This window comes from Cygnus olor, chromosome 2 (assembly GCF_009769625.2).
Source record: "Cygnus olor isolate bCygOlo1 chromosome 2, bCygOlo1.pri.v2, whole genome shotgun sequence".
NCBI lineage: Eukaryota > Metazoa > Chordata > Aves > Anseriformes > Anatidae > Cygnus > Cygnus olor.
This window is the reverse complement of record NC_049170.1, coordinates 43,907,760-44,051,938: the sequence shown is the minus strand read 5'-3', so window position 1 is coordinate 44,051,938 and position 144,179 is coordinate 43,907,760. Positions and strand designations below refer to the sequence as shown.

The following is a 144,179-nucleotide window of genomic DNA, read 5'->3' as shown; positions in this document are numbered from 1 at the left end:
ACCAAGATGAATGCAAGGAAACTTACGTTCTTTAGGAGAGATATCAAGCAATAATGGTTAATAACAACTGCCTAGTGGTTCCACAGTGATAAAATAAAAATGTGTTAGTGTTGTCCGTGTGGACACTGATCTGGTCATGTTCTTCTGTCTGTCAGTAAAGCAGATTTGACTTCCTAGTTCTCTCTCGTGCTACGCAAAGTGAAGAAATGGGTGGTGCTCAGTGCATGTTCAATTTTTTCCACGTAAAGAAGCGGAAGTACTATACAATCAATAGTGCTAGAGGTCAATGGCAGTGGAAATCAATGTTGAAATAATAAAGTAGCTGATCTTTTAATATAACTTTTTTTACTTTCAGTGGTAAGAGACTTCCAGGAATATATAGAACCAGGCGAGGATTTTCCAGCTTCTCCACAGAGAAGAAATACTTCATTACAGGAAGACAAAGATGACAGTGTGATTTTACCCCTGGGTGCAGATACACTAACATGTAACTTAGGCATTCCAGTAGTAGTAGTTTGTACAAAGGTTTGTTTCACATTTTAGTTTTTTTTCTGCATATTTTATTTAAGGAACTCTGTCAATTCTGGATTTGGGGTGGGGAAACGCATGGTTCTTAGTTCATTCTGAATACCTTGGATAAGAATTCTTTAAAACACATTCAATGTTGAAGGTTGGGAATCTTCTGGAAGCCCTGATTGCATGTTAATTTGGGAGTAGTTTTTCCTGCGGTTATGCCAGTTTTCAGGGAATTGAGAAATTTTTCAGCCCTGGTTTTGTGCACGGAAGTGAGCTAGTCAGTAAACAACTAGAATTCCCCTTAATCTCCACGGTCTCCTTTATTCTGCAAACAATGTTTTGGATTTTTAGATATTTTTGTTCTTTCTGTGAAGAAGGTTCAGGGTTCTGGTGCTGCTGTACTAACTTTCCTCAGTTCTTACGGTGTTTCTGTGACCTGTTTTGGTTTGTGTTCAAAACGTAACATTTTTATGCTAAAAAGAAAGTGCCGTGGTTCTCTTGTGTGTCCCCCAGCTCTTCAGTTCTCATTGGCATTAAGCATACTGCATCTTCAGCCTCTGGCCCACAGTGAAAGTAAACCTTTAGATGCATATGCTGTTACTTTGCTGGAAGGTTAACCCTCTCATTTGAAAAGCATGTTTTTTCTCTATTCCCCACCAGCACCATTTTTTTTCTCTCTTGCTTCCATATTTCTTGCTTTTGCCTCCTTTTGCAAAAACTGGACAAAAAGATGATGTTCTGTAATACCACTGTGTAAAAACATTGTGCAGAAAATGGTGGTATCATTCAATGGGACAGTGTTCAACAGAGACTTTATCATATAGTGTGGCAGGAGGTAAGAGAATGAAAAGTGGCAAATGCTTAATCTCTCAATTTAATGTTGATCACAGTACATACATGCCAAGTTATGCATTGGTTTTAAGAGATTTTGCTCAGTTACAGCTTTTAAATTATCTCAGCAGGTTTTTGGTGTTTTTCCCTCTGCCACTCACCCCACTCTACCCCTTATTCCCCAGTTGTGAACTGGAGGTGCAGCAGCACTGCTATTTCAACAGATAACTGAAAGTGGTATATTAATTTTGTGCTTATCTCAACAGTGTGATGCCATCAGTGTTCTGGAAAAAGAGCATGACTACAGAGATGAACACTTTGACTTCATCCAATCACATATCAGACGGTTTTGCTTACAATGTATCCTTAAACGCATCATAAAGACGATAAGGACTCAAATCTTTTCATTAATTATGACCAGCTTAAAAGAATATTTGCATCTGTACCAAAGTAGTACACAACTCCTTTACTGTGGCTGGAAGTCTGCTTCAGTTACCCCTCTGCAGACATTGCTGACCTAAACTCTTCTGTTTTCTGTTGATTGATTTTAATTTTTTTTACAGTCCTGCAAGAGTCTAGCACGTCCCCTTACCATGAATTTCTTTACTTGCCTTCGTTTCCATATTTAGGAGTCACTTCCTAAATCAGCAAGTCTTAACCAACAAGACTAAGCCAACACATCCCTAACACAAGAAAATTCACATAAGCATTAAATCACATCAGATGTGCATAAGGTTTTATTCTTTTTGACCAAATATGCAGTCCCTTCAGTGTTCAGTAATTCCACAGGATAAGGCGATAAGGTTGAAAAAGAAGTTTGAATTGCTGTAAGAAAGATCCACTGGCTTTCGTGTTGGTGCAGATGCAACATACATAAGCTGTCACTATGATATTATTACTTTATTTTTTTTTAAATTAAATATGTATATTACACTGGTTAGTGTTGTTTAGTCAGCTAGACATGCCAAGAACTAGATTTTAGATGCTAATAATATGCCTTCGTTATGTTATCATCATTTGTGCTGTGGTAGAGGGAAGTTTAAATAGCAGTGGGGAGAGAGAGCAGTTAAATAGCAGTGGGGAGAGAGAGCAGTTAACAGATCAAAAAAATAGTTCAAGAACCTGGGACTTGAGTTAAGTACGGAGATGGCACTTCATTCAAAAAGCTTTTAAGACCTATTTTTCAAAATGGAGTTACAGGTAATTGTAATCAGTTTTGTAGATGGAGGAAGAATATGAAAGGTAAGTAGGAATTAGTCCCAGTAATCGTATATGTCATACATAACTTCACTGAATGGGAATTCCCAATGGAAATTGGGAATTGGAGATGGAATCCCAATGTAAAAATTACTTAAAATTTCCCTGGCTGCTTTTATTAATCCTGTGTATAAACAGTGTTATTTTAATATTGAAACAAGTTGGAATACTAAGCACTTTCTTAGAGCTCAGTCCTCTAAAAACACAGCTGGGAAGGTGAAGACCTTTTGCATTTTTGAAGCTACAAGTGTTAATGCTGTAGTGTGTGCATCACATCTCTACATAGTCCTGCAGGATGGGATAATGACAAGATAAGGATATGGCATGAAAATTTTCCTACGCGAAAAACAAAAACGGTTTTGAAGACATCACAGGGAAGCTTTGAAAGTGAGAAAAGCCTGTACTTTAAAAGCGACAGATGAGCTGCCCTAAAATAAACGCAGGAAGAAAGATTTAAATTACTAAAAAGCTTATTTCAAAAATAGTGCTGGTAGTTGTTTGACCTGTATGATTTTACATTCCCCCTTTAAATTTTACAGAGGAAATAACCTTTAAAGCAACAAAAAAGGGTCTCTTTACTATCTCTTACTAACCACTAAAACTGAATTTCTTTAACAAGCTTATTCAGATGGGGCAGCACTTATCTACACTTCAGTAAAGGAGAACAAAAACATTGATTTAGTGTATAAATACATAGTCCAGAAGTTGTATGGGTTTCCTTTCAATGTTCCAGCTGTTGTTGTGGAAAAAGATGCAGTATTTATGTAAGTTACCTGTATTGTTATGCGTAACAGCATTTAGAACCTCTTTTTGTTTTATGCTTTTTAAAGTTCAGTGTAACATTCTCACAAGCAGGGGTTTGGTGAGTGCCAGTGGACTGAAATCAGAAATACTCACTGCCCCAAAAAGAAATGTTAATCCCGGAGACACTTCTTCCCTGTTATGGTGAACCTGCCCCAATCCACAACCAGTTGTACTAGTCAGTTACCCGATTACATGGAAGATAGGGAAGGATGACAACTTTCCTGGCTTTCAGTTCTGTGCAGTTGAGGATTGCATACTAGAATAGGCTGAAGTAACAATAGAATTTAAAGCCAAATGATCCTTTTTCTAGTCCTGCAGGTTGGGATAATGACAAGAAGATAGGAATATTGCACGAGAACTTTCAAACACTAAAAGCAGAAGACAGTTTTGAAGATAACATAAGAAAACCACCAGTCAGAAAGGTAAATTAAAATGTTTTAAAAAGAGAATAAATATTCCTAATATTTTGGCATTTAGCTTTGTACTTATATATTTCTGTCAGCTTTTGGAGTGTTTCTTTGAGACTTTCCTTCCAGTGTATCATAAGACTGTGATAAACTTATTTTTGCTTATCTTGTTCTCAAAGTTCTTCTTTGTTTATAAAAACAAAACAAAACTCTATATGTGATTATGCAGCTGCCACAATATAATCAGTATGTTTCTCTCTTATGCTGTTTAAGTATGTAGTTTGACAGAACTACATGCCAGCAGCAGTGGACCCCATGTGTACAGAAGTTAGTCAAGGCAAATATTTTTGTGAATTTTTGTAACAAATCTAAGAATTTGGGATTGGTATTTCCATATGTGAATTATTTTAGCCGGGAAAATTAATACTATGTCCTTTCTGTAATCTTTAGGGGAGAAATCAAGACATACAATAGTATCTAAAATACTAAGTGTCCAAGGAAAATACAACTGGCAGGCTTTTTGCATGCTTCTAAACTTGAGGCATGGATTATAAATTTTGGTGTTGGTATTTGCCATGTTTGTTTTGGCAAAGGTTTTGTGGTGAGCTTATTTGGCGGAAAAGTGCTTGCGACTTGATGCATAGAATTAGGATCTAAGATCTCTCTCCACTTTATAGACGAGTCTAATGTAGTACAGGTGAAGAGTCACTTTTTCAAAAGTTACTAACAGTAACACCAGGCTTGGATAAGTTAACAGAGACAGGGAGTGTGTTGTGGAGTGCGTGCATCTGTGACCAGAAACATAACTGTGTATCACGCTTTAAATGCCTTTTAAACTGTATTCTTGATGATCCTGACACCCCCTGAACATACCTTGTAGTCACTTGTGTCATTCCTCTTTCATTGAACGTAAAATGGATCTTTCCATAGATATATCTACAGATTTATGTCAGCCAGGTCAAAGGACTAAATGATCCTTCATTTCACTTCTAATTAATGTAACTTAATGGAATTACAAGGTAGCAGTCTTAAATACATAAAATGTGTAATATAACATGGTGATCACATTTCATTCATTATTGAATGCTTTGGTCATACTGACACGGAGGTGTAAAAAGAATACTTCTTTCAGTTAAAATGATGTTATTGGTTTTTGTATTGCAGTTTGTTCATGAGAAAGAAATTGTTGCAGAGGATGACCAAGTGTTTCTTATGAAGCAGCAGGTAACTTTCTGTCTATAAAATAATTAGCCCTTTAACAAGATCCTTGATAGAAATTTGGTTTTGTATTCTTAGTCACTGTAATATCTAACATTACATGGGTTTGTTTGTTTTTTCTTTTGCAGTCACAGTTGGCGAAACAACCACCTACTGCTGCAGGAAGGCCAGTGGTTAGTAATAAGAATTTTAAATACCATACACGAAAATGATCCACACTCATATGCTTAGTGCAGTTAAAGCAAGCAACCCTCTATCAAATATTTTTTGATTTTTTTTTTTAAAACTACATAGCGTTGAAAGCCTACATCTTACACTGCTCTAAAATGATGACACTTCTTCACAGCTAAACATAACTTGTATTGGCAGCAAGGGCTAAACATCAGGGTTTTACTTCTCATATGTTAAAGCACATCTAAGCAGTTACTTGACTGACCTTCCCATCCAAAGAGTGCAGAGTGCATCCAGAGAGCAAATGGTATGTCAGCTGAATTGTCTTGGTGAAATTTTTCCTAAATTTGGCACTCTCTCTCTAAGAATATTGAGACTCTGGAAAAGAAAAATCAAATGAGAACTATGACAACAACTACATTTAAAATGCTATTAAAATAACTAAAAAGTTACAAGTTTAATGGAGAGCATGTGATATTTTAAAGGTAGCTTTATCTTGTTTAGATGAACTGCAATTTTACAGAAACAGGATTTGTTATCTTTGCAGCAATATTTCTTTTTTTTAAATTGGACTACTTTTAGTCATTTCCACAATATCAGTGGCATGTGTTGTCTTTGCAAGAAGTTGGAATAGTTCCTCTATGATCTCATCAGTACAGTTTTCATTATGGTCAGAGGCACTACTGAATAGCGCGTGGATTTTAACATTTTTTGTTGAGGTGGGGAGGGTGTAAGCTTCGCTAGTTGCTTTAGTTGAACTGAAGTTAATGTTTTTAATGATGTCATACAAGTGTGGAAGAGATCACATGCTCCAAGAAAATTGTGTCGTTTCAGCTGTGTGGGATACTATGTTGTCTCAAAAAAAAAGAGAACTGCAAAACAAGTGCTTCATTTCATGTGCTGCGTGATTTAATTCTGTAGGAGATTGACTACTTCAAGCTTTGGCTTTTTTTTTTTTTTCTTTCTCTCATCCTCTTTCTTTGCGTAGGATGCCTCACCGAGAGTTCCTGGAGGATCTCCTAGAACACCAAATAGATCTGTGACATCAAACGTTGCCAGTGTTACACCTATCCCTACTGGGTCCAAAAAAATTGATCCCAATATGAAAGGTACCTTTTCTTTTGAAAACACAAATGCGTTTGGGGAAATAAAACAGCTGTTTTACTTCCTTTCTTTAATACGCTCATTTAGCACAAATAACTGAAACACTAAAATCAGTGTTCCTAAACCTAAGAAATGTTGTGTGTTTTTTGCGTTCCCCTCCGCCTTGTAGCTGGAGCTACTAGTGAAGGAGTCCTGGCTAACTTCTTCAACAGTCTGCTGAGTAAGAAAACTGGTTCCCCTGGTGGCCCTGGGGGTGTTGGTGGCAGTCCTGGAGGTGGCAGCACTGGAGGTGCTGGCAGCAATTTACCACCATCAGCAAAAAAGTCAGGTATGATAAAAGATCAGTTTCTGACCTAAACTGTGACTGATGCATCATTCTTATTAGTAGAGTTTATCAGAAGTATGAATGCTTGTGTTTCATTGGTGCTTGATGTTAATGTTTTAGACAGCAAGAGGAAAAAAAAAAAAAAAAACCCTGGCTTCCCACGAACATTTTGTGTAGATTGACCCTGAGATAAGCCTTATTCCATGTGTGCACTTCGTCTTTCTGTATGCAAAGCTCAGTTTGCTGAGCAAAGTGTAGAAGTGCTTCCTAAGTGGGAAGTCTGCAGCGTTAGTTGGAGCAGCGTATGGAGAGCGTTGTAACAAGCGCTGTTATGTGCCATGCAGCGAGCACCTGCTGAAAAATCCGGTGGGAGTGGCTGACAGGTGGTTTGGGTGAATTCAGCCGGGTGGGGGCAGCACTCCAGAGAAGTGGCGCGTCAGAGCCGTGGCAGAAATTTCAAGAATAAAATGAAACTGTTAAGGAGGAAAAGATGTTCTCAGAAATATCCTACTATGCAGCAAATGAAGGGTTAGGGTGTAGCCAGTTGAATGTGGCATGCAGCTAGGTTTTCAAGGAGTTACCATAAACACAAGTAAGCTTGGCTTAGATGTCACCTTTTCACCTTCCTCAGTACTTACTGTCTTGCGTTTACTGTTATTGATAAAACTCACTTTTTTTTTTCATTTGCAAATTGGGTGTTAAGATGATGGTTTGGGATCTGAATATGATTTGGAAGCAGCAGAGTACGTTTAGATTAGCAGTATGGATAGTTCCTGTGAAGCTGGATCTTCAGCAAGGATGCTGAGACATTGCTAAAACGACATGTATGTCAGAATTGTCCTTTACAGATGGAGGTACTGTGCCTACTTGTGGAGAGCCTCTAGTTCTACACTGCCTTTTCCTATGTTGTCTTTTCCTCTCCTGTGGTAGAACACGGCAGGATAGAAACCTAGACTGGGCGATAAGAGTTAAGAGTGACCTGGTGGAAAAAAATGGTGTGAGTTAAGCTTGAATCAGGTCTTAAGTGTGATTGCATAAATGTCTGTGCCATTCCAAGATATGAAGGAGGTAAGCAGGTGAGGGGAGAGAGGGACTTGCCACCCGAGGGTGTGCATGCGCCCAGCTGCAGCAGTGTCAGGTTTAAGTTGACGGAGTGTGTGAAACTGACATTATTAGTCTGTGGTGAAACCCTTGATTTCCGTTGAGAATTAGTGTAAAGTACAGCTGATACAGAATGCCATATTTTCTAGCAGTTATGAATCCTTCTAAACAATGATATGTATTTTTAACCTTCCATTACCTCTTCATATGCCGACAATTTATATTATAATTATGGAAGTCATTTTGAGAAATCTGAAATACAGAAGGATGTGACTTTATCTCTGATTTTCGGCCTTAAGTCTTTACTTTGCAACCCAAAGTGTCCAGTAACAATTTTTAGGATTTGTCTGAAGCAAAAATGTAGTTCTTCCATTTTGTTTTTTTGTTCAGTTTAACAGGTGCTTCTTGAGTATTAAAGATACTACAGGCTTTCCCAGAGCTGTTTCATAAACATGACTGAATGATGTGCATTTCTTTTGTAGGTCAGAAGCCAGTTTTAACAGATGTTCAGGCAGAATTGGACAGAATTTCACGGAAACCTGACATGGTCTCTCCTACAACCCCTACATCTCCCACAGAAGGTGAAGCATCTTGAAGACACCAAATAAAACCAATTGTTCAGTTTTCTGGGATAATTCAAACTTGCCTCTGCCTCTTCCTTCAGTGACTGGAACTAAAGAACTGAAAGATCTTTTCAGAACACAAACAGTTTATGTCTGTCTTTCTTTCATGTGTTGCCCAACTTAACAAAAGGGAGCTGTACAGATGGAAAATGGTATCACATCATGTAGGACTGCTGTTCACAGTGCAAGAATAGTAAATTTAATTTCTGGGTTTTGTTGAAAAGTCAGCATAATTCTGTAAAACTGGCAAGTATGTCCACTTATCAGGTAAAGGTTGCTTAGAGCAGGAAACTGATACACACCACAGGCACTTAATTTATATTGATTTCCCAACCTGGTGGTCAGGTTGAATACCATCTTAAGTAGAGCTTAACCTCTAAAGGAGAGAACTACTGCTGGTTTTTGTAAGAGAAAATGAATTGCACAAAACTGTAACAACAACAATAAACTCCAAGTATATTTGAACACTTTATTTGGAGTATGTTTGCAAATCTGTTTGATCTCCCCTGAGATTAACACTGCGTTCAAAAACCCATGCAAAAATTTCATTCCAGATATAAGACTTCAAATTAGTGGCCAGTTTTTTGGTTGTTTGATTAATTTCAGACACTGAATAAACGATGTATAAAGAAAAAGCAGAGGTTAAATGTACAGATAATCAGTATCCAGATTTGTCTATATATATATGGCTCAGCCTTAATGTCCCCCACTATGTTTCCCACATGAATTATGGTTTAAAATTGGTCATCAAAACTGTAATCAGTTAATAAAGTATTCTCTGCATTCAAATTTAAATAACTTTCACTGAAGCCATGGTGTTCTTTGTTTACAGTTATGTTTTGCACCACATACTTAAATTTTTTAAAGCATGCTTTTTATCTTTTACCTCTCTGTGAATAAGATCACTGGGACAGATTTAAACTTCCTTAAAACGTTGTTTCTGGAAGGAACTGCCTGAAGTCTGCTGCATTTGTTGCTAGGAGTAACACTAGCTTATCAGACGTGTGGATTCTGCTGTAATGTATTTTGAAAACACCCTAGTTACACTAAGAATCCTGCTGATGCTTTCGGTATGTTGTACAAGAAGTAGTTGACTGAGGTTAGGGCTTTACTTCAGCTTTCAGTACACAGATGTTGAGCATCCCTTTACTGATCTCTTTTAAGCTTATGGTCTCTTCCTACTTGCGGCTACAGAATAGTAAATGTGAAAAGTATGTCCTTATCGAATAATTGCCAAGTGACTTCTTCTGTGTTCAGGGTGGGTTTTTGTTGTTTGCTTTAGGTTTAGGTCTTTAAATAGTCTTACATTAATTTCTCCAATTATTTAGAAAACTTCAGAAACCCGCTGATGAAGAAGAGATCTTCATTGTTGTGAATATGGTGATATTCTTTTTCCTTAAATACCCGCATAGTGTAGTGGTTCTAGTGAATCTCCACGTTATTTCCAAATACCTAAATTCACTTAAGAACAACATATTTTGTTTCTCATTAAGCTCCCTAAATTATTAACCATACTTGTTACAATTGATTCAGAGTGTTGAACCGTGGACTGAATCCCATGTTTCAGTAGGGATTGTTAGCTATTGATCAATTGTTCAAACTGGAGTACTGAAACTTTTTGCTTATGGCAGTGATTCAGCAGAGGGGACACATGGAGAAATGCATCGCTGTCAGTACATTTCTGATAGTAGCTTATGTATGTAAACTTCTTGAAACATAACTCTAAGTGTGCTCAAGGTAATAGGTGCTGTTCCTAACATCAGCAGCATGCTTTTTCGTACATAGAGCTGCAGTGGTAAGTGTTTGTGGAGTGAAACTCTAGGGCAATATCCTAAACTTTCGTACTGCTCAGGTTTTGGAAAGAAAACTTTAGCTTCTGCATTTTTTTATTCATTTGAGCATCTGTCAAAGTCCAGTATCCTTTTTGAAGCTGGAGACTCGGACATGTTTTATTTCCGTATATTTCTGGAAAACTAGACAATATATTAGGAACTGTTGAACTAGGTGGCTTTTTTTCAGAGGCAGGGACAGGGGAAAACCTTACTAATGACTCATTATAATTTCACTTCATAAAACAAAGTTCTAGAAATAAATGTCACTTCTGCAAATTTAAAACTTCTAAATTTATTTCTTCCCTAGCCCCTGTTAGCTGTTTTAGCTATTTTGCAAAAAAAAAAAAATCTTTAAAGAACATTCTCTCTACGTGTTCTTTTTATTCTACTATACTGATGTAGCCTACCTCCCTCCTTAACGTTAAAATTCTCTTAAAGCTGCTGTCACTATCCACAGCTTCTTTGTGTTTTTTGGAAAAAAGACTTTAAAGTATTTTTATGACAAAAGGAAAATGAGAACTTGTTTCTATTTAGCCTGGTGGCTTTGGCTTCTTGTTTCCATTCAGTGAGACCAGGACTGCTTGGCTGCTGGCTTTGGCCTCGAGTTGAAATTTCCCTGCCTACTGCTTTGACAAGAGTGTCAAGATGGTGTCACCAGAACTATCATGCAAAACAAACCTATGTAATAGAAGGCTATTTTCACAAAACGTAGAGCCAGTTAATCCTCATTCTTTTAGGTACCAAAGCTACCAGTTGGGTAAAACAACGGAAGGATGCTTGGAAAGGATACTACTTTGTTATCCTTTATTGTGCTTTAATGCCCTACCTGTAGATGTGTTAGGTTTGTTATGACCTTGATTCTAAAAGGAATAACAGCATGAGTAACCTCTAATCACTTTTGTGTGCCTTTAATGCCTTTAGTGTCATTGGGTCCAAGGTTTTAGTCTAGTACACAAGAAATTAGAGATGGTATTGGAAGAACAGATGATTTTTCATTTAAAAAAATAAAATCAATGTTTTGTGGAATACTGCAAAAATGCTGTAAAGTAAATAAACCAAGTAAATTCCTTTGTACTTTCAGAGCTAGTTCTCTGTAGATAAGGAACTATTAGCCCCAAAATGAATGTTTTGGGGGGGATTTTTACAAATTTCTTCTTCCTTCTTCCTCCTCCTTCTCTCCTTCATGTTCCTACATCAGTTCTTTGAGAATACTGGTTGTAATAAGCTTACTCTACCAGTTTTAAGCTTGAAAATTTTGGTTAATAGACCACTTTCTTTCCAGACAATTCTTAGTTTTCAGCTGAAAATATGGCAGTCTCTGAAATGTGTATGTGATACCTGGGCTATATGGACTAGCTACCATACTACACTAACTTTTAAGTTTCTAGTGGTTCATCTGGAACTTAAGTACCAACCCATTGGGTTGCAGTCGTTTTATGGGGAGCAAACTTAACTTGCAGTAGGACACCTGCACCTGTAGAACTGTTACTTGTCAAATACCTCATGGCTTTGTGATTCTCTTTATGCAGATAAATGTGGAAAAACAGTGACGAGTTAGCTTAACCCAACATTTGGGAAATGTGGAGCATTGAGGGTTTGTTTTCTTGTGTCATAAGGGATACTTAGACATAGCTATTAAAAATGTTAATTCTTAATCTTCAGCTGTTTAAAAATCACATATTCTAGCCGGTCAGCATGAAGATCAGGGTTTGTGAATTCAATTGCAATACTGGGCCCAAAAATACAGCCTTGAGAGCAGAGGAATCTTCAGCAGATGCAACACGTGCAAGTCTTTTCTGAGTTCTTTGTCACAGTACTTATGTTATTCCCTTTGCTAGCTAGTTGTACTGTACTTAATGCTTGCAACAAGAAGGGCCAGAGTCATGAAAGAAACCTGTTAGATGCTGTCCTGGTTTCAGTTAGGACAGAGTTAATTTTCCTCCTAGTAGCTGGCAGGGTGCTATGTTTTGGATTAGGATGAGAAAAGCGCTGATAACATGCTGATGTTTTAATTGTTGTAGAGCAGTGCTTACACCAAGCCAAGGACTTTCAGCCTCTCTCTGTCCTGCTAGCGAGCAGGCTAGGGATGCAGCAGAAGCTGGGAGGGGACAGACCCAGGACAGCTGACCCAAACTGGCCAAAGGGGTATTCCATACCATCTGATGTCATGCTGAACAATATATAGGGGTGGCTAGCCGGGGTGGAGGTGTGGCCGGCTGCTCGGGGATAGGCTGGGCATCGGTCAACGGGTGGTGAGCAATTGCATTGTGCATCACTTATTTCGTACACATTATTACTATTAATACTATTATTATTATGATTATTGTTGTTATTCTTTTCCCTGTCTTAATAAACTGTCTTTATCTCAACTCACAGGCTTCACTTTCCCGTTTCTCTCCCCCATCCCGGAGAGGGAGGGGGGAGGGTGAGCGAACGGCTGTGTGGTGTTTGACTGCCAGCCGGGCTAAACCACAACAGATGCTTGCATGGGAATACCAGAACTGAGACCAGGAGGAGAGCTGTGCCTCCAACTGCCTGACTTAATTGTTCAGTGGTGATGAACCTCATCGCCCGTCAAATGAAATGGAGCCTGTCTCCTTCAGTTCTTTGGACTTTTAAACTACTTTCCCATTCCTATAGTTCCGTCTCTTGCCCTCCTTGAAGGAAAACAAAAAGACACAATTGTATTTATGAACATGGGAAAATTAGAATTTGTGACAAGTCAGGTCAATGGAGCCCTGCTGCTAATTTTGATTGTGAGGGATTTTGGTTTTAGCTTAATTTGTGTAAATCTGTAATACAGTACGAAGCTAGTTCTGAAGGGTCACTGGGGCTTCACTTTATGAGAACAGGGATGCAGCCCTGGTCTGTGTCCGTTATATTCCAGTGGCTGACACTTCCTCAACTGCTTCAAGGAGCTTCAGTCACACTTACTTGTAAGGTTTTTCAGTGCAGCAAGGGGTGATAGCCGTGTCATAAAGCTATACTATAATCTCCCCTAATGAGGTAGCTTTCTCAACTTAATAAGTATTGCTTTTTGGCCACTATGGTGGAGAAGATGCAATGAGGGAGAAAACTAGGTCACTCATCACTAATCTGCTTCCGCCAACCTCAAGCTCTTTGGCTGAATGGAGATGTTGCGGTAGTTTAGGATCTAACTCCAGGGTTGCCTCTCTGCTGGTGTCCTGCTTTTAGCTCTGGTTCTGCCATTCTGGCACAGGTTGTGTGGGTAAGAAAGACTTTGTTTTTGGAAAACTCCATCAGCACGTAAACAGAAGGAAGTAGATGCACATCTGGAATGGGATTTCCATTGCATCACAGGCAGGTAATTACAGTTATTTGCATTAAACAGGCTTGTTATGTATCGCAACTATTGTTTTGATCTGCATTCCCTCTAAAGGAGAGTGAGGTACTTGAAAGACAGTTCTAATGAAAAGGGCCTTTAGTTTGTGTGCATAGCAGCATTTGTATGTTTTAACACAATGCCCGAAGTATTTTTAAGCTACCACGCCCTACCTGGTCTGCTTTTCGTTCCTTCTTTGTTACAGTTACTGGAACTTTGTTACTGTTTTGCTTTTCATGAATTCCCTTATAAATAAATAAAGTGGGCTAAATAAGCTAGGACTTAAGTGGCAAGCTAACCTTTATAATTCATGCATCATTGATATGTACTTTCTGGAGAAGGCCTGAACAGAAAAGCCAACTCAAAGACAACAGGGAGTAGAAAAAGGTTGCAATATGTTTCATCTTTTGTTGACTTTTATAGTGTTTATATGACTCCTTGAAAAGCAGACTCGGACAGTTGTCATCAATAGTTAAATCTCTGTTCATAATCTAGTAATGCTGCATTAAGACACTGGTAAAGATTCAAATGGGAACAAATGCAAATATCCCTAGATGCTACCGAACACCTTAAAAGGAAAACTCACAATTTCTTCTATCTCCCTAAGTCCTGTCTCCCTCAGACCAAAGTACAGTCTAGTCACACACAAAATATTAGCAAGAAAACAAAACAAGGGAAATTCCTTCAGAAAAGAGATGCCAGCCTCTGTAATATAATCTTATTTATAGTGTACTAATGTAAAAAACAGCAATAAAGGCAAGGCAGACTCTTGAGTGGTAACAGTAAATGTTATGTGCCTAGCCCTGCGTTCTGGGGATGCTGCCAGCAGAACTACATTAAACTCATCCCAACCCCAGGCAGAAGCTATGCTGCCCTCGTGGCGGTACCTTACTTATTTTACTGGAAACTCCCATGCCTTGGGAATCATGGGACTTGCCCTCCTCATTTGCCTCTAAAGCCGATTCCTGCAGCAGGCATTGTTTCTGGCACAAACAAGTCTGTGCTGCCCTGCCCAGGGGCCCTGCAGCGTTCCTCTAGATTGTGTTTTCTTACTGGGAGGGATCGCGCTTATGGCCTGCTGGTGAATGTTCAACACAGAGCACGAACCGACCGCTTTTAGCTGGGCCATCCTACTTCACCTGTCCGTCCCGGTGGCTCTTGGCAGAGTTACAAATGGCACCGGGGCTCCCGGGTGGCAGCACGTGTCCTCCCCACTCCTTTTGCTGGCTCTGGAACAGGAACAGGGGCTGAGCAACCTGATTTCCTGAGCATACGCTTCACTTAACCAAAGTGCGTACAAAGCTGAGGTTAAGTAAGCAAATTGCCATTTATATTACATTTGACAGAAACTTAAATAAGTGAAGTGTACCCGAATTTGACTGTGATGGACGGTAGCAGTTCTGCGGATGATAGGTTAACAGTATAATAATGGTGAACGCAGTACACCTGTGCTTATATACAGTGGGCTTCACGTGTTCCTCTGTAGGCACCACAAGCCGCAGCTTCCCTTCAACTCTGACCTGGGCAGAGGCGTGGGAGCGTATCGACACAGGGAGCTGGGGGACACTCGTGATTACCTCACTGCCAGCACGGTGGCTGAGCACCAAAAGCTGTGGTTTAAATCCTTCCAACCCACACCCTCCTGTGAGAACAGGGAGGCAAACAATCCTTCAAACCCTTCTTAAACAATCCTTCAAACCCTTCTTAAACAATCCTTCAAACCCTTCCTAACTCTTCAAACCCTTCCTAAAAAGCATCCCGGGCCCCACGTGCTCCCCAAGGCGCTGCTCAGCCCCAGGCCGCCTCCAGCGCCCGGTACCGGCCCGGCTCCTCCTCAAGCGAGGCCGGGGCCAGGGCCAGGCCCTTGGGGAAGGCCGGTAGCGGACCGGGCCAGGCTGGCAGCCAGCCGGCGGCCAGGAGGGACCGCCTCCGCCTTCCCCTTCCTTCCCTTTCCCTTCCCTCCCCGCCCTCCTGCCTCGCCCTTTTGCTTTCGTTTTTCCCTCAGCTCGGCAGCCGGCGGCGGCGCGGCCATGGAGAACGGGGCCGTGTACAACGATACCACCGAGCCGCACTGCAAGGAGCCCCACCGGCCCTGCGGCTGCACCCGGCAGCACCTGAAGGGCTGGAGGCTGCCGGCCAAAGTGCTGCAACCGGTGAGACCCTTCCCTTCCCTTCCCTTCCCTTCCCTTCCCTTCCCTTCCCTTCCTTCCCGTCCCTTCCTTCCCTTCCCTTCCCTTCCCTTCCCTTCCCTTCCCTTCCCTTCCCTTCCCTTCCCTTCCCTTCCCTTCCCTTCCCTTCCCTTCCCTTCCCTTCCCTCCCTTCCCTTCCCTTCCCTTCCCTTCCCTTCCCTTCCCTTCCCTTCCCTTCCCTCCCTTCCCTTCCCTTCCCTTCCCTTCCCTTTCCATTCCTCACCTTTCCTGTCCGCTCCTTTCCGCTCCTTCCCTTCCCTTCCCTTCCCTTCCCTTCCCTTCCCTTCCCTTCCCTTCCCTTCCCTTCCCCATAACCTACAGCTTTAGGCTCCCCCGAGCCTAAAAATTAAAATATTCACCAATGAAGGCTAACGGAGGTGGCTGTACACAGAGGGGTTATTTCTGTGGGTCAGGAAGGAGCTCGCTTGAGCAGAAAGCCTGGCTTGAAGCACAGGAGAGGCAAAGTCTGCGCTTGCTGTTGTTTGCTAAGCTGCACAAATTGGTAACTGAAGGCTGAGGTGGCAGCAGTGGCACTGCCTTTTGGACAGGTTGAGGTTGTTTTGTGGTGAGGAACTAATGGGCTTGCTTCTTCTTCTTCGTGTCCTGGCTGCAGGAGCACATACTAGCACCTACCTGGTGGTTGCGTGCCTCGCGTGACCGAGGTTAAACGCTGCGGCCAGCGTGGGTCCGCTGCTCGGTGTCCTCGGGGTTTAAAATCAGAGGCAAGCCTCACAGAAAACAGTACTCTCGTCCTAGGGCCTCACTGGATGAAAATAGGCAGTAGAAACCTTTGTAAGGCTGTGGGACTAGGAACGGCTTGCTGGGTCCCCCTCCCATCGCCCCCACAGCCCGACTGTGAGCGTACCAAGCTGTGCTGTGCGCCACCGCCTCGGGGAGCACATCTCCCACAGCAAACCTCCCAGCAGAAATCACACCAAAACATGCGACCTGGGTGGTGGCCGGTCTGGATGTGCGTGTGACATTGCAGTGCCTCGCTGCATACCGGGCAGTCCCATGCTCACCTGGAATTGGGGGCTTATAATTCTGCTCGCTTTTTGCCAAGCGTAATGTTTATTCTTGAATGTGCTCAGCACCGGGACACCTGAATCACGCTCCTGTTTGTTTCCATACTCAGTGACGGACTCTTCCCAAGCATGCTGGTGTGGGCTTGCTGGTAGTGATGTGAGGAGCACTGGTCGTACATACCAGCAGGGAGTAGTGAAACCGCAGTGGCAAAGGGCCGCTGACTGTAAATGTGTCAGCGAACATTTTCCAACGAAGTGGCTTCTCAGTCAGATGTCTCATGCTGGGAGGAATCATAGGTGATTTCCAACCCTTTCTTGTTAACTCACTGTGCAGAAAAGAGGATGTTCAGTTTTTAAACTTTATCTTATGCAGAGTCAAAAGCCCCAGCTGAAAGCTTAAGAAAGCAGTGCTGGTAATGCTAATGCTGCCAAAAGTAAAGCTTTCTAAGAGTGTTATTTTTTTTTTTTTTTTAAATCACACCCAAGAATGCTATAAGTAAATACAACAGGATGTAAAATGTTACTTCATCTTCTAGAGATTAATTAAGTAAGATCTGCTGGATGTTGCTCCCAAACAAACAGATCATTACAGATCAGTAGTTTAATGGAACAAAACAATTGCATATGCAACTTTACTGGTGTAGCAACGTCTTCAACTGCTTACCTGAGCAGAGGCTTTATTTAAAAAGCTTTCTAGGAAGGAAAAAGGTAAGTTATTAAGGCCTGTCTTAGCAAGGATGGATAACTGCTTGATAGGCTCCTAAAGAAGTAGCAGTTTATGGCCTATAGCAGTCCTTCAATAAGAGAAAAAAATGAATTATCATCATTCACCCTCCTCATTTCCAACAGTTTCCCCACTCCTCCCCCCCCCCCTTTTTTTTCCATTTACCAAAATGCACAGATCTTCAGCTCTTGGCCAAAGCACTTACAGCAAGCTCCAGAAATTACTGAAGGTGGAAGCCTCAACATTTCCAGTAGGAGAAATATTCCTGTTTTAGGAAAGCATTGGTTGTTTTTTTATTGGAAGTCCCAGTGATTGTGGTGGTCATTAACATCTATTAGGCTTGTGTTAGAACCATGATTGTTTGTTACTGTTGGGACTGCACACTGACAATCACACGGGTGAACTGCTAAACTGAATTAATTTATGCACCCTTCTAAACGGGAAGGTTTTGTACTGGGAACACCACTGCTCTGTGTTTTCACAGGCCTATTGGAAAGTTCATTGATTTGCTTTATTTTTGTAGCATTCCTTTGTAGCCTTTTGCTTCTTAAATCTACTTGAGAAACGCGACATTTGTGCAGAAACTTGCAGTAACGTCAGTGTCAATGAAAAGTTCTTGCTGGCAAAGGACCGAGGAAGTTATTTAATTGCTGGTGTATGTATGGGCAGTTGGGACTAATCTGCAGCAATGCGGGGCTCTGCACGAGAGGAAAGGAAGGTAGCAGCTGCCTGTTCGTGTCTTCAGGCGCTTCCTCGGTCTTCAGCATAGAAGAGGCTCTGCCCTGAAGGTTTAGCTCTGAAGAAAATGAGGAGCTCCTGAGCTGTCCCTCTCTGCTTGTTACTGACAGCTCAAACAAAACCATAGTGAGTTTCTGGGTGCTTGCCACTAGGAAGTTTCCATAGGCTCAGTGTGGAGATGGCAAACATAAAAATACAACAGAGCAAGCTTCAACTGCTTAATGTAAGCCTGTACAAGTCTCCGCTGATCCCAGGACTAACAATGACCTAAGGTGGCTGTGCTTGCAGAACTGGGAAACTGAATAAAACGTAACAAAAGAGCCCTCTTATGTTTTTTGTGGTAATGTCAAGAAGCAAATTAACAAACCCAGGCAGAACTCTCTGCAGCTTATAGATGTGCTGCTGATATACTACTTTAATCAAAGTGCATCATTAAAAAGCTTTGATGTGAAGAACTCTCCTTCGTTATTCGGCTCATTAATAAAAATTTGAATACTGACTTGGAGAAGTCCCACAAAGGACGCCAGATCAACCCCTCAATCATCCCTTCTCCTCCATTTTTTTGACATGAAACCCTTTAAAAGTACTCCTTGGATGTGATTTTTTTTTTTCCCCACTCATTTGCACACTGAGTGGAGAGGGTTGTTTGCAGTTACTTAGACCATATTATGGTTACCTGGGCTTCTAAAGCCTTTTAAGGGCAGGTTGCTAAAAAAAGACCTTTTATTTCCTTTCTGTTCTGTCTCTGGTGAAAGTGATGGCATTCAGTTTTCAGTGCTGATATAAGGAGGCAGAAATATAAATCCCAGAAGGGAGGGGGAGAAAAATATTCCTTGGGCATCTGTAGTAATCACTGTGTTAGGCGTGAGGGTTTCTGAGAAATTTGCTTTGCTAGCCAAGCACAAGAGAGAACTGCGGCCTGACTGTAATGTGTCAGTTTCCCAACTTGCGTTTTTCCCTTTCTGAGATTCTGTTTACTTTACACCAATGCGTATTCAAAGCATGATGTTTTCTGAGGTCTTGCTTAGTTGGTGAATTTACAGTTCCCACGTGCTAAATCACTTTTCTTATTTTTACTGTCCGAAAACTGAAACTGAAGACAGGTCATTATTTTCCAAAATAAGATGCAGATATAGCATCTGCAGCTGTTTTGACATGCAATTAACTGGAAAATGACAATTCTGAATTCTAGAATTAGATTTTTTTTCATAGAAGAGCTGTCAACTTCATTATTGCCCATTTACTATCATTAAAAATAGGATCATCATCCCTGTATCAGTCTTGATTTTACGGCTGATTCTGATTCCTAATAATTGTTTCAGTCCACTGAACTCCTTACTGCAAGGATCTATATCCTCTGTCAACTTTTTAGGATGAAGAAAACCAGCAAGAAGTGGCCAAAATGAGAGACTATTTAAAAAAAGCAATATCCTTTCTTGTACAGTAAGATGGTAGAAGATCCAGCAGCAGATGCCTGGTGTCTGTACGGGAATTAACTCATTCTTTCCTCGAAAAATACTGCTGCAGGGAGGCTAACATAAGCTTCTGCAGAGATTAAACACTGTCCAACATAGCTTAAACGTGGTTTAAACATAGTTTGAAGTTTTGGTTCCTGCAATTGAGCTTCTGTTGTTACTGGTCATAAACACACGAGCCATTAGCTATACTTTCTCTGAAGTTTATTGAGGGAGATAACACCAGCTGCAGGCTTTCAGGGAGGTAGCTGACTGGGTCAGAGTCTTCTGATCCACCCCAAACCCAAATGCATGTAAAACTAAATGCGGTTGTAAGTGGTAAGCAATAGCATTTTTGCTTGTTCTGACTGGAAGCTGTATGTCTCGTGCTGTCTGCCTGCTCTGCTTCCTACTGCACAAAGCCACGAATGGGAAGTCTTTAGCTAAAGGCCTGTGCTTGGTGGTATGTGCTCAGCTTAACCCATGGAGTTTGTTGACTGACGTTAACATCAAGCCTAAACTGTGTCGTTATATTTCTACCTGTGTTATCCATAGGTATCCATATCCATAGGTAAGTAATGGTAAATAACCATAAAATAGTGCAGAACCGTACCAAGTTCTTTTTAGATTTTTTTTTTTTTAATTTTACATCTGCCTTCATTAATGGCATAAATATTGGAGACATCTGTTTGCTAAAGATATTGGTGACTTGATCTAACACAAGTACGTTATTTGTTTGCAGTTTCTCTCTCTTCTGGCTGTTATTTTTGAGGAAATTGTGGAGGATTGTATCAATTGTGGTGGACTTTACTTCTTTGAATTCACAAGCTGCAGTGCTTTTCTTCTGAGCCTCCTGATCCTCTGTGTGTATTGCACTGTTGCATACGAAACCTTCGGGAAAGATAAAGTAAAGAGAGTGGTAAGATTTTTTTTTTTTTAAACAAACCATTTAATGCAAGTGCTTAAAGATTACTGTGGAGTAAAAAGGCAATGCAGAGTGAATCTTTTATTATTCTCTAATTAAAGGGTAGATTAACATAGGTTATATTACAGTTAATAAATAAGTTAACTTTAAGAGTCTTTTTTTTTTTGGCAGCTTTTCCTTAATTGTCATGTTGGTTACATGCAGGATTTTAGGACTTGTATGAAAGTCTTTCACAAAGACCTATACTACTACAATCACAATATATATGTATGCATATGGAACACACTTTACTACCAGCATGATACTTGGAATTTGCCTGTTTATGGTATCTATTTTTCTCCTGTGTGTAGCCTGCCTCCTTTTTGGTAATAATTGTATTTGTTCATGCTTTTGTATTTCAGACGATACTGTGGTGGCACAGAGTTGCTCTGTAAAGTCAGGGAGGATATTGTATTGTTGTATGAATGTCCCTTCCTGGTTGTCTTCAGTGCAAACGTTAGTAGCGTTTTTACATGAAGGTACAGATAAGGGAGTGTATTAAGATTTGATTGAGCAAGTTTACTTACAAGTTTGTAGTTTCCCAAATGTATTGCGTATAGAATAATGCTAGCACAATTGACCTGCACTTGAATTTGACTGTGAGAAATCATAGAATCACAGAATGGTTTGGGTTGGAAGGGACCTTAAAGATCATCTAATTTCAACCTGCTGCGTGGGCAGGGACGCCTCCCACCAGACCAGGTTGCCCAAAGCCCCATGTTGGTGTATGAATGTTGGTGTAATGTATGAAATACTGAAATAATAAAAAAAAAAAAAAGGAGTGTGTAAATTAGACTTTTAAAAATAGTTGATGATACTGAATATTGTTTGGCATACATAGTAGTAAAATCCAACAGTGGGGTTGTTCAACCTGGGGAAGAGAAGGCTCCAAGGAGACCTACAGCAGCCTCCCAGTACTTAAAGAGAGCTACAGGAAAGCTGGGGAGGGACTCTTTGTCAGGGAGTGGAGTGATAGGACAAGGGGGAATGGCTTTAAACTGAAAGAGGGGAGATTCAGATTAGATATAAGGAAGAAATTCTTTACTGTGAGGGTGGCGAGGCACTGGAACAGGCTGCTCATAGAAGCTGTGGATGCCCCATCCCTGGAGGTGTTCAAGGCCAGGCTGGATGGGGCTTTGGGCAACCTGGTCTGGTGAAGGTGACCCTGCCCATGGCAGGGGGGTTGAAACCAGGTGATCTTTAAGGTCCCTTCCAACCCAAACCCATTCTATGATTTTCTGAAGCTCCCATGAGCATCAGTGTTTCAAATTGTAAATTCACTGGCAGATTAACTTGGTTGCTGTTAGGATGCTTGTTCTTTTTCGGGTAGTATATCTACAATTCTGTAACATTTATTTTTTATATTTCCAGAATTTGTGGGCCATGCTAGCCATAGGTGTCATTTTCCTGTTAGCTTCAATAGTTCTTGCTGCAACGAGCTCTGCGTTGGCTGCTGAAACTACTGCATGTGTAAGTCTTACAAGTGTATTATTTACTTTGCATTTATCTTGTATCTTAATTTCTCTACCCTTTAAACCTCACTCAGTCTACGGGCAAAAAACTGGGCAGGGAACAGAATTCAGTGCATTACAAGTTTCAGGAGGAGCTAGCTGTTTCAGAGCTTCTGAAACTTAGCTTAGGAAATCCGAAGAGTAGGCATTCCTCGGATGCAGGGCTTTCCAGCAGTCCTGCTTGCGGCTCCCCGGCAGCTGTGGCTTGCTTCTTGGTTCCTCACTTAAGTTCACTGCCTTGGCTCTGTACTATTCCCTGTCATCTGTCACTGTTAATGGCACTGCCATCTCTCACAGCCTCCCAGGCTCTCTGATACTCGCCTCTCTGAAATGCCAACTTTTTTCCTCAATTGTGCTCCTGTAATGCTGCCCTCTCGCGAAGTCAGCAAGAAACCACATCTTTTGTCAGACATTATAAAGCATATGTAGAGAATGCGGGCTTGTAAAGGTTGCAATAAGAATGCTAGGTTCCTCAGAGATAAAAATAGAAGAGGAACAGGTTATGCATCTCCCACAGAACACTGGAGAGGCACAGGACAAGGCACTGTAGAAGCTTTGGGTCATAGTTCCTTACTCATTTGGTGCTCTTTTTGAATAACTTTGGAATTGTGAATATGTGAGATTAAAGATCAATTTTTTATTTTATTCTTGAATGAATAAAAATTGAATTCTGTTCCATACTCAGCGTGAGCTATTGAAGATACACACTTTTGTATGGTCATCTGTTGTGATGCTGATATATACAGTCCTAATGGTTTGATTAGTCTTCCTTTTCTGTGTGTGGTTTTTTTTTTGTGGTGATGGTGGTGGGTTTTTTGTTTGTTTGTTTTTCTCCTGGAGCTGGAAAAACAAAAATATTGGGATTCAAGACTTCATAGTATCTAACTGTTTTGGGGCAAACCTACTGCTTAATTTTATTTAAAAGTTAGTGTAAATGTGTGCATTTACATCCTTGCTTGAAAGAAGCTGCTAAAACCAACCGTCTGCTTACCACTACTTTGATATGACTAATAATGAAAGTTGTCATTAGCAAAAGGTCACATCATCCCCACTTGCTGACGCAGTAAGGACTTGCTTAGGCTCTGCTTATTTATCTCCCTTCACCTTCCACGGGTTACTCTTCTTCACTTAGTCCCTTTAAAAGGCAGATATCTCTTGGATAAATAGTCTGCTATACCACCAGTGCTATGCTTCTTCACTAATTTTACTGCAAAAAAAATAATGAATATACTTCTACTATTAAGATCTGTTTAGAACATATCCTAAGATTCACGCTTGATTAAGAGAATGAGAATTGTGACAACTTTTGCATTGAATATGCTAGAATTAAGATTTCTGATCTGCTGCTAATTTAAATGGAACCATTGATTTAATATATGAGCATTATTAACATATATGAATAGTGCAGCAAATCTCTCCAAAATCATAGAATACTGTCAATGTTTGTACTTTTTAAATTCATATGTTTCTTTCACTTTCACAGGTATTTGGATTTTTTGCAAGTGGGGCATTTTTAGCTGAGTTTGTGATGGAGTATTGGGACAGTCGGAAACGAAGCGCCAAAGAACACCCTCAAAATTCAGGCAACACTCAGAGCACCGTAGAAGTTTCCCTACTGAATAAGTAAAGCTGAACTTTCTGAAATTAGTTCCTTTTTTTTCAGTGGAGCAAACTAAAATGAAGTTTCAATGTTCTGTAGGTAATAACTTCTGTCTCTTCCTTTGAATCAATTTTTTACATGTTGCTCATCGCAAATTTTTATAGATCCTTAGGTTAAGTAATATCATCTTGAACATCATGTTCTATTTAATTTTGTAGGTAACTGGTCCTGCCACCTCTCTAGGTGGCATACACTTAAAAAAAAAAAAAAAAAGTTTAAATAGAATAACACAAGGACAACAGTGTGCTGATTCGATTTTGGAAGGAATGACTACTAAAAGATAATCTGTGATGCATAAATTCTCAGTTATGCCTTAAAGACATTTTGTATATGAACTGGACCAAATATATTTTCTACTAGTTACAAGTTAGTATGGTAGAATTCATTCTCGTACTTACTGGTCAAATGGTAAGTGTAAAAGGGATACCTAATTGCAGCTTTACAAAAATGCTTATCTTTATGTAAGGGTTTTTGGTTTGTTTTTACTAATTACACTTTTTAGTTCTGTCTGTGGAGATCAGTTTAATGAAATAGCTTAGGGTTTTTATGCAGGGGGTGATATAATGTTTTTTTTAAGGAGACAGCTTTGCACCCCATGGTTATTCAAGTTCAGACTTGTATGCCAGAATATTCCTTCAGACTATTTCAAAAGTGACAAAAGTAACTGGGAAAAAAAAATGAAGTGGCATCTGTGAGAGGAAAAAGTTTAAGTATTTTCACAAAGTGACCCAGAAGTAGCAATTTGAACATCAGTGGGAGAAAGATTACAGCATGTTGTAATATCAACTATAATTTGCAGGGTTAATACCATGCACAGCTTGTTTATGCATAGGTAATGGTGAGTTTTACCAGAATGGTTATGGACAGCACCATTTTCTGTGCTGATATCTACGTTACTAGTATGAGACTTCTTGCTGCTGGCTAACTCAGTTGGTGAACAGGTAAATAAGCACTCGTAACCTTGATTTGTCTTAAAAGCAAGGGGCCGTGAGACTGCAAGAAACACTACTGATGCAACGTGTATCAGACCAGTGAGAGACCTATCAGACTAGATGTTGATGGCTACTGTGTAAAAAGTGAAGTGGTAAAAAAAAAAAAAAAAGGCATTTTGCAGATGTCTGAGGTAGAAACAAAATTGCTAAACCTCATTTAGAGGGAAGCCCTCAGAAGTAGGGTGAACTGCTGTGAGTCAAGAGACATTCCAAAATACCAAAGCAAATGAGAAAAAGCTGATTATGCAAAAACAGTTCGTGTTTGGGTTCTCATGACATCTGTCGTATCTTCCAGGCATTAACTCCACTTCATCAATATCATTGTCTGACAGATTTATAGTCCTGTAACCTGTTGTGGCAGCATTGAGAGTAAGCCCTCCAGAAATTGTCTGAGAGCTATATTTGGAAAAGAATGAGGAAGCCATTGTAAGATAAAGCATTGTAAAAGAAGGTCAAAGGTTTTTGTTGTTGTTTTTGTTTTTTGTTTGTTGTTTTTTTCCTCCCAGTACTGCTGCTTTCTGATGACTGTGAGTTTGTGATGTTCTCTCTCTAAGCTCTGAGACCTAACCTTAACACTACACTTCACTTGGGCAGAGTACAATTTTGACAGTTGGTGTGAATCATGAGGTTTAAGCTGTAGCTTGGTTTCAGAACCATGCATAAAATACATACTTTCCTTTGTGTCATTTCCTGCTTTGTGAGGATGAAATGTTCCTTAGATTAGAATTGATTTTCCTTGTATTTATTAGTGTCCATTTGCACTAACACTTGATCTTGGTGTAGGTGTACAGGGCCTGCCGTAGCTGTGTCTGAAAACTGGGTAGGTTAGAGATGCTTTTGTTTACAAGCAACGTTACTGGTTACCAAACTGGCCACAGTGGGAAATATCTCTGCTGCAATTTGCAGTGTCTTACTTTGGGGTTTGTGTCCACAGCTATGATTAATATTTTAAGTTTGGGTTTGGTTTTGGTTGGTTTTGTGGGTTATTTTATTTTTTATTTTTCTTAATTATAATTATTTTTATTGCCTGGCATTCTACCTAATCAATGCACATCAAGATGCCTGTAGTTTCTAAATCTTGGTATATAATTAAAAGCTATAAATATGGTGTAAGAATAACACAGTGTTGCTGATATTTTTAAATGATGCAGCACAATGGTGGGGATTGTGTCATGGCGTAATTTTTCCTTTTTTTTTTTTTCCTCGTTGAAAATATGTGAAGGGAAGTATGGGTTTTGATTGCTTTCTCTGTAAGACTTTTCTCCACCTAAGTGCTTATTATTATGATACTTTACAAAGAAACTGAGTGTGCTGTTTTCCTTGTAGCTGTTTCAAGTAGCTTTTACCCATTTTCTCACTGACTCACTGATCCCTGTATGGATTTGAGGATCCAATTCTGTCGCTGACTGAAAGGGATGCATTGCTGTCAGCTAATGAAAACGACAAGTGGGTAGTCGTTTGGAAACTGGTTACTTCTGTTTTCCATGTCACAGTTACTAATGGGGAACCTGTTATTCTTAAAGAAATACATAGCGCTCCATCCCAGACACTGCGTACCTGGCACTAACCTGTCACGTAGCAGTTAAATACCACAAGCAGCTCAGCCACATGCTGGTTATAGGCTTAAGGTAATTGCTAAACTATTGCTGCCAAAACAGCTGTTGGCTAACAACACGGTTTCTATACGGTGGTACTATTAATCCCAGGCTTTAAGCTGAAGGGTTTTGTTGTTTAAAGTCAGCTGAGAATGAAGTTTGCTTGCATGTATGCTGTTCTCTGCTTCTGGGAGGCGGTGTCCTTAACTGCTTTGTCAGCTCCACAAGATGAAGGGGCAGATGCTGTCCCTGTGTCCCTCCTGGCACCTCTGCCCTCGCAGGCTAGGTGGGGTGAGGGCTGTGCGGAGTGGCCCCCTGCAGTCTTGAAGTGCCCTATGTCATGCTTTTGGTGTTGGATCCAGGCTTTGAGTGTTTCTCAATTGGACCAATCCCAGAGGATGGCCCTGGACCTGGATGAAACGTCTGTTTTTGCAGGAGCTGTGTGTGCGGCTGGATGCCTCTTACCCTCCCGTGCTCTGTCAGCAAAGTGGTTTGCACGTTTCCCAGCCTGTTTCTGATGAAACCAGCCTGCTTTACTTGAAGCAGTTTTTTAATTGCTTAAATTTAAGTCGGCTGATTTTTGACTGAAATGGATGAGGGACTGTTCAGGAGAGTGGTGGGAGCTTTGGCAGAAGGGCAGTTACGAGGAACTGTCTTAAATTTCTCTTACTGTTCGCAAAGCAACCATCCATGTACAATCTCAGATGACAGTAAAACCTGTGGAAAGGAGCAGTTGGCCATGCATCGAGCTGAGGGTTGTCTTCTCCCATCTTCACCGCAGTGCTTGGCAGTGGTGTCGTGAGCCTGCTCAGACACATTAAAAGCTTTAGCCTTTTCCAGTTGAGCCTGTCCAAAAATACTCAAAGGCTCTGCACTGAATTTCGGGCCTTGTTTACAGTGCCGTGAGAATCGGTGCAAAGGGTTCTCCAGGACGTGTGAGTACTTGTTGTGAAGAGGTTGGTCTGAGAGTTTCTCCGAAAATCTGCATGTGCATTATGTAGATTATTAAGATTTTTTTATGTGTTCTGCATTTGGCTCACATTAAAATCATGATGCTAGCAACACCCTTTGGATTCAAGTATGTGAAGGAATCGTGCCCTACTGCTTGTGCTCTGTGCTTTAAAAACAGCAGGGAAGGATCGTGGTCTTCTACAATTCAGTTCTGCCATTGCACCCTCCGACTTGAAAATGCAGTCAGTTGTCTCACACAAGTCTCAGAGCTCTGCACAAGATGTTTTTGCATAATGGCCATCATGGTAATCCTCATTCTGTTCAAATTTGTGCAATAAAAATACCAAACTTACTACGCTGAAGGGAAGCATTTGGTGAGACTTTAGAAAGGTTATATAAAATTGTCACGAATCAAAATGCTGGTAGTGCCTTCAAGACGGAAATTCATCTTTGTTCTGCTTTATTGCTGTAAGCAGCAGCAGATTAAATTTTAGATTAAATCTAAATTAATCATCTAGATTAAATTTTATGCTGTTCAGAACTATCACTTTCATACCTTTGAGAATTTAAGTGACTTAATGATTATTAAATCAGGATGATAACACAGTGGTTTTATATATTGTATAAAATAATTTTTTTTACAGTTTTGTAGTCAGTGTTGCCTTGAACTTCCATTAAAATAATTTTGAAATGTTTAACTGTTTTTCCATTCTAAACCTGTGGTCTTTTTAATGTATTATGCTTTTTTTTTGGACTTAAGAACTTTAAAAAATATTTTGTAATCATTTTTAAAATAAAATATTAGTTAAATATGTGTTTCTCGTTTCTACTGCTAGTGCTTGGTGTCAGTATATAGTTCTCCCAGAACAAACCATAGGAAATAACATCATTCTTTGTTCGTGGTTTGGAGGAAGGAGCTTGCATTGTGTTTGCCTGTTACTGGGGAAGAGGGTCCAACTTGCAAATCTGCAAAGCTGAGTATTTTCAGTGGACGTTTCCAGGAGGAAATGTCCAATAAGGTTGGTGTTGTCTCATCCCACGGGGTCCAACCAAACTAGTTTGTAACAGACTTTACACCTACCATGGTCTGTATGTTACTGCAACAAGAGTAATTCAAGTGCTGGTTTCATATTGTCTTGATAAGTTGGAGCTGAGAAATTGAATAAACTGCTAGGCTTGTTAAAGGCAGTAGCACAAACCAGGAAAAGGTGTCACAAGCAAATCCTATCTTCTGGTGTGGAAAAATGCAGGTGACTGAGTTACTAGGTTGAGGGGAAGCCACTGGATCTTTTTAAAATGTTTGTTTGATTGTCAGTAGTGGGGGTGAGGAAAAGGAAATAAACTTGTGTGCTTTCTGGCAGGGTAGCTTTTTTGTTTTATAATCCTACAGATTGCTTATTACCTGTATATCTTATAAGCAGGAGGAGAATGGCACTTTTTTAATTGTCAGCACTGAAATTGGAAAGACACAGTATATTTTTCTGTGTATCATATATTAAAGGTGAAATTCTCTTGATGAAGTCACCAGAGATGAACATAATTGTAAGGGGAAAAGGTCTCTAATGCTATTAATTAAATTTAATTTGAAAATGAGGTGCAAGTAATCAGGGCAAAATGTTGTGTTAAAAGGGTACGTCAGCGGTGGATTTACAAAGCCTGAGAAGACAACTGAGAAGATCTAAGAAACGTGAGAAAGATTGAATAATTTGGAGCATGATCACACAGTTTCAGTCCTGTTACTGCTAGAATTGTGGCAACTCCTTTCTCAGCAGTGTGATCCAAATTAATTTGCTGTAAATTAACACTACAGCAGGGCAGAACACAGGCTAGTGGTCTGCAGGTTTCCTTTGTGAGTGGCACAGGCAGCACCTGGTTGCTGCTGTCTGCCTGCCTGTTGTTCAATGCACATCCATGTTTCTTTGCTCTCAGGTGGGCTTTCACCTTAGAGCGAGGCGCACGACAGCGACCTGTTTTATCACACAGCCTTCTTCGTGCTTCTCCGCAGGAACCGAGCAAGGTTAACTACGTGGCTGGGCTGTGGGTTTGACTTCCCTTTGAATTCAGGATAGCTATTCTTGGCCTGCTAAAGGGAACACGAGGAAGTCCAGTAATGTTTTTGCATTCTGTTTGTGCCGTCCACACGGTGCAGCTGCCTGCATATAGCTGGTAAATCTGCTGAGAAGCTGCAGGAGAGAAGTTTGCCCACAAGAGGGCAAAGATGATCCTGGAATTGAAATGATCTGGCCTGGAGGATTTTGCCCTCCTCCCACCTGTGTTTTCACTGGAGTGAAAGCCCCCTTGCCCTCTCATTTTGTCAGTGTGGCTATAAATTGAACAGTGTATTTTAGTGATATTTTTTTCCAAATGCTTATTTCTCAAAATGTAGCCTGAAGGATTTCTGGTAATAGATAAATACCGTCTAGAGGAGATATTTCATCTAAGCAGTTTGGAACAGTAAAGGTTTTGCTTTTATTCCTTTTGTTTTGTAACTTGTTGAGATCTTTTTAAAAACTCATTTTTATTACGAAGTCAAGCTTCAGCTGCATCATGACACCTATAATGCTGTATTGCAGCTTTGAAGATTTCTGTGGTCTGTATTATGCTGTGGTTTCCAATGAAAGGGCTGTGGATCGTGGGTAGGCGGGAGGCGGAAGAAAGGAATGGGGAGTACCTGAGCATTTCTTGGATTCTGGGGAAGTTAAATGAGAGAAGCTTATTATCAAAAAAAATGCAAATGATGCATGCTGGAAAAAATGTCAGGGTCCACAAACAGAAATGTTGGCAGCCATAGCCGTAAAGCATGCCAGACAGGGCTTCTCGCAATTCCAGTCCTCTCCAGGCACCGCAGCGAAACTTACTTTGCCCAGCCCACATGTCCTGACCACTCATTCAGTTTGTTTCTTATGACCTATTATCTCTTGGCTGAATATTAGAACAGGACTGGGAAAATAAAGCAGCCTTGGCTGTTTTGAAGTTGGCAAGTCCTGAGGTGAGAGTCAGGGCTTTACAAGGAGGTGACAGCATAAGCACATTCTTCTGTAACGCGATTAATTTGCAGCCTGATGAGAACAGCACGCAGCAACTATCCTGCCAGGTATCTGTTGCTAGATATTCTGCATGAAAGCATGTAGTATTCTGCAGTGCTATGTTTGGAGAGTACTTCAGAACGCTCTTTAGCCATCACTTGGGTTTGTCATAAGACTTACTGATGTCATAATACTGTGAGACATAAGCACGACAATTTTCTTTACGCACCCTACCCTGGCTTAGAGAATGATTAGGTGAAGTGTTGCTCAAAATAACCCAAGACTGTCTGTCTTCAGCACAGCCCTCCTTTTAACCAGCTGTCATTCAAAAATCTCAGTGCAGACATTATCCTCATTCCCACTGAGCTGTAGGTAAGGAAGGAGCGGTTACTTAACAGTTTTGTAGTCTCTGTACGCAACTAACTGAACGCGTGGAGCTGCTACTTTACAGTAACAAGTGCTTTAGCTAAAGCTCTGCTGATTTCTCAAAGCAGCTGGGATAAAGTGCCTGTGGAGGTCTAGCCGAGGAGGTACAATACAGCATTAGAAACCGCTGTCTAGTTAACATAAGCCTGGCGGTTTTCTGCCTCACAGTCCTCCTGCCCAGAAAGGCTTGTTTTATGAATGAACAAATGTTGTCCTTGACTTGGTACAGCTTTTTAATTGTAAACTCTTGTTTCTGGCAATTGCGCCTCATTTGAGGGTAACAAGGGCATAATTATTCAGCACTCATGCATCACAAACTGCTGAGCATGAGGTATTAATGGAGTGCTTTGCTGCCACCATAGCTTAATAGCTACAGCTGCAGCATTGTGCTCCTGTTTGGCTGGGGTTCATGAAGAAGGGGTATGCAGCTCATTAAGTTTTATGTTGAGTGATTTACAGATGTAGAAATAACAGTAGGCTGTGCTGGATGGACAAAGCTCTTCTGATTTAGAAGGAGCTATTATGCCAAGAGAGCTGCAATTCACACCCATGTCGGGGAAGCCACCAGCACTGGTCTGCCTTGTACGACCCCCAGTAATCTTAATTAAAAAAAAAAAAATAGAGTTGTGCTCTGTAATTGTGTGTACTGGCAGGACTGTACTTTGGGGGGAAAAAAATCAAACCCTGCCATCGCAGCTAGGCTAGCAGATGTAATGAAAGGGAGCTGCAAGCTGATGCTTTTGGCTAGCTATGGGCTTTGAGGTCATGGTATCATAGACTGGTGATACGCAGCTCCTAGCCTGGTCTCTTCGCACCCAGCCAGCTATTGCATTAGCTCTGTTATTAGCTGAGAGGCAAGTGCTGGAATTAGGAGGTGTATGTTCTGCCCAGCTCCACATGACAAAGCAAAAGGGGGATCCCAGCCTTATCCTGAGATGTTCCACCCCTTCTGGTAGCTGATGGAGGAAGAGGCACATCTAGAGGGTGAATCAGAGTGGAAAGGTTAACTCCTGCTCTTGAGCCTTGGCTGCTGTGAATCATTCTCTGCCCTCCTCTTTCTTCGTTGAATACACAAGGGAGAATGGCTGGGTATTAAGGTCAGTCCGAATACACAAGGGAGAATGGCTGGATATTAAGGCCAGTCCTATGCAAATATCCTCCAGGAGACACGGTGCTTTTATTCTCTGTGGGCTGTAAAAATGAGGATGCAGGATGACCTAATTTCCTAGTCTGTCCTATGCCTAAGGGTTAGGTGCCTCTAAGTCTACACCTGTGGGCTGTTTTTTTGTTTTGTTTTTTTTTCCTCAAGGTTTCTAGGGCCTTGCTGCAACTCCTCCTATGCCAAGAGGGCTGCCTGTCTGCTGCTGATCTTCCTGCACCAGTGCAAACATTTAAGAACAGAACAACTTTCAGAGGCACTGAATTTAGAAATGACTCTGTTAGTGGTTCGGTGATATTCTCCTGTAGCAGATAGGAATGTCCCACCCCTCTGCTTGGCCTACCACATCATCCACACACCAGCTCCACTTCAATCGCTGGGGTATTCTTGTCTTTCGGGTAGCCCCTTCATCAGCCACAGAAACGTGCAGGTGTTTCCTTCACCACCAACCCTCACGCTGTTCTGCACACGCAAACACACAAAGTATGGGGCACTCACTTCACTCCTTTCCTTCTGCACTCTTCCCTTTTCCCCAGGTGCTTGGTTTGCCACACAGCTGTCAATGGCACACCCTCTGGGGTCACAGGCCAGCGGAGCTCAGAAGGTGAGGTACATGGCAGTGCCTCTGCACCAGGACAGGGCTAAAATAATTTTAGGGCCAGCCCCAGTAACCTGTGGGCTTTGTAGCAGTGGGCCCTTGCAGTGTTACTTACTGCTGGCTGACTTTCCTGTTGCAGCGAGGAGGGAAGGACTGCAGCTCGTTTGCTAATGTTTCAGGTTGCAGTTCATTAATTTCAAATGGTTGCTTTGTGCATTGCTGTCACTTTGGGCCTATAAAAAGCTAACGATCAATATATGAAATCTGCAACACCTAGGGCATTTTGAATTTAACTTAGTTCAAACAAGGACCCACAAAATTTTGGTTTCATCTCCACTTTCTTTTCTAGCTCTGCTCTCCTCACTCCCCACCACCCCAAACGGCAGGGTTGCTCTCAGCCTCCTTGTTATTACCCCTCCCTCTCATACTGCTGTCCCAGCACACAACAAGCAGCCAGAGTATCATGCCTTTGGCTACTCAACTCTGTCTTTTTAAAGCCTAGCTTTAAAAACAAAGAAGAACAATACCAAAGATTTCGGTATCTGAATTCTGTCTCCATGTAAAACTGAAATCTTGTCTTGGCAGCTCCCTCACCCTTGAGGCAGAAAACTCCTGTGGTGCTGCAGAGGGGCTGGTCCTGGCAGGTGATGAGATCTTGTGTGATACTTAGTAAATCGTAAAGTTATTAACCTAATAAAATCAGCACAGAGAAGAAATGACAACCAAAACCAGCATAAAGCTACTTCACCAGTTGTTTATGGGCTTTTTTTTTTGGACTCAAACTCCAGGACGGTGGGAACCCACTGTATGCGGGTCAGTCCCTGGTAATAAACAACGGCACGTACTTACTGTGTGAGAAAGCAGCGTGCCTGCCCAGGGGACACGGGGAACAGGCTCTAGAGTAGCCAGCTGTGGGTAATTAGTGACCTCTAGAAGGGACAGCCATAGGAAGGAGCAGCCAACAGCTCTTATTGCTTTTCCTGTTTTCCAGATGCTGCGCTGGAAAAAAAAGTAACCATAGCGCTTCAGGAGAGGACAACAAGCACCAGTGCGACTTTCTGACCTGCTTCCATGCAGCACAGGCAAACAAGCCGTGATGGGACCAGGGACCAAAACCAGGAGCTGCCTGATCCCAGCAGGAGGGAACTCCCTTTGCAAGGTGCAGCTCCCTGCACCTGCAGAGGAGCAGAAGACAAGCCAAGGGCACAGAACCTGCAGCTGTGCTCCAGTCTGAAAACTGACACAGCCCAAACAGGAGGCTTGCACAGAGCTCCTGCTCAAGAATATCCTAGAGCCCTGGGGTGAGGGCACTCTCCTGCCACGGGGGTTTCCCTCTCACCCTTCCTCTTTTTTTTTGTAAAAGTTTCACTTCCTCTTCTCATCTTCCCAGTTTCTACCCTCACAAAAGCATTAGTCATTCTGTAGCTTATCTCGAACACCATCTTTTTATTCAGTGTGAAACAGTTTGTGTTACCTCTTTTCTTCCTCCAAAATTTTTATTTTAATTTTCAGTGAAACCAAACCCCACACTCTACCTGTGGTGGCTCAAAGGAACTACTGCCCTCATCTCAGGACTGAAGAGGATGGACAACTTTTGGTGGGCTAGTCAGAGACCAGCGTATCCACACACAAGAGAAGGGGAACATTTTTTTTCTGGGGCTTCTACAGCTTTTGTCCTCCAGTTGTAAGAGACATTCTGATGCTCCCAGACAGAAAAACACTGTTCCAGCAAAGGAATGAAGAAAAAAATAAAAAGGAGCAAGATAACAATCCAATTATCAAAGCCATTTTATCATCCAAATAGCAAACAGTTTATTTTTAGATAAAGAGCTGGAATCCCAAATTTGACAAAGTAACAGACAGATGGAGATTTCAGAACCGGGTTGACACTGAAGGAAAGTTAGAACACTTCTGCTGGCATAAGTACAGTAGTGAGGTGCCAAAGTCCTTGTCAGACAGAGCTGTCATTCAAAGACCTGCTGGTAGAGCTGGTGACACCACCAAAAGCTGTGCTTTTCCTGGTGGATATGTTTCACAAGGATTTGGGAGAATTGAGGAAGCTATGCCAGCAGAAATGTCAGTTTTCCAGCCTCAAAGTATGCTGCATTCAGAGCATCGGGTGGGTCTATGAACCCAGCACTGCCGTAATGGCAAAAACTACAAGCATACCTTAGGCCTGATGATAGGCACAAAAACAGAAGCAAACCTGTACTTTATGTCCCTTGATCCAGTATAAACAAGTGCACTTAGAGCAAAATATATTCTTTGGGCTATCACACTGCATCACCCAGAAGTTCTTTGGTTGTTGGACTGCAAGAAATTCCCCCTAAAGGCTTCCTCCATGCCATGGGAGCAAGTGACAGAGTGACGTGGGAGGCTGAAAACAGGTGAGCATGTAGTGTCAGCAGAGGGGACACGATCCCCGCAGAACATGGAAACAGCCTTTTCTTCACTGCAAGCTCAGCCTCCAGCCCCAGATGCTTCTCTCCAGTGCCAGCACTACTCTGCGGGCCCAGCTGCGCTCACACCGTGCGCAGCTGAAGACTTCTTTCCACAGGATTGCCAAGGCAGGTGAAAGCTTGTAGAAGGTGCCTAATATCCATCTCTCTGAGTGCTGCTCTCAACAGATGAAGGTGCCACCAGCAGAAACGGAGCACTTCTCTTTCCTCTGGGGGAATAGAAGAGATTGTATCCTTAAATAGCTACCATGTCAATCCAAATTGAAGTCAGGGTACCGTTTTCCAAAAACTGTGGTTAAGTCAGCCTTGGCAGGAGAACTGGTGATCAAGCATCTTTGTTGCAAAATAAAAAACAGACCCCCTCAAATCATATATGTATATCACTACTGTTTGCAGGTATTTTCACTCAAAGTGAATAGTTTTATTTGAATAATCTTCCGCATTAATGTCAAAGCAATTTATCTTGGAGTGAATACAGGTATCTTCATCCATATATAGTAGACTTCTGTGCTTTCAAATTGTTTCCTGCTCTGTGTTGTTAGGAGTAAGTCACTTACAAAAAGGAACAGCAATAGTAATCACAGAAACTGTGTACCATGAGAAGGGGGATTTCTGCCTTTCCAAGTTATCTGCTTGATTATTTTCATTTAATTTCTCAAATTTTTTAGAATTTTAGCAGCTGGCCAATTTCCTTTGTCAAAGAATAAAAACCAACACAAACAAAAAAAAAACAACAACCAAAGACATGTTAGGATGAGAGAAGAAATTAAGGTGGCAACAAATGGCAATGTATGATAACCTGTAAAGGGGCACAAAAAGCATTTTCTAAAAGCAGATCATCAAATTACTTAGTAGTATTTATGCAGAATTTCAGACAAATAGAAAAATCTATAGCAGGCCAGAAAACACTTCCTCCAGATTGGACCTGGTAAACAAAAAATCCTGTTTTTTTGCAGAAACCTGCTGCACTGTCACACAGTTGTCCTGATGTAAGAGACCAACTTAAACGTGTGAGTTCTATTTCACAGCTAGATCTGAAAGGGAAGAGCACCAAGGAGGAGGAGCCTACGCTTCCCTTTTTTCTGCAAAGGGTTTCCAGCTCATCAGAGATGGACTGCAAAAGGGCAGAGGTGCCAAGAAGGTAGCAGCATTGTCTCAGCCTCATAGTTACATAAAGCTTCACAACAATGTCAGGTTGGACAAAACTCTGTCCAGGCTCTGGGCAGAGCCCCTGAAAATATCGATCCCAGTAGAGGCAGAGGAAGGGAAAAACCACATGTAAGAGGGAGAAAGAGGCACTAGACAGATTGTGATAGATTGCTCTATTCACAATGAGCTTTCCATAAACACCATTAGACTCCAAAGAGAATACTTTCCTTTCTAGGAAATTCAAGAGAAATTTACCATACAGTAAGTCTTATGAATGTCCATTCCACCAACAAGTATTTGTGAAAAAGAAAGAAAAAGACCTCGCAAATCATTAAACGCTTATTCTTGGGTAGGTATTTCCCTGCATTTGGCAGAGGGAAGTTTTTAAGAATAATTTTTGATTGTTAACAAACTTAAAATTTGTGAAGAAAAAAAAACAAATGTCATCATGTGCTGCTGGGGCTAGAAGAGAGTATTTGCAGTAATTTATACAAACTGCAGTTTGTATTTTTTGATGCTGGCTGAGCTGTTGTTAGAAAAATCCATGGTTCTGGTAGGAAGAGGTAACGAAGACTTGGGTCAGCTTATCCAGGCACAGATCAGTTTGTAACAGTTCCTTTGTTAAACAAACCATCCTTGGAAGTTAAGAATCAGGTAGGAATTTGCAGGATTTCCCTTCTGTAAACAGATGGAGGAAATTAGAAACAATTCTTCCATCTCTCTGAAAGGAGAATCAAGCAACTCTCCAAATTAGTCTTTTTTTTTAGTACTTATTGCAAATGACTGGCAATGACTGCAGCCCAGCTTGAGAGACACAAGTAGTCTTTCTCTGTAAAGCTCAGAAAAAGTTGGTTCTCCATTATAAACTTCTCCTGGGGGGAAAACAAACTTTTTGGATGGGGGAAGAAAAAAACAACTTTGGTTCACAACATTGTTTTGCATAGGAATTCAAGTAGATCTTCAAAGGCTACTGGCTGTCCACGCTTCTAATGAAATACCCAGGCTTTCTTCTCCATGGTGGATGCTCCTCTTTGGTATGCTATTTCATAAGGCAGACATCTTGCAGAGATGAAGGGAGGAGTCATACAGCTGCATCTTTGAAAAGGAAGCCAGAGTCACTTTCACTGCCACAAACAAATGAATCTACTTGATTAAAGAGCACACAGGAAACCTTCGTTTGGTAGAGGGTGGGAAGAAGAGACAACACTGATACATTTGCTACTTACTAGAAGCAAATTATTTTGCTCCACTGCTTAGTTGTTAAAAACTGTCAGTAGCTGTGATACACGTGTTAACTGAAAGTATGGAATCATTGCTTTGTGAGTAATTTTGAGCAACAAGCAACAGGCTGTTAATAAAACCTCCCAGGTAGATGCTGCCACAGGAAAATATAAATATTCATTTTGGGAAGCATTCTGGCAGGCACTAAGCATGATACTTACTTGTTGACTGGGTAATGCAAGAAACCTTGTAGGATGACCATATGCTTAAAACACAAAGGATCGTAGCTAGGAATCCAAAAGTCTGGGTGAAAAACAAACAAACAAACCACAAATATTTACCACTAGATGACACATATTCCATGAATGTACGGTCTCTCTTGTATATTCAACTACATATTTTATGATGTTAACAGACCAAAAAGGAGTTATGTTTTCCTCCATTCTGCCAATACGCTTAATGACAATAATAAAAAAAATCCATAGTATAATAGCAGCTTATGCTTTGATGAAACAATGACTGGAAGATAGACTAAAAATCATATATATGGGAGAGAAAAAGCTGCACAGCAAGTGTCTCACCTGCCAGACTTCTCACGAGGATTCTGCAACAAAGAAAAGACTTTTTCTAACATCTCCAATTCCTATTCTTTTGGCAAACCCCATTCAAACAAGTCTTTCTCTGCCATCTGCCAAATAAACAAGTCAGGCAAGTCTTCTAGTCCATTTTCATCTATAAAACGTCATCAGAACCAAGTTTCTGAAAGCAATTCTTTATTCTGGTGGGGCTGCATTTTAAGTTCTGTTGCTGTGAAAATACTGTTGCCCACAGTCAAAAGTCATGCTTCTAAAAGCCCTCTAGCCAACATAGCCAATAGAGACAGAGTGCATCTTCCACTTAAGAAGGCCTGGGACTACAGTCAGTTTTAGCTCAGGAGAAATTATCTTGAACAGGGGCAGGAGGAGGCAAATGCAGAAAACTAGGGTGAAGTGCTTCCAGTTGCTCCAACAGCCATTTGTGAAACCTGCATTGTCTTAATTCTTCTACGCATTTGTCCCCATGTGTTAACACTGAAGCCTTTGGTTTCAACTCACTGACAGGACAAATACCCACTCCAGTGGTGAGTCTGGAGTCTCACAACGAAACCTTTTTGTTGGCATTACATTCCAGAACGTCCACTGAAATGAGCTAGAAGGCAGTATACCAACTGAGACACAAGCAAGGCAAGTCAATAAGAAAACAAAGTGACAAACAAGAGATTTCTAGTGCCCTAGTTAATATATATTGCAATGAAAAAGCGTCTAGACTAATAAACACAGACTTACCGCTCCAGCCACAAGTCCAGTCACATTGTAACTCTTCGATGCTGCTACAATCGATGCAATGAGAAGCAGAATTGTACCAATTAAATAATGAAGAAACTCCTGTAAAGACAAGCATAGGCTGCTTCAGAAGGGAAACTTAACAGGAAAGTATTTCAATATGCACCAGAATCAAAACAAGTTGGCAGAGGTTACTTAAGGCCAGAGGGAAAAAAACAACAGTCAAAAAGAAAAAAAAAAGTTTTAAAAGGAGAGAGAGAGACAAAAAACCAACTTGTGAGTTGTCATGCATTGTACTATACCTGACCTTCTGTTCAAAAGGGAGGGGCAATCTACAGGTCTACTAGTGTCACTGGAATAAGATCTGCTTACTGGGTAAGGATCCAATCCTTTCAGTTCACTATGGTACAATATTGAGGGTGAAACACTTATCTTTATTGCATCAAATTACTCAATGAGACAGTTCTGGAGGAAGGAAGAAGTTTTGAGGGCACACTTCTCTGGTCTACACACATGACATGGCAATGAATGGCAGAGGAAACGCAAACGCTTCTACTCAGAAAGCAAGTTAGTTCACTAACAACTTCCATCAACCTAGACTAGAAACAGGAGGGAACCCACAAAAAGCACAACCATACAGACATTCATAAGCAATATCAGGTTCCAGAAAATCAGTCTAAGTCTGTAAGGGTGGCTGCAGCTTAGTAATGCAGTAAGGAATACATGAGGAAGCAGGTTTTTTTTTTCTGAGAGAGCACTGAGGCACTGTATTTAAGATTTTCTCTAGTGTGTCAAGTATCACTCCAGGAATTAATTTTGCCTCACTGTAAGCTGGAGTCATCTGTGGATTTGGACTTTCAATCCTCACAAAGTTTATAGCAAGAAATATGGGTGTCTGCAACATACAGGGGTTGTTTCGCTTGGGGTGGGCAGGAGGGATTTTTTCTTACTCTATTTGCACCGCGTTACCAGCGTGCGCCAAGCAAATGCCATGTGTAAGGGAGAGGGGAGACTCCTTCTCAAACAAAAGGAGAGAGTATTGAGTTTCAAAAAGAAAATTTTCAAGGAAATCCCGGAAGAGAAATAGTCTGTCGTATCATACCACAGTTTCCGTCTACTCAGGTGTTTACACAGCTGAGGACGATCCTGCTATAAAGCAGGTTCTCAGACTACAACTCACTTTCCTCTTTTGCAACCTTGTTTCAGGTGATCAACATCTCAATCTTTGCTTTTACTAGAAGCAAGTATTTCTGTTATGAGGCTCCTCTGGCAAGTTCGCAACGCAGCAAACAAATCAGGCATGCCATTGCCTCCTTAGAGAGGCCCAGTAAAGCAGTGTACACTGGCCACTACTATTGAAGAGCCCAACAGATGGGGTCAAGGTGTAAATGAATTGTCAAAGGCTAAATTACATGGAGAACCAACCCCTGGCAGGACTGGAAGAGTGCCCCTCTGGAGAAATGCTTTCCAGCTTTAAAAGGTGTCAGTGCAGAGCAACCTCTTGAACCACTTCGACTTTACTGATTGCAAGTCACACCCCTGCAATGAAGAGATCCCGCCAGGAAACTCAGCCAAACACTAATCCTAGTTTCCCAAAGTCTCTTACAGGCCTTCCTATTCTGTTCTAGAGATAGTTCTAGAGATACTTAAATATTTGACTGAAAAGGAAAGTGGTTGTAAAAGAGCAGCAATGTATAAACATCCCATCCTGTTAAACCTATTTGAAGCTGAGCAGCCACAGTCTGCAATGCCTTAAACTCACTAGTGACTCTGGCACATTTTGGAATGAACAAACACAACAAAAACAAAAAGCAGTGTATGCAAAGATCAAAATGGCATGGTTCTATTACAGCAGTGCACGCATCAAAAGTTGCTTTGCAAAACTGTCACTTAGCAGCTTCTTTCATTTGTATTTATCTTTGAATTTGTATTACCTCTAGATAAAGACAGAAGTGCTTTCTGGAGACAGATAATGGAGGCACACATTTTTAAGAAGCGTTGCAAGTCTAGCCACATTATTCAATTAAAAATATTTTTTTTTTCTCTCTGGTTAGAAGTGGCCGGATGGATAAACTGTTATCTTAGAACCGTAAATTACTTATGTAGTTTCTATTAAAAGCCATCCAACTGCTTATTGAATTTCAAAATGTGCTCTACATCTCTTTGGTTGGCACTTCCCACCCCACTAGTTCTTTTTCTGTGGGACTAACATGCCACTATGCATCTGAGAGACATTTGTAAGAGGTTATTAAAACCTGTGATCCCACACCAGGACGCAGGACTCTTCTGTTAGCTGACCTGATCAAAGCTGCTGAGGAAGTTCAGGTCTCTCATTTTCTGTGCTGCTTGTTAGTTCTCTGCTAGGACAGGAGAGATGGATGTCCAGGGGAAACAGGGGAATGAGGCAGAAACTTCCTGCAGGATATCCTAGGAACGGCCAGGCTATGGCGGTCAGGCTGAGGCTCCCATTCCTTGCTATTGTTTAAAGTTACCTCCAACCATACCAAAAAGAGTCAAATTTTACTTAAATAGCACACACAGACTTTATTTTGGGACAGGATGTAGCACATCAATTCTAATGCAATGATTTGGTACTCTAACAGCCATGTAGCTACTATAAATAACCTGAGTTAGGGCCCATCTGCTGAGGCTTCTTTTCAGTTGTCTCAGAATCACACTATTGCCTTCCCTGGAGTAAATCTGGATTTCTATCTGTGTAAAGGAGAGCAGGAGCCAATCCAGGTCAGCTAAAAGACTTAGAATTACAGTGTCTGCTGAACTGCATACTAACACCAAAAGCAGATAAAGGATTTGTCCATGAAAGAGAGCCTATCAACGTGTGACAACACAAGAAAACAGACTACACAATCTAGACATCAACCCACAAGAGAAGCAAGGAATGCAGACTGCCTTACAGACTTACCGCAAGTGGCCAGCTAACACAAGTGAGCATCCTGTAGACTCTGAAAATGTGGATGATGTAGAAGAACAAAACCATAACCAAGTCGCACATGGTGACAATCTGAAAGTAGCTGTATGCACTGTAATTCGTCCACTGAGAATTATTTACACTGATGAATCCAACCAGCAGCGAGATCTGAAAGACAAGAAGCACATTAAAGGCTTTTAGTGGTGCTCAGATGGCCGTGAAGATGATTTCAAACACACCAAAATGTCATTTAGAAACAGAAGACAAACATCCAAAGTCAACTGGATGGTCCCAACAAAATGGAGGACAAAGTAACAAGCACAAAAATAATGTTTTAAAATTTGCAGTTAAATCCACTAAAACAACCATTAAGAGTGGGAAGACAGCCAACTGCTAAAAGGAAGGCAACAGTCTCAGCCTGAAGAATCCAACCTGAAGAAGTCTCTGTGTACAAAACAAGAGGCCTCGAACAGAGAAGAGGCACTGAAAGCCAGGTGTTGCATCAGCAGCTGAAGGACCACATGGACTTTCAGAAGGGTGTGGATTGCTCAATGCAGTAAAAATCACCGAATGCTGTAAAAAATGAATGTGCCCATGAACACTTATCTTTACTTCTATTTAGTGCGATTTCTCATGCAAAATCGTAGGGCTTGGCTCCAACTGAACTAACAATTTCACCCTTCCTTTTCTACCACCTACGCAGGAGGAGTATTAGCAGAATGCAAGGTCATACCACAAGAAATAATACAAACTTTGGAGGAACTGATTAATTCACCCCATACCCAACACAGTCATTGAAAAGCTTTGATATGCTAACAGGGTTACATAAAACCACGATGCATTATTGTACAACTTCTGTCAGTTGTAGGCTTGCAAAGGACAAGATCTCTATTTATTTTTTTAATCTAAAGGTATTTGTTTATTTTACTGATCTTGCAGGTTACACCAACCTGGATAAACTGGGTGATAAAAATAAATCTACCCAGGTTATACCCAAATATTTTATTATTACAGACTTTGGCAATGCGTGTTTTCAGCCATTGTAATTTTCAGTTCATCCAGGCTCAGCCAGGAGCAGTAATGATTCACACTTTAAGAGTTTCTCCAAGACATGAAAAAACTTTGAGGAAGCCTGCTCTTCAATACTGCACCATACTTTCATGCACAATCATCTTTCAAATTCCTGACCAGCTGCATCCATTATCAGAGTAATTTAACTAAATTAAAAGGAAAAAAAACAAACCACCCAGCACCCAAACAACATAGCTTAGATTCTTCCTCCTGTATCTTTGAATTTCACCTGCTCAGTTCGAAGTGGTCAGGCTAAACACACACACCCTCAAGTGCAACCAAAAGCTCTGCGCACACGTAAGAACTTCACAATTAATTGTCATCTCGGTCAAAGTCTATCCAAACAGCCACACCAATGCTGTGACAAGGAACTACCTCAAAAAGCTGGCTCCAAAGAGAAAAGTCAGCACTCCAGGATCCTCTCCCACAGAAGTGGCTAAGCTATTTTGTCAGATCTGTCCAGCTACTTGGTTTTTACCGTAGGGGTCCGAGTAGTTGATACTAGCATTGTAAGTGATGCTCAGCCCAAGCCAGTGATAGACCTCTGTGCTAAAAGCAAGCCTACACCTCCTCTCACTTTTGAAACAGATACAGGGTAGGGAAGGATTTGAGGTGCAGGGCTGGATCACGCTCAGTGCTTCTCAAGAATGGAGGCCACACGTGCCTTTGGAAATGGTACTGCTCAGTTCCTTCCTTCCCAGGTATGCTCCTCTTCCCAAGCACGTAACCCTGCCTGCTAGTGCTCCTGTCTGCACCGTGCCTGTTCTCTGCCTCTCAATCCAGGTCTCACAGCTTGGCCACTGGCTACTCCTAAATGCACAAAGTCCTGTATTTTGTGCATGGTGGAGATTTCTGAGATGTTATGTTTCTTAGAAGACACCAAAGCAATGCTCTCTACAATTCAGCGTTTAAAGACTTTCGGCCAAGTTCTTCAACTCTGAGATCATTTTAATGAAGTTTTGCCCAATCTATTTTCATGAGCAGCCTTTGTCTTCTCCTTACCACGCTGACACCAGTCCCTGTCGTGGGCCACCTCAGTGCAGTAAGCCAGCAGAAAGGGGAGCCACAGGAAAAGCTGACAGCTTTCCTCTAACTCAGCTCTTCCCACAAGGCAGGGTTGGGTGAGCAAGGGAGCGTGAGGGAGAAGCTGGGACTCCCAAGGGAAAGGATGGCAAGGACGAAGCAGGCAGGACGGCAGCAGCCAGTGAGCAGGCTGGCTCAGGAGGCTGCAGACCGTCCGTCTCGGATCCTTGAATCTTAATTCAAGCTAAGCAAAGAGACATCTGGCTGAGCTGTTTTATAACCTGAACAATCAGAAGATCAGCAGGGCATTTACCCTGACATCCAGGAGAACACTTGAAGCAACACAAGACACAGTGCTGATATTTTCATGGGAAAATGAAAATTGTATTTAATGAAATGTAATTCAACAGTAAGACTCACTGGGAAGTCACAGCAAGCGCTGAATCTCGCTCTTGGTTAAGGGTGGGCCGAGGACACATCTCTAAACACCAAAGGCTAAAAGGGGTCTGCCTGATTCAGGTGCTCTCACAACAACCAGCTATCAGTTTCAATTACACTGTAAAAATCAAGAAGCAAGCTATTCAGAGAAATGTTAGATCTGCCTAAAAGCTCATTTCATGCTTGAACCACTACCTTTACCAACTTTTGTACTGTGTACAAAGGATAAGAAGGACTGAGGCCTTGAAGTACAACAACCATCCAAAAAATAAGAAGCACTGGAAAACTGTACTTTAACAGACCTGGTTCTTTCAACTTCATAAGGTGAAGCATAAAAGCATTTTTTTTTTCTTTTAGACAGAAGGTATAAAAATTTCAGAACAAGCAGAAAGATGAATGTGAGCCATCTAACAACAAGATCAGAAAATTCACCTGAGGTGTTATAGTCCTCCAAAGTAAGAAGATCCAAGGTACCAAATGGCCTGTGAAGAATCTGCTCGGCTCCCAAGAACAGGGTAGAAACTTGGATTTGAGCAACCGTGCTTTCCACTCCAAGTGGACTTCCCAACTGAAACAATTCTAAAAACAATTGGCAAAGGTTCCCCCTTTGCTGCTTTCAGGTGTGCCTCAGCATCCCCCATAGGTAGGAAGAAATCACTGTGGGGCAAGAGGTATTTTTTTCAAATATTTGCTGTCTTGGCATAAATTTCATGACACAAGACTTGCACACGTGTTCTAGGGAGGGTTTTCTGCTCGGAGGCACATAATGCTACTTCACAGGACAGGCGCAAACGGGACGAGATCATCAACTTTAGATAAAGCTATACCATGCTCACCGCACTATATTGCCTATATGGCTAACGGGTACATTCAGAGTTTAAAACTCAACCGTTAAAAAGAATAGCAACAAATGCAGCGAATAGAGCCACAGAATATTATCTTTCCTTTCAAAGTGACAAATATCAAAGTTCCGTCACCAGATAGCAGAGTTTATGATGATATACCAGGAATATACGATGATATAGCAGGCAATGACTGTATCTATTTTTTCATGTAACTCCTGTTTCCAGAAAACTTGGAATTGAGCAATAAAAAGATTAATATGCAACTGTCTGAGATACAGTTAAACATACATCAGAATTCAGTTTGTGACACAGACATAAATATATATAGAGGGACAGAGAGAGAAAAATGAATGGCAAAGTAATAAAACGATCAAGTGTTATGAACGTTCTTTATGTATCTGTGCTCAGGGCAACAGGTTAATACATCTTGAAAATAAAAAATAGAGGCACAAAAAATTTAGGGCATTGCCAATTCCATTTCAATATAGTATTTCACAGATTGTGAAAGCTGCAGGCTTTGACCCACAGCCAGCAAGCCAGTCAGACCAGAAGTACAGGTCAAATGATGGTAAGTCTCGTTGGAAAATTTCAGTGCATTCCACAAAATGGAACCAGGCTTCAGCCCTGCATTACACAGGGGGTGAGGGACACGTCACAGGACACTAGTATTTAAACACTTTCTGGTTTCTGAAAAGCAACACAAAGAGCGTATGCATCAATCAACTCCAAGGGGGGATTCTGGTGTCTAAATTAAGTTCTGTATTTACCGTTCCACAAAAGTTGATTAGCTTAAACTAGTCCACTTCCTGACTTTCTGTTGGACCAGATACTTGAAGTAAGTCATGAAGAATGTTTAGCAACACTGGGATATTTCAGCAACTCTCTCAGTGAAGCCAACATGAGCTGAAGGCAGTCAGCAACTGCCAGGAGGCACTCAACACCTTACCGGAGAGAACAGACACTATAACAGAGAGATAGTAAGAGTCCACATTCTCTTCTCTATTTTGAGCTGGAGACAAATCAGTCATCTCCTCTGCAATGTGCCTGTTGAAAATGCTGGCTCTTGAATTGTACTGACAAAAGCTCCCAAGCCTAAACACCACTCTGATTTGAACTGAGCATGGCTCTACCGAAAATAATTTACTTTTGCTTGATATGGTCTTCCTTCAAAAGCCAGCCCGTGTCCTCTGAGAAAGGATGAATAAGTACAGATCTTCCAAGTGTGTTAATGGGAAGTGGGACATAGTCTGGGAGATGTGATCCTCACAAGAGAGGAAGGGCTGGGCGTTATGCTGCTGCTGCCGCCTTTACTTGATGAGAATAAGGCTCAAGACCCTTCCTCCTCTCTGCTGTGACTCCACCCGCTGGATGTGCCAGCCACAGGCCAGGCCAACCAGCCACACGCAGGACTGGGAGGGAAGAGAGGGGCTGCAGCAGCACATTTCTTCCAGCCATGCAGGAAATGTAAGGTACGATCCAGTTACGTGTCTTGTGCTCACAGTAAAACGTCACAAAATGGTTGAGGTTGGAAGGGCCCTCCGGAGGTCACCTTGTCCAACCCCCTGCTCAGGCAGGGTCAGCTAGAGCCGGTTGCCCAGGACTGTGTCCAGCTAGGTTCTGCATATCTCCAAGGATGGAGACTCCACAATGTCTCTGGGGAACCTGTGCCAGTGTTTGACCTTCCTGAAAAAAAAAAAAAAAAACACAACTGTTTTCTGATGTTCAGATGGATTTTCGTGTGTCCATTGCCTTGTCATGTCACTGGATACTTCTGAGGACAGTTTGTCTCCCTCTTCACACCAGCCCATCAGGTACTTACACACATTGATGAGAACCCCGGACCCGTCTCTTCTCCAGGCTGAGCGGTCCCAGCTCTCTCAGCCTCTCCTCATGTGAAGGACGCTCCAGTCCTTTAATCACCTTTGTGTGCCTGTGCTGGACTCTTGCAGTAGCTCCAGGTCTCTCTTGTACTGGGGAGCCCAGAACTGGACACAGTACTCTAGGTGTGGCCTCACCAGCGCTCAGCAGAGGGGAAGGATCACCTCCCTCCACCCGCTCTCCTCTTGTCTGCTAAGCTGGTCACCTCACTTAAAAGGCAGTAAGGCCAGCAAAGCATGACTTCCCATTGCTAAATCCATGCTGACTGCTCCCAGTCACCCTCGTGTCCTGCATGAGTTTGGAAATGCTTTCCAGGAAAGTTTTCTTCATCACCTTCGCAAGGACTGAGGTGAGGCTGACCAGCTTGTGGTTCCCTGGATCTTCCTTTGTGCCCTTAGAGATGGCATCGATCTGTTCAGAAGGGCACACCTTCCACCTGCATCCCTCAGGCAGGAGAGGAGAGGGAAGGACTGGACAAGAGTCATAAATTCTCTATCCCCATGCTATAAAATGCTACTTGAAGTGTTTCCCAGCAATGCTGTTATTCTTTAAAAATGTGCTCTGTTTTTCTCCCTGATTCTTCTTGTCCTTGTCAAAGAATGGAATAATGAGCACCTAAAGTCCATTGGCCATTCATTACACTCAGTAAAAAACAAGGAAAATATATACCAGGACTTCAAGGAAGTCATTCTTCCACTGCTGGAAAATTCAACAGAAAGGAAAGGAGAGGAATCATGTCTTTGTATTAGGAAGAGATTACATATAGGAAGAAAATCCAACTTACAGTTTTTCCTAGGGCAAACGTAGACTGGAGAAAAGGTCCCAGGCATTAGGCCCTGACACTGTTGTACTCCTGATTTCAGATGGTTTGAACACTACCTAACTCCCTGCACTTGCTCTTTGCTGGCTGTAGTCCTGCAGATGCAATTAATTTACAGAAAAAGCTCGTCCCCAAACATCCTAGCTTCACAGCAGTGGGCTGGGCATGATGCTGGGACCGAGCAATCCGGCAGCACAATGCCCAGCATCTCTGGCGGCTGGATCCTCCTCTGAGGATCCGTGGTTCCAAGGAGCAAGTCAGCACTGCTTCCAGTCCTGCCCGCGGTGAGGTGGGCCACCGTGAAACTGCCCAAGAGTAGTTTCAGGATTAATAGGCTGAACTCTCCTGCACAAATACAAACAAAGGTGCTGGAATGTATCAGCAAAGACAGGAGAACCTAGACCAACCTTGCAAGCTCAAAGCAACTTACTAGAGAATCACCCGCTCCAAGGAAAGGGCAGGCAGAAATGAAGAGATTACAGATACTACTTTCCTCCCCAGTGCCCCTGAGGGAACCATAACGTAAGAAAGGCTTTGCCCTCCACATCCCTCCCTATACGCTGGCTGGCACCTCTGAGCATTTTCTGATCAGGTGGTAGGAGACTGTAGTTTATCTGACCACAGAACAATTTTATAACCCAAGAATAAATCTGGGCGAGTGCTTTATACGGTCCTTTTCTACTGTCCTGCTTTAATGGATGTAATAAATAAATCTCTGATTTTATTACCTATACTTAATTCTTTTGTAACATTTGGAGAGAACTAAGTTTTCTTCAGACCAGCTACCTGCACAAATATAAATCCACCTTGATCTCCAATACTGACAACAACAGGCTATAAAGGAAAGCCTAATGTTCTGAGCATTAAAGACACATTTCCACACACAAACACTGACAGAAGATGGAAGGAATTGAATATCAGTGGCTCTTGAGTTCTGACCTCAGTTTTGTAACCTTCTTGTCATCCCAATGTGAATAAATGATGTAATTCTCTGCTTCAGCTCCCCATCCGCCAAATGAGGGCTAAGAGAACAGAACAATTCAGTTGGAAGGGACCCTCAAAGATCATCAGGTCCAACTGCCTGGCCACGTCAGGGCTAACCAGAAGCTGAAGCATATTATTGAGGGCAGCGTCCAAATGCCGCTTGAACCACCTCACCAAGAAGCCTGTCCTAGTGTTTGACCACCCTCACAGTAAAGGAATTTTTCCTGACATCCCAACTGAACCTCCTCTGATGCAGCTTTGTGCAATTCCTTCATATCCTAATAAACACTTGTGCTCAAGTTTTTCACCTTTAGAACACTTCCGATATGTAAAACAAGGCAAAAATGTTGAACATTGCTAATAAACAGGCAAGTTTGTTGACTCTAGGTCAAGATGACGGTTTTTCTTCAGAGTGTGAATGAGAACAGATGCCCACCAAAACGGAACAACAACAACAAAACAAACAAAAAAAATCCCACCAACAGACCACTGATGTAACAGACAAGCGTGAATGTAAAAATCTGTGGGAATAGACCCTGAAACAATGAAGGAGAGTGTCACAGAACAAGTAAAAGAGTAGGAAAAGGCTGGTCTTTTGGGGGTTGCCTTTGGGTTGATTTGTTGCCATTACACTGCACAAGATAGATAAAAACGAGAATCCTGGGTTACTGGAAAATGGTACTTGGTGCCCATCTCCTGACTGTTACTTACTTACAGTAGACTCTGATATCATGTGTTGCAAAAAAACCAAACATCCAGAAGACATCCCAAATAAACTCTTGTTTTCTGACTGGAAACATAACCTGTAAAGGCAAGGCCACTACTCATCCCTTGACCATTCCCAACTGTTCTTTCCCCCACATTATCACCAGCCTGTACCCAGCTGCTCTTTCACAATCCCGTTAATGACTGTGAGTAAGGGTTACCCTTTCCCCCTGTGCCTGCACAGCACCCAGTTCAGTGGCAGTGTACTGGGGCTGGCTGGAAGGAGTTAACTTCCTCCACAGCAGCCCCTCCGGTGCTGAGCTTTGCATTTGTGGTTACAGGAGCGTTGACAGCTCACCAGCCTTTCGGTTGTTGCTGAACAGAGCTTGCACAGCAGCAAGGCTTTCTCTCTTCCCGTCCCTCACCCCACAGCAAGTAGGCTGGGGGTGGGCAAGAGCCCGTCGGGGCCAGCGGGATGCTCCAGAGCACGTCAGGCTGTGCTCAGCAGCGGGCTCAGGGCATGGAGGAGGAAGCAGGGTGTTCATGGTTATTGTGTCTCTTACCAAGCACCCCTCAGGAGTGCTGAGAGCCTGCTTTCCAGGAAGTGCCTGGGTGTCCAACGGCGGGAAGCAGTGAACGAATCCCTCTTTTTGCTTTGCTTCCATGCACAGCACTTGCTTTTCTTATAAAACTGTCACTACTTCGATCCATGAGGCTTCTTTTGCTGTCCTTCTATTTATTTCCCAGCCCTACAGGAGAGGGGAGTGTGAGAGCCAGGGTGGGTGCCGGAGCCAACCCGCTGCAGGTGGCTCTCCCTGCCTGGCACTTCCAGCTGCTGCAGCAGTACCAGGGGGAGTTTTAAAAATATTTGTTTCAGAAGGGAATGGAACATGATTCTTGCTAATCCCAAGAGCATATCCTGAACCGATAGGCTGAAACTGCTCTCTTACTGTGTGACCTTTAGCTATGAAAGATAGTTGTTTTTTTATATATATATAGAAAGTAAGATGTGAAGTGCCAACTAAACTGCGGGGAAGAAAGGTAAGGTAGATAGCAAGCAAAACTGCCTCCAGGTACCCAGTTCTAAAGAAACAGTGTAATTCATATTTCCAAGATTTAGCATAATACCATGACACATACATTATCATGCACGATCTATGCAGCACTGCATTGTCTTTATTTAGTCATGCAATCTACAAACACATTCTTGCTTTTCTTAGAATATTTCTTTTCTTTCTTGACTGTACTCCCCTCTGCTCTACTCTCCCATAAGAAGGCATGCTGTGTCTTTTTGTCCCATGTGCTTCTTTCCTTTATTCTGCTCATTATTCCCCTTTCTTCTTCTCTCCCTATGATACACTCCACACTTCCTCTTTTCTATCTCTCTCATTCTCTCCCATCCCAGTTTCCCTCTACACATGAGAACAAACAACAATTCCCTCTTTTAATGTATTCCAGTTATCTTCCACACTGCCTTGCATCAGGACATGCACTGCAATTACGTAACAAAATATTTCCAGCAGAGAGGTTTGGTTTGAAGCATTTAAGCCAAAACTGTCCAAAAAAAGAGTCAAAAACTGCACAAGCTATTACAGGGTTGAACGGAATCAGGGAACTGACACAGCAACAGAACGATTCTGTCTGTCCGTCTGTGTATCCTTCCCTGTGTGTGAATTATTTTTCCAGCTGCTATCTGTTCTATAATTAGTGCAGCAACACAGCAGCGGTGCCCATGTAAGAACAATGGTGACAGAGGGAGCGGTACAAGCAGCTGGGAGAGGAGCACACAAGGATGCTCTTTTTGGGTGGCAGTGCCACCCGAAGTACACATGAAACTACAAGCCTCAGATGCCCACTAGCCAAAGAACCATTTAAAAAGCAGGTGTAGAGGCAAACAAGGCATCATCTCAGAGCACTATTAGGGGAAAAGCGTCATGGGACAGGGTTCAGCGTGGTACGAAGCCTGTACAAATACTGCAGGCAGCAGCTCCGGTTTACCAGTCTCCAGCTTGCAGTTGGCAGTATCTGAAACAGGGGAAAGCGCTTCTCCTTTCCATCCTTGACAATTTAACCCTCTAGAAGACAGAAAAAGCATTTTTTTTCTCGGATGCTGCAAACAAAATTGAAATGAGAGCTTCACCAAAAAAACAGGAGGACCCTGATTATTATCCATGAAACTGATAAAAACTACCTGATTTCCACTCTCTTAACATCTACGCAAGTTCTACTGTGAGCAAATGTACAAAAGCTGTCTGTCTACAGATCTGGAGCAAGGGACAGCAGTGACTCACTTGAAGTTTTATTGCAGCATTTTTAAAAAAAACAACATAATAAGAGCTAAATGCTTCTTTTATTTGAATGAAAAAAAAGTCAAAGTTTCCAGCTTGTGACACCAGCCAAGATACTAAGTGGAATTTTCCATTCTAAGCGTGCCAGTCAGGATAACCATGCCCTGTTTAGGTGTCTCACACAGAGGAGAAATGTCACTGACTGCAGCTGTATTATCACCGTGCATTTCCAAATGTTACACCTCAATGTGGTGAAGCAACACCTATATTATTAATTACATATTTCTGGACAGAATCAAACAGTTTTTTTGAGCAGCTTCCCAAAACAGAAAGATGAGCGAAGCTCGGGCCAAGGTTACAAGCATAATTCATGCAAGACTGGTTCAGCTAATTTAAGCAACAAAGCTGGCTGATGCTGCAATCGAGATTTTCTTTTTCCAGAGTGGTGCTGGAAACGTGTCTGTAACAGCCGAACCCCCACTAAAAAGAGAAAAAGAAGATAAAGAACCCAGCCCACTTAAAACTTCCCTAATGACAGATGAAATCAGCAACCTTCAAGTGCATGGTTCTGTGAAGCAGTCAGTCTTTGGTTGCACAGTAATCTCTCAGCCCCTGTGTCTAGGCAGATTTCCTTCTTGTCTGGCTTGTTTGCAAAAATAAGGAGGCTGCCTGACCTCTGATAAATGACTTCTCTTGTGCACTGCCATCCATGGGCTATTTATTGAAGATAAAAATGGTGGGAGGGTGAGAAGAAGGCAAAATAATCTTATTCAGACCCTCTAAGACTCAGATAAAGGACAACCCTAAGTACAAGCAAGTGGTATTCTTTATCTATTAAAAAGGAGTTATTTATCTGCTCAGGAACAGGCCTCAGCGGTAGAAAAGGACATGGGGTAATCACAGAACCAGCGTGTGAATGACATTATTAACGAGCCCTTGTTGCAGGATATTAGCCACGATCACTAAAAAGGCAAATCTTTGTAACGACCAGCTACAGTTAGGTGATGTCTGCACATGTCCCAGTGTGAGCAAGGCATCAATCCCACCTCTGTCAGCTCAGCCAGCTCCCAGCCGCAATCCCCGAGCTGCCTGCTCCACCAGCACACGGCACTGGGAGGAAGACACCACACAGCACTGCACATTGTTAGCTGAAAGCAGAGAACTTCACTGTTATATGGCAAAGAACATGCTAGATTCTCGTCAGGCACTGGATTAATTAAAGAAGCGATGCAAGTTTGTTAACAATAACCTCATAATTTTATTTTGCTTCTCTCTAAACCAGTGTTAACAGATTTAGGTTCTGCTTTGTTTCATAAATCAACTTAAATGTTAAATATTTCAACTGTAAAATCATTATCAGCCAGTTTTTCCAATCTGCACAAAAGACATACACACACATTGCTGCAGCATTTTGAGGTTTAAGTCATAATTGAGTAACATCGCAGAAGTGCAATATACAAGTCACAAACAAGTCCCAAAACACACAAAACTTTTTGCAAACGAGCATTGGTGGCACAGCTGACTTTCAACATCTCTGCATAGCACGTGACCTGACTTTTAAACACAGCACGTGCTCCTGTAGGATTAACTCTGGGAAACACAGCTCCTTTCCCTCTAACTCTCAAACAGGTGCTTATGCCTTTGTAGACACCTACAAAGCCTAGAGGTCCTCTTCTGGACGAAGCCAGAAGACCACTGCACTTTGTGAGCATGCAGCTTGCCCATCTATTAACAAGTTACTCCTCTGTGTGTGCAACAGCCCCAGTGTAACAACCACCCACTGCAGAGGTCTCTCCCATCTCAGTCCTGTCATGATCCCCAAATCAGAGGTGAACCTGCTGTTTGAGGTAAGAGCAGGGGAAAACATCCCCTACAACCAGCTAGCCCTGCAGATGCACGGATGTAATCCCCACCTCTGTCCTCCCGGTAAGGTGACCCACCTCACCGAGCCGACTGCCATCGCTGCAGCCATAGACGTGCTCATGGAGATACAGACACCTCAGGGGTGTCAACGCTGCTGGAGAGCTCTGTCCTTTGAGTTCACTGGGTCTGGAGAGGGAACCCTCCTCAGGGGCAGGAGATGGGCCACCTGCCATACTGCCTCTTGGTCTGCTGGGAAGAAATGCTCCTTGGAGGAGCAAGGCACCTCTGAAACCACTCGCCCAAGCCATCCGCAGTATATATTGTTTGTTTGCCCCCTGGACAGCCAATGAAGTTCCATATTGTAAGTAGTAAATGATACAGAAAGAGCTTAATCCTTACTTGTGAGCTACAGAGCTCTTGCACATAAAGGTCATGGCCGTCTAAAAGTGGCTGTGGCGCCGATGCATGGCAGCACCACCTACAGAGCAGGAGCCCACGCTGGCTGCCCAGCCAAGCCTGGCTGCTCGAAGCCCGAGGCACACAGTGTGAACAAACCCCACAAACTCCACACGACAAACTGCGAAGCTTCCCCCTTGACCTGGATACCCAACGCGTTTCTAGCAGCACACACCTACTTTAAACCCGATGGGAAGGTACAACACAAAGCCAGTAGCTCGTGGCAACAAACTCCCCACGAATCTATCAAAAGAGATGCACAAAAATAAAAGCATACACAAACTCATTTTCCTGAAAGTTGTTACCGAGACAAAGAGCACCCTGCAAACCGCTCAGGAAAGCCTCAGTGCCCGTGCCTCCTAGCCCTCAGCCAGCAAGCTTTTCGTCCCCTGCCCTTGCCGATGCTGCTGACAACACAACCCGTTCTCGTTGTCTGAGGCGTTTATTGCTCGGCTGATTCACATCTTCTGCAGTTAACACCTGCGATCTCTTTTCCCTGCCCCAGAAAATGCCACGCTGACATCTGGCAATCGCACAGACAGCAGTTAAAAAGTTTGTAGCTGTCAGCTCAGCAAAGGCTTTGTTAGCCATGGCAATGGAGCCTTAAGCTACGGGCCCCTCAGATAAGAGGAGGGCTGTTTACCTCACTGAAGTCCACATTGTTAGATGTGTTGGCACATCATAATTTTTTTATCAGGAAAAAACAGGTGAAAGTTCCCGAAAACACTAACACCGGGACAATTTCCATGCCGATGGGTATTATCACAACTTGGCTGAAGGGCTAGCAGAGAACGACCTTCTCTAAGTGTGCACACTCGATGCTTGGCAAGGCACCAGAGAACTGAAGGGCGATGAATGAGGGGGAAGAAATGAAAATAGACAAGATGCCCCAGTGGCACCACTGGGGTGTGTGGGGATTGTGTGGGATTGTGTTTTTCCCTTGTAGATGAGAGACTTCTTCAAGTGGCCTTCCCAGTCCCAGGGCGAGTGTGATTACAGACTTGCAGAAAAGTATGTTAAGCCTTCCTGTAGTTCTGCAGTTGCCACTGGTCATCTCAGGTTAACAGCATGTTTTTCTCCCAGCTGTGAATGCTTGTTTCTTGATGTTTCTTAGAAACAGCATTGGAAAAAACAAACAAACAAAAAAAAAACACAACACACCACTACCAAGAACATTCCAAGTAAATTCCTCTTGAAGCAGCTTCTCAATCTTGTAATCGTCACACTTCAGTTTTTCTTGTGTCAAGCTATGAGCAGGTGAAGAAGCCCTAAGTGTAGCAGCTGCTGCTCCTGCCGCAGGAACAGCAGCCCAATCTGCTCCGGCTTTGAAAGCTGCAGCCACCTAGCTCTGAGCAGTCTGACAGATCTGTGCTCGCCATTACGTTCACCAAATTACCAGCATCACCGCACAGGGAGTTGTTTCAGCTGTAACAATCCCTTAAGAACCCAAGTTACGCAAAAAAAGAAGCGTACAGGTGGGGGAAAGAAAATCACGGCAATTTTAACGTTTCATCTCCGTGTACAGAAAGCAGCACTTTCTGGCTGCTGTATACTTTACACCTCACCACAAAACAGGAGGACCAGCCCACGGCACACACGACGGGACGATAGCACGAAGGAGGCAACGAGCCGCAGGGCCGAGTGAGTGCCTCGCAAGGACTCCCCTGGGAGGGGAGGAGAGGAAACACTTACTCATAGTGGCTGAATGCTGTCTGGCTTTTGGGGCCGATACCACCTCGCCCAGGTAACGCAGGGCTGCTACCTAACATTCGCGTGGCCAGGCACGCTGCCCTCACGGAGTACGTCCGCAGCTCCACCATGTCATGACGGGACACACGGACTGCTCCCGGATCTGCATGACGAGATGGTTTTCATCATTTATAGGCTCCAAGCTGATAGAAACCACACTTGCAAAGAACTGATCCACTCGTTTCTGCTCTCTGTGGCCGGAGAGGCAGATGTCCAAAGGGACACTGTCTCCAAAGAGAGTGGATACACCGCCCTTGCACTTCTTAAAGTAAAGCAACATCATTAAGAATCTGTTTTTCACATCTAACACTCCACGGACACCACGTATATACCTGACTAAGATTTTAAAATGCTATTGCAAATCTAACTTCCTGTTAAACGTACATGTCAGGAAGCTGCTGCCAATACTTCACTCTGCTCTTTCAAGCATGCTAAACACGGCTCAGGTGATGTGGTAAACTTCTAGGCTTCATTTCCTGTTTTTTTTTTTTTGTTGTTGTTATTGTTTCAGAAACTGTGCTTGCTAGCCCTTGTGCAGTCATGTCTATACAAAGAGGACTACATGCAATAAAGTCACTAATGAATATATCGCAACGAATCCTAATGGATGGGTCAAATGAGCAATGCATGGGAGCTCCAACTCTGTGCTCTTAGGAAGCCTCTTCTGGGATATAAATGAAAAAGTCGCTGCGACATTTGGAACACAGATTTCCTAACAATAACTGTATTGGCTTTCTACGAAATGGACTGGAGTTGATTTTTTAGCCTTCTGGAGCAGTTTAAAATTCAGAAAAATCGCTAGTATCTTTTTTGCTGAAAAAAGATAGAAAGTAAACAGACAGTAATCTGGTAATTAAACCTTCCCCTAACAAAAGGAAAAGAAAAAAAAAAAAGAAAGAAAGGAAAAGGACTAAATTCTTAGCTTTTGGTTTGAAGCATGTGGAACCAATTCAGGCTTACATAGCTCCTGCCATTACATTCCAGGCACTTGCTCTTGCTGACAATAGTCTCTGTGGCTGCACTGTTCCCTAAAAACTCTTAGAGAAAGAAAAAAAGTGAAGGAGAGTTGCAATAAAGCTACACCAGTTCCCTGGCTTGGTGTACTCTGCAACCTGACAGACAGCTGCATCTTTGCAGCTGAGGACGGCAGTACTGCGGTGAGGCAGAAAGGGAAAATTCCTTACGCTGGCATTGCCTGTGAAGTCTTGTCCCATCAAATACCTAGATAGCACACAGGGAGCTCACTGTTTGCTCCCAGCTCGTATGCAAATACCTGGGCAGAAATTTTAAATGGCCACCCAGAGCAGAGGCATGGAAAAAACACAACTGGCCAAGTCAGCTTGTTTCAATGATCTCAGAGTGGAAATAACAAGACTTCACAGACCTATTGGGTTTAATTACTAGGCTCGGGCATTCCTCACTCAAATGCTCTTGCTTACTTTGGAGACACCTACGATTTAGACAAATTTCTTCTCTCTCTGGCCAGCATGCCAAGCAAGGTCCCTTCACTGATGCTTCTAGAAGAACAACAGCAATTAGCACCTACAAGATATAGTTCTAGCCTTCGCCTGAAAACAATAACTTTGCTGCTAAAAAAACATCCAATTTCTTACTGCTCATTCTTATTTCTTCTCCGCCTATCACCAGAATCCCTCTCTTCCGACTGAACAGCATTATTACCATGCAGGCAAAGCCATACATCACCAGCACACTGCTGCAGAGAATTAGATGATTTACTTCAATCAGCTCCATAGACAAAAGACGTTTCAGGCTCAAGAACAAGTTAAAGGATTGAGTGGCTCTCAGATCATTCTTAACAGCTTCTGCTTTTGTGCATTTCCTTCTCCTGTATCAACGGTTTTGATTAGGAATTTCTTAATTCCACTAGCAGATTTTTCTTTCTTTTCATATTTTAACATCTTCTGAAAGTAGCTCCCCAGTAAATTTGGCTGATGTCATCCAACACATTCAGAAGTTGATCTCGGTTTTAACAACCTAACTACTGACACTTTTTATCTTTCAGAGTTAGATGTATTAATATTCTCTTGAATACCATTAACTGTATGTCATATACATATTAACACATATTAACTGTATGTCTGCATATGAATAATCCATGGAAGTTTCAGCAAACTTGAAAGCCACTCAGAATTAGAGATGTCTTGTTGGCCATTCAAATATCAAGTAGGTAATTGCTTTTGTCGAGACACACTTTGGAAATAAAATAGATACTCAGCAGAAAACCTTTAACTATTACTGCCTTAGCATTTTTAACAAGTTAAAATGATTTTGTTAAGTCAACTTTGATTGGGTTTATTCTTTTTTAGTTTGCAATTTTTTGTCATTTTTTCCCCAGCCTGGAGATGATTTCTTTTCTTTTCTGTCTGGTGAAACTACTCTTTCCTGATTCATACTGAGCTGAAAGAATCGGCACAGTTCTTAGCTTAAAACACTCTGTATACTGAGGCTGGGCTTACCACGCCAGAACCACTGTCTGCTCCATAACAGCAGCATTATACCGGGAACAACCTCCTTCCATCTCCGACTGTGGTCACAGCTAGCTTGGCCCATCTTGCAGGAGGGGACAGAAGGGCACAGGCTACTGGCCTCCTCTGCCCCTCTCAGGGTCCAGAAGCAAGGGACAGACTGAGAATGGTTTGAGAAGTCTGACAGACCAACACAAGCACATGCTGTGCTGTGATGGCTCTTCTTGTAACCAAGAGCTCTCGACACCACTTTTCTCTCCTCAGACTGTCCCGGCCATGCTCTCGCACATGGCTGCATCAGACACTGTGGAAAGGTGATGCAGCCACGGCCATTCCCACTGTCCAGCTGCTTAAGATGGTGTTACACCTCTACAGCCTCCACTGTCAAATGTTCTGAGAGCAGGACCTAGTCCAGTACAGTTTGTGCCACCCTCCAGACTTCAGCTGTAAAGACACAAAAGGCCCGCAGGGGCTCCACCAGGAAGCCAGCTGACACAGACCTCTTTCAATCTACGAACAATGCCACCTGAGCCACCTCGGTGACAACGCAGATGCAGATTCATAGTGCTGTCTCTAAGGGCACAGGAAACCTCAAAAGATTTCCAAGTACCCTTCATGTGAGAACTGCCCAAGCAGAGTAAGATAGTTACCGAGAAAGTCTCACTACAAAACTTGCCAGCAGTAGCATGGAGCTGTATTCAAGTTACACCAGCTGAAGTCTGTTAGATGTTGAAGATAACTTCAAAGCCTCCTGTTAAAAGCACAGCATCAATTCAGACTGCATTTGGAAAATGGAGCCCCTACTAACGTTAGTCATACTCGTGCACAAAAACAGCTTTCCAACTGTCTTCTTGCCATGTAAAACACACAGGTCACAAACTATTTTTCAATCTCTTCATCTTGTCAAAGATTGCTGAGTTTTAGGCCTTGTGTTAAGGTCTTTCTTGCAGAAGAAAACCCATGACATTATCTTCTATTTCCTTGGTATAACTTCCCTGGCATGTTGATGACACCTTTTAAGATAATTTCATGCACATACACATACAATCAAATTACATATGTTAACTTTTTTGCTTACGGGTACTGCAAACAGCCCTTAGCACTACTATAAATGATGAAATCATAATGTTTCTTTCTTGTTCTCTTTCATATTTACTTCTTGGTAAAAGGGATTGAGGAAGGAAGAGAAAACAGAAACTGCAGTGTTCCCACTTCAGAGCCACAACCATTCAGAAGCCCAGTACACTATGAAGCGTGTTTTATGTCTGTCCCAAAAGACCTTATCTTCGTCCTCTGTCAGCATAATGGTTCTCCTTCCTAATAAGACTACAGTCCTACCAGAGGCCTTAACACTAAGCCAGGAATGTTTTTAGATTTACCGGAGAGAATTCTTTTCAAACACATATACTGCAAACACTTTTCACTAGAACTACATCCATAGATATAGAAATCTCTGAGAAGAGATACATTTTAGATAAAACGTTAAGAAAGTATTTTACTAGGTGCAGGAGGTCATCTAAAACTAGCCTATCCTGGTTATTTCTACACGCTGCAGCACAAATATTTAGTTTTCTTAAAAAAATTATTTGAGAGTAAGACGTTACCATGATATCACATCAAAAGTGTTTCATCTGCCCAAAGTTCCTTGGATATCTGAAGAAATTTCTAGTGATGTTATTTACAAGCGTGCTGGAAAGCAGAAAAATGTAAGAGGGTACAGCTGCTCATGGGAAATTGTTTATGTTATTTTAACTTTTAAAGTCACCACAGAAAACCACTAGCTTAAATTCTGATGAAGTTGATACTGAACAGCATTGATAAAATATTACCTCATATAAAATATGGTGTTGCATTATTACATACATCTACATAAAAATATGTAAAGTATGTAAAGCATACACACACGCTTTGCATATGTGCCAAACCTGAAACTTCAGCACAAATATGTGTGCCTGTGCTAGCTTTAAGAGGAACATGTAATAGCAGTAGTGAAGATACAGCAGGATGGACTGCAGGGAGGACTTGGTATTTCTAGTCCATAAAAGGAACTGTTCTTTCTAAAGTGGTGAAAGTGAAATCAAAAATGGCCTTTTAGTTAATCAGCAAAACACAAGTCTACAGCTTTAGAACTACAGATTCACTTGCAATGTGTATCTGTGCTCAGCATGGCATTCGTGCTCAACGGAATGCCACGTTGGCCCCTGGAAAGATACTCCAAATCCTCACGATGGTTTGGGAACAACCCAAGTGAAGAGAACACAGCAGATAACTGTTCATAGGCCTACTGAGCCAAATTCATAGTGAGGGACAAATGTGAGGGAACTTTAGGATCCGATATTACTCCACTGTAACCTAAAACAAAATGATTCCTAACTTGTAATTGCAATGTACGACTCTGGATACTAACAATTTCAAAACATCAAAAAATGACTACATAATAAATACAGGAAAGGAAAAAAAGAACGGCATTGGGGGCTATCAAACACGAAGGCACCATTTCCAGCATAAAACGCTGTTGAGCTGCAAGGTTTTGGGGGATGAGAAGGCACGTGAGGAGGTATCACTGCATGTGCCTTCCACGCTCTGTGTGAGGCGCCCATCGTTACTCAGTGCCATCGCTGGGATTCAGCAGACAAATCACTCCAGGGACTAAGAAAAAGCGCGTGCCCCAGCAGGGAGGAGCTTGTCCATCCCTTAATCCTCTCCACATCTGGATGGAGCAAAGCTCCCCGCACTGAGTCAAGTTAAGGCACCAGCCCCGATCGCAGCAGCGCTCTATTACCGATCTCCTTTGAATTTCTGCTTTTCAGGCATACTTCCCCCAAATCCTGCCCTGTGCTGCCAGGGCACTGCCTGGAGGTGTCGGTCCCAGCCGGGCTAGCGTGCCCAGCTGCGGTGCCCACCCTTACGAGCCCAGCATCTCTGCCAGCCCTCGGCCTCGCCTTCCCCCCAAAACCTTGCCACAGCCAACGAACGAGGTATTCCCCTGCGGCACGACGATACCGAACGCCTTCACACAACTGCTATTAACGGCAAAAAGTTGTTAACGACAAAAAGTTGTTAACGCTACCCAGCGCCGTCAGCCACCGGTATCGTCCTGACGCGTAGCGTCACCCTGGGCTCGCACACATCCGAGCAGCAGTGCGGAGGAAGAAAAGCAAAACTTACTTCTGGCAGGCGTTACGGGACGAGCTGGGGCTGCTGCTTCCCGTGGCGAGCTGCAAGAGCTGAAGGGTGCACACGCAGCCCCCAAACCTCACCTGGAGGCAACCCCGGCACCCCCCGACCCGCTGCCCAAACCAACACCCAGCCGGAGCGGCTGCGATGCCCTGCGCCAGCCCCACCGCCCCTAAGGGACCACCGGGACCCCCCGTCCGGCCTCGTACCATCTGTGCCACCTTCAGCATGCCGGCACACGAGCGGAAATAGGCGCCGTCCACCAGCTCCCCGTCCGAGCCCGCTGAGGTGGTGGAAGAGGCGGCGGGCGGCGGCGCCGCGGGCCCGGCGCTGCTCACGCCGGTGCGGATGACCCGCGCCCCGTGCGACATGGCTCCCGGCCCCGCTCCCCTCAGCGCCGTCCGGCCCGGGACCGGCGGCACGGAGGCGGCGGGGCGGGGCGGCGCTGAGGGGCCGCTGAGGGGCAGGGCGGAGCGCAGAGCCTCCCCGCCCGGCCTGCGGGGGTGGGAGGCCGGCAGGGTGGCGGTGGTGAGGGCCGAGGGGGGGTTTAGGGGGACGGGGGTTGAGAGAGGAGCTGGCTCGGCCCCCGCCGGCGGGCAGCGGCCCCTCGGCCTGTGGTGGTTTGGCTGAGGTGTCCTGCGAGGGGTGCTGCAAGCAGCATCTTCCTGCACGGAGCGTGCTCTCTCACCAAAACTACACAACGAACCACCAAAGCACCACAAAAACCCCACCAAACCATAAGCTGTCCGATTCGCGACAAACGTTAGCGTTAAATGGGGAACGGCAGGCAAGACTGTAATGACTGGCAGAGCACCCCAGCTCCACGCTTTGGGTTAAATCATGCGGAGTTACTAACACTCAGTAAAGGAAGCTATATATTTCCTCAGGTTTAAAAATAACTTTTTTTGCTTTCTGATAAGCAGGGCAATAGGAGGCCTCTGAGCTGGGTATATGGAGCTTTTACACTCATTAGAGGAGTAACCCCATCTTACGCTTTCTTCTGAAGTTAGGATGCGTATTCTCTTCATGTTTAGTAATTAAGAGGTCCTTGAGCAACTAAGATTGTCTTAGGAGTGAAGACAGGTAAGTTCAGGTGATCTCCAGCACAGATAGGGTCTAGCATAAGTAATTTACATGAGCAAGACGGGGTTTGCGAGTGTAGGCAATGGCTTGCGATAGACCAAGCAGTAGAGGTTTTGGCTTCTACTAGGCCAACCAGTAGTTGCAATAAAAGATACTACCTCTCCCACCAAATTTTAACTCATGTCATTAGATATCAAAGCTGCAACATTACCAATCTACACGAGGAAAATGATGAGAAAGCTTTTTTTTTTTTTTTTTAACAGCTTTTTATTTTTTAGCTCTTTTATTTTCCATACTGTTCCGCATTTATAGTTTCCTTGCAGGCCCTGTGGAGGAAGGCTCTAGTAATTTCTGTACTTCTATTAAGAAACATATTTTTCTTACCTGCTGATTCAGCTAGTTTAGTTCTTAATTTCTCATGAAAGTATGTATATGACTGCGACCCTGCTGATCCGAGTTTAGCCCAGTGAAATAGAAATACCTTTACACGAATGCATGTAGAATAATAGTCATATTTTCTACTCAGAAATATGGCATTTTCCATAAACCACCGGCACAGACTCGAGTCTAAAACACCGCTGAATTTCCAGTTTTGATTATAATTCTCAAGAATTTTGCTAAGGATTTCATCACTTCCCAGTTTACTTTTAACTAAGGCTTCTTTCTATCTTACACACCAAAAGAAATGTCTACAGCCACAACTCTTGTTTTAATTGTTATGTGATAAATCACAGCTGGGTTATCTTCTTTATCAGTATTAGAATATACAGAAGCACAGGTCATAGTTGGCAAGTTGCTATTTAAGACTAACACATCTGGAAGAAACCCGTGACCTTTTGGATGCTTTTGCCTTTTTTCAGGCCTGAAATAGAAGCAGAAACCGTCAGAAGTAATTCTCAGCTTGTATTGTATCCAATTTTAACTAGACATGCAGATCACTTGAAAAACAATCACTTGGTAGCTGGGGAAGACATGGGAAATAAGAAAATTGAGAAATAGCATGGGAAGTAAGATGATTATCTTTTCAAAGGGAAAGAACAAGGCAGATAAGTTATGGTTTGGGAAACAAAGCGAGGCCAAACACAGAACAAATTGGTGCCTAGTATGTATTTTTTTTTTAATTCAGCAGAGTTAAAAATTTAATTCCCAGACTTGCCTTTGGAAGACATTCTGCACGTCTTCCCTTGAGAATCAGGGCTGAAGACTCAGAGATGAGGTAGACATTTTGCCAGAAGCATTCCCTAGCTGGCAACAGTGTGTTTGTACCCTTCATTAATGGGTTTACTCTGACATACAGTGGCTGTTTTCTAACACGCAGTTCCCATGATGTTTTTTGGTAAACTGGATGAATTGTATTACTCCCTTGTAGCTCTTCTCCCTCTTGCTGCCTCTATCCACAAATGTTGTCAGGGTTATGGCGTTAGACCACACATCACAGTTACCACTAGGTCATGAAACATTCATGCAAACACAGTCATGTTCTTTGAACTTAGATATGTATGTCAAATATCATGCAAGAAAGAATTTCTATTACTACTCAAGCATTTTTACAGATGGGAAATCACACAGGAGATTTTAATTTTGGCTATATTTCTAATCACATTTAATCAGGTGACATTTGTATCATTTTATGCCTTTGATTCTTTTCCAGCAATGGGAAAGAGCATATGGGATTTTAATGACACATTTTATCCATGCAGATAAAATGCATAGTTGGTAGCCCTTCTTCATTCTCAGGACGGGATAATATTAGCAAGCAGCAGACAGCCTGACCTTTGTTATGCAGGCCAGATGCAACTGCAGACAAATATAGGTATTTAAATAATATCTTGGCTTCCCTTACATTGAAATCCTGTGACTCCAATAGATAATCAAGAACAAACCAAGGGGATTGAGAATAGAATTAGCTGGCTGCTGATAAATCTCCCTAGCTGCAGGACATGCACGTAAGTAAGCACACACCATTTACTCACAGGGAGAAATGCTTCTTTGAAGCAGCAAGATTTCTCTACTACCAAATACATTAGTTCAACAATGTCTTTGAAGACTGGAAGAGGCCAAATCCTCTTAATGCAGGAATAAGGGATTTATCAGTAGTTTTAAATGAAACTTGAAATAATATCACAAAATAATCACAATCTTACTCTTCACATAATTCCTGGAAAACATTCCTTAGGTAATTTCTATTTGAAAGTCATTTTCAAAGGTATTTGTCTTGAAAGTCATAATCTTCCATCATACTTCTGTTTGACTCAAAGTTATTTAAATGTGAGTCAAATTAAAAACTTCATTTGTTAAACTAACAACACAAATGATGCCAATAAAGAGGGAAGGAGGGAGAAAATTCACTAGTGTCTTGACAATTCTTCTATGGACTTAATCTTTGTATCATTTAATAAGATTTTGATACCCAGATTTTATTTAGGACAGATTACTGGCCTAATCTGAGGAGAAAAAAAAAGAAAAAAGAGAGAATGAAAAAAGAAACAGTTCTCAGAGAAACAAAAATTATACCTTTAGTAGGTGTTCTGTAGGTTAAACACTGAGCATTACAGGCCTGTTGTCTAGACTTATGCCTTGGAGCCTGCTGGATTTGAGAAACCTGTTAAGATAATGTGTTTCAGACGCACCACTCCTTCAAGCAAGCTTCAGACATACATTAATAGGTTCCAGAACCAATCTCATGACTAAAAGAGGCTATTAAAATATGTAAACTGACAGCACCATCAAAATTCTAAGTAGCATATACTTTCCTCCGAAAAAGAGATAAAAAAGCAAACCTGTACTCCCAGGTTACAAAACATGCAAAGTTGGGTCAATTATTTATTTATTTTTAAAGCTTTTAGGGTTTTTCTTCTGCACAATGTCACTTTTTATTCATAATAACTAGACAATATCAATCTTAGTTTTGATTCGTAGCATTCAGTATCAAAATACAACTGTCACATTTAAGAAGTTACATTTACAAAATTGGCACATCATTTCAGCAAAGTTTATTAAAGGTTTAGTCATAAGATCTACACAATGTCTAGAAAAATACCATGTTAATTTTAAAAGAAGCAGTATAAAATTTTATTATACAGTACAAAGTCAATGTTAGGTGTCACTAAATATGATATTGTATTATAAATACCCATTTTAATCTCAGTTAAAATATATTGCCAGTTCTAACAGACACGTTTGAAAAGATCCGATCCCTCTTCCAAGCTTTCATCAAGAGTATAATCCTCAAGGTAGTTCATACTATAGAATTCACTTTAACAAAATATTTACTGCAAAGTTCTTGATTGCCAAGATATAAAGCTAAAATACGTATTTCCAGCATAGCAGGAGGTAACCACGAAGGCAAAGAACTGTAGAGAGAGGGGAAAATATATATATATTAGAAAACAAGTATTTGAGAGCATTCTCATTTCTATGAAAAATTAGTTATGGCATTTGGAAAAAGGAAAAGTACTAGATTTACTAAAATGGTGTCCTCCTTTTACTTGGTTTGCCAACACAGCCAACACTGTCTAAGTAAGCTTATATGTAGAAATATGGCCCTAGAAGCAGCCAAAACGTGGACTATTTCAATACTTATCTCCACATTATATTGCCTCAGTATGGATCTTGTGGACCAGACACCTGCTAATCCTATGTGTGCAGCTTGTAACATCAATTTCTGGTAAAGACTGAGGGATAGCCCATGGGACAGTGTGTGCTCAAGCTCACATTCCCACAGTGCTGCTGTGCTCCAGGAATTGCCTAAAGCCCACCCATGCCTCAGCGTGGCATACCTTGCACCCAGGTAGTTTGTTTACAGAAGAGACCTGGATTCAAAATTCAGGCCTAGGCATGTTCTCAAACGGCAGTACCAATCAGGTTACTAATTTCAGTGGTCCTCTACTAATGCATAAAGGTGTTCCTCAGAGCAAATAACGGTGACAGCAACCACGTTGAGATATTACTCCTTTCTCAGAAATCGACTGCAGAACGAACCTTCTATAGCACGCTAGATTTATTCTATATTTGAAGATTTTAAGAACTACAGAGTATCAGTGGTTCTGCTTCTGCAGTCCTTGCAGCATATGCACCCAGAAACCAAAGAACAGCTGTGAACTATTTCAGTTGTACTGATAAAGTCCAATTCGGTGCCAGTGGTTAAGTTCCTGCTAATCACTGCATGTTGTACAAAATAGCTTATGATAAGGCCAGAATGTTTTGTGCTGGTAACCGAACCAAATAAAGCTGACACTGCAAAGAGGATTAACACTACTTTTCTTGGAGGTCAACAGTGATAGGGACGAGAGAGAACAAACACAAGTTACAAGAAGGGAAACTTCAGTTAGATATTAGCAAAAAAAAATATTGCAATGAGAGTAGTCAAATAGGACAACAGGGGTCCACAGGCGTTTCGGAATATCCATCCTTGGAAATGCTCAAAACTCAATTAGCCAAGGCCCTGAGCAGCCTGGTACAAGTGAGCCCTGCTTTGGAGGAGGACAGGTGGGACCAGATGACCTCTAGAGGTCCCTTCCAGCCTAAAAATATTCTGTAATTCTACTAGCATTTCTTGCTTCCATTATTGGCCCAGGAAGGCACTTCAGTTCTGAGAGCAAGGCATTGCTAGGCATGTAAACAGACAGCAAACCTAGGCCCCCCGATAGAGGACTTTTGGTGAGTCTGATCTAATGTAAATTTAATCTGTGACCCCAAAACCTGTAGATGATAATGCAAAAATCGATTACAATAGAAAATGGTAGCATTCTTCACAAGACTGTTGTTTCTTAGGAAATAAAAGCTCCATCCAAAATCTTTCCAATAGAGAGCAACTGTAGGAGATGGATGATTTGCTAAATTATCACAAATATCTATCCATGAAACCCTTAATGGGTTCAGAGAGCAAGAATCTACATTTAATAGTTTATTTAGACAGTGCATTAGATAAACACTATTAAGGGGTATTAGAAGAGATTCCAAATATCCCATGAGACACTGAGCATTGTTGCATTTTGCATAAAATGTTTATCAGCATGGAAGCTTATCTAGCAGCAAGCAAGCTCCCATCAACAGCACTGGCTGAGTAACTGATCAATAATTACAAACTGCAAAGAGAAGAACCTGAACAGCACTGAAGTGACAGGGATGTAGATATTCCATTCCCAAGACAAAAACAGAGCAAGTGTTCAAGTCTCTGTGTTCATCACTGTGTAAAACAAGCTTCAGATGGAAGACAGAATTCGTGAATAGTCCAGAAAAGACAACTGCAGATGCATTAACTGTCAGCAAGGTAGCTGTAATTCAGAGTTACTCTATAAAATTCAATTTTTCTACTGTTGCCAAAACATGCAAAAAGTTCTTTTGCAACTCCCTTAACTTAGCTAGAGAATATCTTCACCTACTCATTAAGTGACACAGCTCTTATATATATAAAAAAGTTGTTTTTTACCCACATTGACAGCTTCAGATTCACAAATCTAAGTAGTAAGACAGTAATGTCAGACACTAATGATTTGCAGCCACTTTAAAACACTTGGGAGTTATGTGATTTTTCAAGCATTGCCCACCCAGCTCAGAAGGATTATCAAAAGGTGAGGCTGGAAAAGGAAGATCACTGTGGAAATGACAATATCACTTCAGGGCCTTCCCACAGGTGCTCTGTATATGGCTTAGCCTACAGAAAGCTAAATGTACCTTAGCCACATCCATGCAAAGTCAGCTGAGTTAGTTTAAACTGCTTTTGAAGTTGTATAAATGCACTAAGCAAACCTGGTGCTCACCCGATTTGTCTACTCTGATGTACAGACTATAACTTCTGCCAGAAAGTTAGTAATAAGTTGGGGCAAGGAAGGGAGAGCAGTATGACCTCAAAAGCATTACAGCCTTTTTCAGATGTGACAGTCATCTCCTGGTTGAATTTCTAGTTGTCTCCAAAAACTATGAACTAAATTACAGCTATCTATAGATTTTGTGTGTGAGTTTTTATAGCAGTCTGCAGCTTTTAAAAATCCAGAACATGTGCATTTCCACCCTCACTTCCAGAGGGCCCTTGTTTGATATAACTTAGTTAGAGATTGAACTGATTGAACCAGAAAATGAACTCACTGAAGAAGTTGCCCAACTGTTGTAATTGTGACTGTCCAGTTCTTTGGTAACTGAAGATGCATCTACAATGGCAGCAATAAGGTACAAAATGAAGGCACTCCCATTAAAACACAGACCCTGTTGAAAAACAAAGGAAAATTAGCAATTCATATGACAAAGCATTTGTTACCATTTTCTGTTGAGACATTACAAAGCTCTCCTCTGAAACATAACATGGACATGTGATGTACGCACAAAATATGTTTCTCAATGATTTTACCTTCTTTCAAGCTTCTACCTGTAAGATTAGATTTTAACTGCTTATTTTTAACATTTGTAAATATTAATGCATGGTTTGGACCAACTGCTCTCTCTATCACACTAAATCCAGAAAAGTTTATTTTAAAGTGGGTGTGCTGTGATTTTCCAAAAGTGAAAATGGGAACACAGTTTGGTTATTGCAATCTAGATGCTAAGCAGTAAGAATATGACACTACATGATAAAAGAGATGAGATGAGATGAGATGAGATGAGATGAGATGAGAAGAGAAGAGAAGAGAAGAGAAGAGAAGAGAAGAGAAGAGAAGAGAAAAAAGAAAAGAAGAACAAAAAGGAAACAAAACTGCAATTTGATTACATTCCTAATCTACAAAAAATATGCTGTCAGAATGAATGGTTCCTGGGCATATGAAGAATACTTATGATGCTTCAAAAACTTTGTTTTTGCTTTTGAAGGAAATAAAGAGGGTATAATTTTTAGTCACTATTCTTCTACCATTCAGTACTTTTCCCTTCTACCTGTTTTTGAGAGGAGAAAATGAACAAACAAAAAACAAACAAACATAAAACCAAGGAGGAGAACAGTCTGAATGATGAAAAGACCCATCCACGGCAGATGCGACATTTTCTCTTCTAAGGAGCAGAGAAATGTCTCCAGGGATCTATGCTCATTACTACAAACGAAGCAAAGCAGATAACATTGATCTCACACAACACTACAGAGAATGAACAAGAATAGTTTGTTCTGGTTTTGCATGTGAGAGAGAACAGGAAAGGAAGGGAGGCCGAAAGTGTGAGGAGAGGAAAGACAGACAAAAAGGTATAGGTGTTTGTTTTTCTTTAAAGGAATTTTAATACTTTGACATTTACTTACTCACTGTTTTGTCATGGCTGTAGGAAGTTCATTCTTGTTTTTTAAAAAAATCCCCTAAAACTCCCCCCTGCTGCTTGTCTAAGGCACATGAATTTGGCCATAAAATACACTTCTAGTTCACAGGTGCTGTATTTAAGTGGAATACTCCTGACATTCTTTGCACCTAGTTACAATCGCACGAATTAATAACTGTCAATTTAGACAAGGTCCTAGTATTGTAGATGATATGCTCCCTTCAGCTTCTGGCCCTATCTTTGTACCCGAGCATCACACAAATATCATAACCCTTAAATCTGTTGTCCCAGTTGTCTCTAAGCCTTGCCAGACTGGTGCAGCTCCAACTTACTAATTTCCATAGTGTGACCCAGAGGATGCTGGCAATATACATCAATTATTCATTATTGAATTCACCAGTCAACAACTCTGGCACAATCCAAAAAAAAAAAAAAAAAAAAAAAAAAAAAGAGCTGCAGCCAAGATGAGAAATTAGGAAGGCAGCAGCCACCTGTGTCTGCCCCAGCACCTCCCTCAGTGCACCAAAGCATGGACTAGCCGATTGAAGCAGTTGGTATGGGAGCTCCTCACATCCTTCCTTCTGCAGGACGTTTGGCTCAGGCAGAGCTTACTTCAGACTCGGAGGAGCCTGGCTGCACACTCCCATGACAGACAGGGTTCAAAACTTTCTGAAGGGAAGCCACCTCCCAGACTCTCGCTGTCTCAACTGCAGGCCCCTCTAGAGAGCAGCACACTGTGCAGTTGCCTCTTAACATGTCGGTCCATGAACGGCCTGACCAAATGCAGAGCAGGCCGAAGGGCATTCACATTCTCCTGTGGTTCCTATGTCCTTGCAACTTCAGGACGTTGGGAAAAGAGCCACTTACCCATGTTTCTGCAGAGAACCATGGGCAGTGCCTCAGCACTCGGATGGAGTCCAGTGCCAGGGACTTCAGTTTGATTCATGAGCTTATTCATGAGTGGTATCTCACCTCTATCAGTTCATCTAATAAAACACGTTTTCTCTACGTGTAAATCTCATCTCTCCTATCTAAGTATTACAGTAATAAAATATCAAACTGTCAATTTTAGGACAGGGTGCCAACAATTGGCAAGCACAACTTTTGTAAAGCACTGATTTTCAAACTTCAAATTTGATTGCCTGGAGTATTTGTTGTTGTTATTTTTAAATTTCCTGTTCCAAAAAGACTCAATTACTCTGGAAAGCTACAAATCCCTGCAATATCTTGTCATGTAGAAAAGGAAAAAAAGCACATAATTTTTTAGAAGTGCTGCTTTGGGAAATAACACTGCTGGGGAAGATGGAATGCAATGCTAGCTGATTGGGCCTTTACTGCCAATATATTACTCAAACCAAATGGTTCATGCTAAATTACCATCTGCTTCTTAAATTCAAATTTACCAGATTTTAAAAGCTTCCATTGATTGTTTTAGCAAAGAACTGGCATTATTAAGGAGAGTCAGTTCTGAAGCACATCCTTTGGGTTAATTTGCAGTAAAGTAACTGCATCTTAAGCAATTTGGTAATGTGCTTAACCTGCAAAAACTGAATTTATGACAAAGAAGTCCAGATGTAATTTTGGGTACTGCATACAATCGGCACAGTTTGAGATAACTGTCGCCTGAGGAGGCAGAGCAATAACTAGCAGAGACTGATACTTTGGAGAATGGGGGGGAGGTGGGTATAAACTCACTCAAAAGGTGTGTGTGTGTGTCCTGCCCCTTTCAATGAAAACATAAAAAACATCTCTCTGAAAAGAGGCCCAGTGTTACTCTTGGCCAGCCAGGAGCAGCAGAATTTCATTTCACAGGCTGCTCCCAATAGCTCTTTTAATACCCTAGGGCGAAACAAGCTGAAATGCAAACATTTTTGATTTGTTTTGCATTTCTTTTCTCTTTGTATTATCTTTTACTATAAAGGTAGACTACCTTTTGGACCCACATTTGGGTGATCTTATCTACAATATATTTGGAACTCAGAGCAAGAAATACACTCAATTTCAAGTAGAAACAAATCAAAAACTCCAGCTTGTCTACCACATAGATCAGGGGCAACCCATTTACATGCAGCTGTTGCCTGATGATAGCGTTAAACTGATGAAAGAGGGGTAATAACTAAAACTGTATCCCAGTGGATACAAAAATGCTTTCTTTTTGAATGTACTTACATCTAATGTATGGGGGAGGGACACCACCTTTAAATGTATCCAGACACATTACTGCTGTAATTGAAATAACCCAACATTTCTATAGCACTGTTATAGCCTTAATGGTAATTGCTGGTCATGAAACTTGAAAACAGAGAAGCTGTCTGAACAGAATCCTGGTTGTTCTTATTAGTAATTGCTATAGCTGGCTATTTATTACAGCAACAAATGGGAAGGTGAAAAGTGTATTCAATTTTAGTCACATACACAGTATAGACGATAACAAGCTGTTTGCAACACAGAAGCCAAATACATTTTTTTCATAAAACTAACAGAATTCTCGCTGATAGTCTTTAGCTAGTAGGGAAAAAAAAAAGCAGCATTTCGTTGTATCAGACAAATGCAAAACCAAATTTATATTAATTCTTGGATGGGTAACAAATAGCAGTTGGCTTACGTGACAATGACTTTGAGGATCTACTGCCCTGAACACCAACATGCTATGAAAATCATGTAAAAATATACTGCTACCATGTATAGCTAGCAGGGTTTGTTCAAACCACAAAACTTGGATCTGAATTTCAAGGGCCTGTGATTTTTTTTTCTGTAATTACATTAGCTGTTTATCTAATCTTCATTAAGTCTTGAGCTAAAAGCAAAGGATCACATGGCATCTATTTTACATATATATATAATACTAATGATTTGCAGCACCATTTTCACTGTAGGCTAAATATTGCTTGTGGGACTCCTGCTACCTCTGAACCACCTTCTCTTTTGATTTAGCAGAGGAAGACTCATGCTTTAAGATCCATGATCCCATTTCCAATTCATGGTGTTGACTTAAGTAGAGATTTCTACTGTTTAAGCCATATGGCTGCTCAGAGGCAGCAACAGACTCATGGAGTGTAATCACTACAGGGAGAAAAAAAAAGGTCACTGTGCATAAATATGAGTCACACACACATTATTAAAAATCAAGTCACTAGATCAACCGATGAACAAAAAGTTGAAACATCGTAGGGAGAGTGTTTTAAAAGGGTAGTAGAGTCTGGGTAGTATGAAGGTTAGACATGGCGGGTATGCAGACACAAAGAAAGTAGGGAAAAAATGCAAAAAGCACCAGTGCAATTGGTTAACTACAACTGTAGAAAGCATCGGTATTTTATTTTCTTCATAACACAGCAAAGCTGAAACAACAAAGAACATGTTTATTTACCACTGTGGTCCATGGCACCTGTGGGATCCTGGTGTAGGTCATGGTCATGTAGATGATCAGAAAGAAGACAGTGAGAACCCAGTAAAACACAGCCACAAACATCACCCAGCCAAAGGCTGGATATAAAAAATATTCTGTTCCAGCAATCAGCGTCCACACCAGCAGCCCTAATACCTGCAAAAGTTATGGAGAAGAAAGAAAACTGTTACACAGTCTTAGACCTCATACATTTGTTCTAGGTCAAATAACAATGCTACCGCCATTCAGATAACCATTTAATGAGCCGAGCTGGGGTGCTATACTGACAGAATACTAATCTAACAAAAAAGAACAAATAAAAGTGTTTTTGCTGTGGCAGGATGTCACAAAGAGAAACACCTTTCACTATTATGGTGCCATAGCTGTGGTGGTTTTATAGCTAGCTCTCAAAAAGATCTCTCATTATAGATAATATAAAAATATTATAAAAACATCATAGAGAATTGTGTTTGAATACTAGCCTACTAGCTTACATGCAGGAAGGTAATAGTAGTATTTTGCAGTCAGCAAAGTCACTTTAGAAACAGAAGGCTGTGAAGTACCACTGGGGTCTCCAGGTGCCACCTGCCACAATCATGGGTAATCATGAGCAGTTGGGATCCAGGTCAAAATGGTCCATAAAACACATGCTCTGTGGACTGTCAGGCACCAGAGATACAAATCAACTCCCAAGACCTTATAATAGTAAAATTATACTATAAGGTACTATGCTATTATACTATAAGGTACTATAGACCTTACAGTAGTAAAAATCAACAGCCACCACTGTAATGTACTGCTGGACAAGAGCAGGTCAGGTTGGGAATATCACCATTTTCCACAGTTCTCACAACATCTCCTAGGTGACCTGACCATAAGAAGCAGACAAGAACCCACACTCAAGCAATTCCTAGCCCACCAGTCTGGGGAAAAAAAAAAATCCAACAAAAAACACCTCCCGCATGATCCTGAATCTGGCAATCTGTTCACAACCAAGTCATGAACAAAATACATCAGCCAGGGATTTTAATGGAGTCTCCCCAGTTTCCGCTAGTGTTACCTGATCTCCAGTGCATCAAGGGGGATGGGGAGCAAACAAAACGAAAGCCAAGTAGATATGCCAAGGGGAGAAAAGTTGTGTGTTTTACAAGTTTTCCAGCTATTATAAAATCTTAATTTTAAAAAGAAAGGACTATTTTATACCTTTCACATATATATATATATATATAAATATTTAAAAAAGCACTTTATTGGAGTCAGATATGGGAACTAAAATTCTTTTGTTTGAAGAAGGCTCATCTCTTTCTGCTATCCGGACAATGGTAAAATTGCCTAGGAATGAGAAGTGGCTGGAAGGAAAAACTAAAGTAAATAGCAACACATTGAACATTACTTAACAGACAAGAGCCATAGCAGGACAGACTAGAGAAACTTCTACCTCAATACCCTGTCTCCAGCAGTAGTTAATAACAGGTGCCTGAAGAAGTGTATGAGAGTACATCATGCAACAGATGTAAGAATACATCATGCAACAATATTTCCTTGGTCTACTTCCCCAGCTTTCAGGTATCTGTTGTGGATGGGCTTCTTGAGTCTATGGTGGCATCTTTGCAGTCAATAGCCCTTGACGGAAGATGGCAGTTCTGCTGCAGCTCCATTTGCACCAGAGCTGATCTTGTTCCCATGGAAATTCTTGGTCATGATCCCATTTACTTTGCAATTGCAGAATTTAGTATGTAAACACTAATGATAAATCTCAAAACAATACATACAAGACAAAACTATCCTGTTAAACCAAAGATTACTGTAATTTGTCCTGCTAACTTTGAGCAGCTGATATCTATTTGTTTTGCCTTCACTTCCTCTTCCAAATTGTCACCCAAACAAAATTCAGCCCTCAAATTGTTGTCTTGTGTATTCATAGGATATTCCCTTGCATTATTTGTACATTCATCCACATCTGCACCATGCATACATAAAAAGCACCACAAAAAGCCCCACTTTTTAAAAAATTATTTTTGTCTTTTAATAGAAATAATAATGGTCTTTTTAAGAGCAGTTTTTCACCATTTTCACCACTTCAGCCATTCCTGTTGAATAAGAAGTCCTAGAACTTGCTTGGGCTGGGCTAACAATTCCTAATGCTTGCAGCACACCAGGGGAGGGCAGCATTGCTTCACAGAAACGGTTCAAATAGTTCAATAGTTATATAGATTTAAAATAGGCACTGCTCTTTTAATAGAAAGTTACTGTCTCAGCAATGCTTCTGATAGTTCACTCTAATTCTAGTTCCAACTGCATTTTACTAATAGTAGCAATTCAGTTAATAATGCCTTAAATTGCACAGACTACACGATTGGATTAAAAAACAACTTGATTTTCAGTGCAACAACTGCTTTCAGAATATACGATCTTGATAGACCATTTAGCTCACAAAATGCCCTTTTCTTAGGATACAAAGTTGCTTTCTGTTGTGTCCACCCGCATTAATCTAAATTTAAATTCATCATCCATAGATTAAATCAATGAATAATTGGACTCAGCAAATTCAAAGACAGATTTATCCTCAATCTAAGCGTCTAGTACAATACCATCAAGGAAACTTGGGAGAAGAGACAAAGAAAACAAAGAAATTAAACATCATTAAACACCTACTGACAACAGTGTTCTTTTTGAGAGAGTTTTTAAAAATAGCCAGATTTTTTTAATAAAAAGTGCAAGACTATGAAAAATGTTTATACTGAATTCAACCCAAATAAGATTGATAAGAACATCTCAGCTTATACAATGGATTATTTCTGAAAATAGCAAAAACTTCACAAGCAGCAAATTATTACAGTTAAAAAGGAAAATTTTGAAGTTACATGAGACCACTAACCTTACATAACCACACAGTGAAGCTAGCTAGGCATGAACTAGAGCATTGGTATTCTCACTGTTAACTGTTTTTTTTTCCAGTAATATTCTAACGTGTTATTACCATCTCTCTTTGAAGACCATTTTAATACATAAATGGCCATATATCTTGCACGTATTCCAAAGAATTGCTTTTAACGCGTGTTTTTAGCTAGCCCATATAAATGGCAGAACAATTTATCTAAGCAACTGAGACACACCATGGATGTTTCAGATTTATATTCTTAACCAGTTCTTTGTTCATATGCATCGTAACTTTGATGGGTTGCATATTAGAGCGCGTCTGACATTTTCGGTTAGAGCCAGACACTCTTACTGCATATTACTGGAGCTGACAAGCTGAAATAATATTTCAAATTTCTTGATTAGACCTGAAAAGGTCAGAGCAGCTCATGGTCAACAATTCACTCTGTGTATAGTTAAATGATACGGCAAATGGTTTTATTGCGCATGTTTACATACACAATAAATTGATTTAAAGTTCACACTGGCCAACAGCATCTACCAAATACCTAAGGAGTCAAAAGAACATAGACAGCTAGACAAGTCTTTCATTATTAGCTTGTCTTTTCAGCATGTTAAATACGGAGATAGCTTCGGACGTGTTAAAGCCTGTCTCCTAATATTTTGACTGCCCCTTGCATTACGTTTGCTGTTCAACAGATCAGTACAAACTGGATGACACTGGTGCATCTGCTGGAGCCAAGAGCACCACTTTTCCTGCTGACTTGATAACAAACTTCCCTGCTGGGAATAACTGGGCTATGGCTATATTCAAATGCCATCTCAGTGAGCTTCTAGCACACAGGACATGGCAAGTACGTGATAGGTATGCTATACTGTAAAACAAAGACCAGCAGCTGAATACCTGAGGAGCGCTCACAGTCATTCATGTGTACAGAAGTACACAACTTGCTTCAGGACTTCAGATGGAGAAAACTCTGCTCAGGAACTGGGAAAGGCCTGTAGCTCATCATGCTAGATAATCTAATCGTGTGTATTGGTAATAGCTAAGTATTTGATTTGAACTTACGAGCAAGTCGGAATATTCTTATTTAGAATTACAGGAACATACCATGATGCTGTCTAAAATGACTCTGCGAAAGGGAGGAAAAAACGTCAAGAAGAAAGAAGAAATAATACATGTGGTAGTTGATGAAAGGGGGGGATGGCTCATCAGACTATAAGGGCTTCATCTGCTGGGTCCAGTTCTTCAAGTCAGGTATGGATTTCACTCATCAGTAAATCATAAAGGCAGGCAGTTTTCCCTTGTTTACTGCAGTCTATGATTTTACCTCGGACATCTATTTTGTGATCATTTGCCTGCCACTTGATCAGGTACCTCCATTACCAGACTGCATTAATACGTCAAAGGTACTAATGCATACTTCAGCAGTTGGCAGATACCATAAAAAGGAAACAACTTTGTAGCAAAGTCCAATATTATTGAGCAGGCAAGTTTAAAATTAGATGCTTAATTGCATATTCAAACCCTTAAATAAATGCCATATTTTTTCTGCAATGCTGAGAACTTCAAAAGTATCAGACTACTTAGACACTTAAAAAAAAAGGCTTTGTTGCCTAGTAGATGAGATGGATCTTGTCTCGCTTTGCTGGTGCAAGCGAGCAGGTATGAAAGCAGGTGTTGAGCTTGGATCTGTCTATGCAGTTTTGCTTTCAGAAGTAGCTTTAAAATTGCAGAACTAAAACCATACTTGCAAACTATATTTAAAACGCCTGTGATATATTCCGTGACTCCTCTCCAATGACGTTAACATTACAAAAACTGCAGCATTCATCCTGACTGGTTAACTCAGCAACACAGTTAAAAATGTTTATGCAACCCTTTCAAAGGAAAAAGAAGTCTCTTTGTGGCAGAACTGACAGGGAATAAAACCCAAGCCTCATCTAGCTTCATGAAATAAAAACTATTTGGCATGTTTGCTTCAAGCTTTTCACATTCTTTATCCTAGAGATGCTTCCCAGGACCATTTCAGTTAGCTGTATGCATAAGCATTACAGGATTTATACAGTGTTGCTACTGGCATAGATGGAAATCATGGTGGAAGGAGACTAGAAGAGCTGTGCATTTGCAGAAACAGTTGTCTCCTGTATTCAGGCACCTAAACATGGACAGGCTCCAGCAAGACATCTTGCATCTCCTTCCAAAGGAAGCAGATTTACTATGAGAAGAAAGAGAGACCACTCTATATTATTGCACATCTTTATTTCACTGCTAAATCACAAGTCAGGAGCTACCTCAGCAGCAGCACACACAGCCTGTGAATGTCTCAGCCTCCATCCTTTTCTTCCCTTGGTTGTCCTCTGCCTGCAAAAAATCCCAGGGGGTCTACTGTGGGCTGGGAGAGCACAAAAATTTCACAGACACCAAAATGTAGGCTCTGATACCACGAACCAAAATACCCAGGAAGGAAGATAGGGGGAATAGATACTTAAAAAGTAAAAAGGTGAAAAAATGGTATTCCTTTTCTATTGTTCCTGTAAGACATAACCAGGACAGGAGTCGTAGTAACAGGAAGATTTATTTGCCCTCCATTTGACAGATACAGAATATTTTTTTTCTTCCAGCTAAGATTAAATGGAGTAAATGTTTGCAAGGCATTCAAATAATCTCTTTAATTGGAGTTTTTGAGCTCCCATACATGCTATTAGTATACGAAGAGATATCCACCAATTTCATCGTCTGTCACTAGAGGGAGCACAGCCATTGCTTTTTCTGAAAAATATTTTAAAAGCTCTAGCACGATCAGTGAGAGTGGGAGTTTTATTTCCTCGCAAAAGAATCACCTGTCAGGAGAGAAAGGTGGAGGGGGAAGAGAGAGAGCAACCTACCAAAATAACTCCTCAGGCCCCTATAATATCAGAGGGGCGATTTGCATGCAATGCTGAAACCCCGTGGATTGAAAGGGTTGCTCAAAATTAGAGATCTGTACCCAGGTATTTGGTCGAGTCATGGATACAGAACATTATGTGAGAGTTATAGTGAATTAGAGAATCTCCACAAAACAACTTTGATAGCTTCACTTCCATACTGAGCATGACGCACACAGCAATGAAGTCAAACATAGACTCATCAACAAACGACTCATAATAAAGACCATTTATTTGTTTTATTAAAGCAAAGCAAACCAAAAAACTCCTATTTAGAAAAGTGTATTTTAATGTCCATGGAGGAAAAAAGACTAAGAAAAAATATGGTGAAAGCCGACAAGTAATAGAAAAATGAAATATCAGTCCAGACTAAAATACAATCCAGCAGTTGTTTTTGGTTAATGCTGAAAGATCTTGTTTGTGTTGCGGTCAGAAAAAAGGTGATTCGTATTAGATTTGGACGGATTCAAATTTAAGTTGGATTTCTATTAATGCTCAGTGAAGAAGCAAAGACAATCAATTCAAAAGAGATCTCTCAGCTACATTTTCTAGAAATGCAAGATCCTTCCTGAACCATCTTTGAAATTTCAAGGGCCGCGTTAATTAACATACTCTGTATTCATCTAAGCAATGTGTTGTCTTAGCCTCCTGTTTCTCTTCCCCAGTTGCAAACACTTTTTGGACATGAAACACTACAACAACTTGACATCACCCAACCACTACCCTCCTTGTTACTGGTAATACTATATTGGAAGTATTTATTTTGCTGAGGGCTCCTCAATGAAGGAAAACCTGTGACCCACCCAGGCTGTCTGCTCATGAGGCAGTCCTGCAGGAATGAAATCTGCTTCTACAGGCATGCAAAAATAAATACATAAATAAATAAATCCTTTGAATTCTGTATGGTTTCCCAGGTTGTACACCAACTGAAAAAGGCTGCTGTGTTTCTGCTGAGATTTTTCAGGGCTTTGCACTCCTAACAAAATACAGAAAGCCGCAGTGCTCACAGAAACGTGCCAGTGGTCGTAATGGACACACCGAGGAAGGAGTTTATGATTTCTACAAGTCTTAGTTTCAAACTAGGTGGTAGCTACAGATCTCATGTCTCTCCTATCTTTGAAAACATTTCTATTTGGAATGAAAACGTGCAAAATTCAGCACCTTTTACTTCCATAGAATTTCTGAAAACTGTCTGAACATTTCTAAAACTATTTCAAAGCAGTCTCAGCATTGAATCTGCTTGCAAGTCTGCTAACTTTCTGTCATACTCTTGGCTCCGTGGCAGCAAGCACCCCTCATGAAAGGCCAAACATGGGGGCTTGAAATAATGGCAGTGCTCAGCATTATTTCAAAGGAGAAATCTCCCACAGAGATGTTTTTTAGAATAGCTTTCACTAGAAAGGAAAGTGCTGGAAGCATCAAGTGTCCAAGCATACTCCAGCAGTATGCCTTCCCTACAGAGTGAGTGACCTCTTTTTCTCAGGAGTTTAGTCCAAATCCTACTACATGTCACAGAGAAAAACGTTCTGACCCAGGCTTGATATTGTTTAACCTCATACCCACTGACAGATTATTTCATTCAAGAGGGAAGATGCCTATCTTACAGTGAGAACTCAGACCACGTCCTTCAAGAGCTGACAGAGTCCTCCAGTGCCTTTCCCACAGCTCCAAGGAGCAGATAAGTCCTCCCACAATGACCTCAATTCCCCAGAAAAGAGCCCAAAAGTGCCTTTGTCTACAGTACCAGGCCAGACCTCCCCACACCTGAGTCAGAAGAGAAGAGACAGTCCTGATGCTTACTTAGGCTATGATGCTCATTAGCCAGATCAGCCACATAGGGAGGACCTACTTAACTGGCAGCAGGACACATAAATAAGGGTATGGGCTTGCCATTGCAAGAGGATTCACGCTGCGAGGAAGAGCCACCAACAAGAGTGCCCAAGAAACTCTAAAGACTCATTGGGAATTGCTGTGAAAGAGAGGCACTTAGCGGCTGGCACACAGAGCACCTTGTTGTTGCAAACTTACTTTTCTGATATGAAAGGGTGTGCAATACTGCAGTGCTGCCTGGGCATAAAATCGTACCTCAGCAAAAGGCAGCAGCACACCCCAACTTCGTGTTGACTTAAGGAGTCTACCGCCAGCTCAGATGAATAAATCAAAAAGGCATTCCTCCTCTCACCTCCACGGCTGATGCCACTGACTCCACCGCAACTCATACGTGAGGAGTCTTCTGAGATCCAGTGCTACGGCTTACTGCAATCAAAAGCTTATAAAAATAACTCAGGGGTGGGAGAGAGTAATGAAATCATCCTGTCCATCCCAGCAGCCTATTACAATGTTTAGCCCTTGCTTCACCTGAGAAACATGCATGGAATGTGTGAGACTGGAGCTAACGCCAGTAACAGACTAAAAAGAGAAAGTTTCAATTAAAACAACCAAAGATGTTTTCTGGAAAACACAGGGTGTCCCATCACCCATCAAAATTGTGAAATCAATACAAAAGAGTTCATTTCTTATACTTTCTAAGAAACTTTCGTATGGAAAAAAATTACTGGAGGCAGGATAGTGAATATTCAGAAGATATAGAAGACATAAGACTGGATTATAAATTTCTCCATGTGATCAAAAACATCAAGATGGAACATTAGAAACTGTTACAAAAGGAATAAAATAATAAAATTCCACCAAACTGAACACAACCCAGTGCTTTATAAACCAGTGGTGTACCCACACGTTGAATATATTCTGCTCATCCCTCTCTACGATTTCTGAAATGATTCAGTAGGATTAAGCAAGGTGCAGAGAAAGGCTCCTGCAAGAAAAGAAATCTAAGGCTGAAAAAAGATAACTCCAATTTTCTATTTGAGGCTGAAGGAGGATATGACGGAAGTCTGCAGAATGGTGGGTGGCATAGAAAAGGGAGTAAGGACTGGATTAGGCTTCACAACACGAGAAGCATCCAGGTTAGAAAATTGAAATACAAGCAGAAGTGAGTGATAATGAAAATAAAATGAATAGAATAAAATAAAATAAAGAAACAAACAATGCATAACCAAATTACAGAATTCATTGCTACAGTATGTCAAGGAAACCAGGAATACGAGAGGTTTAGAAAATATCATACCAGGCCCTGGAAGACAGATCAGCCCATGGCTATGACCTATATACATGATAGACAACACGCAGCCTTTAGCTCTAGAAATCCCTAAATGTGCAACTTGCCAGAAGCCATAAAACTACAGCAAGGATGGATCTTGCTCTGTGCGCCCCCCTTCTTACGCTCCTCCCCAGGTTTTCAATATTTGTCACTAACAGAGGCAGAATACTGGACGAAAGAGGCTGCTGACCCAATCCATTACAACCACCATGACTAGCTGATGGCTTTAATCAGCCTCGCTTTCCTGCAGGAGACCCTGGCAACTGAGAACTGGAAGCTACAAAAGTGTTAATGGGATAGGATGGATCAACTGCACGCCACATCAATATACCGCTTGTTTCTAAAGTAGAGCTGTGAGGAATAGGCTCACGCCATGGCGAAGAAACAGGCTTGAATGATATCGTTATAAAATCTATCTTCTCAGCAGAACAGTGGTTGATCATTAACAGGTCATGAAAATGTGTACAAAGCATAAAGATTGGTCCGTGTCCCAGGGCACTTTCCACATGAAATGCTTTTAGGTTTTTGTGGGCTGCATTCAGAGCACACATCTGTTTACCGACTGTTTACCGATGCCTGTAAATTCGAGTTTAACGCTTGTGTTTTGCCTGAGGAGCTGCACACACAGAGACATTTATATCAGTAGTTTACTTTGCTGTGCATTACACGTATTAATTTGTAACACCCTTGCTAGCCATCATTTTATCTCCTTAAGCAGAAGACACACCCTAGCCTTTGCCCATAATGTTCTTTTACCTGACAAAGTACATTTTATGCAGAAGACAGAGCAATGGGTCCTTCCCAGGTCAGTCAGGAGAAAGACCTGGGATCAGCCTCTGTCCGAAAACACATGGAGCTGCCGCGGCTGACTGGGAACACGCTGGTTCCTGCTATCAGCTGCTCCATCAGTGGCGCAATTTAACGTAAAAATAAAGAGGGGTGGTGCAAAAAATTGCTGCAGACAAACAGCCTGCACAAAAAAAAACACTTACTTGGTTCTCTAGAAGGACACTTGGTGAAACAGGGGGAAGGCAATGACCTCCACCACTGCGGTGAACCTCTAAACCTGACCTCAGCCAAGGAGACTGCCTGGCCTCTTCTCCAACAGTGGTGACAGATGTGAATTAAAGGGAAGCTGCTGCTCCCTTTTCCTGTACGGCAGGGGTTACTCCCACCACCTCGCATTTCCACAAGAAACACCTTGCTATTGTGCAGCAACGCTGCTGATTTAAATTCACCTTTTACTGCCTCCACAGCTTCCTGACAGTGTTGGGAGAAGTAAGTGGTGCTGCTACGGCCAACGCCGTGGGCTGCAGATGATGGTGTTGTGGGTCCAGGCATTGTTTGCTGGAATTCCTGCTGTGCTTTGCTCTTTGGCAGCAGACACAGAACATGTAAGTAAGAGTATGTTAGATCCAAACACAATATGATCTGCTTTTTCAGGTACTCTCTGAGGCAATTTCACCTAGTGCTGTTTCTAAGGATGAACTTCAAAATTACAAAGCAAAATAGTCACACACAAACACACGCTAGATGGGACAGATATTTCTCTGTGTTTCCTAACAGTTGCTTTCATGCAGCCTCTAGATGTGCTTTTTAGGAAAAAATACACTTGAAGATCCAATACAACCACCTTCAGTTTTAAAACTAGCAAATAAATTCCGTATTTTGTTCATTTTTTTCTTTTAAATCCTTGTTATAAATCATCAAAATAGGCAAAACAAGGTTAAATGTTCTTGTATTTGACATGCAAATATTAATGTGTTTTGGAGTGGTGAGTAAAAGTTGTAGCTGATTTCTCTGAGAAGAGCATTCACAAATAGGTCATTTAAATAGTCCTGTCCCCATACAGGCAGCACAGAAGCAAAAATACAGCCCATATGACCCATGAATGAGACACACGAGTAATTCATTGAGTTGATTTCTTCATGAGTGCTATCACTGAAACCATATGATGCCTGATTTCAATTTTAAAATATCCCCGTACAAAATTATGCGCAGATTTGAGAGCTGATATTAGTAGGAATTATTAGTAGGACTTACAAGCACTTGGTGGAAGGACTTAAAACAGGCTCGCACTACTTCTTTGCTGCAACTTAAAATTAAAACAAACAAACAGGGAAATCATACTGGCAGTTTTTTTTGTTTGGTTGGTTTGTTTGTTTTTAATTCTTATTTTGAGATTTGAAGTTGAGATTTGGACAAGGGAAGCAATTTCTATGGATGCCAAATTTCCTATCTCTACTTGAGACAGAATGGGTTTCGGAAGCACAGCTGCAGTTTTAACTGTGGAATAGGGTCTGTGTAGTTTTAGGATTAGGGTTTTTTGGAGAACAAGCTCAGCATACCACCTTTCTTTTGTGCAAAATTAGTGCTTTTCAACACGGATTCACAAAGATATGGGAGTTTTTCTGAGGAGGGCTGCAAACTTTCACATCAAGTAGAGGATGTATTTCTGGAGGTAAAGACCATGGTGCAGTCCTAGTGCTTTGGATATAATTTCTCCTTGATGACGCACACATACAAACTGTGAGCATGTAGGTTTAACCTACTGCATACATTGAATACATGCTTCTCTCTGATACTGTTGGGAAGTTACACCTCTTCCACAGAAAAAATGAGAAAGAAAGACTATTAGCTTCAGTAATCTCTAGCTGCCAGAAATCTCCTTTTCTTTTTATTATGATTTAAACAGGAAAAGCTCAAAAGTGAAGTCTGAGCTTTAAAGATATACGGTCCTATGTGTCTGGCTGAATGTCTGGCTGAATTTTCCCCAGCATGGCTATTAATATCTGTTATTATTATTACTACAACTAACCATTGTTTCTTAATGAACTTAATGGTAGGAGGGTTTGCTATTTTGTTTTAATACATTCATATAAATGAAAAAACGTTTGAATTACCATTAGGTTCTACATTGATCTCATATCTTCTATCTACATACAGAATTCTCCTTTGGAAGAAGTTTTATAGTACTCTATCTTCCTTTCTCCCTTCTTCCCCCCAAAGATTTCAGGTTCCTGGGGGCAGAATAATACTGGCTTCTCAATAAACTGCAATGATTTGTGTGTTATTTTTAAGAATTGGAGCATGTGTACATGTTGAACACACCCATCCACACAGAAAGTCATTCTGCCATCATTTGTACATTAATAAGGTGAACTATTTTTAAAAGAGAATTCCTAACCATGGTTACTCATGAATTATGACTGATTATTTATGTAGTGAACTTTGTTTAAATGGTGTCTACGTTCTTCAAGAGAACAATGCTGTATACAGCTGCTTTTTTAATAATGTCACCATCTCTTTGTTGCTATTTTTACATTTCCATCTTCCTGTTAGGCCATGTAAATAGGGATGCCTATAATTAGCGGACGCACTGTATTGTTTCACAAATCTCTGCTGCTACATTACAATAGAAACTCATTACTTCTTTGGGAATAACTTTTATTTTGCTCTATAGTTACAATACACAGTCATCAAGCTAGACATGGCAGAATGGGAAAAACAAAGAGAATATCTAATAGGAAAGCCTATTGCTGCATTCTACTTCCATTTAAAGATGAGTAAAACATTAAATGCTCATTCTATTATTTTTTTTTTAGACTGAAAATATCTTTTCATTTCCAGCTGAACACACAGAAATTGGTTTGTACAAAACAAAATTTTTGCTCCCTGTGAGAGGAAGTCTTCCAATCATCAAAAGTTGAAGCAGTTCTCCTTGCCTGACAAGCGGAAGACATATGAAAATGAGACTGCATCCAGATCTGTTGTTGTCTGCCTATTTAGAAGCTTATTGTACCTCTTGACTACTTCAATAGCTAGTCCCATATATAAAAGTTCAACCCCAGGAACCATTACGCACATTTTGGGTAGAGATTAAGGATTTTACAAAGAACAATTCTCACCTTGTAGAAGTACATCATTCATTAGAAAATCTTTTTTCTTATCTGGCAAGATTGTTTTCCTTCTCGAATACATTTTGCAGTTAATGTAACAACAACAAAGAACAGCATGCCTGTAAATATCTTACATTTGCATATACTTTTCTGGAGCCATTTGTGTACACCGACTTCACAGTCAGAAGGGCCCTTTTGGCCACAAGGGCAATCGCGCAAAGACTTCAACCTACAGCGTGCTTTTTGGAAAGAGATGACATCTTGATGTAGATGTTGAACGTGATGGGATTCACCTTGTCTCTGCATAAGCTGCCATAATGCCAATTGCTCTCGTTGCTGAAAACCTCAGCTTCACTTCTAATCTGAATTCATCTGAAGTCAGCTTTCAGATGTCCTTTTCTCAAACCTCTGTTTGTCACCACTATATTAAAGATTGTACTAAAAGCTGAGTTTAAAATTGTTGACAAGACACAACTGATGAAGAGAGAAACATAAATATTTGTGTGTGTGTTTTCTTTATCGTAGTAGCAGTATAAGGGATTTACTTTGAAGGACGCAGCAACAGGGCTAATAGAGAATTTTCAACAGAGAATCATTTAAGAGCTGTTACCACTGTTCCACAATTAATATTTGCAGAGTACTTTTGGGTGAAAAAGCAATTTTAAGATGAAGGATTTTACACATGTGAAATATTAATGCCAAGGGAAGAAAATTAGCTGGACAAACAAATAACAGACATTGTGGATGAGACATACTTTTAGAGCACCACTTGTCATCATGCTCGATAACTTTATTTTTAACGTTCTGGAGAAAAAAGCCCACAAGCTTGAAGGACTTGCCACAACCAGCCTGCTTTTTGTGATAAATACTCGAGTGGTGCATGCAGCATAAAAGAACAAAGTAAAAAGCTCCATGGGATACCTGACACTTGAAATTCAAACTACCAAAGTCATAAATTAAGTATATATGCCTGTGTGTGAGCCAGGGTATAATGTTCCCCAACTGCTTCAATGGGCCTTGTGTAAACAAAGAACAAAACAACTGGCTACAAATGTCAGCTTTCTAATTCAAGTAAACAAGCTTCCAATCAAGAAAAAAAAAAAATCAAGGCCTGAAGACACCGGCTTATTCAGGTTTAAATAAGTGAGCAGAAATGATTTAATGCCCCTTAGATGTCTGCTTTGCTTTTCTGTCAGAGGTTGCTGCCCTGCAAGAGCAGCTCACAAAGCTGCTCCTGAACTACTGCACTCTGCTGCCCAGCACAGCCAAGGTAAACAAATCTCTGGTTTGGGTTATCACGATACACTGAACTGTGCACTGCAGTGAACAGCAAGGCACGGAGACCTTTCATCTGTCTGCATTGCAGAGCTACCGGTCTGGAATCAGAGCTTCTGAATTTTCCTCCTGGAGTATATGAAAAAAGAAGTCAGGAAACAATCAAGAGGACAAGTCCTTCTCGGCTGCTGCTTTCACTGCAGGCATTTGTGCTTCTCTGTCCTCACAAGATAGCTAACAGCTTTTGGGTTTTCATGCATATTCAACTCCATTTCTGCCTCTAAATCTTATTTTCCAATACAGTTCACAGACTTCAGAACTGCTGCAAACTACAGGGGCTAGTACGGATTAGTGGGCCTCACATGCCTGGAAGAGAAGCATTTAGAGCAATTCCAAGTCACAGTGGAAAGATACTCCCCACAAATTCTCCTTCTAACTCCTTTACAGGCATGGCACTTTCTTCTGGGAGACAAGCAGGTCGTTAGTCTGAAGAGCAGCACAACTCTCAAATATATGTAGCAAAGGGTGCCCACCTCCCTAGCACAGACTGGAATTTTGTCCTAAAGACGACGGGTAGATCTCCTCAGCCTGAGCTCAGAACGTCCATCTAAAATACAAGCACTGCTTGCTCTTCATCTCATCCTACTGGCTTGGTCCTCACCCCTTAGAGAAGCTGAGTCAGAAGGTCCAGCCATCTGGCTGTGTCTCAGGGCATGGTTTCATGCATAGGCACAGACGGAACTGTGGAAGAGGACAAGGTTATCGACCTTCAACACTACCGACCTGCAGCAGGGGAGTGTAGCAGACAGGACAGCTAGAGGGCGGTCACCATTGTCAGCCTTCAGCACCCAATTTCCAGTCACTTACCATCAAACTGCCTCTGCTGTGCTCAGATCCCAGCTCGTCACGGGTATAAGGCAGCAGACCTGTGACCGGGGTCAGGCCACTGGGTTCAGTGGAGGTGGTCATGACATGACAGGCAGGCTGGCGGGTACCAATACTCAAAAATGCAGCAACTGACTTGAGAGCTGTCTGCATTTGACCTGCAATTCATAAAGCAAGTGATGCAAGCCTGCATGCAAGCATAAGGGAGAGAGCTGTACGTAGGCAACAAAAGCCAGGGAGCTGAGGGAGTTACAGGGCTTGCTCTGGTCCAGGAGCAGGCTCCGTTTCCCACCCCAATAGCTCTTCTGAAAAATCTAAGCCTTTTCCTGTAGTTTTGTTTATAACATCCCCAATATATACAACCACCTAAATGATATTACTTAGCTAACTTCCACACCTTTCCCCTTTCCCTTGCCCCAGATTGCGATCACAGCTTTCTAGCCAGGATTTTCGTCCCTAGAATTCCAAGAGAGCGGACAGAATAAGAGGTGTTACCAGTCTTTGTTCAAATACTCTTTGCTGAGTATTTCAGCTATTTACCTCCCGCTCTGAAGTTCCTGTTTTCCCACTGAGGGGGAAGGGAAGGCCTGGAGCCCAAGAGAGACACAGAAGCATTTGGTTTTAGAAAGTCTGCCTGCAGTCAGAGATATTTAGTACATTTTCCCCCCAAAAAGCATCATACTCGTTTCAAATCGAAGAAGGAAAATTCAAATCAAGAGTGAAAATTCTTTAGAAAACTGGAATAAAAAAAGACTACAAAAATAGTGTTTTACAGGTATCCCTTTCTTCAATCTACCAACTATTCCTATATCAAAACGCACAAATCCTCACACTGAAAACTCAGTCTACTATGATGATCTGTGCACAAACAGACACATAATATAACTTCCTAGGCCACACAATATTACCCGTCTTAGCAAATAAAACCAAGAGAGCAGAAAAGTAATTAGGCACCTTAAAACCCTCACTAGCTGGGAGTTTTGCGAGTTCACGCAAAAGGAAAAGGAAGAACACAGCGTGCACAGCGATTTGCCTTTGATACGGGAGAAGGGCATATGTTGCTCGATAATCCCGGGAGGAGGCAGGAAAGCCATAGGACACATTCATTTTGTTGGACTGGGACACGTTTGGATTGCCTTTTGTGATGCTGAGCCGCTTGATGCCTAGGATCTAATAGTATCATGAAGTTACAGCGATGTGGATGTAACAAAATAACTAATGCTTCATCACTAGAGTAAGATGCTCACTTGTATTGTGGGGTACACGACGATAGGGAGCTTTTAAAGCACCATGTAAATTATACATTTGGATATATAAAAGGGAACCTCTGAGGATATGATCGGCACAGCTTCCCCTTTTTATCATCAACCAGATCAAGCCAAAGAAACTGCAGGTATGGAAGGGGTAAACAAAGTGGCAGCAAGACAGTGCTTTGCAGCAATTTTCTGTGCCTTTAATTTTTCAAAAGTCAGTTCTATCACAATAGGTCAAAAAAAAAAAGGGTAAAGAGTTGGGCTCCTCCTAATCTCAGTCTAGTTTGACAGTAAGTACTCCACACAGAGGTACTGGAGAGGAAAATCTTAAGGGAGGGGATTTCTTTCACTAGACTAATCCACGGTGCTGGCAAAAGCAACAAACTCTCCAGGAAAGCTTCTGGGCACATGCTTTTCTTCAGCACCGAGCGGAAGGAACAACAGAGCTGATCCTTCATCAAATGCTAACAAGTGGGTAGGAAATGAGTATCGGAAAGGAGTTGCTGTTTCTTAAGAGCCCAACAATTCGAGTGCCGATTAGCGCGTACAACCTTCTCAGTAGCTTGGCTTTCATGTTGTTTTATATCATGCTCAGATACGTCGGTATGCCTGAAGTCAGCGGGAAATCTACGGCAGCTTTTAACGGTAACAAGAACTGACTCACTATAACCTTCTCTTTGTAACAATACCCTTCGCGTGCATTACATCTTAGTTTGATTTCATTCCGTCAATTCCTCCGGACTCCATTTGCACCTCTTCTCAGGCTCATCTTCTTGTTTATATGCACATTGCCTGTATAACAGTTAGGGAAACAACAGCCACCACAAGTCAGAATTATGTCTTCTTCCACAATGCAGTTCTCTCTATATTCTGTTTTAAATAAGACCCAAATTGAAGACAGACTCTAGAAAAAAAAAAAAAATTCAGTAGAAAACACTCAGTTTTGAAGCAAAAATTACTTTGGGCATAGTTTGGGGCTTTTGGGGGCTTGCATTCCACTATTCAGTTTAGGAAGAAAGTGAAAATTGAATGTAACCTAGCTTGGAGAATTCCATCTCATTTATTGCTGTGTACTCTGTTTATTTTAACTTGACCTGGTAAACGCTTTCTAAGACTTCCCATCTCATCTTTAACACATTGTCTTGACTTGCTTACTTCAGGTAAACATTTGCTAGATGGTTCTCTCTTACTGCACAAAGAGAATGTCAAGTTCTTTGTACAAGTGTCTGGTCATGTTTGACGATGGCCGAAGTCTAGAAGAAAATCCCAAATGTGAACAAAATGCTTGGAAACCTTATTCTACATTCCTATCCTTACTTTTGCTGAGAAGAAAAACAGGGAAACTTCTTCAAATATACTGAATGGAAGAAGAAGATGTGATTAGTACCATGAAAAGTTGTTTCATTATTCCACTCATTTTAAGTCTCATCATTCAACTATAGTTGTGTAGGTCTGTGTCATACCTTTAAAAATAGTTTTATGCACCTTTGCATGGAGGTCATAATTCAAACAGAAGTCACACCACAAGAGATCCCATCTCTTCAAGTGGCTCATTATTTTCCTCTTGCACACTGTCTTTTAAAGTGAAGTGAATGCAAGGATTTACTCAAAACAGTAAGGATTCTGGTCTTCCAAAACTATATAGTGTTTCGCAATGACAGTTATCTTTTTGTCCAGTAGGAATTTTATTTGGTATCCAGACTCTGACAATAGCCAAATTCCTATGAATTAGGACAAAAAATAATAATAATAAAAAAGAACACTAATTATGTACTGATTTGTACTGTTCTACATCTTAGTCATGCCATAGCGAAGACGAAATATTTTTGTCTTGGAGGTCAACTATCAATCTACAATAGTATATAGCTGTTGTGACTGTAATGTACATCCCAATGAACATTGCTTATGCATGCAGAGAGGCTTCAAAACAGAAATTCTAACAGAGATCCTGCTTTTCCATGTATCCTGATTTCTTGTATTGAAGAACTTGCTAGCCTTTTTCTAAAATCTTCCCACAAGATAGTGGTAGGTCTGATGAAAACCAAGTCTGTCCAATCTACCCTGTGCCTGTAGCATTTACGGTTAACTCAGCCAAAAGCATTCATTTGCTTAAAAGAAAGCACCTTCAGCAATGCAAGAACCAAACATGCCACAATAATTCACCAATAACCTCCTAAATCACTGTATCGCTGTATTTGTGATACTGTTTTCAAATACCACATTTTTATCATAGCTTTGTCCACCTACAATTGTACGAGGCCATTAAAGATGAATGTCTTACAGTGAGCAGAGCCTGTTCTTTCAGCTGCCTCACACCCCCTGTCATAAGACCCCATTTTGCCAAATTCTTCTGGTAGGAGCTGTGCCTTTTATGTTATCTGTGCCAAGTCTGGGGAGGGGCTGTCCTGATGAAGACCTTGGGAAGCAAACCTTCAGCAAGTTGCCCAAAGCTGCTCGGCAAGAAGGCTTAAGGAATAAAGGAAGGAAGAAAAACTAAAAGAGCTTAACAGTTACAAAATTAGGACAGGGACAAAGAGGCAGAGTGAGCGAGCAAGAGACAGGCCGAAACATATGTTAAAATACCTTTCGGTTAAGTGTGCAACACTGCAAGAAATAAAGTTCTTCATCCATCTTCATTCTATCCTTAGTAAATACACATCATGGCACAGTCTGTAATGACACGGCCGCATACTTTCTCCTTCTCCATACCACCACCTGCATGCAGCAACAGAACAGGTAGCAGCCTTCAAATTTTAAAGAGAGTAAAAAAGGTCAAAAGTATCCATTTCTTGCCAAATTCTGCTGGAAAAATGCTTTTTTTACCCACAATGCTTAACATGGAACTACATTTTGCCTCTTCAGAACATAGCTCTTCCCAGCCTGGCTACAACTGTAAATAATCATTTCTTTTGCCCCTCAGACCCAATGTCAGGGGCCCAGAAAACAAGGAGAAAAGTGAGCACGCTGAAAGGCCAGGCTTACTTGCCTTATTTAGCATCACACAGGAACACGGTGGAGATAAAAGTCCGATTTTCCAAGGAAGCTATTAGCCAGGAGAGCATCTTTTCTCTTTGAACATTAAACTAATACCAAATCAATGCAGATGCTTCATTTTGGGGTGTTCTTCCCTGCTGAGGATGAAGTAAAAGTGCCACCCTCCCCAGCACACATCATGGCTGTGCCCTGCGCCTACAGAAGACAATTGTGCATTTGTTTATGCCTTCCAATCTACATCAGTAGTAACAGGCACCCAACCACAGAGTCACCCTCCCCTCACCTGATCCTTGTCAGGCTCTGCCCTGCGGATGGAGACAGCCAAGGCTGATTTTATCAGCTGAAGTGCCATTTTAAAGACACATTGCAGAGGTTTGCCTTCTGTTGGAGGCTTTTTTTGTTTGCTCCCCTGCCCCCCAGTGTTTAATTCCTGCCTGCAGCACCCTCCGTGTTTCCATTTTTAAGTTTCTCCCATAGTTCCTCATACTTCTCTCAAAACTGTTCAGCCTTGTTCGGCTATTATCTGCTGCAGGAGCTGCAGCCTTGGTAAGAGCACTATTGTTGAAGAAAAGAGACGATGCTGCTAAAATACATGTTAAAGAAACTCTTTAATGTAATCGCTACACATACATATAAAGGAAAAAAAAAAAAGACCCTGTTAGCGGCTGTCTCATTTCAAGGCTGACTAAACGGAGCCTGTGCAGAATCACCTTGAATCTATTTAAACACAGGCCTGGGCAAAACAGTCCCATTTGAAGCTGATGATACAAAGCAGTCTTGTTTTCAGGTACGGAGCAGAGGTTCTTGACAGGATTCCTTTCAAGTTGTGCACTTCAGGCCATCAGCTAAACACAAACAGCAATTACCAGAGATTATGATCAGAGACTGCTTTCCCCAAAAGGCCTCCCTCCAGCCCTAGGTAGGATATTTAATACATTTATTCTTTATAACCAGATTATGACATATCCAAAGACCGTGACAACAAATTGCTGATTATCACCACACTTACTTAGACCACTTCAGTTCTACAAATTCTGATTTTAGTTCATCTCAGATTGGATCAAAAACATCATGGCTGCCCAGAACAAACTGCAGGTACAACCTCCCTCTAACGACGACAATTCGATGAAGCTGTTTTTGTTTTGCCTTGGAGGTTTTTATCCCAGCAAACCTGTGGTTGCACCAGCACCATCTGCACACACATACCTTGGAAAAATGAAGAGTATAAATGCTCATTCTTGTGCTCATCAAAAAAAAAAAAAGTCCAGTTGTGCCCAGGACAGATCCAAGCCTGTGTAGTGAAGTGATCTGGTGAAGCCTGGATCCAGTATTAGTGCATGAGGAACCAAGCCCCCAGCTCTTTCATTTCACCAGTGTAAGGCTAGCACCAAACCCTCCTTTGACCAGACCTAGCTCTCATTTGGTTCTTCCATTACTCGGGTCCTCCTTCTCTGCAGTTTTACCAGCCCTACACCCTGGCCACTCCTTCCAGAAGCAGGTGAATCAGTGTAGCCCCTTCCAGAGGAATTGGCTCTGACCACTGCTCAACGGAACCACCTTGCCAAAGCTCTGACAGATGCTAAAATTTATTTGCAATTCAGCCCTAGAAAAGAGGGCTTGGTGCTCTTTCTGCAGGCACTCTTTCTACTGCTTTTCCAGAATAGAAATGGGAACGAGTGCAGAAATATGTCTCTGTTACTATACGTACTTTACCCAAAAGAAAAAAATGAAACTAAAGAAAGACCATCATACATATATATGCAGGGCCATTAGAAACTGAATTTATGGCACCGTTATTCCCAGAAGAGAAGAAGCTGAATGAGAAGGCACTCACCAAGCAAGGGGAGCGCATCATAATTCCTGCTATGTTTTTCCACTTGCAAGGGCTCAGAGTCCCCGTGAGAATTTCTCTTTGGTTTTGAGAACTGAGTATTTAAGAAGAATCCTTGTGCCACCAGTGCTTTAACCCTGCCTGTTGCTGCGCAGTCGGTGTGGGATGGAGGACAGAGCAGCCTTGGCAGGCAGGCAGGAGTGCTTCCCCCATCCTAGGGCAAGAAGTGAAAGGCATCTGCTGCTGCTGTGGAAGAAGCACTTTGTTAATGGCTAAGACCAGGAATTAGAAACCTGGGGGCCATTTATGGTTTTGCAAGAGTCCTGTGTGACTCACAGCCCATTAACCTTTTTGTCTTCCTTCCTCTGCTTGCATGTGTATTACACTGCCAGCAAATGCACCTCTTCATCATGCATGGCATGGAAAACAGTTTTTTTGATAGGCATACACTTCTTTAAGATCCTCTCACTTGAGGTCTTACCAGCATGAAATAAATCATTCTGAGGAGAAGGCAGGAGTCCCAGTGCAGAAAAGGGAAAACAGAATGTGACACGAAGGGGAAAACAACCTACATACACAGAAAAGAGAGACGCAGACAAGTACAGTTTTTGTATTCATTTTAGGAAAAAAAGCAGCACCAGGAATCTCCATCATTTGCTGCGTCTGACAATACCACTGCCCACTGTCTTCACTCACCCCTCAACTGATGCATCCAGCCACAGCATCATGCTAAAGCTAAGCAACTAGGAAGCCGTACCTATTCTATCAGAAATAGTGGGAGGACTGCACACTTCTCTTCACCAACACAGACAGAGGCTACTGAAGGCCAAAAATTATTCAAAACTAGCTTTGGGTTACATAAGAATTTTTGCAGAGAAAGATTCTCTTCTAGAGTTTAGCAGGGGTGAGGGAGAAGGAGCTGATTTATAATTACTATCTACCCTAGAACAACATCGATGCTTAAGTATGTCTTAGAGTGTTCTTCTCATGAAGAGATAATGACATTTCATACATAGTTCACCTTAACCTTGAGGTATTGAGAATATTTTGCATTTTTGACCTTTTGTCAAATATCAGCAAATTTCAGAGGCATTTTCATCCTCGTACCACGTTAGTCCCAATACTGCTTCTGTCTGCGCTTGGAGTACATTCCACACCATTTCCAAAGCTTCTGTTTTCTTGTGCGTCACCCAAGCACTTCTCTCCTCCCAAGGAAACACCCTGACCTCATCCAGGAAACAAAAGAGCTTTAGGAAACAGAATTTGAAAGAATGATACGATCCTTGAGAAAGCTGGAAATCACACAGATGTGTGTATCCACTACACCAAGGACGGCACGGGTTAGCAGTGAAATGACGGCACGTAAAAAAAGGGAGAACTGACATCAGTGAGAGTTGGATCTGATCAAGAGCAAAGGAGAGAGGCTGGGCTTTATACTGTGTGTTTTCTTGTTCATGTGCAGAAAGATGAAGCTAGTGGATGAAGTGATAGATGACTACAAATAGCTTTAACACTCTGTAATTCAAAGTGAATCATTTTCAGACCGTGCCTATGCACGACTCTTCTAAGCAAAGCACTTGTTCGACACATCAGAAGGTACCTCCGTGTTGTTACCATCCTGCAAGCAGACATGCTTTGATTGCAGTATCAATTGCATTACAAAAAGGAAAATAAATAAATAAATCTCTACTGTTCCAGACAGAAGACAAAGTCTTGCTGCTACTCGGCTGAGGAAAGGGGCTTTATGACACTCCCTCTGTGTTTCCGTGGGCTGTTCTAGAACTGGAGGTGCCAGAGCTCGGTGTCCATACAGAGAACTGAACTGCAGTCAGAGAAAAAGCTACATGCAAGGAGAGCTTTAAGAAATACGCACATTTTTTGTCTTTTAGGCTTTTCACGGTACATGCTCCCCCTCTATTGTTTTTCCTAACACTTATATAATTTTATTGCTAACAGTTCAAAACCTGAAAATCTTATAAAGGTTTCAATGCATCTCTTAGGCTTTTACTGAGGGAGAAAAACAATTTTTTGAACAAACATTTGGAAATCACCAGTTGTTCTGTTTTTGGTAACCTCAGTATTTTAAGTCTAACTTGACTTTCAATGTCTATTTAATACTCTGAGGCTCACCACTCTGCTGGAATAATTAAGTTAAACAAGATTTCTTTCCTGAATTAAACCTTCAAGGGTTCATTTGAAGAATAAAGAAACAGTAATCAAAATTATTTTTATTGTCCAGAAATGTAAATTTGAACCACAATTTAGGCGGTGCCAATAATGTAAATAACCTCCTATCAGGCTTCTGTTTCAAGCACATATTTTTTTTTCTGGGCATTTCAAAGAATAATGTATGGAATAGGATAAAGAATCGTGACTGCCATTACAATTTACTCAAAATTACACCACCACAAGCTTTCACTTGCAGCTGTGGCATAACAACCTTCCAAACTGTTTCCAGCTCTGTAACATTTGTTTTCGCTGTGGACAAATAGCCATCACAAGCCTTAAAATTACCAGGGCAAGCTTAAGAGAGACACCGTGTCTAGCAACACACTGGTGTGAAGCAAGAGTCTGAAGGAATCAATGTCACTGTACTAGAAAGTAAATATTTTTATAACTACATCCATAGCAACCACAAAACTCTCCACTTCTGCAAAGTGATCCATAATGGTTGACTTGAGAAGCTGATTTAAAGCGCTGAGGAGGTATCGCTAGCCACCATTTATCTTAGCCATAAAATTCCCAGGAAGACAAATATATGGTCTTTCTGGGCCATCATTGTACAGAAAGAAATGCTCAAAAGACATCTCTGGAAATTGCTGTATTTGCTTCCTTTGAAAATATAAATCCCCCTTTTGGGGGGGTTACACTATGGGGATAAGCATCCATTACCTTCTACAGGATGTATTTTTACTGCAGTGCTAACTCAGGCGATCGACATCTGAATTAGAGACTTTATGTACCATTCCTTATGTCTCACATACTGCCTTTCACCAAGAGAACTCAGTGTGCCTTACAAGGATTTGTATCCATATTCCACAAATAGGAAAGTCATTCAGAGAAATTACAGCGATACAGAGAGATTCATTCACCTGTCAGGAGTCACCTGGCCAACTGAGGCCAGTGAATCCAAGTTTCCTCAGTCAGAAGCCACTGCCCTGTCCAACAAGCATCATAGTTTCTGCGCAAAACTAATGTGGATAAGCTTCCACACACCAAAGCTGTGCTTTATGCCTGTTCCCAAAGGCCTTTCTCGGAAACCCGGTGGTATTTTCTATTGCTCTTTGCAGTGAAATAAACTGACCCCAGCTCTTTCCCTAGTGGACTGGAAAGCCTTGCATGCCCTCTGGTCGCGGAGGCAGATGTAAAAGGCAAAGGCAATCTGTCATCACCAGGTGATTTACAGGCCACACTTTAAGCTGCAGTTCTGTGTTCACCCAAGCTGGATGTGTGCAGGGCCAGACCAAACGGCGTTACAACGCTCAGCTGAACCAGGCTTGGGTACACAACTCTGTTACTGCTCTGTTTCCATGGTCAGCTTCACCCCAGATTTATGCTGGCTTTAAAGCGGCTACATAAAGACAGGTAATACCTCATCCACCGTAAAGCCTGTCTTCATAAAGCTAACACATTTTGAACAAATTGGGACCAGCAGATCGGATCAATGGCAGATCAGCGTTTTGCAGCACAGCGAAGAACCTCTTTGTAGGAGAGGGTAAATCTGAATTTACTGCGTCTGGTTGCCAGCCCGTCTGGAAACGCACACAGCAGTTGATTCATCTTCACAGCACCCAAATCGGGGAAGAAGGGGCAAAACCTGATCAAGATCCTCCATTTAACGGACTGGAAGATTTGATTGTGGTAACTTCATGCTTTTCCATTCTCTTCGGCTGAAGAATAGCAGAGATTTGCCCTTTGCCTACACAAAGAAGAGCGCTGCAGTTCAGAGCCAGGAGCCACAAGACGCACTCCCCTCGCAGCATGCACGTCGCTGGCTGACAGCAGCAGCAATCAAACGCGCAGCCCCACAGCGTTAACTCCTGGAACATTTAGCGCTGGTGCTCCAAGCCCCTGGCTTAGCTTTAACATAGCATCCTAACGAATGCCTGTTCTGGCTGATGAGTAGCTGCAGGGATAAAATACATTACTAAAAGCAGTCCTCTTCCCTGTGCATCTAGCAGGTGTCTCCAGAGCAGGGGCAGCGGAAGGTTGCATTTACCACAGCATTAAGGTTGCATTTACTACAGCTGATGCAGCTCAGAACTTGGTGCACAGACTGAAAACGCTGTATCAGGCTGTCAGCTCCTGAGACTGAAATACAGACACGCATACAAGTCCGTCCCATTTACAGGTTTGCAACTTCTTAGCAGAAGGACCGTGCTGACAGCTGAGGGGGATCAGTACTGAGGGTCAGAAATACCCTGCACAGCCAATCTGTGCAGGCAAGCTATAACTTTTGGATGAATAGGATGATCATAACAGGCAGGAACTGGCTGATTCAGTGCCAGTTTTGAAATCCAGATCTTGTGGAAAGCTAGTCATGCTCTGCTAAAGCACAGTTTCTCTCATAAAAGAGAAAACATGCAGAACTAGTGGAAAAGGTTTGACCAAAATCTACTGCCCAATATATACATACATAAATATAAAGTCATTTATTTGATTTAATAGCTGGTTTTATTTCATCTGAAGTCAATTCCATCTAAAAGTACTCATTATTTTTTTTTTTATTTTCCTTTAATTTCACAAAACATCTACTCCACCTGCTTTAAAAGAAGCTGGGTTAAGTCAAGTGGTTAAAATAAGAACCAACAGTATTTCCTCAAAGACGATATCTAGCAATACTCTACTTCCATAGGGCCTGCCTTACTGCTTTTAACTTTACATTAAAATTGCCTTCCATTCTCTCAAATACTTCTTTAGAAACCAGGATAAGTTGAGCTACTTCAGAGACTTCTCTTGGCTCTGTTGGCCAGGGACGACATGTCTTCACGCTGCTGGTCAATACAAGTACGTAAGAGGAAGTTGGCAGTGGAGACAAAACTCTGCACTAGCCTAAGTAGTCAGGTAGCTTTGTGGTTCTTCCTGAAGCTGGTAAAAATGTTTTCCCTGAGGTACTTTTGAAATTTAGACCAAAATCGGCCCTAAGAGTCAATATTTGAGGGACTCAAGCACTCAAAATGGTGGCTGAAGAATCATCTTACAATTGTTCTGCAAGTCAGGAATGGCTGATAGGAAACAAAACCCTTTAGAAACCACCATCGCTCTGTTTGGAAAGGAAAGCTACGCAAATATCCTCGCTTGTCAACCCAGACTGGAAAGCACTCTTCCAAGGAACGGTCAACAAGAGCCTGTCTATGACTCATGGCCACGTAGCTCAACGTAAGCGCAGCTGGCATAGTGTTTGTAGCCAGATCGAACGTATGGTATTCCAACAGGGGCTGGGAAAAGCCTTGGGCACCTCTCCCATAATTTACAGTCTGGATCACTCTTCAGATAAAACATGAGACAGGTTCAGAATTTTGTTGTAATTAGTAACTGGAAAAGAACTGAAAAGAAAGCAGCTTTTCTTTCGAAAATTAATGCTTCTTTATTCACAGATCCACCACAACCCTGACAGCAAAGCAGCCCCTGTATTTAACAGCTGAAACCTACCTACAATGAACTACGTATTAATGACTGCCAGCATTCCCAGCGATGCCGTCAGACAAGTTTCCAGCTGGCTGCAGACGCTGCCTTCACGCGCTCACCACTACTTGTCCGCACAGCAGCGGGCACCTTGTCACACACATCCTCTCTCCAAGGGCACTGCTCCAGCCGGAGGCTCTGGATCGCACGTAAGCCCGAAGCTTTGCTTGGTTATTTTACTTCAAAGCCAGCAAATAGAAGTCATGCCACCGCTGTAGCAAAGCTCGATATTTTCAAGCCTTGAAAATGAATCTGGTCTATTAAGTAATATTTCCATCATCATCAAAGCAACATCATCACACAGGAAACTCAAAAAAACTGGCTGGGGCAGCAGACTCTTTGAGATCCTTAATTATTAATAGCGTAGATGAGCTGACTTAAAACAGATGTGCTATTTTTAAGATGAGATGCTGTGTATCTGTTGCTTAACACACTGATCTGAGGGGTAGGCATCCCCACAGAGCAGCCCCAGTGCTGTATTTTTTGCTACCTACCACGAAGACAAGCGACTAAACCTCAGAATGTGCCCATGTGTACTCATTCACACCTAATAAAGTACCTGCAAAAAATAAAACTATTGACAAATCCAAAAGGCTCACATCCCACTTGGCATATGTATATCTATCTAATCACCAGGAGCATAAGGAAATGGTTTTTATTGACCTACAAAGTGAAGATAAGTTGCTTAATTAACTCTCGTGTCATGGCTATCAGTGCACCGTAAACTATAAAGCGTGTACAATCAATGTCATTAAGAAAAGCCTCCAAAAATCAGTTATCAGCCCAAACTTCGCCTGCTACAGGGGCTGACTATACCGCAAGGGCTGCGGGAGACCACAGGCTGCTCGCCCCCTGTTAGGAATACACAGGCCGGTAATTTGGAGGTGTTTTCACTGATAATTTGGAGGTGTTATCACCGATAATTTGGAGGTGTTTTCAGCAGGCAGGCGCGCTGTCTCCCTCGAAGGGCTTCCCTGTGAAGGAGCAGCCCCGCAGTCACCTCACCTGCGGGCACCCACCGCTTCTGATGCCTCACCCACACCGCTGAAACGCTTGTTTACTTATTCATATATGTTTTTTTTTTTTTCTTGCAGGCGGCGAACTGTGTGAAAACAAAACACGGCAGGAACATTTTACAGCGATGACCCGAAAACACGTCCCGTCCCGTCCCCCCCCCACACACACCGAGCCCCCCTCCCCGGCGCCACTCACGATCTCGGCCACCATGAGGAGCCCGGGCAGGGTACGCAGGAACTCCCTGTCGTAGGCGAGGGTGCTGGAGCTGGCGGACAGGTTGGCGGTGAAGGAGCTGCTGGTGGTGGTCACCGTGTGGGACCGAGGGCGCGGCGGCTGCTCCTGAGGCGGCTGCGGCGGCGGCGGCGGCTCCATGGTCGGCACCGCGGGGCTGCCCCGAGCCTCCCGGCCGGCCCCGAGCCCGGCGGCGGGGCGGGGGCAGCGGCAAGGACAGGAACAGGGACAGGGACAGGGGGGCAGGGGCAGGGGCAGCCGCCTCACGGGCGCCGCCGCCGCCCCGCTTTGTGTGACCCCGGCGCCGCGGGGAGGAGGCTGGGCCCCGGGGGGAGCGGGCCTGGGGCCGGCAGCGCTTCAGGGGTCGCTGTGGGGAGGCCGGGCTCGGGGAGACCCCAGCGCTAGGGAGGGTCCCCTGGGAGGGCTGTGTGGGGCCGCCTGAAGCCGCCTCCTGACGGTGGGGTGTTGGTACTCGCGGAGGATTTGGGAGCGTGTATTGTCCCAGAGAGGGTGAGGAGATGGGCTGAGCAAACCTCTGGAAGAAGACCCTGAGGAAACAAACCCATGGTTGGGCGCCATTTGGTGGGTCCACGCTCGTCACGCATCAGTGTCCTGCACTGTCACCTGTGGGCAGCACGGGTGGGGGACACACAGGGGTGGCTGCGCTGCAGGGAGTGGAACCACCACAGGGGGCCATGAGCAGGGCTGGAAGGGGCTGCAGCCCTCTGAGGGGTGAAATGAGGAGTCAGCTGGGATCTTCCAAAAAAAACCAAGAGTCTCCACGGTGCGTAAAACTCTTTAGAAGGCAAACCCTGAAGGACAGTGGAAATGGAAAGTATGTGGTCATTATTTATCTGCCACCTGACAGTGTGGAGCTGTTCCCTAACCTGTATTTTTTAGTGCTTTCCAGTCTTGTCCTAAGCGTCCCCTTTTAAAAAAAAATCATTTCCGGGTCATTTCAGACCTTCTCGAGCAATCTTCCATTCCACAGAAAGTACAGTGTTTCAACAACAAGCCAGCAGGTTATAGTTTCTTTCAACGTTCAGGAATTCTCATTAGCAAAGCATTTGTATGTGGCAACTCAGTAAAACTGAAGTGTTTTCCATATGTCTGGTGGCTATTGTCCTCGAATTGTTTACTGCTGCTCTCCTGCTGGCTAACAAAGGATGGATTTTGCAGTATTACCTTTCAGCGGGGGATCGAACCAGCTGGAGAGGGAGGAGGAAGACGGCAGAGTTTCTCCCAGCAATACGGGAAATGTGAATTACCCAAAGGAATTGCTGCTCATACGTGATTGTGCCTGCCCCACAGCGTAAGTGTGTCAACCAACACAGGCTCCACAGGGGTTCTTTGAAGGTGTGCCTTGGCTCAGGCTCTGTGGAGTTTCTGAATACTCATAGGCACTGGTGTCTTTTTGCGTTAAGGTGGCAGAAAAAATGTGGCAGCGTTTTGCAAACATGAGCTGCAGGTCATCAGAATGAGATGCCGGTCATTCGGCATGGTATGATATACAGATACCCTGCTTTGTGAGGAAGAAAAAAAAAAAGACCATTAGGTGAACCACATGCTGAAACCTTTAAACATAACATCTCAAACGCGATTAAGAGATTTTACACTTTTTACCATCTTTTTTTTTTTTGTGGCATTATTTGCATTTCTGATTGGTTGCATTCCTATTTTACCCATTTTTTAAATAAGAGCTGAGATGTTAAAGGAAAAAAACACATCTGTGCACTGGTCTGCTTAGAGACTATCTTTGACTGACTTGCAAATAAAAAGTGTGTTATCAGATCGTTCAGCGCTGCCAAGTTCTGCTCCAATGCCAGTGCCACTTTGAGATGCCCCTGTTGCTGTTAGTGAGGATCCACTGTAACACACTGATTTTACTTCTCTGAATGATGCTTGTCTTTTCAGTTTCTCATACATAAGATCAGTAAATGAGTAAATGTGGGGCTAAAATTCATGCCAGTAGCAATCAATATGAGTTTCAGAATGTTGATTATTTAATGTTAAATAATCATGTTAAATTAATGTTTAATAGCAATGTTAAATAATGTAAATCGAATTATAATTATTTAATTAAAAGACCTTTGTGTGGATTCTGACTCTGTGTGCTTATTGGCGGGCTGCACCAGGCACGAACCTACAGGTAACAGTTTGAGTAATTCACATCACTTTCCCATTGAGAGCTGATTTATTTTACGATGTATGTGTTTCCAGGACATTTATTCAGTGGGCTTAACTTTGATGCATACTACTAAAACTGCGTGTTGTGCTCACTAAACTTCTGGAGGCCAGTGTTGTTTCTTTTTCGACCACACATCAGACTAAGATATTTCATTGCTTTAGGTCTTTGTCTATCATTTGAGCATCCCAGGTCCTCTGAAAAAAAGTAAAACAGAAACAAATAGAGAGGCATTTGTTTTCTGTTTCAACTATACTAAAACTATTAATATAGCATACTTTTTTTTAGAAGTCTGCTGAAGAGGTCAAGTATTGGGACTAATTCAACAAGAACTGAAGGGCTATATTTCTGGGCAACTTCTCTGAACACTGGCTGCCACTCTGACTTCCTTAATTAGCATTTTTTCTCCAGCAAACATATTCAACAAATGAGTTTCACTAAAAAGAGAAAAAAAAAAGGCAAACACTCTATAGAAACTTTTCTATATTGCTCGTATTCCAGGAAGCAAATTTAATTCTTTAACTTGACAGAATAACCCTTTACATTTTGAATGTTGACTTTGAGGCTCTCATTTTTTGTTTTGCATCCTTGCACTGAAGGCTAGAACTGAAAAGCCTGCGGGGACCATCTGAGCTTACTTAGTTTTTTTTTACGCATAGATAGCATCAGAAGCAAAATAATTGAATGCTGCCACTTGAACAATCAACCTTTTATTACAAAACTACCAAGAGAGAAGAAGGTGGTTCATTTTCTGTATTTTAAATTAACCTTTCAAGGGAAGGATTAGTGAGCCTTTCAAACATCAGTCAAGATTCTTACCTTTGTTTGTCAACTAATATATCTCATCACAAAGTAAACTGTGATTAGAAAATAAAAGTAATGTATTGAAGCCTTTCAGTGTAAATGTTTTAGTAAAAGCAAAATATATGATAAAAGTATTACCATGTTTCTAACTAAAGGGCTTATTCCTGAAGTGTCCTGATATCTAATTAACAGATTCTTCCATTTAAGCTGGTTTGGGTCTCAAATCCTAAGGTATCAACATATTTGAGATTTCTGACTGAGCTCTCTATAACTAACTTATTAGCAACAATCTAGCCAGCTGGAAGTGCTAATTAAAGTAGACTCACAGGACCAAGGAGCAGAGCTGACTGGAATTTCCTTAACTGTGTTTCTGGTTTTGAAATACACCTTCCCTTCACCCTTTCCAAATCCTAGAATTTTCAAATGTCAAACTTATTTGGTGTTTTTTGTTAGCTAAGTCAAACAAGTAAATATATAAAAGAAAAGGTGATTGAAATTTTTCACTGGTCATCAGCAGATTTCAGTCAACAACAAAAAGTTACTGTTTTTTAACAACTACGGAGTGATCTAAGAAATATAAGTGTGCTTATTCTGAAGAGGGCAAGAAAGGAACTGTGCTTTCCATGGAACCTGGATCAAATGTAAGGAATACGGATTGGTGTCAGATGTCCAGGACAAATATTCTCACCCTTGACATCCCACTGTGCTAATCCGAGGATGAGATACTTTTAGTAAGCATTAAATCAAGTGTTAAATAAATATTTGGAATATTTCCTAATGGCTTTTTGGAATCAGCAACGTATAGGCTTTGAGCTATGTATTTAGAGTAAATAATTAATAATATACATTACTCTTTGACAGCTTACCTGACTGTACAGAAAAACTGATTTACACTATCCCAAACCAGAAATCCTTGACTTGTACTTTATTAGTGACATACACTATAAACATGCCAAATGATCAATCAAGTCAAATGACTGTGTATGTGAATCAGTATTTTGCAAAGTAAAGATGGTTTTCGTGATCAAGATTCTTGGCTCTTCTTATGTTGCTGCAAGAGAGAGAAAATAGATGAGAAGCCTGTATTTTCAAAATATCTGTTGTTCTGCAAAACCATAGAAGGATCTGTGTTTGTACATAGGGCTACTGGACATGGGAATTGTTTGGCTTTGCAGCTTGGGCACCCCAAAATTAATGAATCTCAAGTCAATACCAATTGAAATTATAGTCACCACATGACAGTGCATGGGATTTGGTCATCAGATAGAAGTGTTACTGCCCTAATGCTGAAAAATACAAAATTAGCTGTTTATGTTCCATACACCTTTTCTTCCAACTGTTTATTTCTTTACACGAAGTTTATTTGGATGATATGAACAAAGGCCGGACTGCAGACACACTGACATTTTACCTGCCAGTAAACTTAGGACTTGTGAACTGCCATATGAAGAATTAACTTCATGCTGTGAAAGTAACATGCTGACTTCATGATTTTTTTTTCATTTTTGAAGCCCATTATCATGACATTAAGTAAACTATTCAGTGATAGAGACCGCACTAAGAAAAGAAATGACAAAGTACATAAGCCATGTATTTCCTGTGTGTTAGGCTTTCACCAGCTGTTACGTCTGCTCTGGGAATCTAAAAATTTCTCCCAACCCTGAAATATAGCCATGCCTTAGATACTGCGTTGAGGAAAAATCACTTCTTCCAGAGCAGATTTGTACTTTAGACGTAGTCCCTGCATGCTACACACATATGCTTAACTTCAGGGCAGAGAGCACGCCTACTCATTTAGTTCACAGTGAGAAGTGTGGAGTCTACGTACGGATTGCTCGGAATGGAAATTGCAGTTTTCATGTTCTGGGGTCATGGACCTCATATTTGTAATGTGCATGCAAGAGTATGCCTATCTTTTATTTCAAGGGCTGCTTCTCAGCCATTCTATAGATACAGTGAGCGTGCAAGCACAGCTCCAGGCGCAGCTGATGGCCCTGCCTTCTCACACCTGCAAATCCCAAGTCACCTGAATGCTCGTGTCCAGTGCCGTGTTATGTGAGGAAGGAGCTTTTGGCCCCTGAGCATGTCCAGACAGGCTGTCCCTGAGGCACACTCATAAAATATATTTTCACTGGGGTCACCACCCCTCTGTAGAACTTTAAATATTTCAAACAGGTACTAGTGAGTACAGTACTTGAGAGTATAACCATTTCCCCTGAAGACATGTATGGTCTCCACTGGGCAAGGATGGTGCTTGCATAAGTGTTTAAATCCCAGCAGTTAATGTTTATACAGCACCTAAGCCTAGTGCAAAACAGCTGGAGGAAAAGATCACCCTCAACAATCGTCAATGCCATGTTTGTTTGCAGACAATTAATGAAAGACTGAACAATTCCACGGTGGTTTCATCACAGCATCGTCCATGTTTGGGGACAGAGATTACAGTTACCTCACAGCTTCTGGCATCAGCTCGCTTGCGGGCTTTACTAATGGACAGCCCTCGTGCTCTGCTGCAGTCAGTACAAAACCCTGAAATAGCAGAGACCTGAAGTGCACGATCCATTATGCTAAATTATTAAGAGGTGAACTGAGCTTGCTGTGTATGTACATACACAGAGAGAAGACATCCAGTAGCTGGCAGGCAATGACTCGACCAAGCACCGTGGCTGGAAGTTGAAGTTGGACAAATTCAGACTGAAAATAAAGCATGCTTGGTTTTATTCTTTTTAAACATTTTTAATACAGCATAATTAGCTATTCAAATAGTTTATTAAGTAAAGCACTAGACTCTGGCATTTGAAGTCTGTAATTCAAAGCTGTGGATTTACTTAAAATATACTCTTTACCAAGCTACCCTATTTGAGAAACCATACAAATGAATTCTGATTAATTCCACAAAGCTAAAATCTTGTTAATGCCCTACTCACCCAGCTGCACAGTATACATGCAGGACCAACCCCCTACTCATTTTCTGATGTTCAGATGTCCTGAACCTGCTTGTCCTGAAGATGTAACAGAATTAAGGATGTCACAAATCTGTCCGGCCAATACCTGGCTAATGAAAGTACTGTGCTGGGCGAGTCAGTTGTTGTTTTTGTTTGTTTGTTTGTTTTAACACAGGTGGGCTGTGAGGTTTAAGAGTGGAAAATCCTCATCTAGGAGAAGAAAAAAAAGCCAGTGGGAGAGCGTAGGTCTCCAAAGTTTGAGGGCCTTGTGAAATCAGAAGGAATTAGACAGGCAAGAGGAACAACAGGCGTGTTTTTGTGGCAGACAGACCTGTTTTGTGATGGAAGAAAAAGGTGAGAAAGGTGGCAGCTGGCTGGGGAGAGGTAACAGAGTATAAGTGCCCAGTTGTAGGGGGCAGAAGTGCAGAAGAGGAGAACAGTGACCCTAGCAAGAGACTTACCGAAGTCTTGGAGAACACATCAGTAGGAGAAGGCAGAGTAATGCAGGCAGATGTTTTACTGTCCTGTTCAGCTCTCCATGCTGGCTTGCACAGCCATTCTGTACGGGATAAAAACATTTAACATCTAGCCATTATAAGAAGAGAAAAATTTTAACATAGGAACACATCAGACCACATAATGGACTGAAATCTCAAGTGACAGAGATATGGTATCAGTATTTTCAAATCAGCATTCTATCTTTGCAAATAGACCAATGCCAAAATACTTACATAAACACCAAGAACAAAACGACCTCGTTATTTGTATTCATAGCACAATCTTTGCCCTGAAACAATTGAAAAAAAAATCCCCACAGCACAGAACAGAGGCAAGTTTAATGCAAAGCAGAGCACAGAGATGCATACACCAGTATTTGTGAATATACAGAACACTTCTCATGGCTATAAATAATTATTGGATGCTTTCGAAGCATTAGCGTTGCAGACATGCACAAAAGCAGCATGCAAAGCTGCTGATACTTGGTAAGTCTTGTGCCAGTTCATGAAAAAATAAGTGCAGTGATGCAAGACACTTACTACATTCTTCTGTTCTAGGTTCCTGAAAACAGCCATTGCAAGAGAAATAGGAGATTTAGAGGACAGAACGATTTTTCTGTTATGGCTGCACATATTTGGGGGGAACAAAGTGTGTTGCCGGGTTTTTTAAAGGAATCAGAAAATTAACTTTGTTAAATTTCTTAATTCACTTAGTCTGCTTTGAAAACCACAGGCTTTGGACCGTGTAAGATTGCTGCATCATACCGGCCTATAGAGCAGTTAGGGATGGGTGACAGGCTGTGTTTTGGAGGGGCTGGAATTTCCCCAGAACAAAGGCTTATCCCATTTATGACATGTCTTGAAAAAGCTTATCCTGTCAAGTCATTTATCACCCTACTAACTAGCTACTGAGCACGGATAATGCTTCTTTGCTAGATCAGCGAGAGAAAAGAGATTTCAGAAGAAAGGGTTTTCAGTCGGGGATTTTAGGAGAGCGGGAGAAGAGCCGATAGGAGTTAGGCTATGTAAGCTCTTCGAACCATGAAGAAACATACCAAGAAGGATTTTACTAAATGCCCACAGTATAGCTCAAATACAGCCTGTCTATTGAGGGCAGCCTCATTACCTAGGCATTTAGATGTGAATTTAATGTGAATTGGCACAGCACTCTGGATTGTATTATTAGATTTGGAGTACGTAGAGGATGCGCTGATATGGATGGGGCTCTAATTACTAATACTGAGGTTAATTAAATCCATCATATTTTCATGAACGTCTGACTTAGCCTTAACTACGAGACTGTTCTGACACAACATTTGTTGTAATATAACCATCCCTATACACCTCACAATTAAGAAGTTTGGTTTACTACAGACTTTGAGGTTGGCTGGCATTAATGTCAACAACGTTCAGACTCCACTGGAAGTACTTGCTGCGGTGGGGGTATTTAGATATCTATATAGTCAAAGGAATGTCTCCTAGACCTAGACTTTTTTTTTTTAAAGTCACTGAACATACCAAACAGACCATCTCACAGAAGCAGTGTGGCTGATATGCCAATCAAATGTTATTTTATTCACCTTCCTCATAAGGATTCAATCAGAGGCTCAGGAACCAAACTGTCTCAGTGTGTGCAAATGAAGGTCATGCATCAAAGTCCTGTGCTATCTTTTTAAGTGATGTTATGATTATTATTTCAGTGAAGTACTAATCAGGAAGATCATATTTTTGATTCATTGTTCAAGCAGACAGTACAAGGAAAAATATCAAAGTTAGCAAGGATTTATTCAAACCAGTTATTGGTTTGATGAAATCTGTGATTATTTCTTGCATACAATCATCCTTCTTGTGCTAGAAGACTATTTTTATGGACTGTCTGAATTCATTAGTGCAAGATTTCTTGATATGATTCACCAATAAGAGAAATACAAGTAATGGGACTACACAGATTTATCAGTGCTAAAATGCAGACTTTAATAAGTTACCTTCATCAATAATGACGTACAACACTGGGATATTTTATGGGAGTACTTTAAGGTATCTATCTAATAAAAACAGGAGGAATTTAAAAAAATTACTTACAGCTGAAATTATACAGCCTGCAAAGTAATCCCCTCTGTAAACCAACCGAACGTAAGGCAACCAGCAGAAAGAGAAAAACACACATAGTAAAGGAAAAAGCAAAGATGCTGGTAAAGGCATCTGTACTACAAAGCCAAGGATCTCATCGTGCCTTCTCAGAAGAGCTCAAAATGGGAGCCGTGAGCGTGCACAACCACTGCCTCTGTAGGGAAGGGGAACGTGGGGGCAGCAGGCCCACAGTCTGCCTCCCATGCTGTGCGAGTGATAGAGTTCAAGCTCATCTGCAAATTTTGGGAAGTCAAAGACAGGGAGGACTTGAAGGACTACATCTCCCAGGTACTTGCTCTGTATGTATCCCTGCCTTGCAAAAGACACCATTAGTCCTCAGGCTTTCATAAACAGAATTAATGCGATTGAAAATAACTTTTAGCAAGCACCAACTGTAAGAGAAGCAGCAGAGAGAGGTGTACTTTCTCCATTAGTGTTACTCAGAGAAGCAGCCCTTCCCCTGTGTGTGTGTGCCCTGTAAGTCCCCTGACATAAGCTGTGCTAGAAAAAGGCATTAATGCATTATAATCAGTCAGCGATTCTGAACAGAAGCAGATGCATTAGGCTGTGTTTGCTTGAAGACTGCACCAAATATAAAAAATTTCCAACCCCAAACACCACCAACCCCAAACATTCCAAATCCATATTGTGAAGATCTGCATATGAAAGTCAGCTGTTTCTTGAGATCTGCCTACTAGATTTCAATATATTTTACTAATCATCTCAAGACAAATAACACTTTCAAAAACAAAATAATCTTTCCAAAACTCTGTCTAGCTTAACAAAGACTTGTGACTGATTAAGCTCAAGAATACCGCACTGAGTAGAGATAAATCTTATGTTAGCACTGTAATACTTCAGAACTGAAAGCAGACTTGAAAATCAAACATTTTCCCTGTTCAAGTGATGTCTGTGCACAAGCACACACCTCCTTCTTTTAAAAGGTGTATTTAACACACAGAAGCAGGTAGACAGCAAGCAGTCCTGGGGAAGGAAGTCACCTGGTCTTTGGGACATGTTCAACACAGTCAGCAGCCCCAGGAACTTCCCTTTAACAGTCCAGATGAAGAGCAGAGATGTTTAAACCTCTCAGTATCTGCTCACCAGCCCTTGGATGGTCCCTTTACTCAGCTCCCATGCTGACATGACAGGTTCTATCTAAATGCAACCAGTTCACGTAAGTGTTTTTCATGTCCCTGTCACCATAAAGTGCGATAATTCACAAAGCATGTAACCAAGTCCCCTACTCTTCACTTTCAGATTGATTAAAATAGCAACAAGAAAACCAGTTATGCTGGTGTTGCACTAGAGGAGAGCTTGCACATAGCACAAATTCTCATGTGGAAGGAACCAGCAAGACTGCCAACCCACAAGACTGACATGTGGGTCAGGACCTATTTTATACAGATAAAAATGCACCAGGAGTGTCCCCAGAGCATTCTTCTCAATTTCTATCATTTAACCTCAGCCTCTGGTGACACCAGGCCACAGCTCCTTGATACTATTATAATCATTTGATTGTTAAGATCACATATAAATCTTAACAGCTGGGGCTATGGTACCTTGCTTTTACTGGGGCTTCCACTTCTAGCTCTCAATCTGCAATTTCAAGAGAGAGGGAGGAAAATTATCTCTGAATTTCAGGAAAAAAATTTTGAGGAGCTTTGCTTTAAGAGTCCATCTCTGGCTACTTAATTAGACTGAATCCTGCTTAACTTAGCTCCAAGAAAACCATGAACTGATGGAAAGGTAGGTAACACTTCTAATTATTTCTCACTTGTTAAATGCAGTGTGTGCAAGAAAGAATGGGGGCCTTTACCCCAAGGAGGTAGCAAATCTCTGACCACTTCTTGCCAGCCTTTCTCATGAGTATCTACATTCTTCCGAACTCTCCTGAGCCCACCGTGAAGTGAACAAAGTGCATATTTCCTCTGTGTAACCTGTCTAGAGTGCATGAACAGCATATTTTTCTAATCTCAAGAGTTTTCTACATACTGCTTGGATAGTGATACATGGAAGGGATGGGGAACAACAGCAATTGTTGTATCTCTGGGCATTTTGATGTATTGAGTGTGCTTGTGAAACCTCTCTTGCACTTCAGCAGCTGCTAAGTTCCTGAGGAGACATTTCCCAGGTTTTAGTTTTGAAGAGAACATTATTGCACAGTTACTGTAAAGCTGTGCCTGATACAGAATGACAGGCCAAAAGGGGCTTGAATCAACTCTCCAAGAGCTTTGTCTTGACTCCTGCATTTCAGCGCATGTTGTGTTACCAGCCCTTGCACTGGTCTCATCTGGTCTCTTCCCCTATTGTCTACCAGAAAAAATCTCAGAAAAAAAAAAGTTATTTGAATGAGTATGGCAATAGTAAACATAACAGATACAACAGGATGCAAGATGCAAGTGTAAGAAGGATTAAAACCAACAGTATAGAACCATAGAATCATTAAGGTTGGAAAAGATCTTCAAGATCATCTGGTCCAACCATCACCCTACTATCAAAGTCACCCACTAAACCATGTCCGTAAGTGTATAATAGTTTGGAAGATTTTTTACTTAGTCCCTCTACTGGGCAACAAACATAAGACAAAAGGTATTCCTTCTTTGTAGTAGCCTAGAGCTTGAAAAAATGCAGATGAAGAAAATCAGAGGATAAGACAAAACACAAACAAGGGAAGACTGGCATGACTAGTGCTCCTGCAATTACCACCTAATCTGAAGTCTGAAGAAAACGATGCAGATGAGGTCTACATAAAAAACACCACCACCACAAGCATCTGTCACATTCAAATGCAACTATGCAGGGTATGCGGAAATTAGAGAAATTTCTAATCTGGGTTTAAATGCCCCAGTAAAAACACCTACCAAAACTGGTCTTTAACCCAAAGCACAAGAACAGCCAAGGCTGGCTCTGTTCAGCTATCACAACATATAGCAGCTCACTTTCCAGTGAGTATGGAGCCTGAAAAATCATACATTCCAATATATGTTGATTTATTTCTTCATGCAACAATATACGAAGTAGGTACCACAAAGAACAGCATGTTAAAAAAAAAAAAAAACTGGCTCGCAGTCACTGAGAAGCTGATGAACTTACTTTTGTATTTTAGATACTTTTGCGTTTTAGATACTATCTAATGCTTCATAAACGTTTCCATATTACAATCTACATATACCAGGAACCTTGCCAGTGCTTGCTACCAGATTTGGCTTGCTTTCCAATCCTCTCCACTCTTCAAAAAGAAAAGAGCAATCTAAAAACCCCCAACATTGTGCTTTCTGAGCCTACTACTTGCCTGTGTTTAGTAACCAAACTGCAAGATATTCCCTAAGTCCTCTAAACACAAAGCATTCATGAAGAATCCATCCCACTAAAAACGGAGCATATTTCTATAAAAAGAACGTGAAGAAAGAGTTTGCAATTTTTTAAGTGGGGTTTACAGTGAAGCTGGATTTGGAGAAAGAATAGGCAAACTAGCTCAGTTAATGTATTTTTCACCAGAACACGGGATATACCTTATTTGTACAAACGTGGCATTTCAGAGTGTCAGAGACTTGTAGCATATTTATAATACTATTCTCTTAAAATAGTAGCCTTGTTTTCAGTTAACCCAAACCGTTTTACTGCCATCCTAGCAGAGACTGCCGGATGGTCTGGAAGAGATCTACACGCTAGCTCCACAGCCAAGAAGCTATAAACGAACAGATGAACACAGCTACTGCAAGGGCAGCTGAAGACTGGTCATCCTGGTGGCCTTTCTGAAAGCTTGTGCAAAAATCACAGTCCTCTATAAGGATTTCTTATACATACAAACTTTCAAGAAATGGCAGGTATGGGTCTACCTGTAGAGTTGAGCACGCATGCATTTGTGTGTACACCCACCCACCTTTTGATACGAAGAACCCTTCTTAAGGTTTCCTACAAATTAGCATGTAGAGGTGCAGCTCCATAAGGAAGAGAAGGAAGCTGGAACAGATTTCAAGAAAAGGCCTAGGGAGCAAGCTGCTAAATGACTTGCATCCAGTTGAGAAAACCAAATACCCATTGTAGTCACAACAAGCAGCTAAGGTCACAGAGGGCAATATGCATTACACCGAGCAGCCTTTGGCAGTTACCCATCTGAACAATAAAGACTGATCACATGCCAGAACTGTGCTTAACTGGCGTGAGTTACAAGAAGGACATATATTTAAAAGCTGTAATGCATGCTGCTTCTAGTAACTTATTGAAATAATCAACATATAGTTCTTGATGTTCCCTACAATTACCCACTACAATATCTCTCTAAAACAGATACTGTAGGCAATAGGTAAACATAATAAACAGGTGAATCCAATTTAGAGATGGGGAACTGACAGCGCCACCATTCTGCTGGGTCTCACCCTACTGTCCTCCTGTTAAAGTCGAGTTCTGCAACTGCTTTCAGTAGGAGCAGGACCAGTCTGTTGCATGGAGAATATTTGAAAGTCTGTACCCAAAGGACATTGGCAGGAATCTGTAATCAAGTTAGAACAGACTGAGAAGAGAACTAGGTTTCATTTAATACAAGTGCCAGATACAGCTCCTTTGCACATGCTGGGATTGAAGGCAGACACTCTTCTCATCCATTATTCAAAATCAAAGTGTTAGCTTCTCATGCTCAGATTTCCATCAGCTCATGGCAAATCACCAGTGAAGAACTCAGTATGACCAGGAGCCAGATGGAAGAGAAATAATTTTACACTATTAATATGAAATGCCACACGTAACAGGACAATGTTTTATCTCAGCATTAATCAGCCCCTGTGATATCTATGTACTTCATTCATACGACTCCAGCTTTACAATTAAATCCAGGGTGGGAGCATTATGAACAAGCATCAGCACAGCCCACCTGAAAGTGATTTCTTGTCTGTCACATTTCCTGTATATGACAGACATAAAAGAGCCAGCTTGTGTGTTATTTACCATCAGACAATTAAAAAAAAATAAAAATAAAGTCCTGTAAGCAATGATTTAGCGAGAAAACATTATTCCTTCAGAAGATAATGCCCCTATGACAGAAATGTATCCATCCTAATTCTCTTGTGATTTTTTTTACCTTCCTGTTTACTCAGATTTAGAATTTAGACAGTGCTTTTTGGACACCTACATATTTATTCTACATTGATTTCATGCACCCTTAAAATAAATACCAATTGTGAGCTACAAGTACAATGAGAAGTGACCTAATGGATGAAACTGACTTAAAATTAGGAATAAAATGCATCCTGTCACAGGATTGCTGGGCAACCATCTTTACCCGTCTCAGTATCCCTGTCTGTAAATGAGGAAATACTACATTGCTCTTATTTTATGGTAGGCTTTCAGGTAGACAGTACATTATTTTGTTCACCAATAAAACCCCAACCATGCCTCTTTTACAGTATGGTGCCCCACAGCCAAGCAGTGTCTGTGGAACTGAGTTCTCTTAATTCACAAAGAAACTCATAAAAGAGCAAACACTAAGCAAACAAAACAAAGCAAGAACTGACAGCTGTAATCCCTGTCTCACGTGAACAGCTAGTGAGTTTTCAGCTAATGCAGGAGATGGTGTCTGTTTATCATCTGACCATCCAAAGACAGCTCACATCCACATTCACATCCACAAGGATGATATACTTAAAAGCTATGTAACCTTTCCGCCAGCGGCTGCAGCTCACCCATCTCTTGGCGATTGCTCTCTCTACACGACTTGGAGCTATAGCTTGTGTGAAAATGCTGACAAGAATTTAATTATTTCATGGCGTTTTCCCCATGCCTCTACAGGAGATCTCAGAGAGGCATTAGTGGAACTGCTGCCCCTAGTCCAACACTTGCGACACCCACACTCCTCTAGCTGATGTAAACGGTAAGAAAACATAGTGCTTTTCTCCTCCTCTGGCAACTTGAAGATGCAACAGAAACAAGCATTGCTGGGTGCACATTACAGGACCTCATGTGATGTTGAAAGATCTCACAGACTGTATTGTCCATGACTGAGGCTGTAGCCTTGTACTGGGCAGGTCTTGGAAGCCAGGAAAGACAGGGCCTTGGGCAGAGGTAGTAAAGTTTTGGTGTTTTATAGCAAGCTTGTTCTCTCATTTCCAGTGGATCTGCAATGCATGCATCTGGTGCTGAACCATAACTATCTTCGAATACTATGAACACAGCGTAAGACAGTTGCTATCATAGAGGAACCTAAGTAGACTCAGAAATAGATGGGAAGGAAAATAACTGCAGAACAGGTGAAATTGGTCACTTACCCACCAGTGCCCTCCAGCGGCCCACACAGTAACTCAAGGAACTGAAGACAAAATCTTCAGAGGTCAAAGGCATCATTTCATTGAAATTCTATCACTAATGGACAGAAACGAAAATGCTGACATCTGGATATCATACAGCTTTTTTAACTTAAGTTCGCACACGGCGATCTCATATCTGCTCTGATTATATATCATTAGGTACAAAAATACTACATTCCATCAAGTGAGTAAAACAGTAATTGCAAGCCATGTTAAATGAAACAAGAAACCAAACTGATTCCCAAGACAAAATGTTTATTTGTACTAATTCTTCAAATGGGTATATATTCACGATCTTTAAACAAAATCAGTACACACGTCTAGGGCAAGTTGAGTATGTAACATTAGATAATAATGAATGTTCACAAATCAAAAATTAGTTACAAACTTACAGCCTTGTATGCAAAAATCTTACACAGGGGTTAATGTTTACAATAAGACTACCCCAGTACTAAGCAAAAGAGGGTTTGTAGAACAAGATTCTAATTGTTCAGTTCCAGTCTTTATCACAGTCTTTAGTTAGAAGTATGAGTGAGGAAAAATACCTAGTGCCAAGCTGAATGCTCTCAAGCACTGAAAAGCAAATACAAATGGTGAAGTATGTATAGAAATTAAAATAAATTATCTTAGTTACTGAAACCTCATTCTTCATCTGAAAAGAACAAGAATACCATTACAGACTGGAGAAGAAGAAAAGGAGTTATGTAAAAAGCCTTTCTCTGGATTTGTCTTTGAATAGGCTTCTGTACAAAACAAGAACAATTGAGATTTTGGGGTTTCAGTGGAAGAAGTAGTACTGGAATAAAGAAATCATCTTAAAATATATATTAATTTACCACATTTAGCCCTTTATGTATCTTACAAAATACTATTCTAGGTACTGCATGTAAAAAACAAGTTTATATATATATATATATATGTATATATACATATAAAGGCAAAGCCAACCAGCTTGGCATTAACAAAAAACACACACAAAGCATAAGCAGACACAGTGAAAGTTATGTAGTAACGAGGAGTGTATGCTCCATGTGTGCGTTAGTGGAACAGTGCTTCCAATCTTAAAACACCCTTTTAATTGTCGAAGTAGAGTGCTTTCTCCAAGTCTGCTCTACCAGTGATTATCCCAATCACCACAAACATCTGATGTTACTTAGCTTCTTGCCATCTTTGTTATGTTTAGCACAAAATCAGAAGTAAGGCAAAATAATCTTTCACAGCCCTGAATATCTAAGGACATTCACAATATCTTCTAAAAATTAATGTAAAACGTTACTGGAACACAAGAAACGGTACCCCTGCACTGAAGCAGCCTCCTGGCCATACAAAGTTGTCCAAATTATTTCAGAGCAATCCAGGCTACTTAAGTAAGGAGGACAATTATTCACAGGCATCCCCTTTGTCTTATCAAGTTCCGAAGGACAACTTAAAGGTGCAGGATGGGTTTGTGCTCACAATTTCTGGTCTAAAAACACCGCCAAGGACAGTGAACAAGGTAATCAGCTGTGATACTGCTCACAGGTTTGGAGTGTATATTCAGAGCTGATGGGCATTCTTGTGATAGGCTTTGTCCTGAACTCTGTAAAACTTGATTCTAACTTTTGACTTCCAGCTGCAAGAGTGAGGTCCACTCTTTATGTACCTAACATATATTTTACCAAAAAAAAATGTAGTTTTGTATACAAGGAAAGCAAGACAGAAGATTACATTTATCTACTTTCTCTTGTATCAACCCTCCTAAAAAAGCAATCAACCAACAGAGAAAACCTCCAAAAACTACTCCACAAAAAATCACAAGTTTTCCAATAATAAATAAAATTAACCTCACTATTAAAGCAAAAGTGCCTGAAAAAAAAATAGTTGAAAAACCTGGGGAATAGAAGAGACAGATGCGTTTATGAGGCTTTCAAGACATAAAGGACTTGATCCAGCACCCACTAAAATTTTCTCTGGTGAAAGAACAACTTCAGAATTCATCATTTCTCTGGGGAGGCTGGTTCAGGACTACAGTCCAGCTGATGCATCAGTCACTGGCAGGCACTGAAACAAATGCAGTCAGCATAATGGCATACAACCCCTTTGACAACGCAAGCACGAGCTACCAGGGAATTCCCTGAACATTCCTTGGAGCGTTGTGTGGAGCCCAACACTTTGCAGCTGGCGGTTAAGCTAGAAAAACAGCATGACAATTTTGAGCAGTAGATACTCCAAGAGTATTCTTCCCCACCCACCAAACTATACTAGTGAAGAATGACCACATGTACAAGACTAAAATGAACCCTAGGCTGCAGGGTTCAGAACTCCCAGGTCAAAATCACCCATTTGTTTTGGGGAATGGGATTCTAGAAGAACCCAAAACCTGGGAACAGCAAGGGAAAAACACAGAAATACAAAAATGCAAGGATTAAAAAACAGAAGGGGAGGTAATGATCCCCCTCTGGGATATTCCCTTTAAAACAGTGTACTTAAAAACTTTGAATTCAGTTATAAATTGGTTTCAAAATAGTCTGGCAGTTTTAAAGACTTTCAGAAATCATAATACTCTTCACCAGAGTTCATTAAAAGGTCCCTGTAGCCCCTGAATAACTGTTACCACTTCTTTTGCATTAATATTGCTTAAATTAATACAAACATGCAAAACATTAAAATCTCAATGTGTATGCAGAAAAAAAATCAAGTTCTAATAGAAAGACTCTAATATTTCAAGGTTAAAGGCTTGATTCATGAAAACCATGAAAACCAGTGGGACTCTTCCCATAGTGTCCAGTGGATTTTGGACTAGGCCTTAATAAGAGACAACAAAACGTGTTTTATACCGTAGGAACACCCACAAAGTATACTTCTGTACGTAGACTATATACGTAGTGCAACTTTTGCATTGTGCATCTTGAAATCAGCTGTATTTTAGCTAGTAAAACGACAGTCACCAAGCCAACAACACTGCATGCTATGTCAAACTGGGCTGTAAAACAAAAACCAATATCCATTCAGAGACATTCATGTTGTTACTGTTGCCTAGCGAGCAGCTTTGCAGGAAGCTTAATGATGCATCCACTTGAACCCGAATACAAATTTGAAAGGCAAAAAGCTGCACGAGTAGAATGGCCTGATTGCTTTTATATGTGCTCTGGATGACTCTGAAGGCAGGATATCATCTCTTTGACAGGCTTCCCTTCGTAGCAGATTTGATATACAGCAGTGAATAGTGGAAACCTACGGAAACAGGGTGGGGAAAGCAAATGCAGTGTAAGATTATTCTATAACATTTTTTTAAAGGAAAGAAAAATAGGATGGGGTGAGGGAAGGGGAAAGATGGAGACTGAAAAATCAATTTCTTTCTGCATTTGTCAAGCACTCACACTGGGCTGAAAAGCACTGGATAAATACAGAACCCGCATGCATTTCTAAAATGAGTCACTCTCTCAGAAATCTAACTAGCTATAATGGAGCCTGCAACATTCATTATGTATGGCATAACTATTAAGTTATATAAAAAATAGAAAATTAAAAACACATCTTTCCTTGACATTCTTACGGCAGTTTCCATCTATTGTCAAAAAAAAGATGCCTGGCATGTCATTTATGCATTATATCTGAACAATAATTTGATAATACAATTGCAGAATATGACACAGAGACCCAACAAAAAATTAAAGGTCAAATTTTCAATGATAAGTCCAAAATTGAATTTTGTGTTTCAAAACCCATATTTAATCTCCTCTCCCCCCTCTCCTTTTTATTTTTTAAATTGGCCTTGTTTCCAGCAAAGCTCAAATTATTCAGGCTTCTTTGCTACCTGAATGGTTATTACAGCCAATACACTGTACAGAACTTTAAATTTGTTTTCTTCCCATCCTGGACAGACAGAACCACACAAGACCCATTTTCAGACAGAGTTTGCTGAATTTTATAGGTTAAGTATATGTTCACCAGAAATAAATTTGCCATTTCAGTGTGTACTAATTAATTTTTTGCCACATGCTAAGTTATTTTGATTGAAATAAAAAAAATAAGGAGCATTGGAAACAGTGAACAGTTAATTTCTGAGTGATTCAGAATAAAACTGAAATAGGATTTTCTCCTCATGAAAGCGGTCCCACCAGACACTCTAAGATTTTATCTGTAATGCACAAATGCAGCACAGAGCAGAACCCCCAACCGCTACTGAGCACTGTACATGCATGCCAATATACTCTGCTAAGATGTGTTATACGGAGGTAATTCTGGCATCACCACATAGCTCTGAACTAGACTCCTCAAAGTGAACCAGTAATCCCAGGAGAAGCCAGGAGTAATCCACTCAAGAGTACCACTACAGCACGGTGACTACGGCGTTCTCAGGGACAGGTACAGAATTTGTACCTGAATAAATGCAATATTTTGCTTCACTGGAAAAAAAGAGGGGGAATGGACATGCTTGTGAATTTAGTCCACTATTGTTATAGCTCTTACTGCAAGTTGTCAAAAATGAAATGCTACATTTTGAATTATCTGAAACTTTTTGATGTCTTGCTATGAAATGCACGTCAGATTCTTTTGGTTTATTTTTGTGGAAGACATAAAAAATGCAGGAAGAGCAAGAATTATTTCAAGCCAATACAACTGACTTGATTTTTGGTTTTATTTCATCAGTGGAACCGAAATTAGCAGATAGCCACACGGCTACTCCATATTGTATTTTAATTGTTGGTCTATCATTGTAAAGTTGTTACCAGAGAGTATGCAGAAAAAAAACATATGGAGAGTTTTGCATTTTTAAACAAGCCTCACTTGTTATTCACTTTTTATTGGGTTGGGGGGAGTGATATTTGCTTTTAGCATAACTTAAATGTCAGCACTAAAATCGATTTTGTTATGCCCATGTGAGATAGCCACAAAACATCATGTGCATTCTGAAACAAAAGCTAGTTTCACAGTTCAGAAACAGCACTGCTGTTTACCAGAAAGCTTAGTGAAGAAGGACCACTACCACAAACCACATCTTGACACCCAATTCTTGCTGTTTATCACAGCGAACATTACTGTGTTGTGAACGTCTGCCACACTTCACCCAGGAAAGGAAGAATCAAGGCTGACTGCAGGCTCATGGCCAGCAAACTCCAGTGCATCTTATGTGTGAGCACATTAAGAGGGTTAGTTCTACAACTATCGAAATGAAAACAACAAATTGCGCTGTAAATACCAGCAGGCACAACCCTATTACCAAGGCTCTTTGGTTGAACATCACTGACTTTTGAGTATTTCTATGTACACTAGGGAGTCCATTTACAGGATGAGCATATGAAATTTTACTCTTATTGTAGTCCTAACTCTTCACCTTGAAACCATGACTATTTTACTGTAGTTTTAAGCAGCAACATGTGAGCTTTTGAAAAAACACTTTGAAAGTTGCTTTCAAAAGTCTTGCTGAATGACACCTTTCATGAAGGACCAACACACCAGACAGAAATAAGCAACTGAAATGAGCTTTCATATTTTTCCACTAAAAACATAACTGAAAAAATTATATCACGTCCTCTATTTGTTGCAGGATACAACAGGGAAAAAAGAAGAAGAAAAAAAAATCAAGCACAGTATCCTATCTTATTTAGACTACCAAAAACAGCAGGGACTGAAGCCAACATTTTAATTTTTTTTCCCTGCAGTTAGCTTAATAACTGCATACTGCAGAGGCCGACTTAGGTGCCTTACTCCCAAAGACGATGTTAAAAAATAAGCAATTTAATACAGTTGATCCATTAAAATAGATTTTAAAAGCAGCTTTGGAAAAAATAAGGACAAGGCTTGGTCTTCTGACTGGCAGTCATTTATTTTTTGATTTTACCTCATCGGGAATAGATGGCGACAATGCATCCCTTAATCTCATAAGGAGACAACTGTGTGTGTGGTTTTAGGAAACATACATGTACTGACTCAAGTGAATACAGATGAACAAGCCAGGACAACCTGCTTAATTTCACGCCTCAGTAAAATTGAGCTAGACAAGCTGATGTCAGGTTTCATTCTAGATCTAAGTGGAAGTCACATTAGGAAAGAGAACTGCAGTATCTAAGGTAGAATCCATGTGGATAGAAGCAGCCACTCTATTCGGCTGATCAGTTATATGGGTCTTAATAACAAAGCTCCTCTCTTTGGAGACAAACAATAAATTTACTACTATGAAATGAGCTGTAGAGTCTCTTCAAAAGCCTCTTTAGGAAGCTCAGCTTTTATTTTCAGGTATTTTATTCTTTTTACACATTAATGCTGTGCCTTTCTGTGATAGCAATAGATAGCAATACATCCTGAAAACAGAAGGGCATTCACAAATTTAGTATCATACTATTAGCTGTAGTGACAGAAGTATTATTTTGAGGTTTTATTCACTGTTTTTGGTGATTTTAACTGACGATTAAGCTACTCTTATTGCAGTGATTTGCTTTTAGCAAAACCTTCATGAAAATATCAAAACCAAAACCGAAATGAGTTGCAGATATAAAAAAGATGCATGCAGAGCTGGCTTTATATGTTCTTACTTACTTTTCCAGCATTCCCTTCTGCTTGAGGATGCGATACACTTCTGCAGAAGTCTGTGGTCCTTGCAGTTTCTGACCGTTCAACATTTCTTGCTCCAATTCTTCAATAGACTAAAGAACAAGATTGGGGGGGGTGGGGAGGAAGAAAAGAAGAGGTATGATAAAGTTTTCTAAAGCCTGACAATATCATCTGGATTAAAAAAAAAATTACTGAGGGTTTTCCTTTCTCAAAAGCGAACTTGAGGGAGCATATATATTCTCACATATTCTTGTTTGTAAATATTCTTCTTCCTGCATCTCCCAGCATCTTATCCTTTCAGCTTTTTCCTTTAAAAAAACAACTCTCCTTTTTTTTCTTTTTTAAAACACTTTTCACTCATTCTATTCTTGTAACACACTCAAAAGTGAGAGGAAAGTGAAGGTTGCTCCCTCAGTACAGCTAACATATCTCAGATAACTGTACTATTACCCTAACAACCCAGGAGTGCTAGTACTTCCAGCAATGGAATTCACCCAGTAAATAAGGTACCTTCCCAGTTTTAACAAATGCTTCTGCTACACGTCGATTCCGGCCACCATAACACGTTGTGATGAGATCAGCAACTCCACAGCTCTCCAGGAAAGTGGCAGTAGACACCTGTCCTTTGCAAAAAATTCTGGCAAAGGCAATCATCTCCATCAGGCCGAGGCGAATAACAGCAGCTTTGGTATTATCACCGCAACGAAGGCCATCACAAAACCCAGCTCCTACTGCCACTATATTCTAATAACAAGAGGAAAAACAAATGGAAAATTAGTCAATTATTGCGAAGACATGAAGAGACAGACTGCAGATGTACTTAAGAACCACAAATACTTTATTAATGTAAGACTGTTTTCCTTTTTTTTTTTTTTTTAAAAAAAAAAAGGTTTCCAGGATAACCTAAAAAAAAAGGAAGAAAAAAGAAAGATGACAAGTCTTACATTAGTAACTTATTCCCACGTATAAAAGCATAGTTAAAGCTTTGGAACAAGTTGCCCAGGAGGCTGTGCACCTGTTATTATTGACTATCTTTAAGAACACGTTACACTACATCCAAAAGAAGATTTTATCTCGATTGAACCTTCCCTGCCCTGAGGTAGGGATGAAGCTAGACTGACATCTCACAGCTCCCTACCCATATTTTCTTTATGTTTAAAGTAATCTGAGAACTTCTATTGAATTTCATGCTGATATGCTACGGGGCCAAATTCAGCCAAGGTAATGGTATTCAGTCCTTTTAAGTATACAGAGTTCCAGTAACAGTAATAATTAATAGGCTTCCCAGAAGGTTCATGACACGGGAGGCTTTTCCTAAACAAAATCTGAGCTTTTTCCCCCCTTAGATCTGGCAACAGTCTCCTACAAAGCATGTACTATTTCTTCATGAACAATCAGCTATACCATCCCTTCTTTGGTTTATAAACGTACAACAGATAAAACAGATTAGTTGAGAGATGTTTGAGCAAAATGACCGTAAAAGCTATTTTCTGGCATTACAAGATCAGTCAACTGGAGTCAGAGGCTACCCATACTTAGTTTGCCACTCCTACAAATAAAAAAAATAAAAACCCTACAAAAGAAATGGGATTCTGAAGCCCTGATAAAGCAAACAAGGAAGCAATAGATGTAGTAATATCTTTCTGCAAGCAACAACAGCGGCAGTGACCTCAGAGACCACAGGATAACTAACCAACATTACAGCACCTTCTGTAGCTCCCCATGCCAGAAAGGAAACCTTTAACTGTTGCTGAAGAAATGGTAACAGTCTGAAGTTGGCTGTTAAGCAGTGTGTTGCTTTCACTAGCATTTTTGTTTCATTTTTAGGACTCTAAGCCTAAAAACTGCAGGTAACTGCAGTCCTGTGAGGCCAGCCATGGCTCCTCCCCTGACCCTGACCAAATGGGGTCCGACGATGGCTCTTCGCTTTTCGAGCACTAGTGGAGGTCTGTAGGTGGCCCCTTAAAAATTGCAGACAGAAATTTTGACATCAGACATGACAGCAGCAGCAGATGATTAGACTTTTAAAGCTGGCACTTGAGATCATATGGGCTTAAATCTTGGCTGTGATCAGACACTTCTCCTAGAGCAACTTCTAATATTTATTCACGTGGTGGCAAAGCAAGAAGTCAAACAGATATTTAAAAAGTTTTCAGACGAGATAACCCATTTTAACTGGAATTTACACGTGTGTGAAGTCTGTAAATGTTTAGCACTCAGCTAAAAACAAAAACATTTTTGAACAACCTCTGGGCGTTTTCCAGCACTTCTCGAACACTGCCATAACTAAACCGCCCCCTCCCTCCAACTTTGCCTGCTTTGACTTTCCCCTCTGAGGCAGCTTACCCAATCAAAATTTACAGTAGGATTTGGCCTATGGCATTTTGTTGTCTACTTCTACCTTTTACAATGTTTGTCTTCAGAGCAATATAAATATTGTTTTAAGCAAGTCTAACCAATGCTAGCTACTTCTGAGAAAATGGGGTAGGGAAGGAGGGAAGCTGTGATTCTAGCTCTGAAACACTCAGCTCCTCTTCTGTACAATGCCCCCATTGTGTGCTCTTGCACGCAGCTTGCAAATAATGAGGAAACAAGACAACTTGTTATGCTCCTGAATACACACCCACGCCTAGGAGACTATTATATCCTGGTCAACATAACCCTCAGGCCATTATCATGAACTTGGAAGCTCCGCCACCTGGTTTCACTTAAACCGTCAAAGAACCGATGACAACTCCCTCCTGTAGAGAAAACTCAGTTATATAACACTGAAAGCTACACCTCTCCTTTTAAAAACTAAACAAACAAACAAAACTAAAATACCAACACTTGATACTTAGTCATCTTTCTGTCTAAAATAAGACCAAAACAGGCAGCTTGGTACTTGAAATCTTGGGGTGCAGGCACTATGCTGAGTTTATTTCAGAAAGATGCATAAGCAAAGCACAAATAAACACACAAGAGGCTGTTGGCACTAGCACTATAGCAATCCCCTGAAAAGCAGATTGGGTGTGTGTGGGGAGAATCATGCATCTATCTGTCCAAAACAGTGTTAACTCTATCTGGTTTGTGGTGTATCAGGCCGGCAGTGTATCCCAACCTCTTCCTTGACACCCCACTCCACCATTCCACCTACTTAGGACTAGTAAGGTCAAAAAAGGTTTTAGAGACCCCTGCTGTTGCAGTAAGCATTATCCTTTTCTTACTGTTGACGTTCATATTTCTGCTTACTCTGTTGATGAGATGAAGTCAATTATTTAAGAAATGCCAGCTTCAAGCACCATTTGCTGTCTATAACATTTAATCAGTATTGCCACTAATGCAAAGCAGAAGGATGGCAAACACTGCTGTTGCCAGAGCCTACATCTGAAGTTAAAAGAGTTCTTGCAAATGCAATGGGTACACATTTGTGCAAGAGGGATCCTGAATTTCTGGGAGCAGAAATGCTGACTCTATTTGCACACAGAACATGGGGGGCTGAGGGCCCAATAAAGAAGGATGACTTTACCCTGCAGGCAAACCTGCTGTTCTAAAGGTTCAAAAATACTCACAGAACAAACTCAAAATGACTGCAATAGTGTTCCTCTTGGCCTAGGGGATTCAGAGCTCTCAGAACTACTTCACGCTTGAGTGAATGTATTTCCCCAATCTCAGCACTAACAGCTTTTTACACTGAAGCATACATCCTGTAAGCAAGATGCACAGGGTGTTTTGAAATTGCATATGGTTTTAAGCTATTAAAATACTTCGCAGTATCAGGCGACTCTCTAGTTGGTCTGGTACTCTGAAGCTGGTGTTAGTCCTAGCCCTATTTTTTCTGGAACGTGAGCAAGGTCTGGCCTCAGTTATTTTTATTACCAGGTTATTGAAGATAAACTCCAGAAAAGAAATGTTGATGCCAGGCAATGCCTACATCGCATTTCAGAGTAAGTGAGAAAAAGTGCCTTTTATTTGCACATGACCTGCTGCAAGCATGCCAGGAGTCACAAATGCAATAGATGACCCCAAAACCATGGCTAACAAGATTGCAGACTCTGCTGACAGACTGTTCCCTCACAGTGTCACTGCTCAGAAATATCCAACTCACAGTTCTACTCTGTTTGCAGCAAGTTTGTGGAGTACTCATGAAGACAGCTTCAGAAGCCACTTCTGAGGCAGTCTTTACATCTCCATAATCAAATGGACCATTAGAGGACTAAGTAGAGATCTTAATTCAGCTGGGACATCAAGCCTTCCTTGATGCAGTGTCACAGCTCAGCACAGCCTGCCTTCCCTCCTGCTTACACATAAATTTGTAGAAGCTCCTTTCTTCGCGTCACAGATGAGAGGTCAGCTGGAGACTCAACAAATCAAGGACAGTATCAGCAGGACTGTTAGAGAGGCTCAGCATAAACAGTTTGCTTGCTCCTGGCAAACTTGAACATAAATAATGGATTTCATTTCCAGCTAATCTCAGGAAAGAGTAATTACCACAGTCAACTTCTACAGTAGCAAGACTGACCATCCGACAATGACTGCCATAAACACACTTTGCAGGAACACCTTTGGAAGTAATACTGTTGGGTTCCGTACCCTGCTAAGCAATAAATCTTAGAATGATAGAATCATAGAATATCCCGAGTTGGAAGGGACCCATAAGGATCATCAAGTCCAACTCCTGGCACCGCACAGGTCTGCCCAAAGTTTAGACCATGTGACTAAGTGCACAGTCCAATCGCTTTTTAAATTCAGACAGGCTTGGTGCAGTGACTGCTTCACTGGGGAGCCTGTTCCAGTGTGCGACCACCCTTTCAGTGAAGAACCTCTTCCTGATGTCCAGCCTAAACCTCCCCCGCCTCAGCTTAACACCGTTCCCGTGAGTCCTATCGCTGGTGTTTACAGTGAATAGGTCACCTGCCTCTCCACTCCCCTTCGCGAGGAAGTTGTAGACTGCGATGAGGTCCCCCCTCAGCCTCCTCTTCTCCAGGCTGAACAGGCCCAGTGACCTCAGCCGCTCCTCATACGTCTTACCCTCTAGGCCCTTCACCATCTTCGTCACCCTCCTCTGGACACTCTCCAACAGTTTAATGTCCTTTTTGTACTGTGGTGCCCAGAACTGCACACAGTACTCGAGGCGAGGCCGCACCAGCGCAGAGTAGAGCAGGACAATCCCTTCCCTCAACCGACTAGCAATGCCGTGCTTGATGCATCCCAGGGTACGGTTGGCCCTCCTGGCCGCCAGGGCACACTGCTGGCTCATATTCAACTTGCTGTCAACCAAAACCCCCAGATCCCTCTCTGCAGGGCCGCTCTCCAGCGTCTCATCGCCCAGTCTGTATGTATAGCCAGGGTTGCCCTGTCCCAGGTGCAGGACCCGGCACTTGCCTTTGTTAAACTTCACGTGGTTGGTGATCGCCCAGCTCTCCAATCTGTCCAGATCTCTCTGCAAGGCCTTTCCACCCTCATCGGAGTCCAAATCAGTTATATTTCTTTCTTCTTTGCTTAGTTAAGTTGGAGCTATAAGATTTAAAGACAGATCTGAAGCTTTGCTGGGAAAGGCAACCACAGCTGGTGCTGCTCCTTCTCCTTCCTGCAGTCACTGTCATCTCTGTCTTGGTCCCTGGCTGCTGCCACTGAGCGAGTTTGTCTCTCCACAGCCAAGAGCCAAGACATCAGGCAGCTGGAGCACTGCCATATGCAGAGATTAGATTCTCTTTCCCTCACACTCTGCCCTGACACTCCTGCTGTGGGTAAGAGATCCCAGTACAGTTCACACTGAGAAGTGCGCCTATGTTATATTGCTTCTCAAGGATGCCACTAGGTCATACACCAGCTCAGTCTGTGCTGTTTGACTGCAAGACAAGAGGCTGACGCAGGCACCAAGAGACTCCTTAGACACCCCAAAGGTGATAAACGTGGGTCTGTGCTACCCTACAGTACCCATGAGCAGCCAGGATCACATCCATAAGCTTGCAAAGGTGTGTGCATAGCTGCACGTACAGTTCTCACGGCAGTGTTATCACCTCTAAGCACTTCCTAGGAAGGCCCCAACGTTGTCTGGAAAATGACAGCTGGAACTTGTAGGCAGCCTGGGGTCGGACTGCTTGTAAAGCCATCTGGACACTTTGAACAATCCAAATCTGAAGTTCATTCCTGACCTCAGCCCTTAGAAAAGGTCGCTGAATAAATGTGAAATGTGCTTCAGCCCTCAAAAGAAAAAATCTTTGTAGAGAAGAACATGCCAAGCACATTTTTTTTCCTACAGCCAACAAGTTATTGTAGACAGCTGTTATTCCTGAATATCATCAGATTTAGTAAAATGACTGCCATTGCCTATTCAGCCAGTCTCTAGGCTGATGGAAGACTGCAGTTTCACTGCACCGTTTTCCATACTTCAGCACAGCTCCATCAGCCCATTGTTACAAAAAATAAATACAGCAAATGAAATGGATATTCAGTATGTATGTGCATATATATAAAAATAGCAGTAAAGCACGTGTTCTTTCATGATCACCCAGCTGCAATACCTATTATTACTGTCTGAATTTAAATATGCTTCAAAAGACAAATTTCAAAGCTAAAATTATCATTATTGTAAGGGAAAGCTGTGCTTAGAGCACTCTCTGTTATCCTTCTGTATTTTTTCCCCAACCTTTAGGCAACCAACCACACTGAAAATCATCCCTGCTTGCAGAAATAGAGCAAAGGAAGCATAAACATTTCATACGATCTAGTCTATTATACCAGACGTACCAAGAAAAGTCTCCTCTTCCCAAGCTGGTGTTTATGGAAAAATGCAGAAGCTGGGAGAATACACTATTTCTCACAGTGTGGTGAGAAATATCCATTAGATACACATAAAGGGGTTGCTTTTACTATTTCCAGATCCAAAAAGAACATTTGGACAGGCACGTGGAGCTGCTTATTTCCATCCTCCAAAATGCAGTTTGAAGTGACACTGCCATCAGTTTGAACCTGCACTGCTACAGAAAGAGAGCAGAACCTCTTTTTTATGCCTGTCTCTTTACACCCCAAAATATTGACATCTTCCCCAGTAGGAGTGTCTTCCTTCCGGCAAGTTAAATAATGCTCATTTTTCACAATGTAACATTTTTCATGAAATAACTTTGCAAGTTTTACAAAGTAACCGTCAGTTGACAGAAGACGTACTTGTGACTTTTCCCATATAAACAGTCACATGAAAATATGGTTATTTTTCACATTTTTTTGCTACAAAGGTGATCAGATTAACAATATAAAAAGCAAAGTGCTTGCTGTTACCATTAGCAAACTACTGTTCTACTAATAAGAACGTACAACTTACAAGAAAAAATGCTCAAATTTACATAGCACTATTCACATTTGAGTTTTCCATTTTGCTTTGCACAGGCAATAGAAACATACCCATCAGTTTAATTTGAGCTGCATTTTCTTTCAGTGGCGCACACATTAGCAAAGCATTAATATAATTTCACAATGTTTGAGTTAAAAACAGCTCAGGAAATTGCTTACACACTGTCAGCACAATATTTAGGGTTAAAGGAGAAAGGGTTTTAAATGAAAAAATACTTATTTATAAATAATGTTTTAATAAGGATGCCTTTGAGATTAAGAAAGATGTGCGTGTTTGAAAAACATCACCCGTATTAGGATGCCTATCTATGCCACATTATATCAGTTAATGTCTTTTAATCAGGCAAGAAACACTTAATATTTTTAAACTAATTTATCTTTAATTCACATTTTTGTTTAGAGCTCATACCATGCACTTCTTTGGAAGTCTCAGCTCAGTTAACAAAATATACTGCTACCAACACCAAATGACCAGAGCACACAGAGTACATACAGTTTTTTAGAAATGCAACTGCAGAACTCAGTCTGCAGGTTGCAAGACTAACAACACAGCAGGAGGGAGGAACAAAACAAGGCTACAAAGAAATTACACAAGTTTCACTTCAGCACCTTTCCAGGTCAAGAAGAACAATTGATTTAAATTACACTTCCAAAGAGGTATTGGTTTGCTGCTCTCTGGGACTTTTATAATGGCGTTTGAATGTCTGCTGACTAGCTGCTGAGTTTGTTGGGCACACTCATCCTTAGATTCCCTACGAGAGATTTTTCTGGAAGAAACATTTGTCTGCAACAGAACTTATCTATTAAGCAAAAAAATCAAGCTAGTTAGAAAACATCAGGCTGAAAAGAAAAATGAAAAATCTGTATAACTTTTTTGACCCATTTGATGGGTCTATATACAAGGATTTCTTTCCTGCTAACCTTACACATGACCATAGCAGCAGTTTCAAGCAATGGCTATGAAGCCAAATTACAAGCTCCACAATCTTGAGAAATTACTATAAATACAGGGAAAGGAGGAGAAGGGAAGGGAAAGGAGGAGAAGGGAATCTTCAAAGTGTGGCCCATTAGACCAGAGTACAGACTCATGACCTCCTTCTTAGGACTTTTAAGATAACAGCTCTCAATGCAAAATTATTTAGACAATTAGTAAGCCAGAAATTACATCGTTACAGACATCAGTCTAACTTCTACTGATTAACAGGAGCAGGAATCAGAACTCTTTAGCTTAAAGATACTGTTCATTGGCCTGGCAGTTTTGCAGATGAATTGTTTAGATTCCATGTAATTTTGAGAAAGAAAACAAAGCAATATGAAATAATTAGTCAAAACAAACAAACATACTGCTACATCCATCAAAACTACTTCTACGATAGATATCAGATAATGTGAACTATTGGCCAGGGTTCCAAGCTACTAATGCTTTCCCTTCATAAATGGACTGTAAATTAACATGAAAAAAAATATCAGGTATGTGTAAACCAGCCTTTACTTCCTGCCAACATTGATTTTATTACAAAAACAAGCCCAGATAAGTAACTCGCTGAAATAACTTTTTTCCTATTCAAGTCACTTTTTTATGGGGTTATCCACATGAACTTTATGCATTTTGTGTCCACAAAGTATAACACGCAATGGTGCTTACAGTACGTAAGTCAGTGAAGAGGGGAATATTTTGGCCACCAGACACAAAGGATTAATACCAACTTCTCACTTTCTTTTTGTGAATGCCCTGCTATACAAAGAAAAAGTCAACTAAGATGTATTTAGAAACATTCTGACCAGTTAGATGAAATTAACTCTTGTTTTGTGGCTGTGTGTAAGCTAAGTGAAAGATAGAGAACTTAGAAGACAGCGAGACAAGCATCTAAAAGCTGATTCTCTGAGCATACTCCTGCTACATCTGGATCTTCAGGAAATGTAGCAGTTTTATATATTATATAAAGTATAATAAACTTAATTCTTTAAATAGAAATATCCACTTTTTTTTTTCTACAAGACTCACTGTTCCCTCTGTGTGCAAGCTGCAGCCTGTTAATCTTACCTTCAGAGCACCACAAAGCTCAACAGTATCTGCATCATCTACTACCGTTATTCGGAAGTTTGGAGTCTGCAGGAGTTCTTTGAAGAGAAGGCCATTTTCCAAGATTTTGCTGCCTGTTGAAAAAGAGAAAGGAAGGATAAAAAACGCCAATGAATAATTTATTTGGGTATTGTTTAGTCTTTCCTGGGCAAGTCAGAATACTTAAAAGCAGAGATAAGGTTGTTCTATCTTCATCCTAAACAGACTCCTTCACATGTAAAAGCTCTACGCTGAGCTGGACTTCTTCATAATTCATTGCCTGCTCATTGAGAGATTCTAAATAATAATCCCATTAATTCTCTATACTTTTTTTTATTTGACCATTCTCTTTAAAATAATAGTTAATAATAGAGCAATGTTGAATTAGAAATACAGCAGGTGCAATTCTATCAATTATTTTAAGGTCTGTATTCCAGAAAAATACTTATTGATAAAGGCACATTGTGGTTATTTTATTAACTGAGCATGCTGACATTCACAGCTGTCTCTAAGGACTGAACAGTAATTCAACCATGCAAAAATAAGTTAAATACAGACATTAATAACAGTAAGTTAAAGAGATGACAACACTAAAAATGGACAAAACTATAAATATAAACACTGAAAAAATAACATTAACTCTCTTTTATATATGAGTACCTGCATGTGTGTACATGCACATATACTTCTCCAGAGACTGTGAAATGCAAGACTAGGCACGTCTTTGTGCTGCAAATGTTACAGAGGACAACACAGAACTAAAGCTATGCCTAGCACATAGGGGAACTAATTATTCTGAGAACTTAAAAGAAGATACTGACACCTAAAAAAAAAAAAAAAGAGCTGAGCTGCTGAGCAGGAATATGGAATATATAATCATTTATCCATATTAAGCCATGCAGATCCAAGAAAAATCTTAAGCACAGCAATACAATAAAGCAGTTTGTTACGTGGAAAGCGATAAAAAGCATGCTTAGTATTTCACTTGCTAAAGGTTACAACCCTTTTAAGATTAGTTAAAATTGCTCTCCTTTCTCTCCCTCTAGTCCTAATATTCTCCTAGTGCTTCTGGACATGTAAACATTCTAGGAAATTCAACATTAAAATAAGGAGGACCCAAGAGCTTCTGATAACAGCCAGTTCATGTTGAAAACTATGAAATCTGAGCTATTTGGTGTGCATCTGTGAGGACAGGAGCACAGTTTAAACATTGTTATTACTTGGAACATTACCTATTGTGGTTTCACAGAATTTCTCTGCCGCCACCTCATTGGCAATGTTAGCTCCCATCAGCACACTGATGTCTATTCCCATCTTCTCTCGAATAATGTCAGAGATCAGTTTGAGTCCCTCCGGGCCTTCATCTATTCCCTGCAGCCAACATTAAGTGGAATTACTAAAGCGGCATTCATTAGACACAATACAGAAGAAAGCACATCACAATTAGTCTTGCCCACAGGTGCTACACCAAGGTCTGCTTGGCTAGAGACCAAAGATGATGAACTTGCTATCAGTGAAGCTTCTGTGTTTGTTGTGACCTACCTAAGGTAACTTCTTTTCATGAGGTAGCACCTTAAGAATTAGGACTAAACCACCACATCTGGATGATGGCAACACTTTTATTCCATGCTCAGTAACAGTCCTGATTCTCAGAAGTGCTGAATATTCAGCTCTGTTCAGAATCTCAGCTGGTTGTTACCACTGTATCCCTACTAAAACTACTGAAACATCACTGATACATCACTTGTGCACTTGGATCTGAAACTCCACTAAAACTCACAAAATGTCATCCCAATGACTTGTTTGGTGAAGAGGGATCTGAACTGAAGTATCAGAGACCAGTTCCCTCCTGCATAATGCCAATAACTGTTTAGGAGGAGAAACACACTTTAATCTTCTTGAAGAATACTACAAGTAGAACAGCAGGCCACTGATATGTAGAAAGCTGAACATCTGAAAATACTGACTTCTAAGGATATATTCATTTTGCATCTATAAAGTATTCTTTAAAAAGGGTGAAAGTAGGCGAGAAATAGGGCTTTAGAAAAGATCACCCTAGAGATTAATGCTGCAATGGAGAACAGAATCTGGTACCCTGAATTGCCTAACAAAAACCTCCAAATAAGACCATTTTACCCTCACAAAATCCTTTTCTCCTAACTTGCCAAATGGGGTAGGAGACTCCTTTTGAGCTTTTAGAACAGGAGCCTGGCAGACAAGCTACTGAGATGGTCTTTCTTTGGCACAGCATACAACTTTGTATACAGTACCATATTTTAATCTTGGGGGGTCATGGTAACCTTCATGCACTTTTCCCTAAGAGTGCCAACGATGTCCCCATGAAGTAACTGTCAGGCTCCTCCTCCACCCTCCTAAGCAGGAATTAATAAACTGAAAAACATACATTGGGAACAACTCCAAAAAAGTAAATATGTACATTACAATTATTCATCCAAGTGAAAGGAGATAGAGAGGCTTGGGTGCCAAAAATTAGCTTTGCTATGAAGCAAATGCAACTTCTGACAAAGTCAAGGAGAGCTGCACCTGTTTCTCAAAAAGTCAAATCCAATACAGGATGATAGATGACAGGAGAGAAAACGAACACTCCCCACCCCAAACCAAGGCTCCAGCACAGGAATTTCCACTGGGCAGCAGTGATCCCCTGGCAATTCAAGTCCAATTCTGTGGTCTTACCACTTAAGTCCTAATGTGCTTGCCAGAGCAATCCCTGGGGCTGGACACCGGTAGATGAAAATGAGATCAATGTTGAGGCTGCCTGAGGAGTATTTAAGTGCTCCCTGATTCCTGTGCTGAACTGCACCGTAAGTCATATATGATTCAGACTGCATTTCTCCCCCCGTAGCTGCACAAAGAAATGTTAGGTGTTCGTAGATACCAGTCATCAGAACTTATGTAAAGCAACACAGCTGCAAATGTTTGAATAGGAACACAGATTAACTAGTAGACAAATGTCTTTATTTCCCATAGACTTAGTTTTATTATCAGACATAAGGCTCTGCTTGAAGATTTGACTGTCAAAAAAAAATAGAAAAAAAAGAAAAATGAAGAAAGAGTAAAAGATGACACGTTAACTTCCCAAGCAATTTAGAACGCAAAGAAACAAGAGGACCCACTAATGCTATTTTTCAGAGAACTGCACTTTAACTGTCAAAGTTAACACAAAGCACTTTAATAGCATTAGTGGTGAGCATAACGAGACCATTAAAAATATGACTTGGACGAAAACAGCATGCATAAAGAAGCTGCAAAAGTAGAGGAAAGAATGCATTCCGGCCTCTATTACTTAGTTCCACTGTTGTATCAATCTCTGCCCTTTCTTCTTAAATGATTCTTTCAAAGATGCACAGTTATGCCTTTTGATAAAAGCTAACACGTACTTCGCATTCTCCTGAAAAAAATAAAATAAAATTGAAAGGCCTTGCACCATGCCACAGCGAGACAGTGGGAACCTGCCTAGTAATCAACTCTGCTTTGCATGGCAGGTGTCACTACTGTGCTTATATTAGAGTAAGTATGGGCTTTATGGGCTTTTTTATTATTATTTTTATTTTAAGTAACCTCCTCCCTTCCCCTCCCCCCCCCCTTTTTTTTAAGGCATAGCCTTAATCAATACTCCATTAAAGCACTTGCCATCAATACCCTGAGCACTACTCCCAAGGGAGTACAGGCCCAGCTTCTGATTGCAGACATGCTGATATAAATCCTCACTTAGTCCACCCGTTTCATAGAAGTTGTTTCTAGCATTGAAGATATGAGAACATAAATCATGTTTAGCAAAGTAAGGAAGAATAAAGGTTATTGTGAGCTTACAGAAGAAAGAGACATAAACTGCTTGACAGCTTCAAAGCAATAAAAGTTTTAAAACTTTAGGGCATCTAGGACAGCTGCATGGTTTTGATGCTATGCATTCAGTTCTTTCAACACTGCTTTATTTTATCCTTCTACCATATGAAAAGCTTTTCCACAAAATGCAGCAAGTAGACTCAGGAAGCAATACTTTTTCACACATCTCAGTAATATGTCAGCACTAACAAAACAACACAGACTTGATGAGCTTATTTAGTCAAACTAAAGAGTCAAGCTTCTGGTCAATAGTGATAGTTTTGTGGTTTTTATTCTCCTTTAAAACAGATCCATAAATGGATTATTTGCCAGAAATCATAGTAGATAAAGGAGTGCGTGCTGAGAAAATGGTCTACTCTCAACTAAGTACAAAGCATTCTTCCAAACCTAGTGGAACTAGCTTATTCTCTGCAGCTAAAACATGAGAAAATAAGAAGCACACTCACATTTAATAATTCTTCTGTCACCAAAACTACAAACACTCTAGTGAAACACTTATTTCCTACATCTTTGCCCCACTCCTAGTTCCCATGCTTGGACTGTCCTTGTGGACCATGCTGAACAATCTCTCTTGTTGCAACATAATCTTTGACACGAACAAGAGCTCAGTCACATGAAATTCCCTCAGTAGTTCTTAAAATGATCAGCTCGGTGTGTGGGATGTGCATTAACAATCAAAGCATTATGCTTGTGCTCTGTTCTCCACCTAAGGATGCGTTTGGAAACAACAAATAAAAGATTGGAAAGCTTGGTGGTGCAAAAAAGAAAGGGGGAAGGGACACGTTCAAGGCTTGTGAACAACCTCACTTTCCTCTTCCTGCAAGCACTAAGCTAAAATAAAACACCACATAACAATCCACTAATGACTGAGACAAATTCCAGTCTTGCATCTCAAAAGGTTTAATGGCACAACCAAGCCAATAACACAAACAGACTTTTCATATCAAATTCCAAGCTATCTTGTTTTAGAAAATTCCACAAAATGTTCTAATTTTTTTATGCACATAAATTATTATACCTTTATCAGAGTTATACCGAGAGCTTTCTTGGGTACTCGTCCTGTGATTTCATCGCAGACCTTATGAATGAACTGATGAGGAATGACAAAAACCAGCAAATCTGCATCCTGTACAGCTTCATTAAGGTTTGGGATGGCAACCTATGTATTTATGGGAGAGAAAGGCCACGTCTTAAAATCAACACTATGCACAAGTGTTAACATCTAAATAAAAGCACATTTTGTTCTTATACCAAATGCTACAATTTACTGTGCTTTGTAAATAAGCAGTAACAAACTTCCCAGAAAAGCAAAAGAATTGAAGTTTTCAAACAAGCTATTTTGTGCCTTGAAAGGGGCATCTTCACAGCCACCAGCATGGTTAGTGCAAAGAAAATTCAAAATGTTCCATAACATTCAAACAAGTATTTTGAGTAAGAAAATACAGAATAAGAAGCTGCCTTCTCTTCAACAAAATAATCTGAATTTTTGATACATTACTGCATGGTAAAAAGTAGTTTCTTTAATTAATTCCTTGTGCTCTCGAATTTCTTCTCCAGTTCTTTTATACCTTCTAGTTTATATTCTGTTTCTCTGCACTAACAGATTTTGTTTACCTTTTAGGAAGGTGACCTAATTTGAAATCACTTGCCAGACTCCACTTTTCCTAACACTTGACGACCATCTTAAAATAACACACAGATTTAAAATCTACTAATGAACCTAAGTGAGCAGGTAGAGGACAGGAGAAACGCCATGCTTGGTGGCGAAGGCTAGGCAAATGGGATTTCAGCTTCGTTGTTAGCCAAAATAAAACCCAAAAAACACACTGCAATCCACGACAATTCATGTTTTCCCAACCAAAAATCTCTACCGAACCGCCAGATGCTGCAGTCTCTTTCTAGAACATTTTCAGGGCAAGATTCACCACCAACCACCCACCATCATGTCATACCAACACAGTGGGGATGTGGAGTCCTGTTGTTCTGCCCTGGCAATGCTACACCTAACGTGCTAATCTGACTGTACAGAGCAAAAGGCAACTGAGAAGCAGATAAACCGCAAAGGGCTTGCAGCTTTCTTGAGAATTTATCTAGCTCTCATCCTGTAATTCTTTTTAAGAGTTTCAGAGTAAGTTAAATCCCTTCAATTCTTATTGAACAGCCAGCTCCCTTCCAAAGCTGAGGCCAAATTTTTTATACTGGGTATAGTCACAGACATTAATCGTGCCTTCTTTTTCACATTTACTTCCATACAGAGAAACTGTAGTAACAAATACAATAGTGACACACACAAAAAAAAAAAAAAGAGCATAGCATGTTGAATTTACCTACCTGCATAATTTTACGTGTTCAAATCTCTGACCTCATTGGTTAACAAGTAAGCAGTTTGAAATATTATAAAACTTAACAGCGTTAACAAAATAAATTTCTACCCCCATTCACAGCATGAGCAATATTGCCTCTGTAACTAGATCAAATTTAGCTTCTGTGCCTTACCACATTATCTGGCAGCTTGTACCCGGGAAGATATTTTACATTTTCATGTTCGTTATTTATTATATCTGTCAGTTTTCTTCCATTAATATTCTCCTCGAAGACCCACATCTTCACTGTGGAAGCAAACTTTTGCAATTTTTTTACATTATTGCCTATTATTTTGGCAACCGCAGAACCCCTGCAGGAAGGAAAACAAAACAAAACATTAAAAAATAAAAAGATGATTTTGCCCTAGAAGAAAGAGATTATCTTTAAAATGAACAGAAGTTCACTGATTATTCAACCAATCAGTATTCAGCATTTTTGGTCCAGTAAAACAAGCGGAGAACACACCAGCTTCTTTCTCTAAAACAAATCTATCTAGAGTACATTGGATAGAAGCATTTACTGAACTCCTATTTTGTCTGCTAACCTGCTATCCAGTGAGAGCTTGGCTTATTGTATTTCCAGAAATCAAATGTATTATATCTTCAGTGCAGAGGTAAAAATGACATATTCAATTTTACGGATAATCTTCGCCTTTAAGAAACAGGAACTTTTCTTTGCTAAGATGACTAACCCAACAGTTTCTGTAGAATATTGACACACATTTAAAGCGAAGAAGCACTTACACTTTGTGTAAGTTGTAAGATTTACGGGTATGCTGCCCATCTCACAGAATGTAATTGTCACAATGGCATCCTCTGAATTTGCAGGCAGACAATCCTACCAGTTAGCTCCCCAAGAAGAGCACACAATGAAACCTGTAGGATAGCGATTACTGCTCAAACCTCTAAACCACAATGAAATCAAGCAGAATAACTGAAGCTACACACATGACAAGGAACAAACACAACCTTCCCTTCTCTTCCTAGCCTGAATGCTATATGGAAGAAAAAGATGTGATTTTACAATGCCTGTTCAGCTAAATTCCTTTTCTGTGGCAAGGAGGCTTGGTAATTACTGACAGTCTACCACGGAGACAAAAAAAATTCAGAAAGATGTAACAAAAATATACAGTCACAGATCTGAGGCTTCCCATTTTTGCATATTTCCTCTTTTCTCCCTGCCAATTAAACTTCTGATACTGTGACTTTCTAGTACTTGGTACTGGGGTGGGAAGGAATAGCACACTTTATTTGGAGGTATGAATGCTTTAATTTTACAAATCTAGTTATATACATACACTCCCCTAAATTTATTATGGACATCATTTGTAATAAACTCATAGCTAGTAAGTAAACCAAATAGATTCGATATCCTCTGAGAGCTTTTAATACGGTACAACTCATTTTGCTGTATTAAGAACGTGTGCTATCGCAGGCCTAGGGTCACTTTCCAAGTAGCAGCAGAAAAAAATATGATATCTGAAGTAGACCTTCTTCAGGCAAACCATAAAACTGTGCGTGTTGAAAGGTTGGTATGTACTTCTCTAATAGCCCTTCACACACCACAGAGTCCCCCGGGTTCAGGAGGTGATCCAGAAGCCCCAGCTGTCAGGCATCTCTTATCAGGCTCATGCACGAGGTCGGGAGGCAGCCAGAGCAGTTTCCCTGCTGTGGCAGACAACTCACCAGCTCAACCCTCCAGGTCTGAGGTCTGCACAAACAGTGAAAATGACATTCAACACAACACTGGTGTGTGTTTTTTGCAGAAAGAGTATCGCCGCCCATGAGCAAAAGCAAATATACTAGTGCAGATTTATATATAAGGTCTGGATCCCGGTAAGTCGCTGGCTTCAGTTTTGAGCTTCCCGACACGCTGCGTGCTCAGTGTTGATAAAGACAGAAATGAGCGATTCAGCAACTGCCCAACTGGGATTTTCATTTGCCAACATAAAGTTCAACAGCCTGTATTTCTTGAACAAGATATTCATTCCATTATTAAATAACATATAAAATATCTCAGCTGTCTTTGTTAATACTACTCTCTAAAGCTGCAAAAAAGTGACGAGTTTTAGTTCCTGAATTCAAGAATATTCTGACTCCTCTGGTTCCCCACTTCCTGTTACACTGCAACAGCTACTGTGGGACTGAATTTAGCAAGGTCAAACAACAGCCTCTAGGGCTGCTCAAGGTGAAATACCAGCTCCCCACACCTGTTAACCCAACAGACAAGCCTATGCTCTCTTCTGTGTCCCAACACTCCTCAGTATGTACCCTGGAATCATTACTGGGATTTCTGGCTCGTCTTTTGGTGTACTCCTGACACATCACAAGGCGAAGGAACTGGAATTCTTGCCTGTTTATTCCCAGCAGTAGCAGTTCAAGTGTGAGCTGGATTGTAGTAGTTGGTGCTTGTGGCAGCTCAGTTACACAAGAAAATGGGCACTGAGGGATGCCCTCGCAAAGCTTACCCCTGGCATGCCCCAGCTGATGGGTAATGCTTCATGTAACACAATGGGGCAGTTGCACGCCAAAAAGCGGTTCTCCTCCTTGCAACCTGTACCAATGGCACTCCCAAGTGCAAGCTCATACACTTCTTATTTAATGCTTTTACAGAACTGTCTGAGCTCACTGAGCAAGAACGCACACTCTGTCTCCTGCCCTTCACCATTAGGGTGTATCATTGTCATCCTCACCCCATTTTAAAAGCAAAATATAAAACCCAGAAACTCCTAAATGTCAGTGGAGGTCACAATATGCAAACACACATAATATCATTAGCCCTACCACTTTTTCCTAAAAAAAACCACCTACCTCAGTTAAACCCAAAGTTTTATCTCCCACTTTTCTATAGCAAGTTCCCAGCCATATGAACCCCTCTGACCCAGTAACTTTACCTCTCTTCCCAAACTCTATAGTTTATTTTCAAGCTAGGCCATCTGATTAACCAGGGGCTGGTTCTAGCAAACCACCCGGGGATAAATTCTGGTTGTACACCCCTTGTTAACATGCCCTGGAAGTGTTATCAGAAGAGCAGGCTATCACACATGCTAGAGGCAGTGTCTGCAGTATTTTAACTGAATCTGACCACTGCCCTTGAACCCTGAGGCTCCAAGGTATATTCCCAAGGTATATTCTCTTCACACGCAAGGCAATTTTATTTTTTACCTTAAGGATCATAATGCTTATCTACCAGCTGAGCAACTGTACCTGGGCAAAGAGAATGAAAAAAAACAGCTCCTGCTCTTCCGTGACTTTTGAGCCATCTGTCCCGTTCCACAACCTTCCATCAGGTGTCAGAGACCCCTGCCAAGTTAGCTTTGTTAGTAAGGTGACCTTCCCCCTAGCAAGCCAACCAAACAAGTTGGGCTGGAAGCAGTTTATCATCCAAGGTGATTACCTCAACCGCTCTGAACTGTCATTGTTGTGCCAAGCTCCTTTAGTTTCTTTTTTTCCATCCCAGATATAGGCTAAAGGGCTGTGAGAAGGCAAAGGCATTCATAAGGTTACTGGCACTTGAGGGCCAGGGTCGCCTCACACAGAACCACATAAACCCCAGTCTCCAAACTGCTAAGAGCTCATTACCGTTGGGTTTGATGTCTGTCATCCCCTGGACTTAGTGGAAGAAATCACCTGCCTCTCCAAAACTATTATTTTTGGAAGCATTCATGGGGGAGAATGGGGAAGCTGCTGCACATCAAAACATTTGCAATTTCATAAATCACACTTCTATCAAATAAGCAAACTATCAATTATTTGAAGACATTTATCCCAAAAAGAAAGGAAAAAGCTGATTCCCAGTAACAGTGCTCTCTCTTTCTCTCAACAACACAGATACGGGCATTTTGCCACCCAAACATCCATCCTGTCAGGAGCTCTTCTTGTTATTAAACTGATCCAGTGAGGTGAAAACAAATGACATATGTACATGGTTATAGCTAGTAGATAATATCTACAGATCCTTCTGTGAGCTTGTTTCATAGCGGATCAACTGCAAACGCAGTCAAATTATCTACGGAACTTTTTGCTAGATTTCAAGTATGGAAGAACGGTAACAACAAAAGACAGATCTAGCTACATATCTTTTTTGGATATACATTGCAATGCACAGTATCCCTCAGTTCACCTTACAGTCTAGTGCAAGCAAAGGAAGAGATGCCATGCTGAAATGTCAGCTGTCCCCTCAGTAAACCATGACAATGAAAAACACAACTTTGCCGTTGCTGATTTTTTTGAAGTATGCAAAACTACATCAAAAGCCAATGGCACACAACTGGGGTAAGCAACAAGTCTAAGATCACCTCTGTGGATGTTAAGATGTAGGATCTTGCTCTTTGCAAAACTAAACTCCCCTGAAGTTAGATTTAACCTTCTAAAAAACAGACTGTGACCAGAAATAACATATGCCTAGCCTTACTAATTAAACTGACAGGCTGTGGAGAGATTTATATAATAAATCGTACATAACTTACTCATTGTAAATAGTGATCCGTGGTAAAAACAGTGATTAGGAATGATAAAGAAATTAAGGAAGTGAGACAGAGAAGGATTATAAACGTGATACTCCTCTTAGGGAAATAATTACTAAACGTGTTGCCTTCAGCAAACACAACAGTGAGACCATAAGTTTATTTAAGTCTAATTATAAGCTAGCGATGGATGCAGCAATAAAACCTTGTCTTGAGCCTTCGGTGTGCTTTGACATAATCAACTGGAAAAAGAGAAGGTACTTGAAATAAGCTTGTGTTTCACAGCTCTTCTCTGAGCTTTCAAGGGAAACAGCTAATGCACAGAGAGGTACACAACACACATTTCACTCCTGGGGAGAAGTGAACTTGTTACAGCAGCCCCACAGGCAGCCCTTTAGTCATGACCTGCTGAAGAAATACGTTCGGTATCTTCAAGGTCTACATCACCCTCCATCAGACAACTCACACAACAAACACCAGGTTAAAAATATCCCCAAATAACACCCTCCCAGGAGAAGGGCGCCCAAACAGCGGGCGGTTCTGCTGCTCCTTCCCCCCCCGTTGGCTCGGGGCCGCACCTCAGCCTCGGCAGCAGAGCGGGGGAAGCCCACCCGAGCCCAGGACCCCCGCCTCAGGGCACCGCGGCCCTGGCCCGAAGCCCCCCGGTTCCCCCTTGTGTTCCCCCCACGTCTCCCCCGGGTCCCCTCCGGGCTCCCCCCGGGCTCCGGGCCGGGGCAGGGCAGCCCCGGGCGGGAAGCGCCGGGCAGGCCGGGGCGGGCAGGGCTGCGGGGAGGATCGGGCCGGGCCGGGGCCACGGCTGCGGTCCCCCCGGGGGCTGCACTCACCAGTTGCCCGAGCCCACGATGCACACCTTGAGGGGCGTCCCCGGCAGCGCCATGCCAGCGCCGCCCGCGCCCCGCCGATGGCCGCGGCGAAGAACTCGCTGAAGCAACCGCCTCCCGCCGCCCGCCTCCGCCGTCAGGGGCTCGCTTTCACCTCCCTCCTCTCCTCCCTGCGGCTTGCCGGGAAGTGTAGTTCCTCCTGTCGCCTGCCCCTTGTCCCTCGGCCCCTCCTCAGGGCCGGCTCCGTGCCCGCTGGGGACAGCCCCGGGGAGGGCGAGGCATGGTTGGGGGACGCGGACCGAAAGTGGAGGTCGAGCTGGTGGTTTGGTGTATTCTTACGGTCAGGGTTTTCTACTCGGCTAATAACATATATTTCAGTCGTATGTGTCCCCATTAAAACTCTTTTGCTTTCTCCTAGTGTCGGGGAAGCGTTGAAAAGCTTTGGAGTAAGTCAGTGAAGCGTGGAGATGTGGAGGAACCGAGCTGTCAAGTAATGAAGCAGGTCAGGCCGGGGGCTCTTTGTGAGAGGAATAAGTATGTTTTGTCAAATACTACTTTCACATCCTCCTTTAGCCAGAATCATGGTGTTCTCCCTCCACCACCGTTCTCCAGAAAAAATACAGATGATCCATACTACTGGTTTGATGAGGACTGGTGTTTTTGAGACATCTGTGGTAAACTTTTTTGTCAAAGCTGTCTGTCTAATA

General features: G+C 41.4%; 5 protein-coding genes and 1 long non-coding RNA gene across 7 annotated transcripts in view; 2 read left to right on the top strand and 4 right to left on the bottom strand.

Annotated features, from left to right (window-relative positions):
* Positions 1-9,141, top strand: part of DYNC1LI1 (dynein cytoplasmic 1 light intermediate chain 1) — a 24,413-nt gene extending 15,272 nt beyond the window's left edge. Inside the window, exons 5-13 of the mRNA XM_040549921.1 lie at positions 356-525; positions 1,614-1,707; positions 3,233-3,368; positions 3,719-3,830; positions 4,980-5,039; positions 5,162-5,206; positions 6,193-6,313; positions 6,478-6,636; positions 8,217-9,141. Of these exons, the coding sequence (XP_040405855.1) occupies positions 356-525; positions 1,614-1,707; positions 3,233-3,368; positions 3,719-3,830; positions 4,980-5,039; positions 5,162-5,206; positions 6,193-6,313; positions 6,478-6,636; positions 8,217-8,329 (1,010 nt within the window). The 3' untranslated portion in view covers positions 8,330-9,141. The remainder of the gene's footprint in view (positions 1-355; positions 526-1,613; positions 1,708-3,232; positions 3,369-3,718; positions 3,831-4,979; positions 5,040-5,161; positions 5,207-6,192; positions 6,314-6,477; positions 6,637-8,216) is intronic.
* Positions 1-15,014, bottom strand: part of LOC121066436 — a 21,938-nt gene extending 6,924 nt beyond the window's left edge. Inside the window, exons 1-2 of the long non-coding RNA XR_005817779.1 lie at positions 14,902-15,014; positions 14,672-14,761 (exon numbers count right to left, since the gene is read on the bottom strand). This is a non-coding gene — a long non-coding RNA (uncharacterized LOC121066436). The remainder of the gene's footprint in view (positions 1-14,671; positions 14,762-14,901) is intronic.
* Positions 15,015-15,282: 268 nt separating this feature from the next.
* CMTM6 (CKLF like MARVEL transmembrane domain containing 6) lies at positions 15,283-28,149 on the top strand. The gene is made up of 4 exons (XM_040549922.1): positions 15,283-15,685; positions 20,405-20,581; positions 21,998-22,096; positions 23,621-28,149. The coding sequence occupies exons 1-4, from the start codon at positions 15,563-15,565 to the stop codon at positions 23,762-23,764; spliced, it is 543 nt and encodes a 180-aa protein (XP_040405856.1). The 5' UTR covers positions 15,283-15,562; the 3' UTR covers positions 23,765-28,149.
* A 6,182-nt stretch (positions 28,150-34,331) lies between these two features.
* On the bottom strand, positions 34,332-61,865 carry CMTM7 (CKLF like MARVEL transmembrane domain containing 7). Its single transcript, XM_040549924.1, has 5 exons — positions 61,617-61,865; positions 41,619-41,792; positions 38,699-38,797; positions 37,595-37,676; positions 34,332-37,247 (listed from the first exon to the last, which is right to left on the bottom strand). Exons 1-5 carry the CDS (start codon positions 61,776-61,778, stop codon positions 37,234-37,236), a joined length of 531 nt encoding a protein of 176 aa, XP_040405858.1. The 5' UTR covers positions 61,779-61,865; the 3' UTR covers positions 34,332-37,233.
* Positions 61,866-64,356: 2,491 nt separating this feature from the next.
* On the bottom strand, positions 64,357-101,324 carry CMTM8 (CKLF like MARVEL transmembrane domain containing 8). Its single transcript, XM_040548902.1, has 4 exons — positions 101,111-101,324; positions 73,091-73,264; positions 68,578-68,694; positions 64,357-65,843 (listed from the first exon to the last, which is right to left on the bottom strand). The coding sequence occupies exons 1-4, from the start codon at positions 101,285-101,287 to the stop codon at positions 65,760-65,762; spliced, it is 552 nt and encodes a 183-aa protein (XP_040404836.1). The 5' UTR covers positions 101,288-101,324; the 3' UTR covers positions 64,357-65,759.
* A 14,923-nt stretch (positions 101,325-116,247) lies between these two features.
* On the bottom strand, positions 116,248-143,648 carry GPD1L (glycerol-3-phosphate dehydrogenase 1 like). 2 transcript variants are annotated; one of them, XM_040548180.1, is made up of 8 exons: positions 143,476-143,648; positions 138,298-138,475; positions 136,820-136,960; positions 133,170-133,308; positions 131,920-132,032; positions 123,054-123,287; positions 122,529-122,635; positions 116,248-119,222 (listed from the first exon to the last, which is right to left on the bottom strand). In XM_040548180.1, the coding sequence occupies exons 1-8, from the start codon at positions 143,526-143,528 to the stop codon at positions 119,126-119,128; spliced, it is 1,062 nt and encodes a 353-aa protein (XP_040404114.1). In that variant the 5' UTR covers positions 143,529-143,648; the 3' UTR covers positions 116,248-119,125. The 2 variants fall into 2 exon arrangements, with proteins under 2 accessions (XP_040404114.1, XP_040404113.1); XM_040548179.1 differs by lacking the exon at positions 143,476-143,648 and adding an exon at positions 141,562-141,674.
* Positions 143,649-144,179: the final 531 nt, after the last annotated feature.

Coding starts and splice junctions, on each gene's coding strand:
- CMTM8 (XM_040548902.1), bottom strand. CDS start 101,287: ATGGAGCCGCCGCCGCCGCCGCAGCCGCCTCAGGAGCAGCCGCCGCGC. Junction 68,695..73,090: donor AGGTGCCATGGACCACAGTG/GTAAATAAACAT, acceptor GTTTTTCAACAG/GGTCTGTGTTTTAATGGGAG. Junction 65,844..68,577: donor ACAGTTGGGCAACTTCTTCA/GTGAGTTCATTT, acceptor CTCTCTCTACAG/TTCTTTGCCTTCGTGGTTAC.
- GPD1L (XM_040548179.1), bottom strand. CDS start 141,659: ATGCCTTTGCCTTCTCACAGCCCTTTAGCCTATATCTGGGATGGAAAA. Junction 138,476..141,561: donor GACAGTTCAGAGCGGTTGAG/GTAATCACCTTG, acceptor TCCTTCCTGCAG/GGGTTCTGCGGTTGCCAAAA. Junction 136,961..138,297: donor ACAAGCTGCCAGATAATGTG/GTAAGGCACAGA, acceptor ATAAATACATAG/GTTGCCATCCCAAACCTTAA.
- CMTM7 (XM_040549924.1), bottom strand. CDS start 61,778: ATGTCGCACGGGGCGCGGGTCATCCGCACCGGCGTGAGCAGCGCCGGG. Junction 38,798..41,618: donor GTGTTAGCTGGCCACTTGCG/GTAAGTCTGTAA, acceptor TTGTCTTTACAG/GAGTTTCTTCATTATTTAAT. Junction 37,677..38,698: donor CTGGACTTGTGGCTGGAGCG/GTAAGTCTGTGT, acceptor TTTTTCACCCAG/ACTTTTGGATTCCTAGCTAC.
- CMTM6 (XM_040549922.1), top strand. CDS start 15,563: ATGGAGAACGGGGCCGTGTACAACGATACCACCGAGCCGCACTGCAAG. Junction 20,582..21,997: donor AAGATAAAGTAAAGAGAGTG/GTAAGATTTTTT, acceptor TTATATTTCCAG/AATTTGTGGGCCATGCTAGC. Junction 22,097..23,620: donor CTGCTGAAACTACTGCATGT/GTAAGTCTTACA, acceptor TCACTTTCACAG/GTATTTGGATTTTTTGCAAG.